Below are 144,179 nucleotides of genomic sequence, written 5' to 3' on the forward strand. Positions count from 1 at the left end.
GCCAACGGCCCCCGACTGGCATGGTGTGATCCCCACCCCCGCTCGAAAACTGGCACCAGAGAATACGGCAGCCGGATTCGGAGCGGCGGGGCGGGATTCTCGCTGCCCCCTGGGGATTCTCCAACCCAGTGGGGGTTCGGAGAATCCCGCCCCAGATATTTGTATCATTTGCAAATTTACCAACTGTGCCTTCAGTTCCTTCCTCCAGGTCATTAATGTATATTGTGAAAAGTTGTGGTCCCAGCACTGACCCCTGAGGTAGACCACTAGTCATCTTGAAAAAGACCCCTTTATCCCCACTTTCTGCCTTCTGCCAGTCAGCCAATCCTCTATTCATGCCAGGATCCTACCCTGAACACCATGGGCTCTTAACTTATTTAACAGTCTCCTATGCAGCACCTTGTCAAAGGTCTTCTGGAAATCTAAATAAATCATGTTCAGTGGTTCTCCTTTGTCTAACTTCCTTGTTACTTCCTCAAAGAACTCGAGCAGGTTTGTCAGACACGACCTCCCTTTGACAAAGCCGTGCTGACTCAGTCCTATTTTACCATGACTTCCAAGTACTCCGCGATCTCATCTTTAATAATGGACTCTAAAAATCTTACTAATGACCGAAGTCAGGCTAACCGGCCTATAATTTTCCGTCTTCTGCCTCCCTCCCTTCTTAAACAGTGGTGTTAAATTAGCCACTTTCCAGTCCTCTGGGGCCCTTCCTACCTCCAGTGATTCCTGAAAGATCATCACCAATGCCTTCAAAATTTTCTCAGCTATCTCTTTTAGAACCCTGGGGTGTAGTCCATTTGGTCCAGGTAATTTATCCACCTTCAGACCTTTCCATTTCACCAGAAACCTCTCCTTAGTAATGGCCGTTGCACTCACCTCTGCCCCTTGGTTCTCCTGGAGCTCTGGCATCCCACTGGTGTCTTCCACCATGAAGACTGATGCAAAGTAAGTCTTCAGTTTGTCTGTCATTTCTTTGTTTCCTATTATTATTTCTCCAGCCACATTTTCCAGTGGTCCAATGCCCATTTTTGCCTCTCTCTTACCTTTTATGTATTGAAAAAAACTCTTCACATCTTCCTTTATATTACTAACTAGCTTGCACTCATACTTCATCTTCTCCCCCCTTATTGCTTTTTTAGTTGTCCTCTGCTCGCTTTTAAAGGCTTCGCAATCCTCTGACTTCCCACTAATCCTTGCCACTTTGTATGCTTTTTCTTTAGCTTTTATGCTGTCCTTGACTTCCCTCGTCAGCCATGGATGACTTGTCCTCCCCTTGGCACGTTTCCTCCTCCTTGGGATGAATTTCTGCCGTGATTTCCGAATAATCTCCAAAACTTCCTGCCATTGCTGTTCCATTGTCTTCCCTTCTAGGTTCCTTTTCCAATCAACTCTTCCCTCATGTCTTTGGAGTTACCCTTATTTAATTGTAATACCGTTACATCTGATTGCAGCTTCTCCCTCTCAAACTGCAGGGTAAATTCTATCATATTGTGGTCACTGCTCCCTAAGGGTTCCTTCACCTTAAGTGCCCTAATCAAGTCTGCCTCATTACACATCACTAAATCCAGAATTAACGACCCAGCCTGTACATACCTCTGCTGTAAAGAATTCCACAGATTCACTGCCCTCTGACAGAAGAAATTCCTCCTCACCTCTGTCGTAAATGGATGGCCCCTTACTCTGCGATTAAAAGTAATGGAAGCTGCCAGTAAAGCAAACACACACAAGGAGAAAGCTCTTCTTTAATTCACAGACCAGTTGCATGTTGAGGGAGTGGAAGGCCCTGTTTTGGATCTCATTGGTGGATTTCTGGGAGCCTTGATGGCCACATGGGTACAATCAATGATGTCCTGCATCTGGGGATATTCAGCAATGGAGACAAAACCCACTGTCCTCTCTCCCTGTGAGACCATGGCCGGCATTCTCCCCTACCCGGCGTGACGGAGAGTCCCGGAGTAGGGGAGTGGCGCCAACCAGTCAGGGGTCGGGCCTCCCCAAAGGTGGGGTATTCTCCCCACCTTTGGGGACCAGCCCCGCGCCGGAGCGGTTGGCACCAGAGGACCGGCGCCCCCGGCAGCGGGGCTGGCCAAAAGGCTTTCGCCGGTCCGCGCATGCGCCAGTAGTGACGTCAGCGGCAGCTGGCCGCCGACATCACTGCCGGCGCATGCACGATGTGGGGTTCTCTTCCGCTTCCGCCATGGCGGAGGCTGTGGCGGGCGTGGTGGAAAATAGTGCAGCCAGGGCACTGGCCCGGAGTCTGAGCGGGGGGCCCCGATTGCGGGCCAGGCCACCGTGGGGGCACCCCCCGGGGTTCGATCACCCCCCGCCCCCCCAGGACCCCAGGGGCCTGCTCGCGCCGCTGATCCCGCCGTTCCAGAGGTGGTTTAAACATCGGCGGCGGGAGAGGCCTCCCAGCGGCGGGACTTCGGGGCATCCGGGCCGGAGAATCACCGCACGGGCCTCTCCGATTGGAGTGGCGAGATTCCACCGCCGCCACTTCCCGGGTGGCTGAGAATCTTTGCCACGGCGGGGGCAGGATTTTAGGCGGCCCAAGGCGATTCTCCAACCCTGCTGGGGGTCGGAGAATTTCGCCCCATGTTTGTTGTTAAATGAACTTAGTGTCCAGGGGCAGCATTCTCCCCTACCCGGCGTGACGGAGGGTGCCGGCGTAGGGGAGTAGCGCCAACCACTCAGGGGTCAGGCCTCCCCAAAGGTGGGGAGAATTCCCCACCTTTGGGGGCCAGCCCCGCGCCGGGCGGTTTGCACCAGAAGATTGGCGCAAAAAACCGGCGCCCCCGGCAGCGGGGTTGGCCGAAAGGCTTTTGCCGGTCGGCGCATGCGCCGGCAGTGACGTCAGCGGCAGCTGGCTGCTGACTTCACTGCTGGCGCATGCGCGATGTCGGGTTCTCTTCCGCTTCCGCCATGGCAGACGCGGAAGGAGAAAGAGTGCCTCCAGGGCACTGGCCCGGAGTCTGAGCGGGGGGCCCCGATCGCGGGACAGGCCACCGTGGGGGCACCCCCTCGGGGTTCGATCGCCCCCCCCCCCCCGCCCCCCCCCCAGGACCCCGGGGGTCCGCTCGCGCCGCTGATCCCGCCGTTCCAGAGGTGGTTTAAACCTCGGCGGCGGGAGAGGCCTCCCAGCGGCGGGACTTCGGCCCATCCAGGCCGGAGAATCACCGCACGGGCCTCTCCGATTGGAGTGGCGAGATTCCGCCGCCGCCACTTCCCGGGTGGCGGAGAATCTTTGCCACGGCGGGGGCAGGATTTTAGGCGGCCCCAGGCGATTCTCCGACCCTGCTGGGGGTCGGAGAATTTTGCCCCAGTTCTGGCACAGAGGGCATCGGAGACCTGCGAGATCCAGCATGTGTGCAGCCACTTTTGTAATGCCACTAGGTCCAGTAGGTCCTTGTAGGGAGCCATAAGTGAAGAGGTTCAAGGCAACAGTGATTTTAACAGTCACTGGCAGTGCATGGTGAGTAATGCTGTCAGGTGTGAGGTTTTCAGTGATAAGGGCACAGATGTCTGTGGCCTAGAGATTGCAGGGGTTTCTTTTGGCACTGGGTCCCAGTCATCTCCAGGTAGCTCTGTCTTCAGTGGTCAATTTTGTTAAGAATTCTGCCTCCATGCCACCCTGAATCTCCTTCCTCTCCTCTGCCCACCTGCTCTATGGGATTCCACCCTTCCTCTGGACAGCGTTGACTCTCAATGCCAAAAGAACCAAAACCTGATTTTCTTGCCCCCCCCCCCCCCCCCCCCCCAACCCCCGGCCCCCCCTTAGTTCCCTCTCTCTTCGCTACGTGTGAGGTACCAAGAGTGCCCCCATACCAGGCACATTGGCCCATTTGATCCACCTATCCTCATATGGGGCCAAGTAATATCCTGGGGCAGCAATGACTGATTCTGAACTCTTTTGAATTCCTGATCAAGTTGCACCTTCCCTCATCCTTGATCCTAAGTGTTTGCAAAGCATTAAGATGAAATCCTTGACAAATGATGATATTCAGAATGGAGTGGTACATCAGTTGTACAATGACCCAGATATTCTCTAGGGTGGAATTTCCAATTAGGTAGGGAAGGATATTTGGTCACCTGAACACCTTTGAGTCTCAAATCTGCAGATTGCGTAGTACTTTCTTAACAGATTCCCCACCCAGAAGCAAAAGCTGATTTGACAGGCTTGGATTCCTTTTGGACGGGGAATGCTACAAAATGGACCTTAGTCCAAAAGCGGGTCGTTCTTTTTCTGCATGGCGTAGAGATGAGTGAGAGGTGGGCACCGTGTGGTTTGGAGAATTAGGATTACATTGGAGAGAGAGCGGAGGCAGAAATGGGGTTGGGGGGGGGGGGGGGGGCGTTGTCAGTGATCACTGGGTGGGCCCGATCGCAGTTAACTTTAGAGACTGGGGAGGGGGGGGGCGGGGTTTGTTCCTGCTCTCTTGGGCTACAAGAACTGCTGTAAATGCACATATCTGTTTTATGCAACAGTCTTTTCTTACAGTGTAACGATGGAAGAGAGATAAAAATACAGTTTCTGAATTTAGAAACATAAGAACATAGGAAATAGGGACAGGAGGAGGCCTTTTGGCCTGCCGAGCCTGCTCTGCTATTCATTATGATCATGGCTGACCATCCAACTCAATAGCCTGAACCTGCTTTCCTCCCCATATCCTTTGATTCCCTTCGCCCTAAGTGCTAATTGCATTTACCTTTATAAAAGCTCTTAATGAGTCTAAATGTTCGCCACCTTGTGTGGGAGGGAAGCCTTCCTAGGCACTGACTGCATCCCTTACAAGCTGTCACCCTGGGAACGGATGGTGCGGTATTATCAGCTTCCCTGGCCCTCCCTGCCTCTGCCTCAAGGTGAGGGCTGGGGGCAGAGTGGGTGAAAATTCAGCTCAAAGTGTCAGGCACACAGCCTCATTAAAACGGCTTGCAAAGTTTTAACAGTTGAGACAACCTCTTATAATAAAGGTGTCCTAAATATTACACCGTATTAATCATATACTCTCTGTGCATAAGCCTGAATCCACATTTTGTAAACTTACAAAAGTTTTGTAGCCTGTGCACGCAGCACCACGTTTTCTCTCCTGCGAGCTCAGAGATTGTGGTGAAGGACAAACCACTGTGGTCTCTGATGGATGAACGTGTCAACTCTGTTTTGCTCCTGTGGAGGAATCAGCCCATGCTGCCATTTCGTCACTGAGTGAATTGATGGACTTTGTGGCTGTTGTCATGCTTACTAATTTCCTCACTTTCCAGATCGTTTAGGAGCTATCGACAGTGCAAAGAATCATTCTTCAGCTCTAATAATTATTTGCAATCCAGTAGGTTCCACATGTCTATGGCCATGAATTTTTACTGCATAAAGTATAATTTTATAAATTGTTTTGCCAAAACTTTCAAAAGACGAGATGGAAAGTTTGTATTTTCTGCTATTGGGAAAGGTAGTGATTTTGAGGTGCCCCTGTTCTAACTCTGGGTGAAAGAAGCTAAGGCATTTGGACCCAGAATTAACCTTGAATTCATAAGTATTCAAATATTCAAAGAAGCAATCAAATTGTTTGAGGATGTTGTGAGACCTAATAAGCAAGCAGCATGTAAGCACAGTGGTTAGCACTGTTGCTTCACAGCGCCAGGATCTCAGGTTCGATTCCCGGCTTGGGTCACTGTCTGTGCGGAGTCTGCACCTTCTCCCTGTGTCTGTGTGGGTTTCCTCTCGGTTTCCTCCCACTAGTCCCGAAAGACGTGCTGTTAGGTAATTTGGACATTCTGAATTCTCCCTCTGTGTAGCCGAACAGGCACTGAAATGTGGCGACTAGGGGCTTTTCACAGTAACTTCATTGCAGAGTTAATGTAATCCTACTTGTGACAATAAAGATAAAGGTTATTATAAAGCTCTGACCCAGTAAGCTAGTTGAGTTTGGGAAACCTTAAAGCAGTTTTCATTGAGCATGGACCCACAGCGCCAAATGTGGTGCGAATCTTGCAGCGTAATTCAGGAAGAAGCACCGATGGCTATCATAGGATATTAATGTCACATCGACACAGTTAGAGCGATCAGACTAGAGAGAGCTTTACCCTACAACTAACTGAGTTTTTCCTGACCTGGAAATGTTTGCTGTTGACACCAGTTGCCTCACATGGAAAGCTTTCCATTCACCAAGACTGACATCCCTCATAGAATCATAGAATTTACAGCGCAGGAGGTCGTCATTTGGCCCATCGAGTCTACACTGGCCCTTGGAAAGAGCACCCTACTTAAGCCCACGCCGCCGCCCCATACCCGTAACGCAGTAACCCTACCGAAACGTTTGGACACTAAGGGGAAATTTAGCACGGCTAATCCACCTAACCTGCATATCATTTTATTGTGGGAGGAAACCGGAGGAAACCCAAGCAAACACGGGGGGAAAGTGCAAACTCCGCACAGTCACCAGAGGCCAGAATTGATCCCGGGTTCCTGGAGCTGTGAGGCAACAGTGCTAATCTCTGTGCCACCATGCCATGAATCTTGAGGAAAAGAAGAATCACAAAAAAGTGAAAGAGAGGGAGAAAAACAAGATTTTGATCAACCTGGTCATAACTGTTCCAATAACATTTGTGATTGTTTTTCCCCCAGGTGAGGTTTTGTTTTGCCACAGTGAAGAGAGAAGAGCCAACTTTCCTTGGATTAGGGCTGGTGAAATGTTTGTTGTCCGGTTGCCAAGAAAAGGGAAATTGGGGTGAAAATCTGTGGCAGCAGAACCTCTTATCACTACATGCTTTCTGGTACTTCCTTCAAGAGGTGGACAGCCTGAACCTTCGCTAGGTACAGGCCAGGCACACTCATTCAGATATAGGAGAGAGCATTCCCAGTTCTGCTACCTATTCACCTGTTTGTTTTCAGTCGGGGATTCAGCTGTGGACCTGTTCAGGTGGTTTCTCCAGTTACTGCATATCTTAGTAAATGCTGGATTAAACTCATTCAGATAAGATTACTCAACACTCCCAATCTCAATCAATTTATCTATGCCAAAACAGGTGTTTGATCAAATAATAAGTGAAGGAACAGCAAATTATTCTCGCTACAGAGGATGTGCAACAGCCGCAGGTAAAGTAGTTTTAAGATTGCGTGCAATAAGGCACAATAGGAGTTCGTCCCAAGAGTATGTGCACAGGTGTCAAATAGTATCAAGTGAAAGATTGGTTGTTAATTTAGTCTGTAGGAGTTGTAAAGAAGTCTTGTAATTTATGAAAAAGAATAGTATTGTTCGGTGTTTTCATTCTTGGCACCCAGTGCTTGAAGGTGGATACATTTGGATGATAATAGCCTCAAGCCTAACATTCATCTGTTACCATCGGGCTGTTAGCCAAAGAAACCTTGAAGGATCAGAATCAGAGGCTCATTTAGGTCTGGTGTCCTTTTAATGGTTGGCTTACCGTGTTTGGGACCCGTAACAACTTAAGTGAGGATTAGATGCGCATTTTTAATTTCTCCATTTTGTGAAAGAACAAAATAGTGAGACGTGAGGTTCCCTGGGATTTGGGACAAGGGCTAAGTAAAACTGTTACATTCTTAATCGCCATATCTGTGGCATTTCTGCAGTGCCCCTCCTCCACTAATTGTATTCAATGGGCATCAGGGGAGGTTGTTTGAGTGGGAGCCACTGCTCTCCTCTTCAGTCGGCAATTAGTAGGATATGTTCGGACCTGTTCACTATTAAATCTTATTCAAACACTAGACCAATTATCAATCTTCTTATTTTTTTCCCTTCTTGGTCATGGTTTCATTATTCTAATTGCCTAACATTTTCCCTTCTGAAAACTGACAGTTCAAATCAAAAATAAATCAAATTGTGGCACACATTTAAGCTGTACCAAAGTGTCAAGGGAGTAATTGAAGAATGAAGAAACGCAACTTTGTTTGAAGGACGCATTTTAAAATATTGACTCCTTCAATCAAGCTGCCTGTCATCAATTACCACCTACTGACATTTTAAGATGCGTTTTTTTGCAGACTATTAAACGCATGTTAACAGACACTGGTTGCTAATGGTACTGTCATATCTGAGCTGGTGTTCCATGAGATGGAAAATCAGCCTGAAAAAAAAAACATTTTACCTGTCCATTAGTGTGGCTCTGATATTAGGAAAGGTATATGTCCAGATCGAATATTAGATAATAAAAACAGAAATTGCTGGATAACCTCAGCAGATCTTTCGTTTTCTGTTATTTGGTTTCCTGGCTTGTCTCAACACAACCCCTCCCTTCCCCCACATGGCCACCTGTCCCTTGTTGTTCTCCTGACCTTTGTTCTCCTATTAACACACTCTGCTATCCTACCTTTGCCGCTATTAACACGTTTCAGTCCCTAATGGCACCATTAGAAGCCCCTTTGTCTCGTGTCCATGGCATCTTTGTCCATCTCTCCTTCGTTCTGACCTATCAATGACTTTCCAGTCTGCCCCAGCCTCCTCTCCAAATACGTAATTCAACATATGTCTATCCTTCTCCAGTTCTGCAGAAGGGATGCATGGCCTTGAAACGTTAACTCTGTTTCTCTCTCCAGCCAGACCTGCTGAGTTTATCAAACATTCTCTATCTCTTTTTGAAGATTTCAGCATCCCTGATACTTTGCAAGAGTAGCTAATGTTGTCAGATTGGAACCAATGGTAATTATTGAAGTATGATTTTAACCTGCTCCAACAGTGGCCAGGTAATATTCTGAGGTCAAAAGCTCCATCCAATCTGAAAGGCATCTTCTGATGGTATTTATAGAGATTTTCTATTCTCTGGTCACTGATGTTTTGGGACAGAATTGTGACCTTTGACCTCAATTTGACCTCAATGTCCGCCTTGCAACCTAAAATCCCAAATCCTGTCTTTGATGTTTGTATTCTTGTTAACTTTAGAGCCATTCTATCTCATAGGCTTAAGTGCTGCTGAGAGGTGGGCTACAACTTTAATTCAATCAAATTTAATGAACTCTTACAGCTAATGCTGAGAGAAAATCTTACCAAGCGAATTCAACTACCCACCCAACTTTGCAGTAAGTCTGAGTAGGAGTAAATAAAGCTTTCGAGTCTGAATGTGTTGGGTCATTTCAGGATAGCTTGGGAAGTGGGAAGGCTGAAAAATGGTGTAGGGTTGTGTCGGGGGGAGGATGCCCTAAATATCTTGCTTCCTCTCTGCCACTTTGTGAGCAGTGGGCAAGTTGGCAGATCGGCAGCTCACCGGAGGGCCATTTGAATGAATTAAGTAGCAAATGAAGGGCTACTTTCTCCCTCTGTGGGCATTTTGCCCAGGTCAGGGGGGGCCTGACACTGTGTGGGGTGACTATCCTGTGTAGCCTGACAGCCTCCCAGCAAACTAGTTTCAAGGGAAGCTGTTCGCTGAGGAAGTAATTCATTATCCATGGAGGGGCAAGTGAGTGGCAATGAACACCCTCGCAGCAGCGACACAACTGGTGCTGATTGACCCCATTCACCCCTCCCCCATCCGATTGCCCAGGACTGTCTGCCTCACTCAGGGGACACCGAACCCCATTACGTACCTTTCTCCGAGGGAACCCAGCCCTTGCAACTGTTGGGGGTGGGTCACTGTACTTAATTGGGAGGTGACCATTTCATTTGTCACCACTGACAGTATGCCTCTCCAAGTTCCACCGCTGATTGAAGTGGGGTCACCTACTTTCAGCTCTGGCATCAGGACTTTTACCACGTTCAGCTCATAGTTCCTATTCTGGTAAGACTTATTTGTTAGAAAATAAATTGAATCCTTTAATCATGGGTCAAGTGTACAGCATTCTTTCATAATTAAATACTGGACACATTGATGTATTTCAGGAGCTGTTTGGCCACAAGTAGAGTAACTAATAAATGTAGTCATTTATAAATTATTTCAGACAATCAATTTAATGAATACATTCATAACAAACACAAGCAACAAAACCTTTAATGAATAACATTAAACATAAATGAACTCACCAGGGGAATAAGCACGGAAAATCTTAATAATGTATTATAAAATTCATTTTCATGAAAGGCAGTTATAAATAATTCTCGGTGGGGATGTTTGGTCTTTAAGTCCCATCACAGCACTCCCTTCCTACCTTGACTCCACTCAAATTCTTAGAACTATGTATATCTAACAAATTATTAATTGAGCTAAGATCAAAGACTCACATTGTACTAATTTGCACTCACCATACAAACCATTGATACAAATTTAATCTAAACGCTCATTTACATTACTCGCCAAGTCAAGAGCAACTCTACAGGTCCAGTTTGTTTCCCCTGTGTTACTCCTGAGTTAATATATAAAACATATTCTGTTTGTCAAAGATTATTTACAGTAAAGGCATTCCAATGTTCACAATCGGGAACTGTGCCATTCCCTCCCATTTTCAATTTTCTTTTGAGAAACCCTTTTAAAAGATGTCAAATAAATGTTGGATTTTCTTGTCAGTCAGAAGAATTTAAACCAGTCCACGCCTTAGGAAAGTGCAATGTAGGGTAGTGAGACATTAATATTTAGAAGTTGAATCTGTTTTCATTTCAACAACTTCTCTCGAGCTTGTTTTGACCGTTATAATTAAACAGAGTTGACATTTAGATATTCTTATAGTCAGTGGAAAACCTGAAGGGAAATTTCCATGAATCTAAGTTGATTAATGAGATTTTATTATAATTGCTTATGATTAATGTTCTTCAGATTGTCAAAACAGATGCAAACAACTACAACGCCATTTCTTCATTTAATTGGTATTCTCGTTTTGCAAACTGATGGTAGTCTGCACTCTTCACATTGGTCCTTCAGTCAGTTGCTCAATGGCACTGAAATAGTTTTGGGTTGTTCTATTTAGAATGTTGTTGCCAGCATAGAATAGAATAATTTATCTCAGCTGCTTGTGGTGTAATTTGTCACCGCTGTTGCAATGTCAACAGAGTTTTCACAGCAGTTTGTTGGATATAGATTGGCCGGAAGCCTCCTGAGCACAAAGGAATCTTTTAAAGCTAGTTATTTTTTCAGCTTTGTAGTTACAAAGCATCACTCAGGAAGGATAGAACTGCAAAAGGTGGCTGTGCGATGCAATGGGTTCTGTCCCTGCCCTTTAAACCAGAGGCTCCAAGTTTGAATCCTTCTCCAGGACTTGACAGATATGGAAGATGCATTCATAATGCAGCCAAACAAATTGATTATCAACCAATAAAATCTTCCAAAATGGCCATGGCAAGAGCAAGTGAGTCAATTGACCAGCCATGTTTTCTGCAGAGTGGTGCACCTCCAGCTACACATTTATCCTCTGGCTTCAAGTAGGTGACCCATTCCAGGAAAAATGAGCAATAGGAAAAGATATAAGCACGCACTTTGTCTGCCTCATGTGTCTGCCTAGACGTGGGAAGCTGAAGAAGAGCTGTGTAATTGCCATAATGTTGAGTTCATAGGGCATGGTGAGTATCCTCTTCATTTGTTTGGAATGGAATGAGAATGAAAATGTTTGGCAGTGAGTTTCTATAAGTGAAAATGAATGCGCGCTTTCACAGCAAAGTTCAGGATTTCACAGTTAAATAGTTAATGGTGAAAGTCATTTCTCATAATCAAATTGAACATTTTATCACGGACGTTTTTGATACTGAAAGTAAATCTTATAATGAAATTATATTTTATAACAAAAATGAGATGTTTTATAATGGGAAAGATGTTTTAATAATCATCCTGGGCAGGATTCTCCAGTCTGCCCGCTGCTTTTTCCTGTGCGGTGCACCCCCACCAGCAGCAGGATTCTCCGTTTCCACAGCCGGCCAATGGGGGGATTTCCCATTGTGATCACACGAACACCGTGGGGAAACCTGCGGGCGTGGGTGCGTTGTTGGCTGCCCGGAGGATGCCGCCGATGGAGAATTATGCAGCCTGCCTTTGATAGCGAATGTGGCTTTATTCTGACTGGTGCGATCGAACAGACATGATGCGTCTGAAAGGCAGTGCGGCGCTTCGCAACGTGGTCGATAGAAGCCAGACGACCCCGCTCCCGGGATCTACCACGATCTCGCGAAACGTTGCAATGTGAATCCCACCCATTGTGGGCAGGATCACATTTTGGCAGATCTGCATATTAGAGCGAGACAGCTAGTCTCACTTTAATATGCAGTTTCCTGAGGCATCCGAGGCATTGGGATCTATCCCCTTTGCCTCAGGGACTTTGGGTGAGTGCTGTTCAGTGTTAGTCTCCACAAACTAGGACAAGATGGAACGGCACCTGTGGGAGTCTCCCAGGGGATTGGAGGCCCCCAGGTGCTTGCCTCTGGGCAAGGTGGTACCCTCGCACTGCTGGTGCCATCTGGGCTCAAGCCTGGCACTGCCAAAATGGCATTTGCTGTGTTGTGTTTGGGCTGGGGGTGCCCTGCACGAGGAGGGGGGGGATGCATGGAAGCTCGGAATCCCCTCAGAGTGAGTTGTGGTTGGGGTCTGCATCAGGGGCTCCAGAGATGGGGACACCATTTAAAAATAGTGTCCCGAACTCTCACTACACCGAGGAGGTCTGGTGAGCGGAGCTCCTCAATGCAGGAATAGGGACTATGCGTGGCCTTGGCTGAGAGCCCCTGTTGTGATCACAGGGAAACATGCGGCTACACATGCTCGCTATGGGACCTTGTTCCCATTTAGTTAAATCACGCCCAACAAGTGTTACTATGTCATAAGGTGCTTATTTGAAATAAGTAAATGGAATAAATTTGGTTTCAGTCACAATAAACTACTCAATGTTAAGTAATCTTATCAATTATTCATGGAGTGGCCCTCTGCTTTATAGAAGGCGCTGTATTCCCTGCTTCCCTAGTTTCAACAAATTGTTTTTGCATTGTCACTCACATTCACTACATCTTGCAGGTGAGCTCGAATGGTTGATTTAACCTAGTTTAATTGGACCTGAAACAAGACCGAGATTAAATGCAACGGTTGCCGTTGCTATTGATATTGAGATACATCCCACTAATCCTTACGGGCTGAAACTATTTACATTGAGATGCTCACTTAAAGGATAGAACATAGAACATACAGTGCAGGAGGCCATTTGGCCCATCGAGTCTGTACCGACCCACTTAAGCTCTCACTTCCACCCTCTCCCCGTAACACAATAACGCCTCCTAATCTTATTGGTCACTAAGGGTAATTTATCAGGGCCAATCCACCTAACCTGCACGTCTTTGGACTGTGGGAGGAAACCAGAGCACCCGGAGAAAACCCACGCAGACACTGGGAGAACGTGCAGACTCTGCACCGACAGTGACACAGCAGGGAATCGAACCTGGGACCCTGGCGCTGTGAAGCCACAATGCTATCCACCTGTGCTACCATGCTGCCCATAATTTTCTTAGAACATAAGTGTTTTTCTCTGCGTTGCAAGAGAATTTCGATATCAATCATCTTCATGAAGAATGGGGTTCTTTGCATCTACTACATTAAATTTTACAGTTACAGTAGAATTACTGTGATGAATTCTCTAATTACCCACGGCCCTGTTAATCGGTCAGAATTCTCACTGGACAAGGCTTTAGGTCCATTACTTTTATTACAAATCTCTTTCTTTGATGAGGGAAGCTCTGCAATTTTGAAAGTACTTCAGAGAAGCTTTATTGGATTATACCTGGAATGGGCCGGTTGTCTTTTGAGGAAAGGCTGGACAGGCTCGGCTTGTATCTGCTGAAGAATAAAACGCGACTTTATAAATATGGTCATGAGGGAACTTGACATGGTCGGTGTGGAAAGGATGCAACCTCTTGTGGAAGAATCTAGAACGAGGGATCACTGTTTGAAATTAAGAGGTTACCCATTTAAGATAGAGATGAGGAAACTTTTTTTTCCACTCTTGAGGGTTGTGAGACTTTGGAACGGTCTTCCTTAAAAGGTGGCTGACGCAGTCTTTGAGTGTCTTTAAGGCAAAAGTAGATACATTTTAATAAGCAAGGGGGTGAAAGGTTATCGGGGGGTATGCAGGAATGTGAAGTTGAGGTTGAATTTAGTTTAGCCGTCTATTAGATATACCTAATCTCAGGTTCCTGCCAATGGTGATCTGAGCTCGTCGCTAGGAGACGAGTCTACAGGTTTCTGCCTGTGGAGAATGACTAGATTGCTGCTGAGATTTGAAGCCGTATAATGTAAAGACCATACAGGACACAGGGTATGAGTTTTTTTGGTTATGATTTCCACTTTTTTTGTTGTACTTAGATGGGGTGTTTTCTTTCGTACCATTCTCATTGTTTTGCACTTATGTCAAGAAGAAAGTAACTTGTATTTCTCTATTCTTTAAAAAAGTGTGTGTGGAATTACAAGAGGTTGTATCCAACCAGAGGATGATTGCCAGTGCTCACTTGGTCAGTACCTCTACTAACGAGCTGTGCCCTTGCGGGGAGCTCATATCTCTTCTGGTCCGTCAGGGAGTGTTGCCAAGTAGCAGCCAAAAACCCTCCACCAGGGATCATAGAGAAACTTGAGGCAGCACCAATACAGATAGCTCTTACAACCCTCCGGGAAAAGCATTCACATATTCGTAAGAGTCTTACAAGCAAAGGACCTGTTTAATGCTTCTATGGTGTACTGAGGAGTATCAATGTTGGATGGCAAACGGGAAAGGATTACCGGGAGAAGCAGAATAAATAACGATTTTGAAACTTTCTACTGCTGTTGGAGATAAATGCCAGTCGTTAGAAATATTAATCGATAAAAAAAATCCATTCATGCAGAAAGTACATTTCATGGGAAACAAAAAAACCACGGAAGGTCTTTGATGCCAAACTGCACACTTTCAAAATTCTTACATTTACACGAAGATCAAAGCGTCATTACATAGGATAGTTTGATGGATCATCAAATGATGTTCAATTCACACAGCAAGATCAGAGTTAGCCCAGTTTGAACTCTGGTTGAAAATAGATAGCCCCACTCACTTAACCTGTATAGGGGTATGCAAACCTCTAGACTGGTCATTTGGTCCATAATGGGTGGTGAAGAATGGAACTCCAAACTGATCAGTAGGTCTAGTCACAGAATGCAGCAGTCCATATAAATGTCACCCACCCAAGTGTCTCAGCAGTCCCCTTTCTTTTCTTTAAAACAAAAATCAATGGACTAATGATCTAATTAACAGCCCCTTAAGGGGGCACCAGAACAAAACTCAAAACACATTAACAGAAACTTAACAAATTGAATTAAGGTATAACTTCCTGGGCTGATAATGCATTCTAGCCTGGCAGCAGACTGGCAGACTGCACAGGCTCCCTTTTCAGGGACATCTGGATGCAAGCAGTTCCCTTTTATTCTTTTTTTTGTGTATTAATTAAACAAACGAATTAGGGAAATTGACAGCCCTTTAAAAGGGGCAGTGTAATTAAAACAAAATATCCAATGAAAACTTAGCAAATTTAATTAAAATGTCATTTCCAGGGCTACTTATTTCTCTAGCCCTGTGGTACCTGGTCATGGAAAGCCTCAATTGTGTGTTCCCACTGCAGGGAAAAGTAGCTGTAAACATCCCTGTTTATACTCTTTTGAATACCAATAAAAATAAACAAATGGCCACATTAACCTATAAACAAAGTAACAGCCCCTTAAAGGGACATTGTAACACAAAGCCAAAACATTAAAGGAGGCTTATCAAATCAAATAAAAATAATGTTCCCAGGACTGCTGATGCACTCCAGTCACAAAAAGACTTGAGGTATACCGCAAACACCTTTTTCTCTCTTTTGAGGGATACCCAGGCCGCAACAGTCCCTTTTTATATGTTTTATATCTTCCTCCTCCTTCATGTACCATGCTCTAAGAGGGTATTGGCAAACATGGGCTTACATTGGATTGGTCCATGACTATGGCAAAGTACTGCAGTGGTTTGCCATTGCCCTCTGCAGTAAGGCAGACAATGAAACTTGCCCCCTCTTACCACCTGCCAACAGGCACATCGGAAGGATTCACAGGCTGTCAATCACCCTATTTGGTCACATTCTGGATGCCTCTTCGGAGGGCACCAGCTACTGGAGTAGAACTTGAAGCCAGAGTTTCTGGCCCAAAGGTAGGGACACCACTGCAGCACAAGACCGCAAATTCCTGTAGTCGACTTGGACCCATGATCTTCTGATTCAAAGAAGAAATAATTACTACTTTGCATTACATATGCCCAATCAGTCCTTTTTTTATACACTTTTAAGTATGTCAAATGAACTAATTAACAAACAAACTAACAACAATTTAACAGTGCAAGTATCTGGGTCTGGTTTAGCACAGGGCTAAATCGCTGGCTTTGAAAGCAGACCAAGGCAGGCCAGCAACACGGTTCAATTCCCGTACCAGCTTCCCTGAACAGGTGTGGAATGTGGCGACTAGCTTTTCACAGTAACTTCATTTGAAGCCCACTTGTGACAAGCAATTTTCATTTCATTTCATCTCTTTGTACTCTTTTCACCAAACAAAAAACAAATCAACAAATTAACTAAAGAACAACCCCTTAAAGGGGTGACTCTCTTTATACCCTTTTGAAACCTCAAAATAAACTAATTAAATTGACAGCCCCTTACAGTGACACTGTAACAAAAGACAAAAGTTTAAAGGAAATTTATCTCATTAAATTCAAATGGTGTCCCCAGGGGTGATGATACACCCAACCCCCTGCCCTGCCCTGCCCTGCCCCGCCCCCGGTCACGGTCACTTTTTTACTCTTTTAAAAAAAAATTACAGTGGGTGACAGGGACTGGCAGAGCCCTGTAACTAAATTAGAACATCAAAAGGAAGCTTAATTAATTAAATCAAAGTGACATTCCCAGGGGTGATGATGCACCTTATCCCCTGTGGTGCCTACCGGACACAGGAGGCCTCACGTGTAGTCTCTTTTTACATGTTACTTAATCAACACCCAGCAGCTGTTTCTCCTTAACCTTAACAATAAGATTAACATCACATTAACATAGACTGCCCGTCTGAAGCTGTGCGTAGGAACTGTTGGTGTCATACCACAGCCACTGGCTCATATTTCTAATGTGGACAACTTTGAATCAATTCCTTTCACCAAACATTCAAACTGGGATACCTGCCATTTTCCATTTCCCTCAATGTAGCTGTACTCAATGTAGCTGTACTCAATGTAGCTGTACTCAATGTTGCTGTACTCAATGTTGTTCTACTCAATGTTGCTACACTCAATGTTGCTTTGATGAAGTCATCCAGAGTCAAAATGTTAGTTCTCTTTTCTCTCCACAGATGCTGTCAGACCTGCTGAGATTGTCAAGTATTTTCAGTTTTTGTTGCTATGCTCACTGTTTGCCCCATAAAATATTCCCTTGTTAGTAACAAGAATCTAGTATGAATTTCTATAATATAAAGTTTTCCCTGTGGGAAGCTAGTCTTTCTTAGATTGAGATAATACTGTGCTAAGTGTGTGTTAGGCTTGTAAAATGGCAGACAGGGTCCGTTCACTAAACCATCTCCCTGCGAGAAGCTGAATCCCAATTTCCGAATCAGGATCCCATTCAGTATTCAACTAGGGAGGCCTAGAGATAATGACGCAAACCCTATGCCTGGGTCACCTCATCATTGAGTGTTATCTTGTGTTAAAAACATTAAAAGTTAATGAAACATCTTGTCATAATGAACTATCAGAAGAAACCTCTCACCCGGATAAGGATTCACCTTGAGCCTGGATAAGAGATCTGAGGCTGCTTTTTAAGAAGTTGTAAATTGGCACTTATTTCATGTAAGCCTCCAATGTAATACAATAGCCTCCAGGTACAGTGAAACTCATGAAAGAATACATCTCCTTGTCTAATATTATGTTGCCAATAGACAGCAGATCTGCCGACATCTAGAACAAAGAACAAAGAAAATTACAGCACAGGAGCAGGCCCTTCGGCCCTCCCAGCCTGCGCCGATCCAGATCCTTTATCTAAACCTGTTGCCTATTTATCTAGACTTACAACACCAGGTTAAAGTCCAACAGGTTTGTTTCAAACACGAGCTTTCGGAGCACGGCTCCTTCTTCAGGTGAATGGCTGATTCAGGCCATTCACCTGAAGAAGGAGCCGTGCTCCGAAAGCTCGTGTTTGAAACAAACCTGTTGGACTTTAACCTGGTGTTGTAAGACTTCTTACTGTGCTCACCCCAGTCCAACGCCGGCATCTCCACATCATGCCTATTTATCTAGAAAGAGTAAAAATAAGTACTTCAGGGGTGAAGGACATGCTGATGGGAGAAGGCTTAGGATGAGAATAGGAGAATAGGAGCTGGCCGAGATCAGTTTAGGGTAACACGGTAGCATAGTGGTTAGCACAATTGCTTCACAGCTCCAGGTTCCCAGGTTCGATTCCCAGCTTGGGTCACTGTCTGTGTGGAGTCTGCACGTTCTCCCCGTGTCTGCGTGGGTTTCTTCTGGGTGCTCTGGTTTCCTCCCACAGTCCAAAGATGTGCAAGTTCGGTGGATTGGCCATGCTAAATTGCCCTTAGTGTCCAAAATTGCCCTTAGAGTTGGATGGGGTTACTGGTTTTTAGGGATAGGGTGGAGGTGTGCATTTGGGTAGGGTGCTCTTTCCAAGAGCCAGTGCAGACTTGATTGGCCGAATGGCCTCCTTCTGCACTGTAAATTCTGTGAAAGTTGGGCCGAGTGAGCTATTTCTGAGCTGTAGGACATAGAATCATAGAATTCCTACGGTGCAGAAGGAGGCCATTTGGCCCATCGAGTCTGTACTAACCCTCTGAAAGAGCACCCGACCTAGACCCACTTCCCCCATCTAACCTGCATGTACTTGGTCACTAAGGGGCAATTTAACATGGCCAATCCACCTAACCTGCACACCTTTGGACTGTGGGAGGAAACTGGAGCATCCAGAGGAATCCCACACAGACACGGGAAGAAAGTGCAAACTCCACAGTCACCCAAGGTCGGAATAGATTCCTGGTCCCGGGCATGGTGAGGCCACAGTGCTAACCACTGTGCTCCTGTGCCGTAAGGTCTGTATAATTCCACATTAACATTTTGCTTTGACATACCCGGAATATTAATTTGCCTTTCACAGTTGATCCTGGATCTGATGCCAATTTCCTGCCCTCTTGGCTTTTAATGTCAGCTTTTCAGGAACCGGCAGTTTTTAAGAACTTAAGAAATAGGACCATTGAGCGAGCTCCTCCATTCAATAGGATTTTGGCTCGTCTTTGGCTTCACTTTCATGCCTGCTGATTCCCTCAAAGACCAGAAACATGTCTATCTCAGTCTTAAATAAGTTCAATGATGCAACATCCGCAACCCTTTGATGGAAGAAATACGAAAGATTCACAACCCTCTGGGTGAAGAAATTTCTCCTCATCTCAGTCCTGAATGAAATGTGTGCCCGCATTCTGGATTCCCCAGCCAGGGGAAACAACATCTTAGTATTTACCCTATCATGCCTCTTCAAAACCTTGCACGTTTCAATGGGATCACCTCTCATTCTTCTAAATTCAACCAATTATGCAATTTACTCAGCCTCTCATTAGATAAGTCTTTTATCCCAGGGACAAACCTAATTATCATTTGCTCTTCTGCCTCCAATATGGAGACCGAAACTCAAAACAGTGGGGTGTTCTTCGACAGTGGAGACAAGAGTGTGAAACGTGGGGGATAGGGCAATTTCATTAGAGGAGAGTTGAAATTTCACTTTGCTCAGGGTGGGTTCAAATTTCGAGCTCAGGGCAGTGGCATGTTTATGGTGGGTGGGGCCTCACGCTGTCCTGTCATGGGTTCCTACTTGTGATACGATTACATGCCATGACTACTGATCAGATTAAATATTTTGTAATTATATCCTACCTTCCTGATAAAGTCACAGAATCATAGAATCTCTTCAGTGCAGAATGTGGCCATCCGGCCCATCATTTCTATACCAACCCTCTGAAAGAGCATCCCAGCCAGGCCTGTTCCCCCGCCCTATTCCCATAACCCCATCGAACCTGCACATCCCTGGACACTAAGGGGAAGTTTAACATGGCCAGTCCACCTAACCTGCACATATCTGGACTGTGGGAGGAAACCCACGCAGACACAGGGAGAAGGTGCAAACTCCACACAGGTAGTCACTCAAAGCCGGAAATGAACCTGAGTCTCTAGCACTGTGAGGCAGCAGTGCTAACCACTGTCCCACCCCGTATGCCGCACCATGCAGCATGCTAGGATCTCACTGCACCTGATTCATGTTTGTTTGAAGGTGGCTTGCAACTGTCAGCTTTGTGCAGTTGTGTCTGAGGTCAGCCATTTTCTATGTTCCTGTGCAGCGCAAGGGAACAAAGCAGGAGAATGGCAGCTTTCAAGGAGACTTGGAACCAGCAAGAGCAAGTCAGCCATGAGGATAGGGGATCGCAGAGTGTGTGGAGTCGGGTCAGGAGCATGGAGGGGTGGGAAGAGGCATTCAAGAAAGGACTGAGGGCGGGGCCGGGGGCATGGAAGAGTGAAGTGGGGAGGACCTGGCACCCTGGGCGTGGTGGCAGACTGGTGCGGACTGTCAGTCAAGGGAGAAAATGAGGTGCCTCAGGGGTGGTGTCCAAACGTGCTCCATCTCAGGGTGCAGAGGCCTCACACTGGAGTTCACCGACATTTTAATTATTCCTCACTAAGAATGCTCTCAGAAAATGTCCTTTTCAAAGTATAGTACGGAGGGCCATCTAAGCCTGCAAGTTCAGAAATGTCCCAGAGAGTCGCGAGTACAACACTAGACATTTATATGAACATTCAATAAAGAATGAATAAAGAAAGAAAGAAACACATGATTTCTTTCACAATAAAGGAAATGTCCTGAACTGTAACCTTCGATGCGTGCCAATCATGAGGCATGCCAGTACACTGACCAAGCTAGTCTGAACAAATAACGATGATGCCAACATGAATAAAGTGAAACCAATGTAATGTGAAATAGTTATAAGTGAAATTTAAAAGCGAAGAACCCCCCCCCCCCCCCCCCCCCCGTGCCACCTCTGTGCTCTCGCGGGTCGGGATGGAAAATTGGGGCAGTGACGAAAACCCTAGCTGGCTCCAGGGGGTTTCTCTACAGCCCACCCATAACGTCGGCATTGTCAGCTGACGGTGGTTTCATCACCGAAAAGATCCCCTCACCCCGCAGAAAAATCACACCTGTCTCCAGTGCCGGCACTTCAAATTTTAATTAGAATTGTGTGAGAATCCCTACGGCGCTGAGGACCCGGGTTCGAATCCCGGCCCTGGGTCACTGTCCGTGTGGAATTTGCACATTCTCCCCGTGTCTGCGTGGGTTTCGCCCCCACAACCCAAAGATGTGCAGGGTAGGTGGATTGGCTGCACTAATTTGTCCCTTAAGAAAAAAAAAAATTGTGTGAGAACCAGCAAAACAGTAAGAGAGTGGAAGTGGTATAAATTTCCTGTCCCACCGTCAGGAACTCCGTTTCATGATTAATATTCCGCCCTGTATTCCAGGTGCGGTCTTACCTCTTTTCTGCTGCCAATTCTGGGAGCAGAAATTTCATGAGATGATTTCTCTAAAAAGGCAACTCAATTATTTTCCTTAATGAAGGGGGAAACACAGGAAACATGGTCAGAAGGTTCCATTCCAATTCTCTTCCCGCACCTAGTGGTACACTAAGGCAGGCTTTTGTCTGCTTCCATGTGGGTAATTCTCGGAACAGGTCCCGATAATCTGTTGTCACAGGCTTATAGTTTGAGAGGCACCACTCCATATCTAGTGTGGCTGACTAGGAGTCCCACACATTCTTACCACCAGCCATTGGCACGATGGAAGGATTTGCAGATTGACACACTCAACCTGTTTGCCGCATTATGAATGCACCTTCCTTGGCCATCAACTTCTGGGGTAGGTCTTGAACCTGGATCTTCTGGATCAGAGGCAGGTGCACTGCCCATTGTGCTACAAGACCAGGATTAGAAGTTTAAACTCTGACAAATTAATAGTTCGGCTGCTAGGTTGGAGCATTGTGAAGCAGACATAATTCCAGTCCAAAAGGGGAATTGTTCTCTTTATTATTGATCTTATAAATCTTTTGGGCACACAGATCGCCTTCTCAAAGAACACCTCTCAACGAATCGATTACTGCAGCAAAGAATTGATTGCAGTTCATAATAAATTAAACAAAGATTTCTCTGTAATTTTAAATCATTAACCCATTTACTACAAACATTTTAAAGCACCAGTAGGTATTCATCCAGCAATATCAATGAGAATAATTTCTATGCTCCAGAAAACCAGCTCTTTGTAAACTTGTTTGAATTTGTTTCTCTATCGGGAAGATTGCTAATTCAGAAAAGAACTTCACCTCGCATCAAAAGATGAACAAATAAGTGAAAAATTAAATATGCATTTAAATAATCGAAGTTGTGAAATCAAGCTGGAGGTGAGCTTGGCTAATTCCATTTTTTTGTTGACCAGTATCTACAGTACTTTAGTCTAACACAATCTAACTGAAAAATATGACTGAAGCATTCGATTCAGTGTGAGAGAAACCCGTTAAGTCAATTCCTCCATTAGCATCACTAAAAGAGATAATCCAGACATTTATCTCCTTGCTGTTTGTGTGACGCTATTGTGTTTGCCTGCATAATTAATACAGCAGATTCTTCTGCCTTCTCCTGTGATGAGTTTGGTGTCAATGGGCATTTAAACAGTGGAACCTGATGGGAAACCAGCCACCACCTCTTCGATTAAGTCTGTGGTGGGAAGGCCTGTGGATGCTCTTCATGACCGTTGAGAATTGAGGCCCTTAAGGGAGCAATTAATCCTCATTTAAGGACCTCATCCTGCCACTGCTGGTATTGAGCCAACAGCATTGGGTGGACAGGATAACTCACAATGTGAGCAGGCCGACAGGTCTTGTCGTGGTTGCTTGTGAGCTCATAGGGGATTCTAGGGCCTGACCGAAGGACCCGGCAATGGGAAGGGAGGGTACCTTCTCAGAGTCACCCCCTGCACCTACTATCGACTACCCACCCACGAACCTACCTCTGGACCCTCACCCACCACCACTTAACTGTGGCCCAGCCACAATATTGGGCCTCGCTTGAGTGTTAAACTGGAAGCAACCGCTGCCTCACCAGCAGTGCTGCCATTCAACAGAGCTGTCAGCCTCTGATTGGTCAGCAGCTCTTGGTTGCCAAGACTTCCGTCCAAGGGCTCCTTGATCCCAGATAAGACCCACTGCTGGCCAATTAAATGCCTGAGTGGCACTTAATACGGCAGGCCTTCCCTAAAAGACGCGACACGGGGATCTCATCAGTCACCGCAATACCACCCCATAGGTCAAAATTGGTTCATTGACCTCTGAGGCATTTTGATATGTGCTGAGAATATGGAAAGTGCTAAATACATTCAAGCTTGTTTTCTGTCTTTTCTGCAACTTGATGAATAACTAATTTGACGTAATAGATAAATTTTCGAGGTTTCCGATGCACACAAAAAGGCATGTGCAATAAGTGAGGGGAGTTGGAAAATCTACACTAGCTCTCTACCGATTTGAATCTGGTCAGCTGCTGCACTTGTGATTCAGAACATCAGTGTCCAGTAACACTGCCAAAATCTCGAAAAGATTTACTTCTGCTTACTTTCATTAAAATTAAAATTCAGGCTTTCATATCATTCCACCCAGCTTAACACTGAATTGCACTGATGTAGGTGAGGGGTTATAGCTGTTCACCTCTTGATTGCATTTTAAACCACTTATTAAAGGCCACAGTTACATCATACTTCAAGTGGCTGAAATTTATTTATTTATTTATTTATTTATTTTAAATTTAGATTACCCAATAATTTTTTCCAATTAAGGGGCAATTTAGCGTGGCCAATCCACCTACTCTGCACATTTTTGGGTTGTGGGGGCAAAACCCATGCATACATGGGGAGAATGTGCAAACTCCACATGGACAGTGACCCAGAGCCGGGATCGAACCTGGGTCCTCAGTGCCCTAAGGCAGCAATGCTAACCACTAGGCCACCGTGCTGCCCTCAAGTGGCTGAAATTTATGAGTTAAGATCATCATGTCATGTCTCTATAGTGACTGCACTTTTTTAATAATATCCAGTAGTGGCCAAATGCAACGCACGAATGTGAAAGATTTATTATTCATACTTCAATCAGGTGTATTGCTTCATTACTTGATTAGTCACACCTAGTTTAATGTTTTCTTGATTGATGTTCTTGTCCTCAATGTAAATACGATAGATTAATGTCATCTAACGCAGCTAACCATGGTTGTCCAGATAAAGTAAATGGTAAGCTAGATTTCTGATGAAAATACAGCATGAGTTAGAAACTCCAATTATTTTCTGTCTCACAGTACTGCATTATTCTCTCTCTTTTATCCATCCTTGTAAACTCAGAATGGTAGAACTCACAAGCTTCTCTCAGCCACCTTCAGTGCTGTTCTATTATTTGCTAAAAGACATGAATCTTATGTTAGAAATGTACCTCCCTGCAGAACTGTGGCCTTCTCCCATGACACAGAAACTCCAAATCATGATCCAAGCCTAGAGGTGGTCCAACTCATCTGACTGAGAACTGGGAGATGCAAATACTTTTCTTTTAAATAAATTTAGAGTCCCCAATTATTTATTTCCAATTAAGGAGCGTGACCAATCCACTACGCTGCATATCTTTGGGTTGTGGGTGTAAGACCCACGCAAAGACGGGGAGAATGTGCAAACTCCACACGGACCGTGACCCGAGGCCGGGGAGATGCAAATTCTAGTCAGCGTCGCGTTACCAGCTTCTCTGCACCTGCACCTGGTTCCATTAAATATCAAACCTATTGGCAGCACGGTGGCGCAGTGGTTAGCATTGCTGCCTCAGGGCACTGAGGTCCCAGGTTCGATCCTGGCTCTGGGAGACTGTCCATGTGGAGTTTGCACATTCTTCCCGCGTTTACGTGGGTTTCACCCCCACAACCCAAAGATGAACAGGGCAGGTGGATTTGCCATGCTAAATTGCCCCTTAATTGGAAAAAATTTATTGGGTACTCTAAATTTATATGAAAAAAAAATCAAACCTAGCCGTTTGCAAACATGCCTGTGTACTGAAGCTACAATTGGACAATTGGCCAGTGCATCGTTCCACCACAACAAAAAGGGCTGCTATTTGGTGTTTATTTAACGCCAAATTAGGTGTTCAAGCGGGCCAATCGATTGACCCTAGGGTGAGCTTACTCATTTTCAGTTCAACTACAGGCGAGGATGGAACCAACCAGAGACAACTGTTCATGTTGCTTTCCTGTCACAATGAAGTGATGCTATCCTGTCACAAAGAAGTTGTAAGTAATAGCAGCTGTTGGGGCATTATTCTCAAGTATATATAAGACATGGTTTCCATCTGTGCTGGGCAAAGGAAATTTGTTGCTTCTGTTGGCTGGGCTTTGTGAATAAACCTATGTTAAGGAAAGACTGGCTCCAGATTCTTCTTTTACTTGTGAATTATAACAATAAACATTGCTCTCATTCATGCTTTACAGTTGCAGAACAGGAACCAATAATGTTGTTGTAGTTGCTGGCACTGTTCATGAGGTAGACACATTGAAGTTTATCATTATTGGATGACGGATGGGTGGCCTAAGCTCATTGAATTAGCCAGCCAGTATCTATCTTTGAACTTGTACTCACTCGTTTTCCTTCAAAGAGTTACAAATATTGTTTGTTCATTAAAAGGTTATCTAATGAAACAATCTTGCATATGATGTGTATTACTAATTCTACCAGCTAACATGAATATATTTTTACAGATTTGGCTGTATGGGCGTTTTTAAGAGACAAAAGTTTGTTGTGACATTTGCTCAAAATGGTTTCTGTCTTCTGACTGACAAGTGAAGTCCATTAAAGATCTGTCTGCTCAGGTTACCCTGTCATTGAGTTACTGAGTGAATAGTGGAAGTGCACATAAACACACAACAGAGATGTACCATTTTGCATACACGGTGTGGAAGAGGGCATTTCTCAGTGCAAAACGATGGCATTATTTATAATAGTTAAAATACTTGTGCTGATATTTTTACTCCCATCCTCACCAGACCTTTCTTCCAAGACCTCCTTGTTATTACATGCACAGCAGGTGACAGTTCCTTAGACGAACATCCCTTTCCCTTGTCTACATGCATTCATTAATTTCTTGAAGAGATACCAAAGTTACATTTACATCTCTCTTTCCCCCAATTTCTACATTCACACGTGAAACTTGGTTAATTATGTAGCAGGAGTATAGAGTAGTCACATTTGGTCAGAGACATCATCTGGCTGGATAGTACTTAGGCGACCTGTGGCAAACATGCTCATGAGCCAAAGCTGTCCATGTAGGGCAAAAACCACAGTGGGAGACGAATGTTACAATTCCACAAAGAGAAAGAAAAACGAACACTAAGGTAATGAGCTCACCCGCTCCTACATCCTTCCTTTACCGTGGGTTTTCAATCTTTTATCCAGATGCCACGATTAATAATGTAATATTAATTCCGCCTGACCTATAAAACTGATGCTATGAAGGCAACAGGCACACCAGGGACTAGGAGAGGCAACGGTTATTAAACAAGACATGTTGAGCTGAAGTGGTTGAGACGTGTGGGCACTTTATATAATATCTACAATTTGTCAGTGTCCTCAGCTAATAGAGGAGGCAGTTATTTAATTATTCATCCATTTTACTATTGATCTAAGGTACGTTTTAAATCTGTAAAATTATTCAAAGGTTTCAACACTAAAAAACATTAAATAAGATTTTCGATGATAATTACAATAACGATTGATCAATCATTTGATATTCTGGTCACCTGGAAATGAATCCATAGACTATTTCCAATGTGAATCTGAACTTGCCTCTTCTAGCCATGAATGTTTATTACTGATGCTACAGAAGCAGACACCATCTGTTGAAGTATTCCACAAAGTTGATACTATTAGCCTTTGTGAGTTTTTGTTTTCTGCGTTGGATATTTTAAACATTTTTTACTTCCAACTGTAGAACAGCAGAATGCTGTAATAACAGGCACAGAACATGTTAATCATTACTGAACTGTTATCACCAAGACCTTCAGTGTGCGGGTCAACCTGCTAATCACTCCAAATCCACATGTTTTTAAAAAGAAAAGAGATAAACTTCCCCTTCCGCCATCTTCATCCGGAGGGAAAGTAGGGAGTGTCACTGTGATAATTATAATCAGGACACACCTTCTGCACCAGTCTATAGTCTGTGCTGTAAAATGAAATATAGATACATATAACCTTAAAGGGTTTGGAACAGATCCAGGACACGTGGCTTTGGGTCTGTTCCTGGTAACAGGTTTTGGACGGATCATAATTACATAGTGCAGTCTTTTTTGCTCTGTCAATTTTTTCATATTCGACACGGCAGTTAAATATTTTTGAATCTTTGGCGTCAATTATTGTTTGTTGAGCCAGGTCAAATTCGACTGCTTTTGTAGGTGGCACAAGGCTAACTGATATATTTCCCTGGCCAGTGGAATTGTGGCGAAAGTACACACTAAACGTACCATTTCCATGGTCCACGATTTTCCCAGTGATGAGGAGGTTTAATTTCACGGTTTTGATATTTGAGTAAAAATCGCCCCATCCAAACATTTTCTTAAATTTCCCAGTTTTGACAATTGGTCGTCTCTTGACTCTGGACTGGGGGTCTTCATGTTGATCCGATACATTTCCCAACCAATCCCAAAGATCCTGTTTGGAGTAAGAGACTGGCGAGGAGAATGGAAATCCCAGTAGAGTCGAATTTCCCGCGTTTGGCAGAGTCTGCATCATCCATTGGCTGAGGGGTGACATTTTGTTGCTTTTTATTAAGACATGTTTTGGTGTGCCTTTAGATGCTCTGGATTTCACATCTTCAGTGTCATTTGATGTATTCCCATTGGCAAAAACCACCTGTAGAAACAAATACCAAATGTCATTTTAACAAGATGCACAGGTACCTGTTCCTATATGTGCATGGTTAACACAAAACAAATTGTTTTACATACCGCAGCATGGTAGCACTGCTGCTTACAGCACCAGGGACTCAAGTTGAATTCTGGCCTTGGGCGATTGTCTATATGGGTTTGCCCATTCTACCTGTATATGCGTGAGTTTCCTCCGGTGCTCCAGTTTCCTCCCACAGTCCAAAGATGCGCAGGTTAGGTGGATTGGCCATGTTAAATTGCCCTTTGGTGTCCAAAAATGCACAGGTTAGGTGGATTGGCCATGTTAATTTGCCCCTTAGTGTCCAAAGGTGCGCAGGTTAGGTGGGGTTACGAGGATAGGATGGGGAAGTGGGACTTGGTAGGGTGCTTTTACAGAGTGTTGGTGCTGACTCGATGAGCTGAATGGCCTGCTTCTGCACTGTAAGAATTTTATGGATTCACTGCAACAATTAATTCAATTAATAACATGTAATTCATGTTAGAATACATCATTATTTGTGTGGCAACTCCTCAAAACCTGTCTAACATCTACAAGACACAAGGAACGTGATGGAATACTCTACATTCCTGGATGAGTACAGTTTCAGCGGCATACAAGAAACTCAACACACCGCCCACCATGTTATAAGTTCACTCCCGCCACAATCAGCACATGGTGGCAGCAGTGTGCACCATCTACCAGATGCACTGCAACAACGTACCAAGGATTCTTTGACGGCATCTTACAAACCTGCAATCTCTACCACCAATAAGGTCAAGGCCAACAGGTGCAAGGGAACACCATCCCCTGCAAGTTCACCTCCAAGTCATTGGGCTAAATTCTTAGAACTCGCTGCCCAACAACGTGCAGACTGCAGCAGTTCAAAAAGGCAGTTCACCACCACCTTCTCAAGGGAAGTTGGGAATGGGCAATAAATGCTAGCCTCGCCAGTAACACTCACTTCCAATGAAAAATAAATAAACAAGCCTTTAAACAAAAATTATGTTTGCCAAGCGCTTGACGTTTAAGTAGCAAATTGGCCTAAACTATAAGTGGATCAGTTAACTAATTATTTTCTATTGTCGTGATGTTGTACCCAAGTGGCCAAAATATTTGAAATACAACAACTTGTGGGTTTTGGGAGACCAGAGTGAAGCTGTGAAAGTTTTCTACGTTTTGGGGGCAATTACCCATTTTCACAACATACAATTGTTGTCTATGGTTTTTCTATTTGGCTTTATTGAAGTTGAAATGTATCAAGGGTTCCAACAATTATTTAATAATATACCGTATACTTAAACAGTTGAGCAACCATAAGTGGAACAACCATTCACCATGAAGAGCAAACAGCAAATGATTTGGATAAAAAGAAGCAATCCCAACAGTTGTTACTGTAATTTGAAGATTAGGAATGTGTGAGATTAGAGGTTTCCTCTGCAATGGTGACAGTTCTACATTCAGGAGCCAAATTGGTGAAAGATATTCCTGAACGCCAGTGACATGCTGTTCTAGGCTTACTGCAAAATAAAACCAGGCCTTCAATGTGCTGCAGTCACATTGTGTTTCCAATCTAAGCCCTGCACCTATGAGTAAGGTAGGTCTGGAGTCAATCACTTCCAGGTTGTTCTTACACATTGCTCAATGCCCATTTCAGAGAGGGTTTGATGAGAGAGTAATAGGTTATCTGTGTGTTTTCCTCACTTGTAGCTTTGCAGCTTTGTGAGGCAAGACTACGAGTGGTGAAAAACAGTGATTTTTCATCTGGGTTTATTGTACAGCGAATCAAGGAATGATACAGTAAAGAAGGAAGCCAGTCAGCCCATCGTGTGTTGTCAGTTCTTAGAAATACTATCAAATTAGTCTTACCCACCTGGGGCTGGATTCTCCCAAAATGGGACTATGTCCCCACACCGGCGTAACAACGCTGGAGTTTTGCTCTAGAGATTCCTGCAAAAAAGTATAGCTAATTCAATACCCTGCAGGGGACTAGCAGGGACCCAGAGTAATTAACGCAGCTTTGGCTGCAAATACGGGCCCCCGCACTTCTGGTTTTGAGTCCGCGCGTGCGCATGGCGTAGGCCTCGTTCAACGGCCCCCGAATGGTGCTGCGTCAACCGGAGAATCGCGTCCCGGCATCGGACCCTTTTAAACTTGCACCATTTACTTTATAGTACCATTCCTTCCTATTAAAAGAAACCGCTTCACACTTCTCTGCCTTAAATTTATCTGCCTGTCTGCTCACTTCATCTGTCTGTCCTTTTGAAGTCTGCTGCTATCCTCCTCTTTTCTACATTTCCAAGTTTCATGTCCTCTGTAAGTTTTGAAATTATAACCAAAGTGAAGGGCATTATTATATATCAAGAAGAGCAGTGTTCTGAGTCCTGACCACTAGCTGGCAATCATTACTGTATGCCTCCTTCCAGTCTGCAAAATAATTCACCACTGCCCTCTGCTTTAAATTTCCTATTTTACATTCTCAAAGTCCCTTTAATCGCATGGGTTTCAACTTTCTAATACTTTTATGGTTTGGCACTTTATCCAATGCCCTTTTAAAGTCTATATACACATCACCAACAATACCTTTATCTTTTTTTGTAATAAATTTAGAGCACCCAATTAATTTTTTCCAATTAAGGGGCAATTTAGCGTGGCCAATCCACCTTGAGTGGCTGCAGCTGCTTTCTGTCTCTGTTGCTGAGTGCTGGCTGTTGCTGCAGGAAGGAGAGAGAGATGGAGGAGAGGGGAAGGAGAAGGAGAAGGAGAGAAGGAAGGAGAGAAGGAAGGAAGGAACAATGGAACAACAACAACAGTAAAGTGGCTGCAAAACAAGGAGGGAGTAAAGCCCTTTTGTACTGTTTGTTTGCTGGGCCCCTCCTAGGCTGAAGATCCCTTACACCAGCAGGGAGGAGATCGGTTCCATTGGGTGGTCATTCCGGGTGGAGTACAAACTGTATTTTGCTGAGCCCTACTTGGGCCGAAGACTTATTTAAACCAGCGTCACTTACCTCAGTGTGGTGACCTAGGGTGGGAGCACGGACTGCGTTTTTGTTTTGTTGGGCCCCCTCCTGGGCTGAAGATCCCCAATCCTCCCACCCTCCAGCTTCACCCGGAGTCTCAGGAATCTCTCACCTCGGGCACCATTCCATCTACGGTGCCCCACCCTCCTATTGCTGAACTCCTCCAACAGTGCTCCTTATTCTCTCTTCTCTTCCCTGCTTTGCTCCCCTGTATACCTTCCAAGGGAGAGAGTGCGTCATTCCACCTCGCTCTTCCCCTGACAAACCCCTCTCCACTATCTATTTCGTCAATTAAATTCCAACGCGCCGAAGCCCACATTAGGGTGGCTTGACACTTGCCTTGATGACCACTCCACCTACGCCAGTGTTGGGGCCGGCCAGAGCCTCCTATGCGGGGTGGTAGCCTCCTCGGCATCCACTTCTCCTGCAGCCCCCCCCCACCTTTCCGGTTGTGACCCGGAAGCTGGGCGTAAAGTGCTACGCTCACCCCACCGTCACCATAGAGGTGTGCGTTCGCGCGATGGCCGGGGTCGTCTGCCCCTCGACCATAGTGGCTGCCTCTCGAATGTACGGGAAAGTCGGGTTCTTTCTGAGGGCTGAGAGGGCGGTTCACCTCGTCCTTGAAAAGGGGCTCGCGGTGGACGGGACCTACGTGGCAGGGGACCCTCTTGAGGCCACTGCTGAGCGGGTCATATTGTCCAATGTCCCGCCTTACCTCCCTACTGAGCTCCTCCTCCCCACCTCCAACTACTGGGGGAGGTTCGTTCTGAGGTTCGCTCCCTCGCGGCCTGAAGGACGCACCCCTCAGGCACATCTACTCCTTCCGGCGCCAGGCTTTCATCCGCCTGGCTCGGGAGGATGTATTAGAGGGGGGATTCGAGGTCTCACATCTAGGGGAGATCTTTCTCATCTTCTGGTCTGCAGATGGCATGCGGTGCCACGTCTGCAAGAAGGTGGGGTGCGTGCAGAAGAACTGCCCCGCTTCCAAAGCCACCACTGATACCAAAGTGGCTGCAAGTGGCACTGCCAACCCCTCCCCCTCCATTGGCATTACCACCCCGACCCTACAGGGAGACACCGTGCTGGCGTAGACTGGCTGGTCGGCTGCTGGAGTGGAGGAAGGAGGGCTTCCACCAGGCCGCAAGGCCCGAAAGAAGGCAAGGCGGGGATCGGCTGCAAATACCCCCAATCCCGTCAGCCGAGAGACCCCTGCGTGGGGTCCACCGCGGACATTCCAGCTCATCCCGGGCCCATTGACGCCTCAGCGTCGGGTACCGGGCCCATCGTCCGGATGGAGTGGAGCGCATCGGGGAGGACCTCCTGCCAGCGGGAGACTGGGAGAGTTCAAGACCATAGGGCCAGAAGGATGGCCTTCCAGACCGTTGAGTTCTCCCTCTCCACCTATCCGTTGCCCCGGGGGTTGTAGCTGGTCGTCCTGCTTGAGGCGATGCCCTTGCTAAGCAGGAACTGACGCAACCCGTCGCTCATAAAGGAGGAACCCCGATTGCAATGAATGTAGGTGGGGAACCCGAACAAGGTGAAGAGACTATGCAGGGCCTTTATGACAGTGGCAGAGGTCATGTCAAGGCATGGGATGGCAAAGTGGAATCTTGAGTACTCGTCAACAACGTTGAGCAAGTACACGTTTTGATCAGTGGAGGGGAGGAGGGGCCCTTTTGAAATCGATGCTGAGGCGCTGAAAGGGTCAGGAGGCTTTTAGCATGTGCGCTCTGTCTGGCCGATAGAAGTGCGGTTTGCACTCCGCGCAGACCTAGCAGTTCCTGGTCATGGTCCTGACATCCTCGATGGAGTAAGGCAGGTTGCGAGCCTTGACAAAATGAAAATAAGGGTGACCCCCGGGTGACAGAGGTCATTGTGGAGGGCCCGAAGTCGGTCTACTTGTGCGTTGGCACATGTACCGCGGGATAGGGCATCTGGGGGTCTCATTGAGCTTCCCAGGTCGGTACAAGGTTTTGTAGTTGTAGGTGGAGAGTTCGATCCTCCATCTCAGAATCTTATTGTTCTTGATTTTGCGCCGCTGTGTATTATTAAACATGAAGGCAACCGACCGTTGGTCAGTGAGGAGAGTGAATCGCCTGCCGGCCAGGTAACGCCTCCAATGTCGCATAGCTTCTATGATGGCTTGGACTTCCTTTTCGATGGAGCAGTATCGAATTTCGTAGGCATGGAGGGTACGGCAGAAAAAAGCCACGGGCCTGCCTGCCTGGTTGAGGGTAGCGGCCAGAGTAAAGTCCGACGCATCGCTCTCCACCTGGAACGGAATGGACTCGTCTACAGCGTGCATCGCGGCTTTGGTGATATCTGCCTTGATGCAGTTGAAGGCCAGGTGGGCCTCAGCCATCAGGGGAAAAATGGTGGATTTAATAAGTGGACGGGCCTTGTCTGCATAATTAGGGACCTACTGGGCCTAGTAAGCGAATAACCCCAGGCATCTCTTCAGGACCTTAGGGCAGTGAGGGAGGGGAGGTTCCATGCAGTTGGGGTCGGACCCTAGGACTCCGTTTTCCACAACGTAGCCAAGGATGGCTAGGCAGGTTGTGCGGAAAATGCATTTCTCCTTTTTGTAGGTGAGGTTAAGGAGCTTCGCGGTGTGGAGGAAATTCCGCAGGTTTTCATCATGGTCCTGCTGGTCATGGCCACAGATAGTGACATTATCTAGGTACGAGAACGTGGCCCGTACTGGTCAACCATTCGGTCCTTTTCACGCTGGAAGACTGAGACCCCATTGGTGACGTCGAAGGGAACCCTGAGGAAGTGGTAGAGGCGGCCATTTGCCTCGAAGGCAGTATATTGGCGGTCCTCCGGGCAAATAGGGAGCTGATGGTATGCAGACTTCAAGTCAACTGTGGAGAAGACTTGATACTGCGCAATCTGATTGACCATGTCAGATATGCGGGGGAGGGGGTACGCATTGAGCTGCGTGTACCGGTTGATGGTCTGACTGTAGTTGATGACCATCCGGTGCTTTCCCCCAGTCTTGATGACCACCACTTGGGCTCTCCAGGGGCTGGTACTAGCCTGAATGATCCCCTCTCATAGGAGTCACTGGACCTCCGACCTGATAAAGGCCCTGTCCCGGGCACTGTATCGTCTGCTCCTAGGGACTTACAGTCCAGGGTGAGGTTAGCGAAGAGCGAGGGTGGGGCGACTTTAAGGGTTGCGAGGCTACAGACGGTGAGGGGGGGGCAGTGGTCTACCGAACTTTAGGGTAAGGTTTTGGAGATGGCACTGGAAGTCGAGCTCCATTAACAGGGCAGCGCAGAGATGGGGGAGGACGTAGAGCTTAAAGTTAGTGCACTCTACGCCTTGTACAGTAAGGGTCGCAACACAGTACCCCCGGATTTCTATGGAATGTGATCCAGAAGCCAGGGAGATTTTCTGGGTCACGGGTAAAATTGGGAGGGAGCAGCACCTTACCATATCTGGGTGGATAAAGCTGTCTGTGCTCCCAGAGGCGAAGAGGCAGGCCATCTCATGCCCGTTGATCCGGACGGTCATCGTGGACTTCGTGAGGTGATGAGGTCGGGACTGGTCGAGTGTGATGGAGGCGAGCTTCGGAAGGTGATGGGTGGGACGGTGGAGGTAGCGGCGGCCAGCACATGACCGGGTGAGCAGGGGCCCCGGGAGTCTGTGGAGTGGTCCCAAGATGGCGACCCCCATGGGTTTGCGCGTGGCATCGAAGATGGCGGCTCCCATGGGTCGCGCATGGCGGGCAACATCGAAGATGGCGGCGAAGGTGGCGGCCCCCACGTGGTGGGAGGCGCGACAGTTGGGGGCGGCCCCGACAGGCAATAGGCACCGCTGCTGGACCTAGGAACTTTAGGGACAGGTCGGGCCTGGCAGGCTTTGGCGAAGTGGCCCTTCCTCCTATACCCGTTGCAAATCACGTTCCGTGCAGGGCAGCGTTGTCTGGGATGCTTAGCCTAGCCGCAAGAGTAGCACTTCGGGCTTCCGACATTGGCGGGCTGCTGCGCGGCACAGGCTTGCTCCGCACTTGAGTCGGGTGATGGCATGCAGGAACTCGGCTTGTGATTCTCCGGGGCGTTGTCGCCTTGTGGCAAGAAGGTGCCTAGCATACTTCTTGTTTACTGACTTCACGTATTGCCCCTTCAGCAGCATTATCGCCTCCGTATACGAGGGGGCGTCTCTGATAAGAAAAACTTGCCGGCTCACCCGTGCGTTGAGGTTTTGCTGCTTTCGGAGGTCGGTGATGTATTCGGTGGAGGATCCAATGTAAGCTTCGAAGCAGCTTAGCCAGTGCTCGAATGTTGCAGTGGCGTCAGCTGCTTGTGGGTCGAGCTCCAGGCGTTCAGGCATCTTAGAAGTTTAGCTCAGTAAATTGATGTGCCATCAATTATTCACGAGAAGAGTAGTGAATGAAACTGAGGCTTTAATAAGCTAAACAGAAAGCCTCCTGGCCTCTGATCCAGAACTGAGGCAGGGCCGGCGGTCAGCCACCTTTATACCGAGCCTGAGGGGAGGCGGAGCTATCAGGCAGTGGTTTACAACAATACATGTAGGACAGTAACAGTTTACCACAATACATATAATATACTAACAGTGGTTTACCACAGAGGCGTTCCTTTTTATAATGCCGGAGTGCTGTGACGGCTCCTGCCATCAGGGTCATTGGGTGGTGGTGGTGAGGAGCACCTCCCCTCTCCATCCCAGCCTCCGACGCCGGCAGTCCCCATCTCCACCCCGGAGTTTATTCCGGAAATGTCCCCAGATCTATCCGGTGACCCGGCATCGAAAGAGGAGGGGGGATCAGAGCCGCCACCTCTCTCTGGACTGATACAATTAGAGGAGTCTGCAAGGAACCCGTCTGTCGACGATCCGCAGGGGGGTGGGATCGAGGCAGACCCAGGGCTGGTTAGTGGGGCCGTGCCGTCCCCCACACAATGTGGTGGAGGACTCGGTCCCAGACAGCGACTGCCCAGAGGAGGACGGTTGCTTGAAAAGGCCTGAGGCTATGGGGGGACATGGGCAAGACTCACGTGCGTATCTTCTGTCAGGAGTATGTGAGGGGGTCGACAAAGAGGCGGAAATCCAAGGTCGAGGAGATGGAAAAGGAGGTGCTAGTCCTGGAGTCATGTCTCGGTCAGCCCGATGAAGACCCGGCCCTGCGGCTGGTGTACAGAGAGAAGAGGGGGCGCTACGGGACCTGCAACTTGTTGGGTCCCCGGGCGCGTATGTGAGGTCGCGGATCCAGATCCTTACGGACATGGACCACGGCTCCCCCTTCTTCTACTCTTCTACTGGAAAAAAGGTGTGGGTCTGTCAGCAGCTCCTTACGCTGCTGGCCGACGACGGGTCCCGCGTCTCGGATCCGGAGAAGGTTCGTGCCCAAATCTGAAGCTTCTACAGTGCTCTCTTCTCTCCGGATCCATCCAGCGAGGATGCTTGCAGAGTTTTTTGGGAGGACCTGCCGCAGGTTGGCCCGGAGGGTGCCGGTAGGCTTGATACCCCGATAAGCCTGGCGGAGCTGATCGGCGCCCTCGACAACCTGTCCAGGGGCAAAACCCCAGGGCTGGACGGACTGACCGTGGAGTTCTTCAGGGCATTCTGGGACGTCCTAGGGAGCGACTATGTGGGGGTCCTGGGGGAAAGTTTCGCAAACGGGGAGATGCCCCTCTCATAGCACAGAGCCACAATTACCTTGCTGCCAAAGAGGGGGGATCTCCACCACCTTAAAAACTGGTGTCCGGTCTCCCTCCCTCAGCACAGGTTACAAGGGTTTCGCCAATGCGTTTGCGCCTTGGCCGCATAATCCATGAAAATATTCATCTGGTCTGGGATCTGGTCCATCATTCCCAGAAGGCTGGTATGACCAGCGCCTTCTTGTCCTTTGATCAGGAGAAGGCGTTTGGCAGGGTGGGTCACGGATATTTATTCGGGACTCTGCAAGCATTCGGGTTCGGGACGCAATTTGTCGCCCGGATCCGAATTCTGTACACTGCCGCGGAGTGTCTCGATAAGGTTAATGGGTCTCTGACGGTGCCCCTTCGCTTTGAGAGAGGAATACATCAGGGCTGCCCTTTGTCTGGCCAACTTTATTCTATTTGCATGGAGCCTTTCCTGCCCCTCCTGCAGAGGAGGCTGTTGGGACTGCTTCTGCGCGGGCCGGGCATTGGGGTGGTCCTTTCGGCTTACGCAGATCACGGGCTCCTCATGTTCGCTGACCCTGCTGACCTGCGGAGGATGCGAGAGTGCCAGGCTGTGTACTCCGAAGAGTCCTCTGCTAGGATCAACTGGGCCAAATGTTCCGGACTCCTGGTCGGTCCGTGGCAGATGGACCCCTCCCAGAGGAGCTCAGGCCTTTCACCTGGAGCAGGAGCAGCCTCCTCTATTTGGGAGTCCATCTTTGCCCGGCTGAGGAATCCTGGCCGGCGAACTGGCAGGAGCTGGAGACCAAGGTCACCGCTCGCTTGAGACGCTGGACAGGACTGCTCCAATGCTGTCTTACAGGGTGTGGTAAACGCCACTAGTGATATATTGTATGTATTACGGCACTGCCCGTATATTACAGGTACGACGGTAAATCCCTGCCTGCTGGCTCCGTCCTACGGTGGAGGTCCCGACTGGAGGTCCCTCTATGGAGGAGTCCTCCCCCTCAATCTTGGAGACCTGGGGTGGAGGGTGTTGCATGCAGCAGTGCTGTACAATCACCGATTGCACCGGTTCACGGACTCCCAAGAAGCCTGCCATTTTTACGGCCTGTGGAGTCGTTGGACCATGTCTATGTTACATGTTTTCTAACCAATCTTTTGCTGGAGTTTTGTTTGCACATCAGCCCCTCGCTCATGATCTACGGGCACCCAGTGCGGAGAGTGGCAGGGAAGGCGGAGGACCTCCTTGTGAACCTGGGCCTGGGCCTGGCGAAGTGCAGCATTTATAGGTCCAGCAGCGGGCAACCGAGGGGGTCATCCGGCCAGACTGTCTGCCCCTATTCCGCAGCTACATTCGCGGACGGGTGTCCCTGGAAAGGGAGCATGTGGTGTCCACGGGCACCATCGAGGCCTACCATGCCCGGTGGACACCGCAGGGGTTGGGGTGCTTTATTGACCACTTTAACTGCACTCTTATTTGATGTTTTTTAAGTTTCCGTTGATCTATGTTATGTTTGGGCCGTGCCCCAAACAGAAGCGGCCCTGTTTGCTTTGTCCCTCAGTTGTTTTCCTTTCTTCTGTTTTGTTGGTTGACCTCAAAAGAGTGGCCAATCCACCTACTCTGCACATCTTTGGGTTGTGGGGGTGAAACCCACGCAAACACGGGGAGAATATACAAACTCCACGCGGACAGTGATCCGGAGCCGGGATCGAACCTGGGACCTCAGCGCTGAACACTTCCTTTATCAAGCCTGTCTGTCATTTCAGCAAAGAAGGCTCAAGTTAGTCAAACATGGTTTTCCTTGAATAAATTCATGCTCAATTTCATTTGTTAACAGGTGCCATTCACTTTTTCTCTCCGATTATCGGGAGCCAAAATTGATAGTTTCTGAAATTGAGCTTGGGGACCACAATGAGGATTACCCGCATCCATTCAAAAAGATGCAGGCAGTGTTCAAATGTCATGCTGCTTGCAACCAACACTGAACACACTGCTGAATGGTTTCGCAACTCAGCAGGAGGCTCAGATAGGTACAGATTGAAACCACTTAAATCGAGGGCGCGATTTAACGGAAATGAAACAGAGTCCCGTGTCAGGCATGTTTAGCCAGGTCATTCCCAGCGCTTGCAGTGTCGAGAATGACCCGCTATTAAATAGGACTCTGCTTAATTTCTGGGCCTCGGCGAAGAACCCTCGCCAAGGCCCCACTTGGTTCCATTTCTTGCACTAACAAGCGCCACACGCCAGTGCGGGAAGAGATCGGGGTGCCATTTTTAAATGGTGCCCCGATCCCTAGACCCCCCCAACGCGGCCTTCAGATCCCACCAATACCCCAACTCGCCAATTAGGGGGTCATCGAGCTCCACGCACCCCAGCTCATAATGGCAGGGCACCCCAGGGCCCAATCCCTGGCATGGGCCAGATGCCATCTGGGCACCTTGGCACTGCCAGCCTGACACCATGGCGGTGCCTCTAACAGCCTGGTAGTACACCTGGGCACCCTGGATGTGCCAACAGGGTGGCAGTGCCAAAGTGCCCAGGTGGCATTGGGGTGCCAAAGTACCACCCTTCCCAGAGCCCAACCACCCAGGGGCCCCTGATCACCTGGGAGATCCCCCTCAAGTGCTACCTCTACTGCCACAGACTCCAGCAAAGGAAGGAGGGCAGTGCGAGGTGATTGGTGTCTTTCATGTTGGGTGTCAAACACACGTTCGGCTGCTCAAGCGAGGGCATTAACTAGAGCAGTGAGTTCGAGGGTGGCAAGATGGGCATCAAATTAGCATTAGCTGCTGATTGACATCACAATCTGACTACTTGGCATATTCTGGTAAATGCACAAAATGTCCACGCTATCACCATCAACAACAAGGTGGTCGGTATGGCCATTCTAAAAGTGGGTATGAGAGACACAGGGTATCAAAGAAACCAGCACCCTCAATGCTGAAGTGACTGGCACTACAGGGCTGAATTTTACAATCACTTTGTAGCTAAACATTTCCCTGCCACTGCCGTGGATCTGACTGACCTGCAGTTGTCAGGTTTATGCCTCTTGGCTGTGAAACAAGAATCCAATAAAGCAGATGTTTCTACCTCTGACTGAATGAATGAAGTGGATTAATGATGGATTGGAAAAGATCATCGTAAGCACAGAATTGAGGATCAAAGAGAAAAGGCATTACATCAAAGCTCAATAACCTGAATGAACCGTACGTATCTCCTATAACAGGCTGAAGCTTTATTTCTGAAAATAAATAAATGGTTCTATATAATTTACACAATACCATTTCCTTCCATTAAAAAAATTATATTAAAAAAATCTTAAAATCTTATTATAAATGTTATTAAAACAATCAGTACTATTTCCAGATCTAACACTTGGCTGCCTGCCTTCTCCGTGAAAATTGAGAGTATCAAATAGTTATTTCAGTGATGACTGAGAATCGCTGTATGAGCAATGGGTTATGATTAGGTTATATTGAAGATTAAGTTGAACAGTTAAGTATGTTATAAAACTCTTGGGGCTCTGGTATGTCATGGCAGCATTGAAGCTGTCTCATTAAAGTTTTAATGCAACTATGTCTGCACCATGCGCCTATTTCAATTATTGGTTAATATAGACACTGCCCTACTTCTGCGCAGTTCCAACTATGGCACTATATGTTGTTAAATTCAGCCCAGAGGATAAAATTGAAAAGAAAAACTTGCAGTTCACCTGTGCTTTGTTATCCAAAGTATCCAATATCATGTGTACATCAGAGACTGAATAGCTAGCGCAGAATTCACAATACCAAAGAAGCAGCAAATGTGACTCACGAAAGGTGAAAGGGTGACCAGGCGACTCCGCAGTGCAGCTGGTAGTATCATGGTACACAGGTTCAACCTTGCCATTCCCCACTTTCAGCCACCAAAGCTCTTCTGAGGATGTGGCACCAAATGCATTTCCGTGGAGGCTGAAAATTGATGTGCTGTATTTGTGTACTAAATCAAAACTGCGCTCATCACAGATATTTAGGGCGAGTGCTTAGAAGCGTAAGTATCCTTTCAATAATATTGTTAACACAGCAATTGTGTGTCAGTTGTGGCTCATTTGGTACCATTCTCATCTCTGAGTTAGAAAGTTAAGGGTACAAATCCCCAACCAGAACCTGAGGCAAATATCAAAGCCAGCATTCCAATGCAGGGCTGAGGCTGGTGCATTGTTGCCGGTGCTCTATCTCGGAAGAGATATGAAACCTCGAACCTGTCTGTCCTCTCAGGTGGACGTAAAAGGTCCCATGTCACAATCTCGAAAAAGAGCAATTGGCATTATCCTGCTGTCCTGTGCAATATTTGTCCCTCAATAAACATTTTAAAAAAGCCATGATCTCATTGCTGTTTATGGGAGCTTGCTGTGCCCAAATTGGCTTTCCTACATGACAACAATACCGACACATACCTGGAGGTGAAGTGGTTTGGGATGTCCTATGGTTGTGAAAAGCACTATGCTCAGGATTCTCCATCTGATCACAGCAGCAGGATTCTCCGGTCCCATTACAGTGAATGGGAGATCTGGCTGAGCGACAAACTCTCCGTCCTCGCTACTAACAGCGGTAGCGGGGCAGAGTTACAATGGAGAATCCCGACCTATATAAATGAAAACCATTCTCTCTTTAACTACTGCCAATCAGCTTTGCTGGCACTGTCACAAATGTGGGGCTGGATTCTCCGATTCTGAGGCTATGTCCCCACACCGGCGTGGAAACGGTGGCATTTTGCGACAGAAAGAATGGCATAAAACGGTCATTGATCCTCCGTTTTGCTTGGGGCTAGATTGAAGGCAGCGTAGAGTACCCGGCTCTAGCTGCCGATACGCCTGGAGAATTGCCGGGTCCGTGGCCACGCATGCGCACGGTGGCGGCCTACAGTGGTCGCACCCTGCTACATGGCAGAGGCCACTCGTGGACCCGGCCCACAAAATAGTGCCCCCCCTTTGACTGGCTCGCGCACCCCTGTCCACCCACCCCCGCAGTGCCTCCAGTCCCTAATAAAGTCCCCCTCTACCCATGGATCAGCCCTCCCCCGACTGTGGCGCCGCTGGTCTGAGTCCGCAGCCACCATGCCGAGTTTCCCGACGGATGAGATCACATGCGACTGACGCCGTCAGGAACTCAGCCAGTGGGGGCGGAGCACCGGGGGGATGGGGGGGGGGGGGGCCTCAGGCAATGTCCTGAGGCTGTCGATACGTGGCAATGCATATTGGCGGGGGCGGAGCATTACGAAAGCGGCGCCACCCCCTATTTGGTAGTGAACTCTGATTCTCCGGCCGATCGGCGAACGTGATTTCAGCGTCGGCGACCGAAGAATCCAGCCCGTGGAATCTCATTTCTTAAGGTTTCGAATTTATATGAGGATTTTAAAAATGTCAAATTTGAATTACTCTTTACTTTTCTTTTCAGTCTCTTTCTCTCTCCCTCTCAATAGAGTCTATATTTCTCTTTATTTATTTCTGATGCTGTGCATGACTTGATGTTAAATTCACCCCTTTGATTCACATTTCTGCTCCATCCTCCAGCTGTTTATTTCCCACACCTTAAATTTCATTGGATAAGGAGACGTCCTCTCGGTTGCCCTGTTCATTCGGGAATGTGATGGCCTGTTGACCCCTCTGAGCCCTTAGTAGCTTGCACTTTCTGCAACATCATGGACACTGTTTTGAACTGAATGGGGAAAGCAGAAGGCAGATGCCACCTGATGCCTTGCTGTATAAAACAGGCTTAATGTTTGCATCAAAGGCAAGAATGTTTTTAAAAATGCCAGGAAAATATAATTACCGGTACTTATTTAATTTAAGATAAATTATTAGAGTATAAGTGTTAGGATCCTGAATGAGGACTTCAATTTATAAAACTGTGATGAAAGTTTACTTCACCCCAGGAGTGATAGCACTGACCAATGGGTAGTTTTCATATTGAAACAAATTTTGATTTGAACACAGAATCAGCCGCATTGGCACCAAAAAAATAGCTTTACAGTTAACAGTTACAACAGTTTCTTAGTGAAAGAAGAAACTTTAATTTACTTCCTAAACCTGCCACTATATTCCAATTAAGTAAACCAATGTAGCTCAAATACCAACCATAAATAAATTTAATAATCAGGATTTTTACTTGCTTTCTCTCTGCATGATCTTTGGAGAGGGAACCTTTCAGGACAAAAACTGAAATACCTCTCTTCAGATTAAAATCCTAGGAAGAACTAACTTTTTCAGACAAACCTGGCTCCTCCTCTTAATTACATAATCTGCACCAAAAACATAAGGCTTATGTCTCCTCCCATAAAATGTCCCATGACCTGTTTAGCCAGCACCAAACATAATGCCCCTCATTAATTAACTCTCCCAGTTGTCCGTTAAATGTGAACAATATTCCATTAGCTAGCTAGCTGTAAAGAAGTAAATTATTCTCAAATCTGTTAGCAGAGCACTTAACCTGAAAAATCAATGACTATTTCACTTTTAGGACTCCTTAATCGCAGCTTTACCGACATACTGTCTGTATGCATCTTAACCCTGGTTTTAATAACGTAACTGCAACATAAAAAAATGACAATTTCTTATATTCATCACAGAAGCAAAACAAAGAAAAACACAAAAATGGAGATAAGAAGACAACTCATTCTGCCTTTTTCCAATGGGGAAATCAATTTAAGGAGAATGCGAACTGTTAAATGGGTTACTGTAACCCTGATCCCCATTCCCTGGAAGCACAGTTCCCTGCTGGAAATGGACAATGGCAGAACTAGCCCCATAATATTTACAGACATTCAAAGTAGGTCAAGATAAAACAAACTGAAGTAAGAAATAGCAAAGGCAGCAATTATCATAGACATGAGCCAGGACAGTTTTATATTAGCTGATTTCATTATGCTTATGAACTTTGTAATAGCTGGCAGTAATCAAATTTTTATAACTCAATATTAAAGTGTTGGACCTCCCGCTCTGATTTAATGATCTGCTTATATTCAATAGTCATATAAATGTATTACTCATCCTAAGCATTTAGAATGTCAGCTAGAAGGTGAGCTAATTACAATCCACAAAGCAAAGTTTGGGTTGGGAAAAGGTTAACTATCTAAACTTGACTCATTATGTTTTTTATTAATGCTGATAAGGCTTCTGCAGAAGGACACCTCTCAGTGACTGGGTACCTTGGCTTGCAAATACATTTTTAAGGGCAATCTGAAGTATTTGAACAGTAATGCGCTGCAATCATCATGAAGCACAGTCCTAATCCTCCTGTTTTAAATGTGATGCTTCCATTTTCCTGCCCTTGGAATACCATTTTCTCCCTACTTAAATGCTTTTGTTCTTTCTGGGGCTGAGGACTTGGGAGATGAAGCTAGTTTGAAATTTGATTTCTGTCTGAGAATTTTTTTTTTTTGTTTTGAATTTCGATGGCACATAATTTAAAGTACGTACCGGGAAAGAAAAATTGTTAGTCCCTCTGGTTGGGAGCCAGGAAAAAATAAATTAAACATGGACCAGGTTGAAACTCCCTTGAGCAGTATGTGGATTTGCAATTATGTATTAAACTCATTAACATATAAATAATAACATGAGCATGAGAATAACCATTTGATTATTTGAATATTCATGCCGCTGCACATTGTATACTAAAATGTATCTGATTTTGCCCATTTACCCTTGATTTTCGTATTATCGGAATTAGATGTACAGGTAGGCGAAGCTTGTAGTGAGTTAATTATTCCAGCAGTGTTACTTGATGGAGGTACAGGACATTTCCCTTTCTTATCAGATGTTGCTTTGTTTCCTGCTTTCCAGCTATCGATTGCAGGAACTGCACGCAGCCATTTTAAGGATTAATGATATCCTGAATTTCCATCCGCCATCCTCCTGAATGAAGATTTAGATTTTCCCATCTATTGCACAAGGCAAAGTAGAGACCTCCTTCAATACACCATTCTTCAGAATCAAGAGAAAATTATGTGATTTGTGAAGTAGGCCCAGCAGTAAAAACAGAAAAAAACAATAAACAAACAGTACAAGTGTGATAATTGCCCATTTCATGACACACAGGCCATGTGACCCTTATTCTGCTGTGTTGCCCTTAAAGGGCTATTCACCACAACAAGGATTACATTTGTACATGAAAATCATCTGTGTTGTTGAAATAAATCACTGGAATGAAAACATTAAGTTTCCCTAATGGACACCCCAACCTCTTGCTGTAACATTCGCAGGAACTTTCGAAAAATGTTCACCCCATTTCTCTGTTCATTCAAATCATGATCTGAAACATTATGATGGGAGAATTGGGAGAACCCTGAGGAAATTCTACCTCAATGTAAATTTTGAAACGTGTGTTTTTTAAAAATTGCATTGGAAGTATCTGTAAAATGATGTGCACCCAGAGACAGCTGCAGTCAACGTAAGATACTCCATAGTGACCCTTGCTGGAAAAATAACTCGGGTATAATTTTACATACTTCTAAACCCCCCCCCCCCTCCAATTGTGGAATATGCAGGCAGGTGAAGGGCTCGGCGCCCTTGCTGCCCAGACCCAATTAAGACATTTAAGCGGCTAATTAATAGATCTTCCATATCCGCTGGAAAGAATTTTCATGCCATCTAACAGCAAAGACCTCTCCCAAGCCAACATACCCAGCATTGATATGCTGATCACTTAGAACTAGACAGCTGACGTCCATCTGACTGGCCATGCATCTCTCCGAGGTGGAACTTCTTCCAAGATGGGGGCAGACGGTTCACCCTGAACCAATTAATGCCCGAAGGCGGTAAAACACTAACATTTCAGCCGGGGGCAAGGGACAACCTATTTTGTGTAAACTTCCAGCCATAATATGGGTTAGTTGGGTAGTACAGTGGGTCCAAGCTGACAGAATTGGAAGTTTCCTTCACTTTGTCGGCTGTAAGGGTTGTCACTGTAATATGTTTGGATAGTTTTAATCAAGATTGTAATGGACAAGATCCCACAGCACAAAACTGCCCTCAGTTGCGATCTCATTCAGATGTTGGCAGCGGTAAATGTCAACCTGGCATATGTCTCTTCTGAGATTGTAGCAAAGGCATTTTACTGAGGAAGAATTGAGGAAGCTTAACGTTACATCTGGCTGGCATACAATGTGATGTACACTGAGTGGATCAAATGGGAAGAACTCTGCTTCCTAAAATGAACCTCGCCTTGAAACAAAAATGGGAGAAAAAAAAAGACTGACAATACAGCATTTTATTTACCTTTTTTCTGTCTCAAAACATTAGCTCCTGCTGTGCTGAAGCCTGATGAACATGACATATTTCTGGTCGGTCTGTCATTTTCTCTCTTCTTACTAACAGCACTTGTAGTCACAAATGTGCATGACAATTCGTGATGCTGCCCGGTATAACACTATGGAAGAATTTATGCTTAATAAGGACTCAAACACATACAGGCAAATTATTGACCAACCTCTTTGGGAAAGGAGAAATGAGCCGAGTCTCTTTGGGGTCCAAACAGAGACACATGATAATGAGAAATTGAATTTGAGTAGGTCTTTTGTATCAGACGTTGTAATGCAATAGTCGAGTTATGTGGGTCACCCAACCAACGTTAACCAGTCACCTTGGCTCATAGATATAACCAAAATGACCTACCTGTCATTATGATCATTGCCATGTGATTCCAGATAATCCTGCAAGCCAAGTCCAGGCTGGTAGGGCATCAAAGTCAGACAAGAAACAGGCAGTTTTACAATAAAAGCAAATTACTGCAGATGCTGGAAATCTGCAAACAAACAGAAAATGCTGGGGGGAAAAAACAGCAGGAATGGCAGCCTCTGTGAAGGGAGAAACAGAGTTAACATTTCGAGTCAAATGTGACTCTCACAAGTGGGCTGTATAGGGCGATATTCTTCCATCTGGGACTATGTGGCGTGGCACTGGTGGGTAGGTGGTGTTTCTAGCTGCGGAGGCCGTTGGGAAAACATGCCGTATCTACCGGCCCCAACCTCATTAATTATGCAACTGGTTGTCTTGTATTGTCTTCCATGGCAGAGCAGGCCTGATGGCATGTAGTCCACCAACCTTTCTGGGAACCATATTGAAAAGGCATCCAACATCACTGGCTCATTAATGAAGAAAGAAGATGGATCTCAGGATCATTCTGAGGCGGGGAGATAGACCTCCTCCAGGACACCGAATCTGGAAGGTCCACCTTTAGATCTTCCCCTTACCCACTGGCTGTAGCGTTCCAGTTCCAGGGTTACCAATGGCACTGTTTAGGTGACTTTTGACATCTTCTCTCCATTTGTTCCAGGTATGTTTTGCACAGGTGTGTTTTCACACTGGTGTCATGGAGAATTGGACTTGGGTAGGAGATTCTGGTTGGGCTTCCTCTGCAAGATATTAGCAGTTTCACACTGGCCTCCAAGGGGTTTCCAAATCTGACATGGTGCGCACCAGCGGAAGATACTGTGGGAAATTCACTCTGGTGTCAAATAGATGACACCATCTTCACTTTACTGATTGCACCTGATTTAAGTGCGTGGTTCCCTCTGTTGTGCTGAGTAAAAACATGCCATACTCATAATTTATCACAAGGACTGAATTCTTGGAAGAATCTGGGATTGTCTATTATTTGTTTAAAGTGGACACTGATGAACAGTGAAGATAGTTGTCAAGGCATCAGGTGACCTTTACTTATTCAACACAGCCTGTCAGGCTTCTGGAAAGTTACAAATTGTATAACCATGGGTTGGGGCCTCCCATCAATATACCAATATGAATGTTATCTGTGGAATTCACACCAGTCATTGTTTGCACATTATTCAAAAAATAGATTCAATGGACTCCTTAGAGTCTATGTCTTCGGGTTTATAATTCAACAAAGGAAAGCTGTTGAGATCAGTTATTCAGCAGTTAAAAATAAAAGATCACTATCTACCCCCTATTTTATATCAATAGCTTTTTAGCTTTAAGCCATTCTGAGTGGACAATGATTGCTAACCATGTGACTGAAACTGGTTTCTGATACTGAGAGCCTTTATTATCCCAAACCCCAGAAGAGACCTGAGCAGACTGCAGAAGATCACTGACAAAACAGAAGCTGCAGAGAAAGATTGTGCCATTTTCACCTTTTAAGAACCATCAGTTGTCGGTCAGTCTGAGGGCCCGACTTTGCAAGTCATCAAGCAACCAAAATACTTAACTTGCTCCAGTTTCAAAATTAATCTGAGACCCAGTCTCCTAGATATTTGACTACTAGAAACCTCACAACCTACTGTGAACTCACTCTTCTCACTTTACAAGATCCCCACTTCGACTTTAAATTATCAAAACCATTCAGAAAACCATAGGCTTGAAATGTGGAAGATTGCAAATCGTAAATCAGAGACTAAATTAACTATAATCTGTAAAGGTGTGCTTTCCTAATCAGTAACCAGTCATCGGGTGTATGGATGTGCACTTGCATGAGACCGAGTGTGTAACTCACGTTAATTCAAGGTAAGTGTGCGAGAATAAATTACCTTCTTCATTTTAAACTCAGGAAAGCTTGGTGCTGAATTGGAATGCACACTCAAAAAGTAAGAACTGACACAACACTTTCCATACGAAACGTACTGATTACAGGCAGTAAGAGAGCAAATACATTCTGTCTGTGACAGCTCCAGCTTGCACACCACATCACGAAAGCAGAAGCTACGTGTGGGTTTCTCAGTCATTTGGTGATTCCTAAATAAGGTGATGTATCTCCATGCGTGCTAGACACTCGGCTCACCTAGAAAAGCCAAGTAGATTGCTTGTGTATTACTAATTAACGATTGTACATTCTTTTATTGTATGAGCAGAACTGTCAGAAATATTAAACTTGTAAATGAAGCTAATGTGCTTCTCTGGCAAGGGATTAATTCCATTAAAGGCCAACTTTGTAATTATTTTTTAATGTGTTGTCAGAATGAGAACTCAGCAGGCATTTGAGGCAGAGTAATTAGTGGATCCTGTCTGTCTGTGGCAGGGTGTGAAAGCACTATTTGAAAATGATTTATGACTGTGTGTTGTATTCAGTAAACCTTTGTATTCTTTAAGAAACAGAGACTAGCTAAAATAGCAGAAATCGCAACTGCAATTCATTTGGAAAGGCAAGTGGAAAAAATTTACATTAAGTATTATTTTGGCATATTTTAATCACGGTCATGCTGGACTTTTCATTTACGTGGCAACCGACACATGTAGCTTGTCAATGTTAATTGAAACATTATATGTAAAATTGTTAATATTTTATAATCTCATCAGATATTATCCCTTAATTCAATAGAGATACAGCAAGCAAATAGGTTGATAGATTGTGGGCAAATGCTGTAATATTCTAGGGAACGATTATTGTTCTGTCTAATCTTGGATCATAACCACTTGACTCTTTTGGCCATTAAAGCATAATTATCTTTGTTATTTTCATTTTAATTATTTTCCCTGTTAACCCCTCGCTTTGGCATCAATGCTTCTAATATAATGCCTGTGGTTCGCACCGCTGCCTCACAGTGCCAGGGATCGGGGTTCTATTCTGGCTTTGGGTGATTGTGTGGAGTTTGCGTGTTCTCCCTGTGTCTGGGTGGGTTTCCTCCAGGTGCTCCAGTTTCCTCCCATAGTCCAAAGATGTGCAGGTTCGGTGGAGTAACGGGGATAGGGTGGAGGAGTGAGCCCAGGTAGGATGCTCTTTCAGAGGATCAGTGCGGACTCAGTGGGCTGAATGGATTTCTTGTGCACTGTAGGGATTCCAGGATAGCGATCATGTCCTTTAGCAAAGTACAAAATGATGAGTTTGACAGCAATGCCATTTGTCAACACAAAGATAATCTCCTAGAAAGATGCCAGGATGTCTGGAATAAACCCGCAGTATCATTCTGAAACATATTTGCACAAACTTGGAATTCTGCTCCTCTCTCTGTGTTGTATTGCATGATTTTCCAGGCAATATACTAAAAACTTGTCTGTCAATGTCTAATGGCTAAATCCATAGACTGTGAGAACTGCAGTAGCAACTCGGCATCCAGACAGTGCATTAAAGGCCCATTGTCCTTGCCATCGCAAAGTAGCGTTGCCAACTCTGGCTGGACACGTTCTGGAGGTATTGCCAACTCTAGCCTCTAACAACCCTGCCCAATCAAACAGCCTATTTCACCAACTCCAGTATTGTTGTAATTGTAAATGAGAGGATTCAAAGAAAATAGAGAAAATAAAACTCTCTAACAACAAGATGATTTTTCTCCCCGGTTACTCGCAATGTGATCCAGGGGTTTGTTATTCCTGGAGAGCCTGGGACTAACCTGAAGCCTTGGCAACCCTATTGCAGAAGGGTAAACCAAGTCCCTTTGTGCTAAGGCAGCACCACAAGAGGCAGGAGCCAGATTAAAAATGGCGGAAGATCCCCAACAACTGATAAAACAGCTCCTTGCCCATTATATTTTTTAGCATGGCTAATCCATCTAACCTGCTCAACTTTGGACTGTGGGAGTAAATCAGAGCAGCTGGAGGAAACACATGCAAATCCGGGGAGAACGCGCAGACTCCATATAGATAGTGGCCCAAGGGAGAAATCGAACCTGGGTCCCTGTTGCTGTGAGGCAGCAGTGCTAACCACTGTGTTACCAAGCCAGACATTGATCGTCTACAACAAAAAATGATCCAACCATAACCCCTGCATTATCATCACTGAACCCCCCTCCCCCACAATCAATATCCCGGTGGTTACCATTGACCAAAAACTGAGCTGGACGAGCCATATAAATTCTATGGTTACCAGAGCAGTCCAAAGGCTAGGAATCCTGTGGAGAGTAACTCACCTCCTGACTCCCCAACGCCTGTCCACCATCTTCAAGGTACAAGGCACCACCATTCCCACTACCAACCTGGATAACATCATGCTTATCCACATTATACTCCATTTGCCATGTTCTTGCACTAATTCTATTAAAATCTCCACAAAACCTCTTTGCATCATCCCCACAACTCACATTCCCATCTAATTTTGTATCATCCACAAACTTGGAAATATGACATTTGGTCCTCTCTTGAAAATCAGTGATATAGATTTTGAACATCTGGAGCCCAAACGCTGACCCTTGCAGTCTGCCACAAGTCACAACTGGCCAACCTGAGAATTACCCATTTATTCCTACTCGCAGTTATCTGTTCATTAAGCAATCCTCAATGCATATCAGTATACTGCCCCCAACTCCATGTGCTCTAATTCTGTTTACTGATCTCCTGTGTAAGACTTTATCGAAAGGCTTCTCAACATTCAAATACATCATATCCATTGTTCTCCCTTTATCTATTCTGCTAGCAACTTTCACAAAAACTTCAACAGGTTTGTCAAACATGATTTCCCTTTCATAAATCCATGTTGCCTTAGCCCAGTCAGATTGTTATTTTCTAAGTGCCCTGCTATCACATCCTTTATAATAGATTCTAGCATTTCCCCTACCATTAATGTCAGGCTAATGGGTTTGTAGTACTCCATTTTCACTCTCCCTCTCTTCTTAAATAGTGCAATTCTATTTGCAACCTTCAATCTGCAGATGCTGTTCCATAACCTACTTAATTCTAAAAGATGACCATCAATGAATCCATTATCTTTATAGCCACCTCTTTCAAAAAAATTAAAATTCGGGCTGTACAAGTGGCCAGAATTGGAGGAGTGCAGATAATCAGAGGATTGTAGAGTTGGAGAAGGTTATAAGGTAGGAAGGAGCAAGATAATGGAGGGATCTGAAAATAGGGCTGAGAATTTTAAAAACAAGGTGTTGCCTGATTAGAAAGCAATGCAGAACATGTGAGCACAATGATGGACGGATGAGATTTGAAATAGTCCGGAGGAAAGAAGACATGGATCAGGGTTTCCTCAGCAGATGAGCAGAGGCAGAGATGCAATCATATATCATAGATAGGTCAGCTGATGATACTGAGTTGCAAGTAGGTGGTCTTTGTGTTGGAGCAGGTATGTGGTTGGAAGCTCATCTTGGGGTTAAATGCAAAATTATGGCTGCAAATGGTCTAGTTCAGTCTCAAATAGTTGCCAGATAGAGTTGGTGGCAGGGATTGAGGCTAATCTCTTTGATTTTCCCAATATTGAATTTTGGAAATTTCTGGAGCTGGATGTCAGCGAACCAGAGACTGTGGAGGGGTCAGGGGAGGTGTTGGTGAAGTAGACTTAGTGTCGACAGTCTAATGATGGACCCTGACACTGGGCTGAATTTTTTGTGGAGACAGTGTCCCGCTTCCCCACCCTCCCCTACCGGCTGAAAACTTTGGGGGTGAGTCTGCGTCTGATGACCAGGGAAACCACAACTGGATTTTACGATTGGCAGGCACGTAGCTGCCTGATGTGGTGGATTCTCATCTTTAAGCGCTGCTGGCCAATCAGAAGGTCAGCAGCTCTCTAGTCCCAGCAGTGCCACTGAGGGACTGCAATCAGTTCCACGCGAGGTGGAGTCTCGCCATACAAAATAGATGCAGAATTAGGCCATTCAGTCCTTTGAACATGCAATGCCATTTAATAAGATTGTGGCTGATCGAACACTCTTAAGTCCACTTTCCCAGGGGTGGCACAGTGGCGCAGTGGCTACCTCATGACGCTGAGGACCCGGGTTTGATCCAGCCCCAGTTCACTGTCTGTGTGGAGTTTGCACATTCTCCCCGTGTTTGCGTGTGTCTCACCCCCACAACCCAAAGATGTGCAGGGTAGGTGGATTGGCCAGGCTAAATTGCCCCTTAATTGGAAAAAAAAATAATTGGGTACTCTAAATTTATTTTTAAAAAGCCAACTTTCCTGCCTTATGTCTGTAACCCATAATTCCACCACTGCTTAAAAGCCTTCTGATCTCAGCCTTGAAAATATTAAAGGACTCGGCCTCCACAGCTTTCTGGGGTAAAGAATTCCAAAGATTTGAAATGTAAGTGGACTGGCTTTAGCCAAGTCTGGTAAGGCCGGCAAATCCACATCGCGATCCCTCCTGCTTCCGTTTGGCTATTGAGGTGATGAGGTACCCTTTCCTTCAAATCAGGGCTCCAGTGTCCGCCAATGTCCTCCTTTGAAACAGCAAAGGTCAGAAAAGTGGAAGATGTTGCTGATGTTGACTGTTCCCACCTGGATCCACTGGTGCAGACATTTTAGATAGATGGTGACTTTGAAGGTTACTGGCAGCGCCATCATCATCCTCTGTTGCTATTGCATGTTGCGAGGCAGAGAAGGTGGCACAGTTCAGCGCCCATGTCCTTGTTGAAATCCAGATGCCTTGGAAACTGCTCCAAGCTGGTGGAGATAGCAGGATAGGTCCCTAAAGACCCATGGGTGGGTAGCACCTTCTATTGAGAGCCCTCCTCTTCCTTCCTCTCTCCTGCTTCCCCTCTCTGCTGCCTGAGTTCTGTTTCCATGACAGTCCAAGAGTGACTGTAACAGAAGTAGGTTTTTCATGACAGGGCAGAAAACCTCTCTGATCTCCTTGTCGAGACTCAGCAGCACTCCCTGAGAAATCCAGAACGTTCGCAGAACTCCTCCGAGAGCACAACACCGTATTCAAGAAAGTAAATCAAAAACCCACCTCACCTAGATATTAGATGGTTATTCTTGCGCAGCTCAGCAGTGAGTGATTAAGGGAGGCTGTTAACCAAATCTGCGTGTGCAATCTGACACAATGATGGACGGATGGGATTTGAAATAGACTGGAGCCAAATCACCTTATCGGCGGATTGACCTCACATTCTGCCCACTCTGCATGCTTCTGAGGCACCTTTGATACACCCACATTGCTTGGGGCAACCGCACAGACCATGCCACAAGTGTTCAAGACACCATTATTTAATTTTGGGGCTTTGATAGGGCCAGCAGCTGCAGCACCATGGAGCCTCATTTTTCAGTTTCTGAATTTGAAATTAGTCGCAGAGTCCCTTTCCCAATCTCAGGATGTTCCAAAATGTTCCAATGAGGTATTTTTGCAGTGTAATCATCACTGTAGGAAATGGGACACCGCATGGTCCCAGAAACAGGAATCAAATAATGATCAGCTAATTTGTTTCAGTCTGGTTGGTCGATGGATAAATGTTGGTCAGGCAATGGGAGAATACTCCCATGCTCTTCTTTGACAGGTGCCATGGATACTTTGCTATCTCCCTGAGGGGGACAGATGGGCCACAGTATAATCTGATGAATAACATCTCCAACAGTTCAGCACCCCCTTTCGGCACTGCACCGAGAGTGCCAGCCTGGATTACATGGTCAAAATTCCTGAGTGGTATTCAAATCCGCATGTGACTCAGAGGTGACAGGGCTACCACTGAGCCTAGGCTGACCGAAATGCAGCCTTCCTGTCTGCCCTTACGCTCATATTTTGTAATATAAATTCCTACAATGGAAAAACGCCAATGTAAACCTGTCACATTTTATTTTCTGTCACACTCCAACTCAGTGCCCAAGTCATGGCACTACAATAAATGTGAGCTTAGAAATTTATCATGAAGGATTTATCATATATTACAGATGGAAATCAAGGGTGCTCATTCCTTTCATCTTCTTTTCCAGAATACTCTTCTGCATCTGATCTTCAACATGAGTCAACAGACATGTTCCACAGTCTATCCAGTCTCAATTGAAGAGTTGCTGCTGGAGTCTCCTATTCCTTTTCTCTTAGTTATATATAATTAATTTGGGGATGATGGGGGCATCAGCAGCATTTATTGTCCATCTCTCATTGCCTTTGAACTGAGAGGTGCAGGGGTCATCTAAGAGTCAAGCACTTGGCTACGGGTCTGGAATAACAGGTAGGCCAGGTAAGGCAAGGGACCAGATTAGACTTGGAATTCAAATTCCACCACCTGCCATGGTGGGATTTGAACTCTGGTCCCCAGAGAATTACCCTGGGTCTGTGGATTACGAGTCCAGTGATAATACCACTATGCCACTGCCTCCCCCTAGTGGTGTAAGACCGCTTGAGCTCAATTCACATTAATTAATATCATCAAAATCAGTTGCAGAAAAGCCCGAAAAATCTATATGTTGCTCCGTTCCTCCATTCGCAGCCAAGTAATTTGATTCATTTTTCAGTGTAGGTTAAGCAGCTATTTACTGACTTTATTGCATCGTGACAAGCAGTAACAATGTTAGAAATTAGCTGCATCAAAGTTGAATCGTTGGTTCTGATTAATTTTTAAAATGTGCACGTTTCGGATCACAATCTTGGTAAATGATAAACTGCAGCACTTTATGTGACCGTGAATTATATGACTGTCTTTTTTTATACTCAGGATCCTGACAGCCTGCGGGTTTTCTGATTGTCATGCTGCATGAATCTGCTGAACATCTGCTGATTGTCTGATTTATGAAAAACCACTTAGAAAGGTCAGTGTCTGAGAGTCCACAAGGCTTAGTCATATTAACAGGACCCAGTTCCAGTGATTGGGGATTGCACTCGGTGACCAGAAGATAACGGGCTAAGCAGAGCAGCAGTTGATGGTCGCCTGGCAAAACTAAGATAGGCAGTTGGGCCAGTGATGTCAACCCTTATATCTGAGTGAATCTGAATGGTAATTCATCAAGTCATAGAGAGAATCATAGAATCATTGCGACACAGGAGGCCAATCAGCCAGCAAGGCCATGTCGGCTCTCTGTAGAGCAATGCCAGTAGGCCCCCTTTCTCTCTCTTTCTTCACAGCCCTGCACATTTATTTCCATTAGCTACTCCTCCAAATCCCTTTTGAATTCGTTTATTTTCTCTATTTCCACCACATGTTCCAAATTACCACTTGCTGTGCAAAAAAATACTTCCTCACATTCCTCTGCATCTTTTGTCCAAAAACTTAAATCTCCAACATCTTGATCTTGCACCATCAGCTGATAGGAACAGCTTTTATTTGTCGACCTTATCTAACCTTGTACCCTTCTGTAAAATCTCCCCTCGATCTCCTTTGCTCCAAGGAGAACAGGCCCAGCTACTCCATCCTAATCTTGTAGCCATAGTGTCGAAGGGCAGAAGGTTTTAGATTAGACAGGCATCATGATCAGTGCAGGCTTGGAGGGCCGAAGGGCCTGTTCCTGGGCTGTACAGTTCTTTGTTCCTTGTTTTATAATTCCGAAAACCCGAGATCCATTTTGCGTAAATCTCCTTTGCAACGTCTCATGGATCCTCACATCCTTCCTGGAGTGTGCTGACCAGAATTGAATGCAATATTCCAATTGTGGTCTTCTCTGAGCTTCACAAAGGCTTTTGCACTCAATGGGCTCGAAATTCCAGCCACGCCCCACTGGAATCGGAGTGGGACTTGGCCGGTCGAACCTGGGAGAAGCCTCCCCCGGGATTAACGACGGCCATTTCTAATTAGATCTCATGAAACGCCATGATCTGGACCCCACCCACAATGGGTGGGAACCAATCTCTCACGGTTAAGTGAGTTTAAAAACTCAGTTAGTCGTGCTGACACCGGATCGAACGGCCACCCGGCATCTATTGGCATCGCCAAAGAGACCCTGGCCTGGTGCCGTTCAGCACTGATCCCCACAAACGGCCGATCAGAGGCCCCCGGATGGTCAGTCTCTAGGAAGGGTGACACCCTGGCAGTGCCACCTGGGTGCCAGCCTGGCATTTCCAGAGTGCCCAAGTGGCACAGCAAGGCTGGCAGGAACACTGCCAGGGTGCCAGGCTGGCATTTTGCCCACACTGGGATCGGGCGCGGGGGTGCCTGCCTGTGTGAGGTGGGATGCAGGGGCAGGTGGTGCCCTGCAGACCCCCTGACAGGTGAGTTGGGGCATAGGGTCGGTCTGGGGGTTGCACCAGGGGTCAGAAGATCGAGGCACAATTTAAATTGATGACCCGATCTCTACCTGCTCTGATTTGTTGGAGCTCCTCAGTGCAGAAAATGATGCTAAAGTGTGGCCTCGGGGGGGGGGGATTCCTCGCTGGGATCTTAAATAGCAACAGAGTACTGTTAGATAGCGGGGTGCATCCTGGATCTACAAGCGCTGGGTACGACCCCGCTAATCCTGCCCAAAACGGACTCATGTTTTTTGATTAGATTGCGCCCAATGTCTCTATTTATGAAGTCCAAGATCCAATATTCTCACTTTTCTCAATCTGTTCTTCTACCTTCAAGGGCCTGTGGACGTGGTCCCCAGGTCACTCTGTTCCTAAATAAACTTTAGAAGCTTCGCCGTACCGGCCTCCCCGAACAGGCACCGGAATGTGGCGACTAGGGGCTTTTCACAGTAACTTCATTGAAGCCTACTCGTGACAATAAGCGATTATTATTATTTCGTCCAAATTGCCTCTCACTATGTGCTAATGTGCATCCCCTCCCTTTTCTCCGTATTGAATTGTGTTTGACTTCAAGGTTGGACTTTGAAGTGATACCAAAAGGGAATGCTGATTTGTTTGGGAAATAACATGTTAGATTTGCAGTAACTGCTCAGAGTAAGCTGCAGAAATCAAATCAGAGATATCTATATTGTTATCTTTCTCTCTTCAGCTACCAAGTCGGAAGAGGGTATTGACAACCGTGGAGATCCATATGTTGGTCCATGCTTGTCAAGGTACTGCAATAGTTTGCTGTTGTCTTCTGCAGGTTTTGGCTGGTCAGAAAAATCTCCAGTGTTAGCACCTGCCGTAGACATATTGAAAGGTTTTTGCAGTTAATACTCAGCCTTTCATGAATGCATCTTTCTTGGTCATCAAGCACAGGGATGGGAATTGAACCCAGGATTTCTGGATCAGAAGTATCCGTTGTGCCACAAGACCTCACGTTAATAACTGGCAGCCCAAAATACATAAGATTTTCTTGGCAGTTATTTTAAACATACAGCAACAATAGCAATAATCAAAGCATCACTAAAAATAAATGTCTCAAAAAACTGTCTAGAATAAGTATGACAAGCATTAATTTTCCTTGGAAGAAGTGATGAATGACAGACCCTTGCGGTAATAATAATAATAATCTTTATTAGTGTCACAAGTAGGCTTACATTAACACTGCAATGAGGTTACTGTGAAAATTCCCTAGTCACCATACTCCGCACCTGTTCGGGTACACTGAGGGAGAATTCAGAATGTCCAATTCACGTCTATCGTCTTTCGGGACTTGTGGGAGGAAACTGGAGCACCCGGGGGAAACCCACGCAGACACGGGGAGAACGTGCAGACTCCTCACAGACAGTGACCCAAGCTGGGAATCGAACCCGGGAACAGGGAGGCCGGCAATCCCCACAATGCCTCCGCCCCTCTACACCCAGCCCCCCACCCCCATCCCGTTGGTTGAAAAATCGTTTGGCACCTCATGGTCTGGAAAACTGGCATTCCCACAGTGAATACACTGGGGGTGTCCTTAATGACTTGAGAGTGGGACTTTCATCCCTTAGGATCAGGAACTGCTGCTCTAATGAGCTACCAGCCAGTCTGATTGGCCGGCAGTTCTGTAGAAATGACAGTGGCAGATCACTGCAGTTGCCACTATCGGGATCACAAGCAACCCCAAAAACTGTCTCTAAGTCTGAGGATTTTGGCTGGGCAGGGATTGGGGGCCCAAATAAAGGAGATGGTGGTATGGTTTTAGAGGCTTGAGGTGGGACACAAAGGGGAGGGTCCCATTTTTGAGGAGGTGCCCCTGATGGGCACATGGTACCCCCTCAAAGAAGTACCCCCTTCTTGCCCGCCTTCAACCTGTGCCATGAAACGTGCTGGGCTGGGAGCCTTGCTACTGTCTTTCCCCACTGCACGTATTACAGTCATGGGAGCATAATAATGTCCTTAAGTTGCCATGAATTAGCTACTTGATGGTCTTAAAAGGCCTAAGGGCATACGAGCAGTCTGGTGCCTTATCCAAACCCTTTTGTAATATAGGGCACAGATTTGGAGTGGACAGGATAATGGTGCATTGGTCACTCGCTTTATCTTATGTGCCTCTGACAACTTTTTATGCCAACAGAATGGGGGGGGGGGGGGGGGGGTAGGAGTGCTGTGAAATCCATTCCTTGGGTTCAAGTGACCACATAAATAAAGAGGTGATCATAGCTATGTGGAGCAGTTGAATAAACTCGGTTTGTTCTCACTGGAACGACGGAGGTTGAGGGGCGACCTGATAGAGGTCTACAAAATTATGAGGGGCATAGACAGAGTGGATAGTAAGAGGTAGAGGGGTCAATTACTAGGGGGCATAGGTTTAAGGTGCGAGGGGAAAAGTTTAGAGTAGATGTACAAGGCAAGTTTTGTACACAGAGGGTAGTGGGTGCCGGAGGAGGTGGTGGAAGCAGGGACATAGAACATAGAATATAGAACAGTACAGCACAGAACAGGCCCTTCGGCCCTCAATGTTGTGCCGAGCCATGATCACCCTACTCAAACCCACGTATCCACCCTATACCCGTAACCCAACAACCCCCCCCTTAACCTTACTTTTATTAGGACACTACGGGTAATTTAGCATGGCCAATCCACCTAACGATAGTGACATTTAAGGGGCATCTTGACAAAGACATGAATAGGATGGGAATAGAGGGATTTGGACCCAGGAAGTGTAGAAGATTGTAGTTTAGTCGGGCAACATGGTTTGCACGGGCTTGGAGGGCCGAAGTGCCTGTTCCTGTGCTGTACTTTTCTTTGTTCTTTGTTCATTGAGAAGTGATTATTGAGTCAGTTTGGAGATGATGAAGAGACCTGACTGTAATGAAGAAGACTGAGAACAGTCTAAGTTCTAATTACTTTTGTGAGTTTTAAGTGGGATATTAAAACCAGTGAATCAGTTGAAAGACCTTTACAGTGCCATAATCAGCTGTTCTTTGTGTTGGGTTGAGTGCTGAAGACTTCTTGGCTGACTGATAATCAATCGGGGATTATGACATTAGATAAATGACTTTAGTTTAAAGGTGATGCAACTGTAGATAGAAATTTCCTGGCTGGTTCTGGGCTGAAGTTTCCTGCTTCGAACTGAATAAGAGCCCGTCCGGAAGAATGCCTGCCCACAGTTTCACTCCCAAATAAAGAAGAAGTGAGAGAGAGAAGAAAAAAGCCTGCCTCACATAAGGTAGGCTAAAATGCTGGCTACACCCTACAGACACAAGCAAATAACACAGGAAGCACTCCACCACACACAAACATTAACCAAATTCACTTGACATCTTTAACACCACTAACATTGCAGCTAGATTCTCTTTCATCACACAAAACAATTGTTTGAGTGCCTCACTATCTCTCCTATGTCCTGTTTTAGTCCAAAGTGTCTCATAACACATCTGTGGCAGCGAATGAGTTGCACTGTGACAGACATTGAGCAGGGGTCAGGGTAGATCTTCTTGATGACAATTACAGAAAATAATCTGCTTCACAGTGAAGTCTATTTACCCAGCAAACAGATTCTGTTTAGATATACACTCCAGCAAACAGTGTACAGAATCTATCTCAACAGAGATCTTCCAGCTTTTCACGCTGACAGGATCTTCCAGTCCCGCCGTCAGCACACACATCCCCCCGCCGCCGTGCAGGGTGACGTCAATGGAGAAATCCCATTGACAATGCCAGGACCAGAAGATCCCTCCGTCGGCCAATGACAGGCCACCACCCGACAAAAAGATGATTTTGAGAGAAGAATGCAATGGACACAGGTTAATACATTGAGTTGGGGAATGCTGTACTGCACTTAATACAAGTAAATCTCTGCATTTTACAAAGCGCTGCACAAATTTATTTATGTGTAATCTTATCCCAAAAAGGGGGAAAGCAGCTGGAAAAGGCACAGAAGCAGAGAAATCACAGCACTGTCTCCAAAAGAAAACTCCCAGTGAGTGCAATGTAAAAAGGAAGATAATTACACAACACATAAGAAGAGAGGAACTTATCACTCCATGTTTGACAACAGAAAATATTAGTCTGGTTCTTATCTGCACGTTCAGAGAGGATTTGTAGTGGAGATACTGCTGGTAAAAGACAGCAGCCATATATGGATTCAATATTAGTTCTGCAGTTGACTCTTTTTAGGAAACTGAGCAATGTCAACTAAGATCTTGAACCTATATATACACACACACTTTAAAAAAATAATTCTCAGCCCTGCATGGCTAATTGGTTTGAGTCCCACCTCTTGATTGGAGCTCGTAATCTAACCTGATTTCCCAATGCAGCACAGGAACTGCTTCCTTGCCAGAGGTGACCTCTTTTAGATTAGGCCTCAAGCCAAAGCCCCATATGCCCTGTTCAGTGAGGTGGATATTAAAGGCCCCCATGGCACTATTTGGAGAGTGGCGAGTCTTGGTCTTCATTACTCCCTCAACCAACATTGCCAAATATAGAAAAAAAATCGATCATGAGTCCCATTGCTGCTTGCCGGACTTGCTGTGCAGAAAATGACAGCATGCACTTACCTCACTTACAATGGGCTTTGATCTACCTGAAATTCGATAAAGCACAATATAAATGAAAATCTTATCACAGATACCCCTACATAGAATCCCAACAGTGCAGAAGGGGGCCATTTAGCCCTCTGAAAGAGCACCTCTACTTAAACCCAATCTCCCAACCTATCCCTGTAATTCCACCTGGTTGGAAATTCTGCATAGCCAATCCACCTGTCCATAACCTGTCCATCTTTGGACTGCGGGAGGAAACCGGAGCACCCGGGGGAAACCCACGCAGACATGGGGAGAATGTGCAAAATACACACAGTCACCCGAGGCCGGAATCGAACCCGAGTCTCTGGCGCTGTGAGGCAGCAGTGCTAACACCTGTGCCACCATGCCAGCCTTCTTCTTTTAAATCTTCATTTCAATATTCCTTGAAATCAGCAAGACCAATATTTACAATTTCATTATTGATGTTGTTCCCCATTGTTTAGTGTGGTCGATTTAAGGCATTTCTCTCCTCTCTTCTATCCTCATGAATTACATGTATTAAAACAATAGCAAAAATCAATAAACTGTCAGATGTACTCTTTCAAAATTCCAATGATGTTGTAAGATGTTGAGCTCTTAACAGGGAATACAACCTGTTTAGTATCCACTCAGACCACAGGTTTGCACTGCTTCACAAAACTGGAAGGGAAGGCAGTAAAAACCACTTGGCTGCAGTCTCACAGTGGAATAGATGCTGCTGGTTACAATGGTACTTTAAGACAGAAATTGATAAATTCTTGATTTCTCGAGGAATTAAGGGCTATGGGGAGAGAGCGGGTAAATGGAGTTGAAATCAACCATGATTGAATGGTGGAGTGGACTCGATGGGCCGAATGGCCTTACTTCCGCTCCTATGTCTTATGGTCTTATGGTCTTATGGTACGTTTTTGAAATAAATTTTGTGTACCCAATTCATTTTTCCAATTAAGGGGCAATTTAGTGTGGTCAATCCACCTACCCTGCACATCTTTTTGGGTTGTGGCGGCATAACCCACGCAAACACGGGGAGAATGTGCAAACTCCACACGGACAGTGACCCAGAGCCGGGATCGAACCTGGGACTGCGGCGCCGTGAGGCTGCAGGGCTAACCCACTGCGCCATCATGCTGCCCTCACAATGGTACGTTTAACAGTGCATCCTGACCTGTGCTACATAACAGACTCCTGTTGTATGTCAGCACTCTGCGCTGCCTGTAATGAGGCTTTGTTGCCGCCAACACTATAATGCAAATCAGGTGAGCCACCTCAGCCAAGCATCTGGCAAAAGCATCTGAGGTAAATCCACTCATAACATTAAGGGCACAGCCTGCATTTTTCCAATGTAGATGAAAGCTCGGAAATGCACATTTAATTTGCAGAAAGAAATAAACTGAAATCAGGACACCCCGGGATAATTGGATTGAATGTGAATGGTATTTTGGAGTTCTTTACCAGAATCAAATTATTTACTTGGCCAGATATCCTGTTCAGTGTTGATTGTGAGTACAAAGGGCAATACATTCTTTCTATTTCTGCAGAAACGTGTGGAAGCGGAACAGAACTCAATCATCTTCTTAAAAGGATCGATATGGGCCAATGATTTCACTGTACAGATTCAGTGTACTGAGTACCCGGGACCCAGGTTCAATACCGGCATTGGGTGACTGTGTGGAGTTTGCACTTTCTCCCCGTGTCTGCGTGGGTTTCCTCCATGCGCTCCGGTTTTCCTCCATAGTCCAAACATGTGCAGGTTAGGTGGATTGGCTACGATAAAAATTGCCCCTTCGTATTCAAAGGTGTACAGGTTAGGTAGGGTTACAGGGATAGGCCAGGGAGGTTGGCCTGGGTCGGGTGCTCTTTCAGAGGGCCGGTGCAGACTCGATGGGCCGAATGGCCTCCTTCTGCACTGTAGGGATTTTATACCTAATTTCCATGTTAGTCTTGTAAAATAGTTTAGCGTGTGCATCAAAGCAAAAGTCACTGTATCGTTCTCGAGACCAAGTACACTGAAAGCAAGAGATATGAAGGTTTTTTAGTATAGCTATACTGCGCTCAATGCAATCTCAAACTGGGGGGTGGGTTTAATATTTCCCCCCCATCCCCTCGAAGAGCAGTAACTGGATGATTCGCTCGCGGAGCTAACTGGCTAACTGGATAGGGGGGGTCCTATCCGTGCTGAGGATGGGGCCTCTTGGGCACTGAACTGGCAGGCTGTGCCAGGAGACTGAGTGCACCAAGACGGCCCGTCGATCCCAACGCACCACAATACCAGACAGTTCCTGGGCTTGTCCTATTCTGAACATGGCAGTGGGTGGGTGGTTGGTGGGGGAGGGCGGCTGGATCCAGGAGAGGTAGCGTCTCAGACAGCAGTTGAGAAGCAGGAATGACAAGGAACTTATCTGTCAGTCCTGACAGCTGATATAGCTGGGACAGCCAGCTGATACAGACCTGGCATGCACTGTGTTATAGGTAAGATTTTCACAACAGGGGGCTGCGTTGGCGGCACTCTGTGGGAGATGTTGCAGATGTGGAAATAAGCAATATTGGTGGTTATTAATGTGTGCGATGTTAAGAACAACTTTGAGTTCACATTGGCTGAACTTACACCTTAGTCAGAAGGTTGCAGTTCAAGCCTTATTCTAGATAAATCAGGCTGACAATTCTGCCAGATCATTTAGCTGTGATGCTAATTCCAGACCCATCTGTCTGCTCAAGAATGGTACAAAAGATTTTAATGAGTCTCTTTGAAGAAAACTTGTGGAGGTCTTACAGTGTCTGGGTCAACATTTATTCCTCCAGGATCCCTCACCAGGTTTTATTCCACTCAGGCACTTGGCAGTTCCCAGATGTGGAAGTCTTGTGCATCAAGAGATGCCAGCCAATCAGTGGCTATTGGTTCTATTGAATGAGAACATCAATGGGAATTGGCAACTACTACAGGTACGACGCCATCCGAGGTTTATGAATGCTGCTGGAACACAGACCCAGGTGAGTAATGGCGGGTTTGGGGAGTGGGGCGTGCAAACTCCCTGCCCACTATTGTGTTAATACCAGTGGAGGCAGGATGGGATCCTTAAGTGGACATTAATTGTGGCTTCAAAGCCATTAAATAACAACAGGGCAGGGAAGGCCATTCTCAGGCCTTGCTCTCACGGGCTTAATTGACTTGGAGGCAGGAAGATGATGGCGTCCAGTCCCGCCACGTAAACTTCCACCTGATTAAATGCCCTCTGCCATCAAACTTGCATTGGCGTTGAGTGGGGGGGGGGTCTCTAGATTCTGTCTATTGGTCATTTGTAATTCAAAAAGTTTAACTTTGTTTAATAAAATATTAACAATATTTTTTCAGATGCTTTTACACTACAGAATTGCAGTCAGCTGAGACACACAAGCATCCACTAATCACAACCGAGTGTAGTCACATTTAGATTCAGTGTTTCTTTGGAGGGTTTTTGATCTTATAGACCAGATCTTAGGAGAGCTACGAAAGAGTGGCCCTGGTCCCCCTTTGAGCAAGCAGGAAAAGGAATGTGCAAAGACACAACAGTCGTGACAAATTGGCCAAGGTACTGTCGCGACCCTATGGGCTAGTGCACGGTCAATTCCAGCCCCACTTGACCCAGAGTCGCAACACAGGTTTTATTTAAATATTCAAGGTCCTTGGTTGAGCCCAATAAACTGCAGTCACCAGTTTTTTTTACAACACAAGTAAGTAACCTTTTATAATGTAATTAAATGGACAGAAAAGGTAACTGACTATCTACTACCCCTTTCCCAGTCCCCTTTCCTAAATCGCCCCATTCTCTACATACACAGGCAAACAACACAGAGGTGAAAGGATGATGAAAAGGGAAAGAAAATACCAATAAAAATAAAAGGATAAGGATTTTTGATGCACTGCGATGACTTCCAGTCAATGTCTTTCTGAAGTTCAGGCTTTGGTTTTGGTACTTCTTCTTTCTAGGCTTACGATGGTTTTCTCTGGCAAGGTTGTTTGCCTTCTCCACAGATTCAAATTCATTTCTGATTCAGCGCAAAAGATTTGCTAGGCACTCACTGCTTTCAGAACAATAGAGCAGTTATTTCACTTCAGCAAGCGAGAGAGAGAGAGAAAGAGACTGTTCCTTTCACTTCCAAGGTCTAATACACTTCTGCTAAGTTATCTCAGAAAGCATCACGCAGGAACCAATCACTGATTATTGTCAGGCAGAACACTGTCCCCGGTCAACCCACCAGTTGCCAGATAACCAACTGAACCGATTCCTTCCGATACCGGTTCCTAAGATCCACTCAGTGCCGAAGAGTCTGGTTTCTCGTCGCCGAAACATGCAGCCTGGGAACGCAGTGTCCTGGCATGCAGGCTGTTTCAACTTGGAGTATTCTGCTTAAAGGCGCATCTCGATTATGGGTCCATGGACCAAATTAATAAAATAACACGTAAGAAATGGGAACAAAGGAAATAACCAGGAAGGACCCTTACATACTTCCCCTCTTAGAAGGATGAAACATCATTGCAAGGACATTTCACCACAAGGTATGTGACACAAAACACACATCCATTCATCCTTCTATTCCCAATACATAAAGCTCCCCCAATCTTATATCTGCCACTTATTAGCACTGAACTCATGACAATGCAACCGCAACAATCCTTTCCAGCAAAATGCACAATTTTTACATTAAATGATTGCAACAATAAACTCCAACAGAACAATTTTGCATTCCAATATCTAAATTTTCCACAAATCCAGGCGGATTATGGTCAGTATAGACTACATTTTTCTTATTATCTTGCCAGACATAAACTTCAAAATACTGAAGGGCTAGCAGCAATGCAAAGGCTTTGTTCTCGGTGGGGAAGTACTTCTTTGGCATAGACTTAGATTCTTCAAACATTAGCCCACCAGCCTCTGTATTCCTGACTCATCATCCTGTAGTAACACGGCCCCCACCCCCAGGTCACTGGCATCCGTGGCCATTTTAAAGGGTTTGGAAAAATCAGGGACAGCAAACATTGGTTTCTTTGTATCTTCTTCCCTACAAGGATATTTTTTCAACATATTTACGTGGCCTAATTGGTCCTTCTTCCTCTGGTCTGGGTTATTTATTTAGTGAATCACCTTACTCACCCTCCTAACTATGTTATAGGGGCCGCTGAATTTCGCTTTCAGTGGTGTGCCCCTGGCAATAATACCCGTATCTCATCTCCAGCTTGGAATGTTCTAGACCTGGCATGCCCACATTTTCATTCTTCCTCCCGAACCCAGGAGATGCTGTTGGGTTACCTGACAGTCTGTGAGTCTTTTCAGAAATGTGACGCATAATCCAACATTGAGGAATCATCTTTTTCCTTTACAAACTTCTCGTTCATCAACTTTAATGGACCCCGGGATGGCATGGTGACGCAGTGGTTAGCACTGCTGCCTCCCAGTGCTGAGGCCCCAGTTTCGATCCCAACCCCAGGTCACTATCCGTGTAGAGTTTGCACATTCGCCCCATGTCTGCGTGGGTTTCACCCCCACAACCCAAAGATGTGCAGGGTAGGTGGATTGGCCAGGCTAATTTGCTCCTCAATTGGAAAAAAGAATTGGGTACTTTAAATTTTAAAAAAAACTTTAATGGACCCCGTACGTCATGTCCATAAACTAATTCAAATGGGCTAAACCAAATGGATTTGTTCGGCAAAACACTGGTGGCAAATAGTGAAACATCCAATCCCTGGCAAAAGGCCCGAATCATAGTTTTGAGTCTGATATCTCTCCAAAACTCCATGAGCTTGTGGGTGATGGGCAGTCAACTTTAGTTGCATTATACCTAAACTACGAATAAGGCCTTGGAACATTTTAAACATAAAGTTAGAATGCTAGTCAGATTGTTATTATAAGCATAGGCCAGATTGTGTGAAGAACTGTGTCAACTTTCTACTACCACCTGAGCTGTAATTGTTCTTAAAGGTATTAGTTCCAGAAATCGGGTAGTCATGTCCATGGCCATAACAATGTCCTTGTTTTAGGTAATGGTCCAACACTACCCCAAAAAACAACTAAATGGGACGGGACGCTCCGCTGCACCACATTTCTGCCTCACCATGCCGGCGGGATGCTCTGTTACGCCGGCCGGTCAATGGGGTTTCCCATTGTGGGGCAGCCCTGCGCCGAAGGGAAACTCCTGGGCTGACAAAATGGAGCATCCCACCCATGGTTCTTGGATTGGATTGGATTTGTTTATTGTACAGTGAAAAGTATAAGTACATGGGAAGGAAAGGGAAGAAACGAAAATACATAATAGGGCAACACAAGATATACAATGTAACTACATAAGCACCAGCATCGAATGAAGCATACAGCGTGTAGTGTTAATGAGGTCAGTCCATAAGAGGGTCATTTAGGAGTCTGGTAACAGCGGGGAAGAAGCTGTTTTTGAGTCTGTTTGTGCGTGTTCTCAGACTTCTGTATCTCCTGCCCGATGGACAAAGTTGGAAGAATGAGTAAGCCGGGTGGGTCTTTGATTATGCTGCCCGCTTTCCACAGGCAACGGGAGGTGTAAATGGAGTCAATGGATGGGAGGCAGGTTTGTGTGATGGACTGGGCGGTGTTTACAACTCTCTCTGAAGTTTCTTGCGGTCTTGAGGTTGAGGTTGAGGTTGGCCGTGTTGAAGTCTCCAGCCACAATGAACAAGGTCTCCGGGTGTTCTGTTTCATAGTTGTTTATAACTGTGTACAGCTCATCCAGCGCCTTCCTCGCTTCTGCCTGGGGTGGGATGTAGACCGCTGTCATAATGGCTCAAGTGAACTCACGTGGAAGATAGTATGGGCGGCACTTTACGGTCAGGTATTCCAGGTCTGGGGAGCAGTAGGTCGCCAGGGTCGCTACATCAAGCACCAGGAGGAGTTGATGAGGAGGCAAACCCTCCAAGCTTCAAACACTGGTACAGGTATTAAAGGTACGGGTTTAATCACATGCTGTGGTTTACCTATTACCTGTCAGGTGTGCAAGGTTCTACAGAATTGCACTGCATCCTTCTGCAGCCCTGGCCAGAACAAATGCCTGTTGATTGAGCCTGGGTTTTCTGAATTCCCACATGTCCTGCCATTGGTATCTCTTGCCACTCGCAATATCTCTCCACGATATTTGGGAGGTACCACTATCTGATGAAAAACTGTCAACAGGTCCATGGGGGTGTCTTCAATTCCTCATTAGTTCTCTGTTCTTAACATCCTGGGCGGAATTCTCCGACCCACCGCCGGGTCGGAGAATCGGCGCGGTGTCGCGCGAATCGTGCCACGCCGCCCCGACGCCGGAAAGCAATTCTCCGCAATGCGGTGAATCGGCACCATCGGTACGGCGCTGGCCGGGGTATGCGCCGACTCTCCAGCCCGGGTCAGCACGCCAATTCTCCGGGCCGGATGGGCCGAGCGGCCGTCAACAAAAGCCGAGTCCCGCCGGCGCCGTTCTAACATCCTCTGAGCCAGTGGGACCTCGGCGTTGAAGGGTCTGGGTGCGGCCTGTGGGAGGGGGGTGTCCGACCCCGGGGGGGGGGGGGGGTGTCTCCGTGGTGGCCTGGCCCACGATCGGGGCCCACCAATTGGAGGGCTGGCCTCTCTGCCCCCCCAGCCTCCTTTCCTCCGCGCTGGCTCCCGTAGCCCTGTGCCATTTAGTGTCGGGGCCACCGCGGGGAAGAAGGCCACTGCACATGCACTAGTTGGCGCCGGCTTAACTGCACATGCGTGGTCCCCATGGTGCCGGGTTCAGGCTGGGATCGGCAGCTGGGGTGGCGGAGGCCACTCCAGCGCCACCCTAGCCCCCTGTGGGTCGCAGAATGGGGTCCCGGAACGGGCGCCGACACCATAGTAAAACATTCCTGTTGTTACTCTGGCATCGGCACTTAGCCGCCCGTTGGGAGAAACCTGCCCAATCAATCCCCTTCTCCTCAATTTCTTTGAGAGCCGATTGTGCTAATCTATATAACTCTGGGTCTGCCCTTTGGGTCTCAATTAATGAAGTTCTACCAGACACTTCCTCATAGAATATACAGTGCAGAAGGAGGCTATTCGGCCCATCAAGTCTGCACTGAACCACTTAAACCCTTACTTCCACCCTATCCCAGTAACCCAATAATCCCTCCTAACCTTTTTGGTCCCAAAGGGCAATTTATCATGACCAATCCACCTAACCTGCACTTCTTTGTTATGAACTTCAACAAGTCCCATGGGCTTTCCTTGTAACTTCCAGTCCTCATGCCCTATGAGAAATGGGCCCTGGAAATTGCAAGGTTGACCGAGGAGAGAGCAGTTACTGACAACGGGATTGGCCTGCATCACAGACGTGAAGATCCACTGCCTCTTCATCCAGATGACCTGTCTCAAGTGAGTTGTTCATGCCAGGCAAAATGATATGTTCCTGCTAGTGACCACATGTCCACTCTCTTACAGGATCAACATCTGATTAGGCTGGGCCGTTCTGAGTCGTGTCCCCACCCCCACCACTCACGAGAATACCATGGAGAAGACCACGGATGAGGCATCGCAGCTATCACTCCAAGGGGGAACAGGGTGACCCATCTTTCATCCACAGCATTGAGAACCCTGGCCAGGTTGGCTTCACCAAAGCGAGGAATCAGTCTGCGCGCTGTCATGCTTGTGTGTTATCCCCTCCTCTTACCCCAACCCCCACACAGTGGTCTGCAGCAAGATTAAAACCATTCAGAGGATTTGTATGAACGCACTGTCAACAGAAAGACAGGAGTCAGACTTCAGCAGAAACAGAGGAGGAACAGTGCTTTCCTCACAGCGACATAATGGTCATCACTCTCCTTCCTTGTATATTGACCGCTAACAGTGCCGACACAGGTTCATCATCCTGGAGTGATATTACACAGGCCCTTGGAGGGGGGAATAGGGTGGTCGGGGAGGGGGCGGTCTGATCGGGGGGGCAACGTGGGGGAGAACAAAATTTTTATTCGAAGTAAAAAATAAGTTGCATGGCGAAAAACAGCTGATGAAGTCCAGTTAGTAGAATATAGTGTCATGTATGTTTATAATGAAAGAAGCTTATAAGTGATTGCCCTAACACATTGTGGGTTCAATTATTAATTCTCAGCCATAGGAACATATAAACATGGACAGAAACCTTGAAGACATCAAAGCAGCAGGGCTGTGGGCTGTGTTCTGCTCCAGGCCAAAGTGAAACTGAGGCTGGATTACATGACACACTTCCCTTCAAGTGATGGCATGTTGTTATTCCTTATAAAGGCATATTACAACATCCATCTTTCTTTTTAAAGATATATTACCCCTTTCAACGAAGTACAACTGTTTAAAATAAATGATCATGTTTGGTTACTATTACATAAGTGTATAGGATAGGTGAATCTATCAGTCTATAAAGTGTAGAAATAACTTGCTGGTATGCCCACATCTTGCAATGATAACCTTGTCCAGAAGTTTCTTTAAGTGCTCACAGTGATCTGTGGATTGCCAATCTTGGATGTTGTTCCTGGTTGCATTTGGGATCTTGTCCTCAATGCAATAAGACTATATGGTTGTTGAGGAGCTGAAATGGATCTGATTTGTCCTGGTTATGACTTTGTATGTAATGACTGCATGGGACCTTGGTTCCAAACAAATTATTGCCACCTCGACTGGTTGCCACGTACCTTCTGTGGGATCATGGATGCGAACTTGTTGTCCCAATATAAACAATAGATAGACTTGGTAGATTGGCACTGGTCTATTAAACATGAGCTCTGCTTGTGATGAAATAATTGCACATAAAGGTGTTGCTCTCAGATGTAGCATTGCTATGTGTGAATCATGCTTGGTCTGTCCATACCTGAGAATTAGGATTCCACTGTGCAAATTATTCATTCGACTAAGCCAATAAATATAGAGTAATGAGTAGACAGTGTAGTGTGATCGATACTCCACTTCTCACACATATCCTAAATGGCTGACCAATAAATTGTGGACCATTATCTGTTATGATCTCTCTAGGCACACTAGATAAACTCAAAATAGCACTTAAGAGTCTGTGTGGCAGTTGTGCTTGATGCAGCATATATACATGGACAGAAATATTGAAAACATCAGAGCTGTGCGTCTGCTGTGTTCTGGCCAGGCTGAAGTGAAACTGAATCTGGATCACATGGCACACTTACCTAAAAGTGATGCTATTCCTTAAAGGCATATTACAACACATAGAATTTTCAGTGCACCTAACCCCAGACTTAGAAAAAGTGAAGAGGGCACGGTAGTCGCCATTATTGTTGTGGGAGGATAAGGCTGCATCAGTACGAAGAATGCCATACCAAAAATGCGGTGTGCTGTTCCTGCAAGAAGAGAGGCAATTTTACTCAGTTTGCAGTAACAAACAGCTTTCAACAAAATAATTAAAGGAGAAACAGCTAAGATCAAAGATGTTGAATGCATTCAAGAAGTTGTAGAAGAAAAAGGACAGAGATACCATTCTTGGGAGAAGTTACAGGAGTATCAGTAACTATTGGGAGGGCAGATATTATGGCCAACAGACATAAAACCAACTTTCAATCAGGACAGTGGTTAAACCCAGACTTCTTCATCTGAAAAAGTGATGAAATGGAAAACCTTAAGGAAACCAGGCAGAAGATTTCCCTGGAACAGGTGAAGGAACGGGACAAACATGAGCAAAGAAAACAATAAGACCAGAACCAAGGAAAGTTAGTATCAGAAATGCAGGAATATAAACAGTTGCACAAGGAGCTGGCTATGCTCAGGAAAAACTGGTCAGTGTGGGAAAGCAACTTCCATTGGGTAGCATGGTAGCACAGTGGTTAGAACAGTTGCTTCACAGCTCCAGGGTCCCAGGTTCGATTCCCGGCTTGGGTCATGTCTGTGCGGAGTCTTCACATTCTCCCCGTGTCTGTGTGGGTTTCCTCCGGTGCTCCAGTTTCCTCCCACAGTCCAAAGATGTGCTGGTTAGGTGGATTGGCCATGGTAAATTGCCCTTAGTGTCCAAAAAGGTTAAGTGGGGGTTACTGGGTTACGGGGTTAGGGTAGATACGTGGCTTGAGTGGGGTGCTCTTTGTAAGGGCTGGTGCAGACTTGATGGGCCAAATGGCCTCCTACCGCATTGTAAATTCTATGATATGTATTAATGAAAAATGAGAATTGGTGAAAGCACTGGAGTGCCAGTCACAGAAAGTACAACACTTGAATGAAAACTGGAAATATCTGAATGATAAACATGTAGCAGCAAATGTAACAAAGACAGATCTGCAATTAAAATTTGATAAACTTCCAGTATCAGAAGTTGCAATTAAATGTTGTGAGAAACACCCTAAACTGGGAAGAGAATTGCTGATGAATTGGAACAGTTGGCTGGATGCTAAATTGCAAACCAAGACAGATGAACTGCTGCAACTTTGTTGTGAAAAGAGCAATGAAATTCTTGAACTCTGATTCAGTCTGGAGGATGAAAAGAATGAGTATTGTGCAAAAAGAACTGCTGATGGTATCCTTATTACTTTCCAGATCATGGGAATATCTTCTCTGAGGCTTCTGTTTTCATCTCCTTCCAAGATGTTGGATAATGTAAACAGTATTTATTAGAGTCAGAGACTTGATTGATTTAATTTATTGTCATGTGTACCGAGGTACATTGAAAAGTATTGTTCAGAGCACAGACCAGACAGTTTGTACCATACATGAAATAACGTAGGATATACAAATACACAATGTATATAGGCACATAGGCACAGGCATCGGGTGAAGCATATGGTATGCAATACTACTCAGTAGAGAAGATGTGTGAAGAGGTCAGTTCAGTCCATAAGAGGGTCATTCAGGAGTCTGTTAACAGCAGAGAATAAGCTACTTTATAAACATATTAATGCGTGTTCTCAGACTTTTATATCTCCTGCCCAATGGATGAAGTTGGAAGAGAGAATAACCCAGATGGGAGGGGTCTTTGATTATGCTGCCCACTTTCCCAAAGTAGCAGTCAATGGATGGGAGGCAGGTTCACGTCATGGACTCGGCTGTGTTCACGACTCTCTGTAGTTTCTTACGGCAGTTGCCATACTAGGCTGTGATGCAGTCAGATAGGATGCTGTCTATGGCGCATCCGTAAACATTGGTAAGAGTCAATGTGGATGCGCCGAATTTCCTTAATTTCCTGAGGGCGTATCGGCGTTTTTGTGCTTTCTTGATCATCACGTCGACGTGGCGGACCAGGACAGATTATTGGTGATGTGCACACCTAGGAATTTGGGGTAGATGTATAAAGAGATCTTGCGAGATGCCGTGATCTGGATCTCGCATTCGTTGAGCACGATCTGGGTGAACTATTTAAATAAGCCATTAGGCTGATTTAAATATGTCAGTGCCCCAAGCTCCCAAAGCCCAGGAACTAATGGCTGACCTCCCCATGATACCATTTAGTATTGGTCTACACCAACGTGGAACAAGTGTAATGGCACCTGGGGGGCGGGGAAATGGGGGTGCTCCCAGGCCAGCGGAAGCACCCGGATGATCGGGCTCTGGGCAGGATGATATCCTGGCACTCTTGCTGGCACCTGGTCACCTTGGCACTGCCAGGCTGGCAGGGCACTGCAAGGGTGCCAGGCTGGCAGTGCCAAGGTGTCTTGGTTCCAGTTTCCCATGCCAGGGATCGGGTCCGCGAGTGCCCTTAAGAGTGGGGGGAAGGAGGGCTCGAAGACCCCCGAAGAAATAACGAGGGGCAGTGGAGGTGTCTGGAGGCTGTAGTGGGATATCCAAGAGCGAGATCTCTTTCTGCAGCCTCAGCGGGGCCTTCCCCACCAAAGCCAAAAGAAACATCAGAGACACTTTTCTTAGCGGGTTTGTTCTCGGCACTGTAGGCACAAAGAAAGATCTTGCTATATGCGCCCAAAACGGGTCTTCATTTGTTGCGTGTTCAATTCACTGTCTACACCATCAGTGACATAAGATCACATGATAACAGAGGAAGGAGTGAGATAGTTCTATGTAGAGCCTCGTGCTGAGTCTATATTTTACACAGTTCATGTAATGTTTAAAAAAAGGCAACGTTCACCAACAGCCTTGTTTCCAGCAATATCAGTAAATCCAGATCCATGACTACCATACCCAAGACCCACAGTGATGATAACAGATATTGGTTGTTGGTATATTGACCAAAAAGTGAAATCAAAATGAGTTTTGATGTGGTCATTTGAATTCAGTTACGTCTAAAAGCAGCCTGAGAAAAGGTGTTGGGCCTTCAACTTCTTATTCAATGAACCAAACATAAATTTCAGACAGATGCCCTGGGAGAACACAGGATTCCCTCACCAGTATAGGTTTAGCATATGCACACGATACGGGGCCCTTCAGGAATTGTTCCATGTCCAAGCAACAAGCACTATTTACTTGTATGCCCAGGCCCTAATTTCTTCTTGTACTATATGGTGGTATATCAATGAGAGAGAAAAAAACACATGGGGAAACAGACATACACAGAAGGAAGGAGTGAAATCCCCATCCGCTTGGAAAATTCATTCATTTGTACCATCTTTATATACGTGAATTTTTAAATGCACAAGTCTGGGGCGGCACGGTGGCACAGTGATTAGCATTGCTGCCTCATGGCGCCAAGGACCCAGGTTCGATCCTGGCCCCAGGTCACATTCACCCCGTGTGAGTCTCACCCCCACAACCCAAAGATGTGCAGGGTAGGTGGATTGGCCATGCTAAATTGCCCCTTAATTAAAAAAAAAACACAAATCTACCGCAGCCAACGGGTTATGACTACATAAGCTATATTTTAATGAAAGCAAAGTATGACGATTGTCCCTTTAAGGGCAACACAGCAGGATAAGGGTCACCTGACCTGTGCAACCAATTGGGACTCGGGGTGTGGAATAACCCCATGGTGAGAGAGTGTCCGAGGTAAATGGATATTTAGGGAGTGAGCTACAGCCATGAGGCTGCAGTACAATTCTTATTAATAAATACCTTTTGTGCTCACTAATGAAGTCTGTGAAAGTGCATTTTTACACTAAGCAATAATTATATTTTAACAAATGTCAAGAACATCATTGCGGAAAATAAACAGTTTCCTTAAAAATTCTGATCTCTGTATCTGTTGCCACCGGTTATACACCGATATTAAGAGTCATTGCTCTATTTGGAATCGATTGCAAGTAAACACCTTCCAGTGTTACCAGCTGGCCTGTCTTCCTTAACGCATAAACCAGCTGCTTTCAAAGTACAATGAAGTCTGTCTTTAATAGTTGCCATCTGGCCTGATATTCACCTGATGCTGTCTCTACGCTGCATCAGATCAACTCAAATACCTTGGGGTTACGGCAGGCAATCTGCAGAAACTGGATTCAGAAACTACCAGATGTCACTCAACAATTAAGTGAAAACAGCTAATGAGTTTCCACCTATTGGCTCCTTGTGAAATTGTTGATGCTGTGAAATATGGTGTAGCTTCAAGGAGCGTTGGAACAAGGGACAGTTCTTTGAAAGCTAAGCCAAAAAATGCCTCCAGGATTTTCAGACTGTGGGTCTGTAGCACAGCTCCTCAAATTCGACAGCATCTTTCAAGCTCTCTTGGACAGGATACAAGAAAATGCATCTGATCTGAAAGGCGATCCTTCTGTTACTGCAAGCTCCCAGCTTCTTGCCTTCTCCCAGACTTTCTTTGCAGAGCTAACTATTGGCATTCTCAAAATTCACAGCTTTTGGGGTTATAGTCCGAGAGTTCATAAAAATGCATTAGAGGATCTGATAATGTGAAAATTTGAGGAGTTCTGAAACTAATTGTGAAATTAGTCTGGGCTATTTTTTGGGACCCAGGTTTGGCTGCTATGCAAACCATCCATATCTGAACTGAGAGGCCTGAGGAATGATGGAGTTGGTTCCTGGGTCTCATTGACATACTGAGCAGTAGCGATATACCTCCAGACAAGTGGCTCGTCCAAGCAAAGAAATCAACTTCAGGCAGCGCACACCAATTAAGAAAGGCTTGCATTTATATCGCACTTTTCATGGTTACCACAACATGGCTCTTAGTGCTTTACAGCCAAGTAAGTACTTTGGAAGTATTGGGCGGGATTTTGTGATCCTGAGGCTAAGTGTTGACACCGTTGGATACGCCGTCGAAATCTCGACGGCGTCAAAAAGGCCTCAGGATCAGCAATACTGCCCCTACAGGGGGCCAGCATGGCACTGGAGTGGTTCATGCTTCTCCAGCTGCTGATCCTGGCGTCAAATGGGCGCGCGGGATCCGCGCATGCGCAGTGGCTTCCTTCAACACGCCGGCCCCGACGCAACATGGCGCAGGACGACAGGGGCTGACGCGGACAAAACAAGGCTACCAGCCAGAGAGGCCGGCCCACGATCGCAGGCTGGGCCAAATTGCAGGACCCCCTGGGGTTGGACCCCCCTCCCCTGCCACAGCCCGCCACCCGCCCCTTCCACGCCGAGTTCCTGCCGGCTGAGAGCAGATTTGGACGGCGCCGGCGGGACTTGGCGTTTTTACGGCGGCCACTTGACCCATCGCGGGCCGAGAATCGGTGGGCTGGCCACGTAGAGCAGCCCCCAACCGGCGCCGCACCAACGACGCCGGCGCTAATGGCTCCGATTCTCCGGGACGGCGTGGCACGATTTGCACTGGTCGTGGGGATTCTCCGGCTTGGCCCTTGGCTGAGAGAATCCCTCTCACTGTCACTCGTTGTAGTGCTGGAAACGCAGCAGCCAATTTGTGCAAAGCAAGCTCCCATAAACAACAATATTTTAACCACCAGATAATCTGTTTTTGTGATGTTGATTTGAGGGATAAATATTGTTGAGGACACCGGGATAACTTGTCTGCTCTCCTTCAAAAGGCCGTGGTATCTTTTGCATCCACCTGCAAGGTGGCAGGGCCTCGGTTTATTGTCTCATCCAAAAGACAACATCTCTAACAGGGAGGCACTGCTGAACTGTAGAGTCCTTCTCGCTCGAGAGAAAGAGTGTTTTTCAATGAACGCTCCTTTTTGGTTACCGCAATAGCTCCTGAAGAACCCTGAATGAGGTAGGCCCAATGCCAGTCTCATTCAACACCAAAGAAGTTTGAAAAGGGGTCCTTGAATAGACATTTGGTCCTAAATTTACATAATAAGGGAGGTCTAATTCCTGGTTGAGATTTCTGCCTTGGACTCCACAAATTTAGTATTGGGGGTGTTGGTTTGTGCTGATTGCATGCAAACTGTCCCATTGCTAAACTGAAAGCTCTGCAACAGTATTATGCCAACAAAATGGTACAAAATATATTAATTTCTACCCCAGTTTATTTTTGACTAAGAAAGAAAGAACCACCCATTAGGGGCCATGAGAGGAGCACTGATTGTTTTGAGATTGAGAATTAGGAGTAACTTAGTTTTGTTGATAAATGTCTCCTTCAAACATTAGAACAAGACAATTTCAGTTAAATGAAGCGATTGCCCTGTGAACTTTCAAAACCAATTAGAACACATGAAAAGAGCCCCGTGGAATTTGAGGAGACATACTGCACACTGACATGGACTTTTCCTGCTTCCAAATGCTGATCCTACTTGTTCCTAAGCTTCTCTGCGTTCTCAAAACTCGTTTCATCTTCTCTTCTCAAACATGTCCTTTCTCAAGATCTCAGAACCTCTAATCGTCCAACGTACTGGGTTTAAACTTTGCATCACCCCAAACACTGCTTGTTGCTTGACATTGTCTTATACCAATACTTGTACTTGGCTTAGTTCCACGATGGGCCTTAGCTCCTTACCCGAGTTATTCTGTTGCAAAAGTTGATTGGGAGAGGCGAGGAAAATATAATTTCTTAACCCAGTTATTTGTGAAGTATTCAGCCAGTGTAACTCTCCATTTTTATAATCTTCAATTGAACATCGTCCAGTTTTAAATTCTGACAGAGTTCGCATCCAGAGTGTTAACTTATCTTTCTATCACACTGACCAGTTCTACATTGCCAATGTGTTTATTTTATATCTATCTTTGAGCAATGCAGAGATGACACCAGTTTCTAAGTGTGCAACAGACTTATAACAAGAGCTTTAATCTATTTCTGCAATCACAAATGTCGCACTCATGCTTATCCCAACTCTAGCCTCTGGCAGCTTCTCTGTTTTCTCAAGCTCTGAGTCATCATCCAAGCTTCACCAATCAATCACAGTGAGCATACATCAGTTACCTGACTCACATAATCACAATATCTTGAAACTGAGGGGGAATAAAACTGTTCATATAACTGTTCAGTGACTTATATCGGAAGGTGCTCATGTTAATGTTTAAGGGAAGGACAGGAATCAGATCCTGTTGTGAAGGCATCCATAGTTGGATAGCCTGTCAATAGTCACAGTTTAGGTTCAGAGATTAAATAAAGCTCAAGGAGCCGCATCCCAGCATCAACCCATTCCTTCAGCAGGTACTCTGGTTGGTGAAAGGTTTCTTCTCGCACAGGAAACCTCAGACAGAGGTCATGATCTACCGGCCTCGTCGCACCCGACTTGGGACGTGAGGAGGCCGTTAAATCTCGCAAGAGGCCTTTCACGAGATTTACCAGCCTCACACGCCACATGCGATCTAACGGGATCTCACGAGGTGTTGTGATCTCGATTCCGCCCACAGTGGGCGGGGCATAAATTTGCATATGCAAGCATGCAATCAGGCTCACTTGAATATGCTGTCGCCGGGGTTACCCAAGATGTAGATCATACCTTTGCGTCTCGGAGACCCCGAGTGAGCGCCATTTACCACTGGTCTCCACCAATGTGGACCAGACGTACTGCACTTGGGGAGGTCTCCCGGGAGATTGGGGGTCCCTGGGTGGTTGGGCTTTGGACCGGGTGGTACCCTGGCACGCCGGTGCAACCTGAACACTGTGGCATTGCCAGGCTGGCACTCTGGCAATGCCACCTGGGCACCCTCGCAGTGCCACCTGTAGGCCACTCTGGCATTGCCAGGGTACCCTGGTGGCACTGCCAGCCTGGAGGGGGCACTATCAGGGTTCCAGGCTTGCAGCCTCAAGGTGCCTGGGTGGCATTTTGCCCATACCAGGGATCGGGCCCAGGAGGTGCCCTGCCCTGGTAATGTGGGGTGCGGAGGGGTGGTGGGGGGGGAGGGGGAGGGATGGGGGGCTGCTTAATTACCACCTTATAGGTGAGTTGGAGCATTGGGGGGGGCATCTGGAGGCCATACTGGGGCCATCGAGAGATCCATTTCAAAATTACACCTGATCTCTTCCTGCGAGCGGCACGCGTTAGTTCAGGAAATGGGGCTAAGTGAGGCCTTGTCGAGGCCCGGAAATGGAGCAGAATCCCATTTAACAGTGGGGTCATTCTAGGAAACACCCAGCTAAATGCACACGGCACGTTAAATCGTGCCCATAATTTCAGGTCTGTGCTGTGTTAGGTTAATTGGAGTGAAAGGCAAAATAATAAAATGGATCACAGCTATTGGAGGACTGGTATCACAGGAGAAGGAGTGAGAAAACTTGGAACAAAACATAATGCGCTTTTGGCTACTCAGTAAACTATTCATCGTTTCAGCAACTCAGCCTCTTCCACCTAGTTCGGCTTTGATCCAAACCAAAGCATTGGGAGTTCAAGTCAAGTTAAACATAACACAGCCTAGAACCTGATGGAGTGACAGACAGATAGGATTGCATCAAAACACTAGCATACTTCTTGTTACAATCAGCTGGATGTAGTCAAGAGTGTGAGGAGCTAAGATTTGAGCGGGAAAGAGAACAATAAATATATATTTTTTTTAAACAGTGCAAATAAAATGTAGAAAAGATAAAATAAAATACTGTGCTTAATTATGCCCAGCCTTGTTGGAACGTACCTGAGGGTTATAATGAGCTGTACATTCAAACAGATAGCATTGTCAAAGATGTGGCTGGCAGACTCGAGCGTCAGGCAGTGCTCGCGTTCAAACACAGCGACATCTGGTTACAAACCTGGGCCTACGTGACTGGCCTGCTTCCGATTTTCTTGGAGCTTTCACTCTCCGAACTCAGAAAGAGCTTCAATTCCCTGACTGGAAATCCAATGCATTTTAAGCTTCAGCTCGAGCTTTGCCAATATCCTGACAATTGGACAATTGGAAAGATAAACGTCCCCGGGAGTGAGCCGTTATCTGTCAGTTTAATGAACAGAATAGGCTGTTTCAAATTGAAAGAGACAGTGCAGTATCTCTCCGTGCAGTGTGCACAGGCCAGATGACAACTATCTGGGCTTCTCAGCGAGTTTACGAATAGATGAAGATGAGATGAGGAGGTGGAAGAGACAAGTTTGATGCCTGTAAGAGCTCACTAACAAAAGTGCAATTTACAATAAGGCCACACACAGTCGTGTTTTTTATATGTAAACTCTTTACTTATCGATATATTAACCTGAAGCACGCAAATTCTAAATGAATTCCTTCAAAAAAATAATGCTTCCGAAATGAACACACCTTCTCCATAATTCTTTTGAACCTTGGTGTCATTTTACTCTAATCCACCCAGGAAGAGACAGGCAGGATGGGTCAGCTGCCATGTTAATCCTTAACCGGTCTTCCTCTCTGTCAATGGAAATCAGTCTTCATCAAAACACATTAAGCCCTGAATGGTACCCAAGAAATATTTCTATGGCAAAACACTTAAAACCAGCTTTCGCAACATTGCAGTCACATACTCCAAGGTGAGATTAAATCCATAGAATAGCATTTAATGAATAGATCTGCCTACAAAACAAAACGCAACTGAAGAAGTGCATCGAGAAGACGCAAGCTGATATTTTACATGCAGGGCGACAGAGAGATGAACTCAGGGAAAGCATTGCATGTTGAATATGCACTCAGCGTCAGCCACATACAGTTCACAGACATAAAGCAATTCAGTTTTTGAGAGTCAGATATAGAGCGCAGTTATATATAGAACAGAGAAGCTTCCAATAGAATAGTATGTTTGGATCTACAAATATAGTAACAGACTTATTTCTTATAATATCTAGCACAGAATGTTAACATGCAACTATAATGGTCAAACAGCTCTAGCTAAAACTATTGTCTCTCATTGTACAGGATTACCTTCAACATAATCCAAACTGATTTGTTGACACATTTGAGGGCTAAAGCTCTAAAATCCACAGAATAAGGGGCATTATTGTAGTAGGATTTGCCACATTTCAAAAGCTCCTGTATTTCTAAGGGGTTGTTAGCTTTAAGCTGAATGGTCCGATTGAATACAGCTTAGACAAACACCCTGCCCTCGTGAAATTCATTGCTGCTGTGGAGGAGTCTATACGGAAATGCAATTTAGGATGCAACTCCATCATGGTTAAATGAATTATTATTGATTACTGATAAATGCACCTCAAAAGCAGTAACTAATCCAATTAGCCTTAATCCCCGTTAGTAGCTGCGTGGCTGCACATGTGTAATGTAACACCAGCTTTTCGAGAGAATTGTAGCAAGTCTTTCGTTAAATCCTTCACTTTTTCCTCCAAGAATCTTATTGCAATTTAATTAATACACAGTACACACATTAAAAATCATGAGAGGTATAGACAGAGCGGTAAATAAGAAACTGTTTCTTGGTGTTCGTTAGTGGAAGGATTGAGAACGAGAGGACTCCGACTTAAGGTGATTAGGAAAAAGAAGCAACGGCGGCACAGTGGCAAGTGGTTAGCACTGCTGCCTCGCAGTGCCAGGGACCCGGGTTCAATTTCAAGCCTTGCGTGACTGTGTACAGTTTGCACGTTCTCCTTGAATCTGCGTGGATTTCCTCCGGGTGTTGCAGTTTCCTCCCACAGTCCAAAGATTTGCAGGGGTTTTAAAAAAAAAATCCAATTAAGGGGGCAATTTAGCGAGGCCAATCCACCTACCCTGCACATCTTTGGGTTGTGGGGATGAGGCCCACACAGACACGGGGAGAATGTGCAAACACCACATGGACAGTGACACGGGGTCAGAATCGAACCCGAGTCCTCAGCGCCATGAGGTAGCAGTGCTAACCACTGCGCCACCGTGCTGCCTGTGAAAGATTTGCAGGTTCGGTGGATTGGAAATGCTAAATTTCCCCTTAGTGTCCAAAGATGTGCAGGTTAAGTGGTGTTACGGGGGTGGGGGGGTAGGCCTAGGTAGGATGCTCTTTCAGAGGGTCGGTGCAGAATCGTTGGGCCAAATGGCCTCCTTCTGTACTGTGGGAATTCTATGATTCTATGGACATGAGGTAAAGTTTATTTTTCAGAGTGAGTGGTTAGGGGCTGGAATGTACTGCTGATAGGAGATTCAATCGTGGAATTCAAAAGGGAATTGAAGAGGAAAATAATTACTCGGCTACAGGGGAAAAAAGGCTGGGGTATGAGACTGGGTGGGTTGCTCTTCCTGAGATCTGCCACAGCAAGATGGGTCAAATGACCTCCTCCTGCACTCTAGCCATTCAATGAGTCTACGATGTTCTATGTAACACACAGCATTTTTTTAAAAGTCACACAATTTGCTTTTCCCTTTTGCTCTCTACAGAATAAATAACTCATCAACTTCCCTCCATGACTCCGGTTCTACTGCCACTAATTGCATGGCACTGTCTTCTCGGCTACTGTGAGACACTACCACCTGCTGACCTATTTAAGTACTGCACATTCTTGTTCAATTTGTAGTTGAGTGCCAGGCACATCCAGGGCTCTGACCTTCCCAGGCTCCTTAAGTAACAGCCTTCAAGCTCTCGTCCCTGATAAACAGCATCAGTACAGCAACCAATGAGAGGTACAAATTCTCTGCAATACCAGACATGTCAGGATACTGACCTGCGTCAGTTTGCCCCAGGAGACGAGTCAACTCCAGTTCTCTCACATCTGCTGGTGACTAATTAAAATGTTCAGACTTGCAAACCTCTTGGGTGTCCACAGGACAGTGAGGGGCAAACTGTAACATGGATTGAAATAGGGACAATATCAATCTACAACGCAGAGGTAGGATTAGGGGAGGGAAGGCTTTTTTTAAAACTGCCTGTTTAGAAACCTTTCTACAATATTCAATGTTAACTCGCAAACATTTTGAGTGTGATCCAAAGCACTATTTTTACAATTTCTGTTCCGTTGCATTGGCCATATTGTCTATTTCTGATTTCCTTCAAATGCAATTTCCTCAATATCTGCATTATTGATCAGGGGTGCGTTTACACTGCTTGCACCAAGTGCTGAAAATGCTTGTCAGGAACTCAGGATCTCCCCCCCCCCAAATTCTTTGGTGACTGAAAAGCTGCAAAGCAGCTGATCCTGAAGTCTGAACACCTTCTTAAAGCTCCCGCTATGTGAAGTCCTGGGCCAGGAGGTAACATTCATAAAAACGTTCCTCATAACGTTAGAATTAGATGGGGTAGGGTGGGGGAGGGAGTTGAAATCTGAATATGAAATCCCCAATAGAGTCCATTTGGCCCATCGAGTCTGTACTGAATCTTTTGAAGACGTTTGCTTTTCATTCTAGCGGAGCTGGCTCGAGGGGCAGACCAGCCCTACTCCCGATCCTGTTCGCTATGTTCTTTACCCCACGTGTGTTCTGCCCGAAGACAGAACCTTGGTTCATTGTCTACCGATACACCTTCCTGCGCTGTTTTCTTGTCCGTTATTTGTCACTGGCGGTTTGCTACCACTCTTAGGGGCAAGGCAAAGAGACAAGTCCCAAGTCGACCTCAGCTGAAACAGGAAATGAAGCGGTGCTGTTGGCCTTAGTCCAAACCACATGCTAGCCACGTGACAAACTCTGCTATGTTTGCTTCACCTCTGACAAGAGTTAATTGAAAATCTTTTGTCATTTCTTCTGATACACCGTAAAACATTTTGAGAAGAATTGTCCAATTTACATTTTGGAAACTTCCATACTGCCTCCTCAAAAGATGAACTTTCTAGTCCAAACTCATGCAGGTGACAGTCTTCCTTTTACCCTCGGCCTTGCTGCCACAATGCAAGAGTTGTGCCTCAGATTTCTCCCAAATACAGTGGTATTGGTCTCTCCAGTAAGTGGTCAGAGTATAATCCATTTCGAAGTCTGCCCATTGTGCAGAACATCTAACGATACAGTAACAGGGGTGTAACAGTATTATTTCCTTGTGATCTGTCAGATACAAATCATTGAGCTGCCCCCATTTCACAGCAATTGCAACAGCTTTGATTGGATTCACAAATTTTAACAGTAGCTCTTGTGTATATAAAGCAGTACAAACAGTAAATATGTTATGTTCTCCACAGCAAAGGGCCATCTTATTTCACTTTAGAAGAAAAACTCTCCTAAATGCTAAACTGTTTGCCTGTCTAATGTTTGTCCTTCTCCCTCTAGCCTTGAAGATCTGATTTACTTCAAGGTCTTTGCTGGGTCAGATTGACTCCCTCTAACTCTGGTTCTATTTTTCAGTTTCCTATGTTCAGAGACAGAAAGGGCCAGAGGCTGCCCAACACACTGGCTGTGGGATGATTAATGAATTGCCAAGGCAGGTTAATGAATTTCTTATTGTTTATTCTTTCACGGGATTTGGGTGTCACTGGCTGGGCCAGTATTTGTTGCCCATCCCTAATTGCGCTTGAGAAAGTGGTAGTGAGCACCCTTCTTGAACCGCTGCAGTCACATGGTGTAGGTACACGTGCAGTGCTGTTAGGGTTGGAGTTCTAAGATTTTGTCCCAGTAACAGTGAAGGATGGAGTGTAGCTTGGAGTGGAACCTGCAGGTGGTGATGTTCCCATGCATCTGCTGCTCTGCTGTCCTTGTGTTCTAGGTGGTAGAGGTCCGCAGGTTTGGAAATTGCTATCAAAGGAGGCTTCTTAAGTTGCTGCAGTGTATCTTCTAGATGGTACATATTGCTGCCACTGTGCATCAGTGGTGGAGGGAATGAATGATTAAGGTGGTGGACAGAGTTCCAATCAAACGGGTTGCTTTGTCTTGGATAATGTTGAGCTTTTTGAGTGTTGTTGGAGCTGCATTCAATCAAGCAGGTTGAGAGTGCGCCATCACATGCCGACTTGTGCCTTGTAAATTGTGGTTAGGCTCTGGCCCCAATATTTATATGGCTGGTTCATTTCAGCTACTGTTCAATGGTAACCTCCAGGATGTTGATAGTGGAGGATTCAGCGGTGGCAATGCCATTGAATGTCAAGAGATGGTTACATTCTCTCTTGTTGGAGATGATCATTGCCTGGCACACATGTGGTACAAATGTTACTTGCCACTTATCAGACCAAGACTGAAAGTTGTCCAGGTCTTGCTGCATAAACGGACTGCCTCAGTATCTGAGGAGTCACCAATGGGGCTGAACATTGTGCAATTGTCAGCAACCATCCCCAATTCAGACCTTATGATAGTGGGAAGGTCATTGATGAAGCAGCTGAAGATGGTTGTGCCTAGGACACTAGTCTGAGGAGCTCCTAGAGTAATGTCTTGAGACTAAAATGGCCACAGTCATTTTCCTTTGTGCCAGGTATGACTCCAGGTAGTGGAGAATTTTCCTTCGGATTCACCGTGGCTTCAGTTTTGCTTGGATCCTTTGGTTGAAGTTTTCCAGCCCCCCCCCCCCCCCCACCCCCACCCCCGGCCACCCACACACGCAGGGGGTTTTCTGGTGGGAGAGGCCGCTCGTCAAATGTTATCGGTGGCATCTTCTAGTCCCAGTGAAGTCAATAGTCATTTGCGCGCATCGCCAGCTTTGCCACTGGGGAACCCACCACAATGGGGGGTCGTCTTTGGTAGGACGGGAAGATTCCGCAGGCCTTAGTGCCGGAAAATCCCAGTCTTTGAAACTGCATTCGGTCAAATGCTGCCTTAATGTCAAGAGCAGTCACTCTCACCTCATTTTATGAGTTCAGCTCTTTTGTCCAGTTCAGACCAAAGTTGTAATGAGGTTAGAAACTCTTATTACTTTTTTCAAATAAGTGTTAATACACTTTGCTTCAAACACCCAAAGTTTTAGATTAACTTTTTTTGAACCAAATCCTTTCTGTGGCAAAAGGATCAAAGGAAAATCTGAAACAGGACACAAGCTCAAAACTATATTTAGGCTTTGAATGAATAACCCCAAAAGCACCATCCTTTATTTTGTTATGTGCACCTTTATAGATTTTGCCTCACCGATCATGCTTCACTCTTGCCCAATATTCTACAAAAATAAGCACGCACATAAGCCCAAAGCAATACAACAGGCACTTCAGCAAAATTATTAAAATAATTCTCAGAGGTTAACAGGAGAAGCAAGCTCACAACAACCACTGCTCTGCCTCAAGAGTGATTAGTTCAGTATTTAATCTTTTATTGAACCAAAATCATTGCCATTAAATCTTTAACTACGTTTCTGAACGCTGGATGATGAATTGATTTTCTTCCAAAAGTTAAGCTCCCACCCGTCACACCAAGCCCCCTCGGCCACAGGGGAACCGAGGAAGCATGATCCTTATTCACAGTGAAAAGAGCAACGACGACACAGGTTTCCTTTTCTGTCAAGTAATGGAATGCAGATTGGCTGTGGGAAATTAAAATAATTTATAATGCATTTTAAAAGCTCACAGCTTAAGTCAATTAGAGCTACACAAAAAAGCACAATCAAGATCTGCATTATTGTTCTGAGTCGTCTTAATTTTTTTTAAAATGCAAGAACACAGGCGAGTCAGATGCCCTGAACTATTCATTTAAAGCCTTATTCTCCAGCTCCTGCAGTTATAGCTACAAAACCAATGCAGTAGAATGATCAATGTTCAGTTAGCTGATCTCAGCCATGGTTGTATTTGAAGTTGATTATAATGTTCCTGTCTTTTGGAATTGGAGACACCAAGGGCAATTGGCTTAAATCAAACCGGGCTCTCGTCCCCGATCACTGTCCGTTGTATCCTTCTGCATGCAGACAGGAGTCAAGGGGGAGATAATTGAGAGTGTTAGGCCTTAAATCTGAGGTTCCTGACTTGGTGGGCTGACTTCTCAATATGGGATTGCGAACCCAATGCTTGATTATATCAACTTTTAAATGCAAAGGCCTGAACTGACGTGTGGGTGCGACTGGCATCTGATTAGTGGCACCGGGAGGATCTCGTTTTGGAGGGCAATTTACAAAGGCAGTACATGACAGCCGGGGTTTAACAATGCCTGGACAAATGGGCCAAACAAACGCCCAAGCACTCACTCATCAACTTAAATTGCTTCGTGCATAAAAGCACCTTGTTTGAATAATCCACATTTTAAAAGTAATATTCTAAATCAGCAGTTATGGTCAATAAAGGATTTACGCTGTATTCCTGGCAACTCAGCTGTTTTTTTAAATTCACTCATGTAGGCATCTCTGGCTGGGCTAGCATTTATTGCCCATCCCTAATTGCCCTTGAACTGACTGAGTGGCTTGTTAGGTCATTTTAGAGGCCATTTCTGTGGATCTGGACTCAGTAAGGATGGCAGATTTCCTTCCCTAAAAGACATTAGTGAATCAGATAGGTTTTTACAACAATGGTTTCATGGTTATCATTACATTTTGAATTTCAGATATTTATTGAATTCAAATTTCGCCAATCTGCCCTGGTGGGATTCGAACCTTGGTCCCTGGAGGATGGCCAGGGGTCCACTGGATTATTAATTCACTGACAATGCCACTACACCATCACTTCGCCCCACTAATGCACTAATGAGGTCCAGAGAATTCTCCGCACTCAATCTTTAAAAATTTGATTTTGTCCTTCCAACCCATTAGTTAATTAGAGGCGTATGGAATGAAGGCTGTCCACCCACCGGCTCTGCGTTTAAAAATTCCAGCACATTCCAGAGGCATCAGAATATTGACACACTATCTGAGAGCATTATTTCCAAAGTGCATTCACAACTGACCTGGTTCCCCACGGGGAACTGAAATTCCAGCCCAGTGAGACTATGATCTTAGCAAGTGGGGAACCGTGGCATGCAAAGGTGCGAAGCTTCCTCACAGGAAAGGAGCAGAAGCCAGGGGAATACCACTCCAGCAAACATAATAAAAATAATCTTTATTATTGTAACAAGTAGGCTTACCACTGCAATGAACTTACTGACATTCTAGTGCCTGCAAATGAAGTGTTGTACCGGAAGAGTTGTACCGGAACTCTGATAGTAGATTATCTCCTTGTTTTCTAGACCAAATGATGCTTTGCACTGTGGGATTGGAAGAGGTGAGACTATCTGTCCTTTTAATTCCTCCTCTCCATTGGCAGTCCCTTGGGATTCAGGACAGCTTGTTTCAAATCCAGTTCAAATCCAGTTGAATCGATTCTGAGATGGTTGCAAAATCTAATGTATGAAGATCTGCAAACTCTGCCACATGTGGGGCAGATGGTACTTGAAGGATTGGGTAGATGGTTGTTTGAAAGTTTGTATGCTCCCTATGAAGCCTCAACATCACCTCTTCATGTTCCTGACGAAGTCCCTGGACATTTTTGGTGCCTTCCAACACAAAACGTCTCCATTTTGGCTGGTCACAAGCCAGGGTCTCCCGTGAGTTGGTGGGTAAGTTTGGCCTCTTCAGGGATGTTTTGAGGACATCACTAAAGTGTTTCCACTGTCCAGGGAGTTTCCTGCTGACCAAGTCTCAAGTGGAGCACATAATATAATCTATTCAGTAACTTGCTTTCGTTGCTATTTCTGAAATGTGTGTACTTCCAATAAACAGACGATGAGTTGAATTAACTATTATGTTTTTTTAAATATAAATTTGACCAGTTGTACTGATCACTGGGAATCCTTGTTTATTTGCCATTAAAGTAACACCAACAATTTAGTGTCTTGTTGGTCAGTTGCATCCGAACCTAGAAACAAGCAAATGCTTCAAAAAAATCTGATCATTCAAAGATTATTATTTTTTAAAATAGATTTTACAGTGCAGAAGGAGGCCATTCGGCCCATCGAGTCTGCACCGGCTCTTGGAAAGAGCACCCTATCCAAGGTCAACACCTCCACCCTATCCCCATAATCCAGTAACCCCACCCAACACTAAGGGCAATTTTGGACACTATGGGCAATTTATCATGGCCAATCCTCCTAACCTGCACATCTTTGGACTGTGGGAGGAAACCAGAGCACCCAGAGGAAACCCACGCACACACGGAGAGGATGTGCAGACTCCGCACAGACAGTGACCCAAGCCGGAATCGAACCTGGATTATGGATCTAAGTCCCATCCTATGACCTGAGAACATAATCTATGCTACCACTCAAGTGTAGCACCGAGAGAGTGCTGTATTGTCTTGCCTGTTCTATTGCTCCAGTGGATGTTAATATGAACTAGTAGCACTGCCTGAAGAAGCTGGCATTCCCTAATAGCTAACTGGTTTCTCCGTCAACCAACATTGAACTTGTTATTCAGAACATTGGTGTTTTATTGGACCTTGCTCGGTGCAAAATAGCTGCTGTTTGCTAACAAACCAATGGTGACCAGATCTCATTGTATCTGAGGGATACAATACGATATTTAAATACCTTTTGTTCTCCTCGTCCCATCTAATTCATATTGCCACTATTTTTGGTCTCCCCCTTCAAGTTAGGCTGATGTATATTTTTGTCCTCCCTTGGCTTGTGCTCACCCTTTTACTCACCTCTCCAATTTCATCAGCATTTCTCAACGCACTTCTGCTGTCTCCAGCAGATTGAGTATGCCTGTGATCTAGGTACTCCTGTTCTTGCAAAAACCCCTGTCAATATTGTGCAATAATGTTCAATTCCTTGAGGCTGCAACAAGAAGCCTTTTTTTGGTCAGCATTTAGTGCCCATTTCTAATTGCCCTTGAACTGAATGGCTTGCTGGGCCATTTCAAAGGGCAGTTAAATGTCAACACATTACTGTTGGTCTGGAGTCATGTGTAGGCCAGACCAGGTAAGGATGGCAGATTTTCTTCTCTAAAGGGCATCAGTGAACCAGATGGCTTTCCAATGATAATTTTCAATTCCAGATATAATAATGGAATTTAAATTCAACCAGCTGCCATGATGGGATTTGAACCCTTGCCCTCAGAGCATTACAGATTACTAACCCAGTGATATTACCACTACACCAACGTCCCCTGCATTGGCCCAGGGAGTGGTGAAGGAAGGATAAACAGGCACAGCTTTGAAAATGCTGACTGTATCGAGTACAGAATGGCTTTTCGCGAATGGCAGTGTTGAATGCCATCTTGCAACACAGTGGAGTTTTAATGATTAATATTTTACACCCATTTCCCCACCTGCCTTTCCCCCCTCAGTAATGTTTCCCCCTACATTCCTGGAATATAGTTCCACCCTCTGATCGTGCTCTGATTACTGCAGCAAAGTAGCTAGCCATCGCCTGTGAGTGTTGGCAAGCTATTCTGTTGGGTGGATGCATCAGAGCTGAGATAAATCCCATCTTCATGCCCCCGCCACACAAGTGACCTAAGAGGTGGAACTTCATGGCCAATTGTAACAATCCTGCCCTGCCTTGAGATTATTGAATTGCACATCTTGCGGTTTAAAGTGGGACATTCTTTATCTGCCATCTCTGAGGTCCATCACTTTAATCTCACGTGCCCATGTTCTGGAGGACAGCTGGCTGATAGTTGTGCTGTGCCAACCACTTTTTGACCCACTTATTTTCCTTATTCTGAAACAATTCACCCCAGACTGGAAAATCGTGTTGTCTGCCCGTAGGAAGCAGAATGTTAGTGCTACATAAAATTAGGACTTAAACTGTGATTTCCAATTTGTTTTTTTCTAGTGATGTTCTAATGACAACATGACCTTGGGGGTAAGTGAGGATGGCTGCGGAGGAGGGGGGAACCTTCCGACAACTGATAAGATTTCTGTGCAACACAGAGGATGGTTACACATTCCAGGCTAACAGTAATACATCTCACTCACCACCCGATTGGAATACTGCCTGATAAACTACTCAATACGACTTACGTCACATTTATAAGAACGATCTCGATAACTTAATTATCTGCTTGTAAGTTCGTTTCTAGTCGTGTGATACAAATCATAGCTGGAAAACCATTGTCTCATTTGATGAATGACAAGTGTGAGTACAGGGAAAGAGTGAGGCTTTGGAAACAGGAAAGGGTCAGCCAGCTTTTTCCCAGGTACAACAAAATAGGGTAGCAACTATGAGGAAAAGTAAGAATCAAGAGGAAATTGACCTGACTAATAAGTAAAACAACTCACCTTTAAGAAGATGAATGCTCTACTCATGTTCCTGTGTTCATTCCAGAAATGTGCCACCTAAATAACTCTCTAATTCTGCTGATCCATCCATATAACATTCCCACCAATTCTAATTCAGAAAATTAATGATCCTTTTTTATCCTACATTGCAATATCAGCTTTGTCTTCAAACACCACGTGGAAAATTCTTTGTGGAACGACTGCACTGCACCAGTAACAAAATGATTGGAAAGCATATGCATCTCTTGTGTATATAAAAGACAAAATAAAAATGAGTCAATTTAAGGCAAGCAAATAGTCCTGAGATTCTAATAAGTTAATCCAGTTCTAGTTTATGTTAAATGAACCCCTCGTTGAAATCCTGCCGTGTAATTTATTCACAGGGATCCTTCATCATTGATATGACTGATAGAAACATATTTGTGTTCTGCAAGGTGCAAAGGGGAATTCATCACTCAAGGATTTAAATGTCACTTGACTTGTGTGGCATTCAGATTTGACACTTGGAAATGATTTTCCTCATTACCATTTTGGTTGGCAAATATGTGTTTTTCACAGATTGGGAATTTTAGGCACACAATTAACCTCCCATGGCCAGTCGAAATGGACAATGTAGTTTACTCTGAAAAGGGGCACTCTCATCGTTTGCTATGAATCAAGATACGTGAATCATTTTTATTGCTAGATCTGTGGATTTTCTTCTCAAACAATACCTGCTAATAACCTTACCAAGGCAAATGGCTGGGAGAAACGACCGAGACTGACCGTATGCAGTAACTGTATTAAAACACACACACAGAAGCACGCACACAGAAACACACACACACATACACACAGAAACAAACACACAGGCACACAAACATAGACACACACATAGAAAGAAAAACACAGAAACACACCCACACACATAGAAACAAAAACACAGACACACAAAGACAGACACACACATAGAAACAAAAACACAGAAACAAACACCCACCCACAAACATAGACACACAGATATACACACACACACACACAAACAGACGTACACAGATGCACACAAACAACTGAAAGCACAAAATCACTGGGTTAATGGCAATTCGGCACCTCCTCAAGTTCAGGATACAGTATAATGCCATTTCAATATCACCATAGGAATTAATTGTGGGCTTGAGCCATGATAAAAGTAGCACTAAGTGGGAACAAGAGTTTTGAGGTTCATTAAAGCTGGGAGATGTGAGTTCTGTTCCAGGGTATCCTCTGGCACAGGACAACTCCAGCCTTAATCTTGCACCTCAGCTAGTTTATCAGATTATATCACAATTAGTGCTTAAAATGGTTCATTGAAGCATTGAAATGGATAAAATTAAGCATATTAAATTTAATCCTAATTATTTACAATGCTTTATAGGGCGGTGCTGATAGACAGGCTTAATGGTCTCCCACTATTTAGTTTATATATAATATATTTATATTTAATATACTAATATAAGGGGCTGGTTTAGCTCACTGGGCTAAATCGCTGGCTTTGAAAGCAGACCAAGGCAAACCAGCAGCACGGTTCAATTCCCGTACCAGCCTCCCCGAACAGGCGCCGGAATGTGGCGACTAGGGGCTTTTCACAGTAACTTCATTGAAGCCTACTCGTGACAATAAGCTATTTTCATTTTTCACTTAGCAATGTACATTTTATACTGGTGGGGCCAATATTTTTATATTCCATACAGTTTCAGTAAATAAAGGAATACCGTTTAATAACTGAACCTGTGGAATTGACATCACAGGTACCCCTAATTCTCAGTCCACATTTTCTGCCACACTAAGGTGTCCAATGATGCTGCAGTACACCATTTACCTCAGGCTGGATCTCGCTGGGCGAAAGTTCACCTCGTGGCAAACTGCCACGACGTGGGTCCCACGGGGTCAATTCATTTCGGGTGGACTAAATCTGATGCGCGTGGGGGTCAGTGGGGAGGGGGTCTTGTGGAGGGCAGTGTTGGCAGAGATTTGTCCTGAGGAAATACCACCTCCCTCCCTATCCGGTTAAAGTGTTTCTCTTGCTCACTGCTCATCCTATCCGTGGGTAACCTCCTCTGAAAGACAAGTCAACTGTTGAACCAGCCCAGAGACCTAAATGTATCGGCCCCTTGGGACCTGCCCGTTGGCCAGGAGATGAACCTTCATTCCCTCCGAGAGCGGCAGATTGAGGTAAATGATGTGTTTCAGCATCAAGGGGGACACCTTAGAAAATACTGGGGATGGGTGAAACTTCAGAATTCCCGCAATGCCAGTCCTTACAAACCCACAGCGCACTAGGAAACACAAAGTTATTAAAAACTCCCAGTCCATTTGAGTAATAATCATGTCAAAGCACCATTCCAGAGAAAGACCAGTCTGGTGGAAGGGACAGACCCATCCCCGGCGATGGGCGATTTGGTTGGTCCTGTGGGGATTCTGAAGGTGATGTTGGGGAGTTTTTGCGGTGCTGTCTTGCAGCGCAGTGTGTGCGCGGGTGTTAATCGCGACAACCTACAAGCGGGCAGCCCAGCGCTGTGCATTTGACCAGCCCAGCTTCTATTGGTGACTGGTGTCTGGACTGAAGTCTCCCCGAACCTGCCCTTCTGAATTATATATATATAAAAAAATCACTCCATCCTTGTGCTGAGGTTCTGCACAGACCGGGGTGGAGAAATCCCTGCCTTTGCTCCCTGAGAGGGGTTAGAGTGGGATTCGCACTGCTGGATCAGTCCACAGTGAAACCTGTCCACAGCCCAAATAAAGGAATAAAGATGCGCGAAATCCACAAAACCTCCCTCCGCAGTGATTTGTCCAACATCCCCAATTGGCTTTCATACCTCAAAGGACCATCCCGGGCTTTTCCAGCCGGACTCTCACTTTGGCGCGAACGCAAAACAAAAGTCAAACTGGGACTTGTTAGTCGATGAGAATGGGAATCCCGATTCAGCGCCGCTCTCAGTGGCGGCTGACCACCGCTCAGTCCCCGTTACCTTTGAACTTCTCACTTCTTTTTTCATCGACTCACAAGTCGCCCCCAGGACAGGTCTGGGTGAAAACCCCAGCACACCCTTCCCAAATTCCCAAAGGCGCCAGGTTTGAGAATTCAGGCAACTCGATCAGTCAGCATTTAAAAAATGCCGATTGATTTCAAGTTAGTTTCTTCAGCTGGAGATGAAATGGGCGCAACGGGGAGAGTTGAATGTGGTGAAGTATTTTTTCTCTCTCTCTCTGCAGCCAGAACAATGCAAACCGCAGCAACAATACAATTACATCAGTTTCGTTCCTATCAGTCTTTTGTTAAACTCTCTTACCAGGTATAAGATGCGCTGGGCGAGGAGGACGGCGCGCCAGTAATAACCTCGCATCTTCCTTCAAACCGCCTGGGCTTTTTTTTTCCTGTCTGTTTTTAGTGATCTTTCACATCTGCCACCTGCTAATCCAGACTGCAGTCACTGAACACACAGAGTCACCCAGTCCATCATCTCGCCGCTTCAAGCACACACACACTCCTTTCCTCACTCGCGGCTTCAATCCTTCCTGGCAAGGAGGGAGGTGAGTGTGAAGGGAGAGTTTCCGCGCCCACCTCAGCCCCGTCCAGCCCCCGTCACCTGCCCCAGCAGTTGGGAGCGCAAGTTGAAGGCGAGCGAGCGGCGGCTGGTGCCAGCGAGCGCCGCTCTGCCCCTGCCACTCCGCACAAGTGCCATCTGCAAATGGTGTGCCCCTCCCGTCACAGCTCAAACCCGCACACAACGTGCTGGATCCTTACTGGATTCTGCCCGTGACCTGTTCAGGGATCTGAGCACCTGATAGGTGGTTTAGCCGACAACAGGGGTGTCTGGAAACCAATCGGTTGATCCCCCCCCCCCCCCCCCCCCGCTCTTTGTCAGCCAGTAAAACCGACAGAGACGGAGCATTGATGTGATTACAGGAGTTGTTCCCAAATTCATACAAATATATAAATCCCCACGTGATAATGTAATGATGTCAAATCTACTCCCACAGAAAGTCCAGATGAGAATCAGTGTCCTAGCCAAATATAACCACCTATTAATAAACCATTGCAGATCACAGTTTCCAGCAGGAATTACTGTATTGGAAATTTCACAAACCTGCTGGTTCTTGATTAGTTTTGTTTTAAGCACTCAGAACATTTGAAATCCCGTTTTATACTCCCAGACCCTGTTTCAGAGGAGTTCGGACCAGTCTTCTTATTGCCCCGTTTTACTGTGCCCCCCTCTCCCCCCCCCCCTCCCCCCCTCTCCCCACCCCCTCTTCTGGGCGACTGAACACCATCTACACACAGGGTTGGAGTGTGGATGGTCATTGGGGACGCCCAGCCGGTCCCGGGAGGTTTCCAGACGGGGAATAAGTGCTTAAACGCTTTGCAAAGTTTTTTTTTAAAGAAAAAAAAGTTTGCTTTAAAACTCGGGATCTGATTGCTCTGCCGGTTTCAAAAGTTTCAAACCTCTGCACTTTTTTTGGGGGGGTGCTGTGGTCCCTAATCTCGGCGACCTCTCTGGGAACGGACCTTGTGATCACATTACGGTGCAAAGCAAAGCGGCCTCACCAAGTGCTGGGATGGAGCTGATATTCCATTGAGAGAGAGAGAGAGAGACCGATTTCCCGAATGGGAATCAAATGGAGAGATAAATCTAACCACGGTATCAATGTGGGACGCTGCTGATTCTCTCCAGCCCAGTTCCGCGCGATTAAAACGGGTGGTTTGATTCAGAGGGGACAGGGGCTTGAAAGGAGTTGATGGTCACGTTTAATGAAAGCGGCGATTTGAACTACTGATTCAGTCTGACCTACAAAATAACCCTCCCCATTAACTGCACCATGGCACTTGTCTGCAGAAGTTGTGCAGCACATTGGAACGAGTGAGGTTTGTTTAGTTGCTGTTTTGCTCTCTCTGTCAGTGTCTGTTAATCTCCGAGATACAAGGTGAGGTGAAGGGCGGCTCACCAATGAACAACTTGCATCTTCCTTCAAACCGGCTTAATTTCTCATATCCGACACCTTGGTGTCCAGCTTTGACAAAGAGTCATCCAGACTCGAAACGTTCGCTCCCTTCTCTCTCCACAGATGCTGTCAGACGTGCTGAGATTGTGCAGCATTTTCTGTTTTATGTTTCAGATTCCAGCATCCGCAGTAAGTAGCTTTTACCCACTGCTGGTATCCAGATTGTGGTCAGGCACTGAGGGGAAGTAGCTATAAACAAGAAATTTGCCATCCCCTCACTGCTGGGCCCCTCTCGGTCTCTCTCTCACACACACACCTTTCTCATCCCCTTTGATAAAACTCTGAATGAGATTTCCTGAGCTGCCCTCGGTTTTCTACACCAATTACTTCCACGAGTGCCCACTGCAAGTTGCTCTTGCTGCCCGAGTATGAGTCAACACGTTTCCCACCCTGACACTCCATAAGACCATAGGAAATAGGAACAGGAGTCGGCCATTCGGCCCCTCGAGCCTGCTGTCCCATTCAATAGGATCGCAGCTGATCCAACTTTGCTCACATCCACTTTCCCACCCTTTCCCTGTAATCCTTGATTCCATTACTGGTCAAGAATCCATCTATCTCAGCCTTAAATATGCACAAGGACTCTTCCCACCAGCTCTCTGTGACAAAGAGTTCCAAAGACTCACAAAATTCCTCCTCATCTTAGTCCTGTATTCTGAGACTATGCCCTCTGGTCCTAGACTCGCCCCTATCAATACCCTCTTCACCGTAATGCTCTCACCCACCACTCCTCGACCACACACCTGTCCCCCACCCCCCCCTACCCCTCCCACACACACACCCTGCCCATCACAGGCAACTTCATGTACAATAAAAACAGAAGATGCTGGAACAAAAACTCTGCAGCTCTTCAGGAACTGTGTTGGATTCCAAATGTTTCTCTCTCCACAGATGCTGCCTGACTGGGTGGATTTTCCCAGCATTTTCTGCTTTCATCTGCCAAGGGAGCACATACAACTCCAGATGAAAATTAAGCTTGCATTGTTGAGCGGCTTTTAATTCCAACACCCTCACTCCCCCTCCCCCCGCAAAATTCAATTATTTGTTTGTCACATAAAAGTTGATTTAAAAATTCTGCAGGAAGAGTAGAACATGATGGAAATATTCAGCAAGTCTGGACATCTGTGGAGGGAGAGAGAGAGAGAGAGAGTGGACCAAGTTATTATTTCAGGCTGACGACCAGAATTGGCGAAAACTGAAACTCTACCTCGACCACCTTCTAACTCCGAGGCAATTGATATTTTAAAATATTATTCCTCCATGGGATGTGGCAAAGCCGGCATTTATGCCCCTCCCTAATTTTCCCTTCAATCACCTTGCTGAACATAACTGAGTGGCTTGCTGGGCCATTTCACAGGGCAGATAAGAGTCAACCCACATTGCTGGAAAGGGATCATTCCAATCAGAAATGTTGGCCGGAACGTTCTGGCCGTTCACACCGGCGGAATATTCCGGTTCCGCCGACGGCCTATCATCACCGTGGGTTTCACAGGGGAAACACCGTTAACAAAGGCCAGACCAGAACATCACGTGCTGGCCAATGGCGGACCACCTCCCGCCGCTGCAAAACACGCGGCAGGTTGCGTGGCAAAAACCACTCGTCATCCCGGTTTCTCTCTCCACAGATGCTGGCAGGCCTGCTGAGTTCATCCAGCATTTTCTGTTTTTGTTTCAAATTGCCGTGGACCTGGAGGCCAGGCCAGGTAAGCATGGCAGATTTCCCTCCTGAAAGGACATTAGTGAACCAGATGGGTTTTATTTTTACAGCAACCTGATCACCATTACTGACACTGGCATTTTATTCCAAATGATTGACTACATTGAAAATTCCCCAGCATCCCAGATGGGTTTTGAATTCATGCTTTTGGCTCATTGTGAAGACCTCTGGATTACTACTATTGCTATTGCACCCCTGGCTGATATGTTGAAACTGAGACCCATGATTTTGGTTTGGTAAGGGTAGCAAGAGCAATGGAGAAGAATGTAGTTTGGGATCAGATCAGTTGTGACCTAATTGAACGGCAGAGCAGATTCAGGGCTAAATCCCGCATCAAGGTTGTCTTGCAATTATTCAGATCATAGATGGTGTAGGATGTTAAACTGTGGAAATGAATAATAATTTATCTTGGAAAACTTTCAAAACCAAGGCCATAGCAGAGCAGGAGACAATAAAGAGTGGCCATTACAGAATTCCATCACAGCTATTGTGGACAGAGAACAATTGTATGGCAGAGGCTACTCACACACAAAAGAAGGTCCAGGATTTCTCCCTCCCCCCTTTATTCTTTTATGGGATGCACACATCACCATCACTTTTACCTAATACCCCAGGATATTCTCCAAAAATTGACAACATTTTTAATGCGTACAAATACTTTTCACTGTCCTTTGTGCCAGGCAATGTGCTTGTTTGTGCTCTTAATTCTCTGCTTGACTGAAATGCTCCCTAAATATCCAGTAGAATCCCTACAGTGCAGAAGGAGGCCATTCAGCCCATTAAATCTGCACAGACTTTCCGAAAAAGCACCCAACCACTCCCCTGTCCTATCCCCGTTACCTAATGTACACATCTTTGGACACTAAGGGGTAATTTAGCATGGCCAATCTACTTAACCTGCACATCCTTGGAACATGGGGGGGAAACCGGAGCATCCGAAGGACATCCATGTGGACACAGGAAGAAAGTGTAAACTTCATACAGTCACCCAAGGGTGGAAATGAACCCAGGTCCCTGGTGCTGTGAGGCAGCAGTGCTAACCACTGTGCCACTGTAGCTGAGTGCTTGGTGACTCAGGAAATGCCTTAGAGGTAACGCTTGTCTCCAGGTAGCTAATGTCTCGAGAGTCCAGCTTCCATTAACTATTCTCTTGCAGTGGGAAGGGGTGTCTGGCCAAGATGTGAACTCTGGAGGGTCACTAAGGCAACAGGCCCAATGCCACTCTCTGAGAGAAATGCCCACTCCTTGCAGCCCACTGGTGCTACTGGTCTCAGCAAATGCTGACACCAACATGCATTTATATAGGCCTTTCAAAATATCAAAATGCCCCAAGGTGCTTCACGCCAACCTGATCAAACACAATTTCACACTGAGCCCCATGAGAAAGTACAGTATGAGGAGAAATGATAAAAAGCATTGTCAAAGAGAATGATTTGAAGGAGAAGGGGAGAAGAGCTGAGGCAAAGAGGTTTCGGGAGGGAACCTCAGAGCTTAGGGCTTGGGCAGCTGAAGACATGCCCACCTATTGTGGAATGATTACATCGAGGGTGTACAAGAGGGCCAGAATTATAGGAATACTGTAATTTTGGAGTATTGCTGAGCTGGAGGGGATAAATGGGCTTATCGCTGTTCCTATGGTCTATTCTATGCTTTTTAATGATCCAGCATCACAGAAAGTCTGGGCTGACAAAATGACATCAATGTGGCTGATGGACAGGCAAAGGGCAATATCACCTCACGCACAGACCATACATACAAATAAGGAGCAGGAGTAGTCTATTCAGCCCCTCGAGTCTTCTCTTCCATTTAATAAGATCATGTCTGGTCTGATAGTAACCTCAAATCTGCATGCTGCCTGCCCCTGATAAATGATCATAAGAATCTATCCACCTCTGCATTAAAATATTCAAAGACTCTGCTTCCACTTTTTCAGGAAGATTTCAAGACCCACAACCCTCTGAGAGAAATAAATTTCACTTCATCTCCATTTTAAATGGGTGACGACTTATTTTTAAACAGTGAACCCTAGTTCTATATTCTCCCACAAGAGAATATCCACATCCACCTTCTTAAGACCCTGCTATATCTTCTATGTTTCACCATAGACTAGTTCAGTGTTTTTCAAACTTTTTTTCTGGGGACGCATTTTTACCAAGTGGCCAAACTTCGGGACCCACACTGGCTGACCTTCGCGACCCAGGCCGGTCGACCTTTGCAACCCACACAGACCGACTTCGCGAACTACGCCGGCCGACTTTCGCGACCCACGCCGGCCGACCTTCGCAGCCCACGCCGGACGGCCTTTGCGACCCACGCCGGCTGACCTTGGTGACCCACCATTTTCTCTCACCTTGTTTGCTGCTGACAAAATGGAAGAATGCAATCGCTCCCAAAACACGTGATGTCGACTTTCTCGCTGCTCTCTGCCTCCCTCAGGCAGGAAGATTACATAGAATTTTTAAAAAATCTTCTGCGTCTCTGATTGCGCAAATTTGCGGGCAATAGCCAACTTTCAACTTCCTTTTGTTGTATTCCCAATTCTGGCCTCTTGTGCATTATTTCCTTTGCTCCAGAATTGGCGGCTGTACTGTTGGCTGCTATTGCCCTAAACTCTGGAACATCTTCCTTAAACCACTCTGCCTCTTTAACTCTCTCACTTCCTTTAAGTCTCTCTGTCTGTCGCGGCACTTCCGATTGCGCAAATTCACACGCAACAGCCAGCTTTTCATAATGCCAGCTGCGAGCGACCTTCAAAAAAGCTGCGACTATATGAAAAAAATGTGGCCACATTGTGCATCCATGCCCGCTCATTGATGCACATGCGCAGCTTTGCCGGCTGCTGCACGTGAATTTGCGCAATCGGGAGCATCGCAACGGACGGCTCCGCGACCCTCCCGACACCAGCCCGCGGGTCGCGATCCCAACTTTGAAAATGCCTGGACTAGATCAATGCATGAAAGAGCATTGAAGTATCAGGCCATTCCTGACTCTGAGTATATCCATTGAAAAGAATCAGGCAACATTCTTGTTCCAACTGCCGATGCTCTCTCCTGCACATCTCTTGAATTATTACTCCACTGTAATACTGAACAACTATAGGCATTTGTAACTGGATCTGTAGTTTCTCACACCCCAAAAGAAATATGCACTTACCGATCTGACTGCAGAATAAAAACTCAGCGCATTTGCAGTAAGTAGAACAAATGAAGGAAAAATTCATCTCACTGACACCAAGCTGCCCAGTATTAACAGCCACAAGACTATTTTCATCCTGCACATTGAGATAAGAGGGTGGCAGTTGGAATTGTCCAAATAGGGAGTGAAATAATGAGGCAGTTGGATGCCTGAGTAACTGAAGCCTGCTGAATACTATTTCTAAGTGCAAGTGTTCTTTGCACCTTCGACAGTTCATTCCCAACGCCATATGCTACAAATGTAGAACTGGATAAAAAGAGTATCTAAATTCATAGCAAATTTCTTAACTCGCTGCATTAATTATTTTTCAATCTCCAGCCTTTTTCCAATTTGAACTCTGCATTGAAAGCCACAGTATTCCTTGAAGAGGCATGATTTTTGAAGAAAAAACATGCATTCGATGGGCCTTTCATCTATTTTTGCCCAAATCACTATGTGATGAAACAACATGTATTGCATTGAGGTAGCATCAGTGCATTGTTTTCGTTATTTCTTCATGAGGACGGCTATTTCAACTGTTCTTGCTCCCCAGTAATAAAAGGATTGCTACTTTTCTCCCTGGATCTGTCTTAGTGAATACATGATGTCACATCTGCGGTACAGTTAAAGAAGACAATGAAAGGGCTGCACTTTTATAGCACAAGATGTCCCAAAGGGTTTTACAGCTAGTAAAGTACCTTTGAAGTGGAGTCACTGTTGTAAAGTGCTACAATTGGCTCCCAGTTGAAGTTTCCCAAATTTGTTAATCTGGGCGAGATTCCTCAATTTGCTACCATCTGGCTGGGATACCCCCCAAATTGTGATACCACAGATGAGGAGGAATGAACTAGCTTCCTTTCTTTGTTCAACCCCCCTCCGCTGGTCACAATGTGATTAATCTAAAACAAATCCCTCCCTTTGCAAATCTTTTTTCCCAGCCCCGGTATCTATGCTTCAAAAGGAGCCAATTGAACCAGACTTACTTGTGTTAAAGATACAAAGAGTTTATGAACAACTAAAGGCAGGAAAATTATAAAAACACATTTATACAAATCATACAAAGTAAGTAAGTAAACAAAAGTTACACAAAACAATCCTTGACTCGTGATAAGTAGGTGCTTGAGCGCTGCATCTGTTGTGATTCAAGATTCGAGTAGCATTGGCTTCAGCAGGTGAAGTGTTGGTTTCAAGATTCCAGTGTTCTGCAGTTTAATGGAGAATCTTCCAGTTTTCTTTTCAACTGTGCTGCTTGTTAATTTGGCTTACTTAAACAATTGGAGGGACAGATAGGATTCTCATGATGATGGAGAAAAAACATGGAAATATTGGACTTTAAAAAGACGTGAGTTTTATATTTTAAAATGGACACAAATCCCGAAGATGCTGAGAATGTACAGCTGGCCACTGACAGGCATGGCTGCAAGGTGTTTCTCTGAGGAACAATGAACCCTTCCTTGTGAAATCATCCAAAGACTGATTACCATCGCCAGTAAAGACAAAGGAACATAATGGATATCTGTTCTCAAAGGACCTGGGTATTATTGTCTGGATAAGACTATTGTATTCTGGGTCTCCAGCTGGAATATATATAGGAGACTAAAAGTCTGCTTGCTACCGGTTTGTGTGTCTGTCTCTTAAGTCTGTGTGTATGTGGGCTTTGAGAACCAGCAGCTGGATGTTTGTAACAATGAAGGGTTACAATGGCCAAGGCAAGGCCCCTGAAAAAAGCCAAATTTTGCAAAAAATCTAAAACTCACTCTCTGACTGTGAAAGTTGATCAGCCAGTAGAAGGTTCGGAGCTGGAAAAAGAACTGACATCTCTTTAGCAAACCACAGAACAGCTGAAGCAAATAATCAACTATTTGCCAGCATAAGTCAACTAAGTATCGGCCGCAGTGCTCATTGCCTACTCCTCACAGCTCAAGGAATGTTCTGCATAACTCTTTGTTACTATTTGATTCAATTCTGACTTTTAATCTGTATGAATGTAGATGCTTGTGTTTTACCTTTTCTCCTTACATTTTTAGTAGTTAATAAACTTATTTAACTCAAGAGAGCCTGGTTGAATTGGTACCTTTTTAAACATAACTGTTGGGTCTGGAAAAGGTATCAGAGAGAAAGAGAACCTTGTTAGTATAAACCCTTTGTTAACACCAGCAGACGGTGGGTTGAATAAAGACATGGAGACAGTCAACCCTCCTCACCTGGGTTTGTACAATTTGGGAGGTACAGTTTGGGAAGTGACAAATCGAGGGGTTCCACCAGATCAACAACTTTTGGGGAACCTCACCTGGGGCTGGCTGTAACAAGGTGAACCTGCTAAAGCTTATGGAGGGGTGCTGCTGGCTGGCTTTTTGTATCTTCTCATACCTCTAGAATTAGTTCACACACATCCATACTTGGGGCAACTTTCAGCTAGCTTTTATCCCAGTCTCTGTATATTCCTGGCGAAATCCACAAATCCTGGCAAGTAGTTTCTGGATGTTTTTGGAGGATCTTTCCCTGGAAACAGGTTGGGGTTCCTTTGTCTAGCAGAGTATCACTCATGCAAATGCGTGACTGACTTTACATCCTCAGCCATATTTGGTTTGTAATCCCATTTTTAAAAACTCACAGGTCTTATTTGAAGTTCAGTATTTCCAGACGAATTTTGGTGATTTTCCTTCATTATTAATGACAAAAGAATGTAGTGTGGCAGGTAGCTCCCAATCAGTCCCACAGACACATGATGAACAAAGGATCAAGAATAGAGTAGACCACTCATTCCCTTGAGTCTTACTGCCATTCAATTAGATCATGACTAATCTGTGCTTGGCCCCAATTGCCTGCCTCTGATCCATATTCCTCGATGACTTATCTCACAAAAAATATTGCTCTCTGTTTTGATAGATTTAATTGACTCAGCAACCATTATGGCACCAATTCCAGACCTCTACTGTCCTTGGAAGAAGTGTTTTCTGATTTCATTTTTGAAGTACTGGGTCCAAATTTTAACATCACGCCCCCTTGTACTAGCTGCATTTTAGTTAATTATTTGTTTTATGGGCAAATAGAATGGCATATAGTTGGCATATCAGTATTATAATATCTATTTCATTGAAATACTAATTCAGTCAACGTTTTCAGACACCACAACATAAGAAACAATGTAAATTACCTCAGGGAATATCAACTGAGCCTCCTTGGTTTGATTCCAGCCTATCACTCATTTATCACTTTGTATCCTGGTATCTCTCAAAGGAGTCCGAGACATGGAGAAGAACTGCAATGTTTAACTGCCCAATCCATTAAGGCCATCGCTTAGCTAGTCTCTTGAGAAACTGGTTAATTATAACTGTAAATTTCTAAGTCAAACACGAGGACTATACGTTGATTGTAAGGTTTCATGTCAATGATAGGATTTTGTTTCTTTTGTTAATTGGGGGGGTCCGTCACATTTCTGGCAATTAGTCAGCAGATCTTGGGATTGAAATTCACCCAACCTTCAATACTCTTATGAGATGCTGAGGAGCAATAATGATGGTGTGTAAGGCGATTATTGCCCCTGTGTCCGTGTGTTCTCTGTCCCATGTGTTAGATTAAAATTACTCCCATAAAATCTACAATAGTGATTCGTGAACAATTGCTCTTATAGAGCTTGTCCAGTGCTGCAGATGGTGCATTCAATCTAGCGAGCAAAGTAAATGGGCTGAATTCGCACATTGCACAACTAATTCCAAGAAATGCTTCAACAGTATAATTGTACCATTAGTTATGACATTCTGCAACATTAGTGATGATGTTCTCTTAACACCCTATCAGTGGTGTTATCGTCCTCCATTCGTTTTAAGGGTTCACCTCCAAATGCATCCTGGAGACTGTCTTCTGCTGCAGGCTGTTATGTGATAATTGACTTCAGTTAGTTATCATTTGAATTTTTACTGCTGCTAATTATCACCTTCCTGGGCTGTAGAATCATCACTGATTGCTGCCAAATGATTGCCAATAGCAGTTCTACATAGAAAAGATGGTATGTTTAATCTCATAAATAATGATTAAGAGCCAGAATTCAGAAGTAGCTTCTTATCAGTCTTGATCCTTGCAACAGCACTGATTTGCACCAAAGTTACACTTTAATGTTAAAGCAAAATATTGTGTGTGCTGGAAATCTGAAATATCAACCAAAAAAAGTGCTGGAAGTACTCAGGTGGTCAGGCAACATCTGGGGGGAGAGAAACTGAGTTACTGGGTGTGATCTACCGGCAGCATCCCGCCGGAATCGGTGCGGGATTTTGCCGGTAGATCCCTGGAGAGGCCTCCCCCAGAGTCCAGATCGCCATTACGCCTCATGCGATCTAATCAGAGATCGCAAGACGTTGCAATCTGGATCCTGCCCACAATGGGCAGGACCTAGTCTCGCACAGCTCAGTGAGTTTAAGAACCCACTTAGACGTGCTGACACCGGATCGATTGGCCACCTAACATCTATTGGCCCCGCCGAGGAGACCCCAGCCAGGCACTGTGCCGTACTGGTCCCCACAAACGGGGACCTGATGGAATGGTATCTGGGGGGGAGGGTCTCCCAGGCGATTGGAGGCCCTCAGGTGGTGGCCTCAAGGCAGCATTCGTGTGAAATGCAATGAAATAAATTCATAGCCATCGCTTCTGGGACTGACTTAACTGCCCCAAGCCTTATTACTCAGTATTCTATGTGTCGGGGCAGCAATTAGATGTTCATGTTAACTTGATGGACATTGATTCAATTTCTCAGCACCATACTACTTAAACGTTACAAAGCCCCAGAAGGTTATATATGTATCTATTGAATAATAAAATAATACAGTTAGATCCTAAAATTGAATGTACAAATCTTTTAGTTTCGATCATATTTGTTCATCAGATGTAACAACATTATGTCAAAACAAGCAATGGTGTCATTAATAAAAGCACTTTAATTCCACAATGATGCACGCGGTAACTCTGTCATTGTCTGGATCTAAGTAGCAGAAACATACGGTGAGATTCAGTGGATCTGGTAGCCGTAGACACAAATCCCATCATGGCCACAAAATCTTGCGAGCGGCCAAAACCAGGATTTGCGCCAGCGAGGTTACAGAACACGAGCCCTCCCCGATGACACCCAGGAAGGCCATGACCTGATTTGCATCAATTTGAATGCATCATAATATCCTTAGCACAGATAACACCATCCATACCCTATTGCTTGAGATGCTGTTGACATTGTCCTCTGGAGGGCTGGGTCCTAAAGGGTTGCGGCCTACCTTTGGGTGGCACTAGCATTGTTGCCCAGTTCTGCCCACTGTGCCTGAGTTGTGTTGGTCTACAGGCAGGGGGAATTTGGTTTGGATGGGCCCTTCCCGGGTCTCCGGGAGGTGCTCCAGCAGATTCTCCTCCCTCCAGGTGCTCGTGGGTTACTCCATGGGATGGAAGCGTAGATGGAGTAAGCTCCAGAAGCCTCAGTGTCATTTGGCGCTGCCAGTCCTGGGGCCCCGCCATGGTTTGCACCATACAGTGGAACACCTCAGCCATGATCCCCAGGGACTGAGCCATGCTTCGGAGTTCTCCCATCATGGATCTGACTTCCTTGTCCCAGGCTTTCCACTGCAGGAACTACCCTGTGTTGACCTGGGTGCCATGCATTGCCAGCAACATCTCCTGCCACAGATGTCTTTGGGACTCCTCCATTGGGCCTTACAGTCTGTAGCCAACTGGGATGGCCACTTTCAGCATATAAAATGGACACTCACAGAGCATACATTGAAAAATGGACAATGCAAAGTAACTCAGGAAACTAAGGAAATTCGGCATGTCCACATTAACCCTTACCGACTTTTACAGATGCACCATAGAAAGCATCCTATCGGGCTGCATCACAGCCTGGTATGGCAACTGCTCAGCCCAGGACCGCATGAAACTTCAGAGAGTCGTGAATACCACCCAGTCCATCACACGAACCTGCCTCCCATCCATTGACTCCATCTACACCTCACGCTGCTTGGGGAAAGTGGGCAGCATAATCAAAGATCCCTCCCACCCGTCTTACTCACTCTTCCAACTTCTTCCATCGGGCAGGAGATACAGATGTCTGAGAACACGTACAAACAGACTCAAAAACAGCTCCTTCCCCACTGTCACCAGACTCCTAAATGACCCTCTCATTAACATAAAACCCTGTATGCTTCATCTGATGCCAGTGCTTATGAAGTTACATTGTATATCTTGTCTTGCCCTATTATGTATTTTCTTTTATTCCCTTTCTTCCCATGTACTTAATGATCTGTTGAGCTGCTCGCAGAAAAATACTTTTCACTGTACCTCGGTACACGTGACAATAAACAAATCCAATCCAATCCAATCCAACAAGCAGGCACAGAGCCTGAATGTGTATTTAGAAGACAGACTGCAGACAGAACCGAAACTCTTGGCTGCTTTGCACATTGAAGGCCCATCTCCAATAAACAAAAGACTAGTGCTCAGGTAGCCGATACCGTCCCAGACATTCCGGTGCCACTACCTCAGCAAGAAGATACAAACAAAGTAAGGCCAACGGCCACTTAGACACGCCCAGCCATCAAGGCACCAGCCCTTTTATTGGCTCAGATCGATGCCGGTGAGTGAGAAGCTGCCCAATTGATTGGGACCAAGTTTAAGGCCCACCTAAAAGCACGCGAAGCCCCCGCGAATATAAGAAGGAACCCCCGCCATGTGTTCGTTCTCTTGGAATCGGCTCTAAACTGGAGAGACCCCTCCACCTGCTCCACCAGAAGCAAGTAAGTTCAAGTTCAACACTCGCTACCAGACGGACGACCATAGTTATAATCCTGTTACTTCTTCAAACCCAACAGCCTCAGATCCGAACAATGACCACTGTTCCTCTGACCTAATGGGCACCCGAAGTTAAGTATAGGTGTTAGTGATAGACGTAGTTTAGCCTGTAGTGTTATTGTGCATGAGTAAATCATACTGTGTGTATGATAAAGTACCACTGACTTTAAACTAATTAACTGGTGCATTGGCTCTTTGATCGATATTCGGTTGAACATTGTGGCGGTATCAAGAGATACCTGGCGACTCTGAAAGCATATTCATAATTAAGATTAAGAAAGGTGACCTTATTAACCTCTATATTTATAGCCACGAAAGAGAGCAACAAGTTGCAGGAATGTCACCCTCTCCTGGCATTTCTGGCTCTGCTTTACATCTTCAGCAGCTTAGAGATGAATGTGTTCAGAGGCATGGCATCTGGTTGGGGCACAGCTGAGTCCTAGGATCCAGCAGATCTCCGACTGTCTGATCCCTGGGATGTTCCTGCCTCCACCTGACATGCACTGGGGTGCTCACCAGAGTGACCCGGAAGCCTGTCTGCTAAGTTCAACCACCGAGGTGTGTGTCTCTGTAATGGCGCATGGTGTGAGTGATAACTGTGACGCCTCTGTCATTTGAGGTGGTATCAAGGATCGGTAGTGGGGCACTGCTGATGGTCCAGGTTCTTTGATTGATGTTCCTGCAAGTCAAGGGACATGGTTTTAGTCCATGGGCTAGTCAGAGCTTTGGACTACACAGTTGAGACTGGTCATCTGGGATATGGTTTAGTGGCTCCTCACTTTTCTCTTGCAGCCTCATCTTGCTCAAACTGCAGGCCACCTCCTGCTCCTCCCCTGTGAGCTCTATGACTCTCTCCTTGTACAGAGTTAGGATCCTCAGCTTGGGTGTCCTACCATCTATCTGCTCTCGCTCATGGTGGTTGTGGGCATGCTTCTCCTGCAGGAACATAAATGGGGATAATGTGAGCTGGCTGCCAGGTGGGTCAGATGTCGATGATACCTGGCATACGTGGGCACTACGCTTAAGCAGGGAGGGGTCGTGATGGCGAGTGCTAGAGGGGATTTGAGGATGCTGGTGGGATGTCGGGTACTGGTGCCCTGCGAGGTGGCGGTATGTAGGATCGAGGTGACATTCCCAGGAGTGACGAAGGTGGAGTGCAGTGAGGAGAAAGAGAGCACTTACCCTTGTTTAATCAAGTAGGTCATTCATTTTTCTTCTATATTGAACATCTATCTTCTTGGCCAGGCTGCTGGTACTAACCAGTGCAGCGGCTGTCTCTCAGGTGGGATTGGTCATCTTGCTGGAGGGGCCTCCTGCCAGAACAAGGGAATATTTTTGCCCACCTCTTCTTCACGGCATCCAGCAAATGGCTGAGGGCCCCCCTCTGAGAATTGAAATGCAGGTTTCCTCTTGGCCTGAATAATACTAAGTGCTGTGGAGCTGTTTAAGTGCAGAGCCACCTTAATTGAAGTGCTCAGATGACCTCCGAGGTGAGTGAATCAAACTCTTCATCCCTCAGGATCGCCATTTTTCATTTGGGGAGAAAGAAAAATTCAAAGTGCCTGAAAATTGCGGTGGGAATCGTGCCGCTGGGGCAGACGGGATTTGCACCGATTTCTCACCGAAAATGGCACTTTGTCATTTTTTTGGAAAATTCCACCCATTATGTTAATGACTTACTTCCACATGACAACACAGCTGTCAGTCATTTGTTCGGTTGCAAGTTCGACGTGGCTGGTACAACCCATCCGGTTGGTTGATAACTCAAGGTAATTTGAATTTAATTCCCATTTTGAAGTAAGTTTTACATCTGACTACTTCAATGTCGAACTGTTTTGAAAAATGAGTTGAAGAGCTATCAGACTTAATCAAAACATATCGGAGCAACATTGAATTCAGGGCAGGGATTATGGTGCAGAGGAACAATGTGAAGACTTCTTGGAGTAAGGTGAAGAATATGCTGTTGTATCTGTGATCCTCATTTTATGTTTAAGTGCATTCAGCTCTATAATCAGAAAATTAGATCCCTTCCGACTACAATTTGAAAACAATAACTAAAAATCTAACGACAATAATGAACCCATATAAATCCACCAAAACACACAAACACTTATGTATTTTACATCTGCATATAATGCCCATGTCAATTTTCCCTACTTTAAATTCATTCACATTTAAGTGGAAATGGCCTGTCAATTTGCAATGCTGCAATTATACCGACTTTACCAATGGCAGTGTTTCAATTTTTAATTTTGTGCATTTTTCAACGTTACACCTGTTCTGCAATTAGCTTTGTGTGGACATATATATGTATATATTATTTATATGCTTTCCAAATTGCCATACATTTTGTCAAAATAATAAATAAACTAAAGACAGAATGCATCACTTTACAATGGGTGTTTCATTCACGCCAGATGCAATTATTGACCACCCTCTAACCCCCTTTGAACTTGGTCAGCAATTGCCATGTGCAATGGGAAATATAACCTAGTGTTTGTTTTGAATCATTGTTGAAATTCTACTGCACAATAGACCTTGACTGCAGTGCTTACACTAATTATGACATAAACATCAGGAATATTTATACTGTGATTGTTCTGCTGAGAATTTGGCAAACAGTAACTTCTCTCTCTCTCAAATTTAAGATGGAAAATGAAAACACTTTCCTCCTGAGATCGAACCTTGTACAATGTACATTCTAACATGTTTCCTCAAGTTTAAGCACCGAATATAAGCACAGAACTGTTTGGCACATCGTCTGGATCAGGAACAGCCGTTGGGCGGGTGCTGCACACGCTATTTGGGACCCAGAAAGTCACAGTCTTGGCACTTCCAACCCGAGCAGCAACTGTGTGTGTACCTACACCACATGGAGCAGTTCAAGAAGGCAGCTCACCGACATCTTAACAAGGGCGATTGAGCAGGGGAAACCCACGTCCCTTTAATTGAATGAAAATAAATGTTACCATGATGAAATGAAAATGAAATAAAAATCGATTATCGTCACAAGTAGGCTTCAACTGAAGTTACTGTGAAAAGCCCCTAGTCGCCACATTCTGGCGCCTGCTCGGGGAGGCTGGTACGGGAATTGAACCGTTCCAATGCTGCTGGCCTGCCTTGGTCTGCTTTCAAAGCTAGCGATTTAGCCCTGTGCTAAACAGCCCTACTAGCGGGCATGCTAGATGCCATTTGGTGAGGGTGTTAGCATGGGTTCAATGAACAGCTTCAGAATGTATGTAGATGTCAATCAAGGGACAACTCTGATTTGAAGCCAACTCTACCATTTCGGAGCTGAGTGTTCCGGTTAATGTCTAACGGAACTGAGCACGAGAAAGACCTCTCCCCCTTTTTGAATAGGAGACTTGCAGATCAGGACAAGGTGCTTGACGAGGGAGGAGCAGAAGAGGAGAAGGGTTCTTAGAGGGAGGCCGTAGTCTCCCAAGGTGTTAATTGAATACATTTCTTAACTCAAACTCAGTGAGGAACAACGGGCGGAATTCTTCAGCCCCCCCCCCCCCCCCCCCCCCCCCCCCACCCCCCGCCCACACTCCATGAAGGGTTTTGCAAAGTGGAGGCGGTTTGCTGTTGGCTGTTGGCAGGCAGGATCTTCCAGCCCATTCCCGCTGATGTCGATGGTAATTTACATTCCCCGCCCGTGCCTCCATTGGGGACTGACTTTGGCAGGACCGGAAGATCCCGTTAGCAGGAAGGGCTGGAGAATTCCGACCAAAGTGTGGGATGTCTGCGCATCGGAAAGGATTGTCCTCACAATAGTCTGCCATCTGCTATAGCCACAGCTGCAACCTCAGAACAGCCACATAAATGCCTTGTGAGTGGCTGTGAGAGTGACCATAGCATGAGCTTTTCTGGGTTAGATTATAATTGTCGTCAAAGAACATTTTTAATGTGCAATAAAAATAATTTTCAAAGAGCAATATTTTCAAGGTAAAATATTTAAAAAATAAAAATGCACTTCCAATTTACATTATACCAAGTACTTTAATGTGTTCCATTTTTATTCATCAAAAAGTGAAATCATCTTAATAATGATTCTATCCATTACTTAGAATTTCCCCGATAGCTCGTTGAGACATAATAGAGCTGTAAGAATAAACGGTACAGACCAGAAGGTTTTGCGTTTGATTCGTGGCTCATGTGGAGCTGGGGAAGAAATAGAGGCGCTCCAAGTGACCTCAGTGATCCTGCCTTAGGAAAGAAAAATAATTCAGCCTTCCTGCTCTCGACTGCTAAAAATGTGCACGTCTGGCTGTCAGGTGAGAATAGGTTTTGTAACAGTGTGATTTTACTCTTATTAAACAGTCTGACAAAATTGTCCAGATTGTCACATGGAGCATCTGTAATGCACTCTTGCCCGTGGAGCTAAAAAGGTTCTGTGTTCCCAACTGAGAGCCTCTCTCAAACAGAATGTGGACCAGAGAGCAGTCTGTAATAGTGTATCATGGTACTTCGGCCCACCTTTTAGGGAGTATAGTTCCCTGCTGGGAATAGAGGATTATGGAATTACTCCATCTCTCTAAGAAAGTGGCATCATTTTAAGAAAAGAGGACATCAGTAAAAATTGGGACATGGATTTTTTTTCCTTTATCTGTCACAGTGGAGGTGTTCTGCTTTGTAGACGGGATCATTTTGCAATTTGTTTGACTGCTAATTCATTTATAACATCATAATCAGAGTTTGGAGTGGTAAGTATATAATAATACTGTGCAGCAAATAATCCGATAGTCTGCTAAAATGCAATTTCATCTGGATTAGAGTCAGCGTTTAAAAAGACTTTGCTCTGTTCACTTATTTTTCTTTCATGCTGCCCAAAATTAATGCTTTCTCATTCACTTGTCTCACTCAGGCGCACATCTCGGTTGGCACATAAAAAATAGGTCCAATAGGTCCTGAATTTCTATGGGAGGTCTTCCCATCTCCCATCGTAATCTCGGTGAGAAATGAGCAGAATCACAGACAAATGGCTGAGCCTCCACAACAGGGTTCAGTAGATTCAACAACCTAAATGGTAAGAACATGGAATACCAGGCCTGCTTGCTGAATTAAAAGGAAAATACTGCAGATGGTGGAATCTGAAACTAAAACAGAAAGTGCTGGGGAAAAAAACAGCGGGCGGGACTCTCCCCCCCCCCCCCCCACCCCGCCGGGGCACCTCGCGAATTGCGCCACGCCGCCCTGACTCCCGCACGCGATTCTTCCACCCCCCCTGAAACCAGCGCCGCGCGATTCGCGCTGGGCGCTCGGAGAATCGGCGCAAATGGCGAGCGGCGATTCTCCAGCCCCAATGGGCCGAGCAGCCGATGATAAAAATGACAGTCCTGTCGGCGCCGTTCTAACCTGCTCTTGGGCTGGCGGGACCTGGGGCTTCAAGGGTTAGGCGCGGCCTCTGGGGGGGGGGGTTCCCAACCCCGGAGTGGCCTGGTGCGCGATTGGGACCCCCCGATCGACGGGTCGGCCTGGGGGAGGACGGCCACCGCGCATGCGCTAGTTGGCGCCGGCCCAACTGCGCATGCGCGGGACCCAAGGCGCCGCATCTTTTACGCGGCGCCCGGTCTCTGATGCCGCGTTGAGGCCCCGCCCCCGTAAATTGCGCGATGCCCCTGCTAGCCCCACGGATGGGGGAGAATAGGTGTCTGAGAACGGGCGCCGACGCTGGTGTAAAACACTCCAGGTTTTACTCCGGTGTCGGCACTTAGACTCCCGTTGGGAGAATCCGGCCCAGCATCTGTGAAGAGAGAAAATACGGTTAAAAATGATGGCGACTTACGTTCCTCGCCTGTGCTGGGGCTGAACAGTTTTATGTGTGGAGAGTGTCCCAGTTTGAGTTCTGGTGTCAGGGGTATCTGTATGGCAATGCTGCCCCCTCTCACTCTTCATGGTACTGCAATTTCTTTTCATTGTTGCTCCCAATTTGAATGAGTAATGTTCACTTGCGTCGTGCTCACAACCACCACCTGTGCTTAATAGGATGGTGGATACAGATCCAATAGTATTATTCGTAGTGAAAGTGGCATGGTAGCAGTGCCCAAGGATGGGCCATTTGGGGAGCCCCATTGGTGGGGGTTCCCCTTATGTGTGTGTGGGGGGGGGGGGGGGGTGATGCTTCTGGAGGGTGGTCGTGACTGTATTGGGGTGGAGGTTGTGCCTGCATTGGGGGTGAGGGGGGCCCTCTGTCTCTGAAGGGGAGGGCAGCACCTTGATTCTAGGAGACTGGGGGCTCGCCCCGATGCTTGTGGAGGGTGGGTTGGACCAGATGCTGTGAAGGGGAGTGGGGGCGGTTTCAGTGATGAGGAGGAGTGGTGTCTTTGGTGAGGAGGGAAAGCCACCTCGGTGACTATGAGGGGGCAGGGGAAGTAGTGCTCGATGCCGGATGGGGAGATTCGGGTCACCCCATGGCAGGGACTGGGGGGGCGGAATGCCCTGATCTTTGCATTGTGGGGTAGGGGGAACGTCAATGTCCCCCCGTGTCTTTTACTATGGGGAAAAGAGGGTGCTTCAATTTAACTTTAAAAATGGCACCCAATCTCAGAATATCGGCACTGCCCCTTCAGCTGGCTGTGTGATCCTCTCCAGCACTTTAAAGTTGCAGAGTTCTGTTCAATCAGGAAAGGGAAATGGTAAAATTGTCATTGGCTCTGCAGTCTCCTTCAGTGCATTTTTAGAAAGCCAGTCAGGGGATGTGGCCATCACCAGCTGGGCCACCATTTATTGCCCCTCCCTAATTGGTCTTTTAAGAGACAACCACATTGCTGTGGATATGGAGATAAGCACTGTAGATTTGTGAACCAGATGGGTTTTTATGACAATGGTTTCATGGTCATCATCTGACTTTTAATTCCAGATTTTTACTGAATTCAAATTTCACAATCTGCCGAGGTGGGACTTGAACCTGCATTCTCAGAGCATTACCCTTGGTCACAAGTCAGTGACAATACCACTGTGCCACTGCCTTCCCTACTTTAAAAATGCACATTTATTCATGAACCCAAGCTAATCTTATTTTTTTTTAAACAGATTCTAGATTAAGGACCACTGAATTTCTCCAATTAGTTGGTCCATAAACAACAATTTACCAGGCATGTCCCTTTAAATATGAGCTGTGAGTCACATTTTCTCCATCCTCCATTAGGCTAGCTGTCAGTACAAGGTTAAAGCTTCTGTGGGAGCTTTGCCTTGTTGCTAATCATTTAAGTTACCTGGCCCTGAACAATTATGAGTGGTCACCTGTGGGCTACGTTCAGCCAACAGTCCCAGCGCGCAATTTACAATTTGCCAGGAGCACAGAATTAAAGCGTGGATGTAAAAAAATTCAATAATGTTTGGCAAACCTGCTTTCTATTTTGATTGCAAAATGCGATTATTTTTTATCTCGTCATTATTGTTTTTGATGAGAGTGTGGGGAAGGGGAATGGTAACAGGGCACGCAAGTGATTCATTTTTGTCAGAGGTCTTGACAGTTTAATGGCGATTACACTCGTGCAGCATTTTTTCTGTCATGTTGTCACTGAAGAATTGGCGCCAATAGGCTTGCAATTATACCGAAGCGTTGACTTCTGAAAATTAATCGCACACTTCAGAGCTCACATGCGTTTCCATTACATTTTCTTTAAACTTATGTCTTCTTAATTCAAAAATTCTCATGTACTATTTTGTCTTCAGCATGTAGGGTTTTATTACCTGTCATGGAATAAAGTGAAAACATTTTTTGTGTCACAATGAATCTGAACACCATATCGAGCACTTCCATTAACTGTCACGGAATTAAATTACATTTTTCTGTGTGTCACTTTGGGTCTTTCTTACAGTGAACACTGTTGACTGTGCAATGGGAGGCTGATCTGATCAGTGACCTTTAGTCAAGAATATTGCGTGGATATCGTTGCGAGGATCATACGTGTATAATGTATGGCTCGGCACTAATGGATGAGAAGCTGCTGAATTTTCATCTGCATCCTTACCGCATGGGCTGTTTAAATTCTTAGCTTCATTCTGTACCAGAAAAAAAAAACCAGGGAACATTTTCAATTGTTTCAGAGAATCACACCATTCCAGTGAGAACATTGATGAGGGAACTAACTGTGATGAATGGTATCGGTAACTGTTGTAACTGTACCTTGCCTTTAATACATTGGCCCTTTAAGACTGGGCTTGGAACCCTAGGGGGACTCCGCCTCTGGCTCCGCCCCCAGGAAACGGTATATAAGGTGATGCTCACTGAGCAGCATGCTGTGACCACACTTCTCGGCAGCTGTCCGGTTCTCTGGTAATTAAAGCCTTTGAATGACTAATCTTCTCTCCTGTGTCGTTATTGAGGGTATCTCAATTTAATTACCAGACACATCAAGATGGACAGCGCTCTAAAGCCGGAGAAACTCAACCTAGACGCTCGGTCGCCGGAGGCCCCAGAAATGTTTAAATATTGGCTCCGGTGTTTTGAGGCCTATCTAGACTCCACAGAGACTGAAGTCGACGGCGCTCGCAAGCTGAGCTTACTACATGCCCGGGTGGGCCACCAACTCTACTCCGTGATCGAGAACGCTACGACATACGAAACTGCGGTCGATATACTAAAGAAACGCTTCGTAAAGCCGATTAACGAGGTACACGCCAGACATTTGCTCTCGACCTGCAGCCAGCGCTCCGGGGAAACTCTAGACGAATACGTGGAGAGACTCACTGCGCTCGCGAAGAACTGCAATCATAAAGAAGTGACGGCAGAAGTCCACATGAACTTACATATTCGTGATGCCTTCGTGTCCGGTATCAGGTCCTCGTACATCCGGTAGCGGCTCCCAGAAGATGGGGCAAAGGATCTCCAAGACACGGTAACGCTCTCCTCTTCTCTAGAAACGGCCCACCGTAACCTCCGTACATACTCCGCGGACCTTGCGAACCCCTCTCGATCCCCTCCAGACTCAGCCACGCCACAGGCCTGCGCCGCGCTGCGATCCGCTCACTCCGGGGGTTCCCCATGCTGTTTCTGTAGGCAAGGCCAGGACCCACGTCAGTGTTGCCCGGCCCGCTCCGCGATCTGCAATGACTGCGGGAAGAAGGGGCACTTCGCTAAAGTCTGCCTGGCCCAAAGGCCGCAAACAAAAGCCTCACCAGGCCCAGAAATCAAGCTCCCGGCCTCACAGACCTCGCAACGTGTCCGTGCACGGCCGGACACAACTACTTCCGACGCATCATCGACCTCGTGCGAGTCATGGGGGCGGCCATCTTGGCGGTGGCCATCTTAGAATCCCGACATGTGCGACCGACGGCGGCGGCCATTTTGTGACTCCAGGCCGCCATTTTGTGAGTCCGACTTAACCGAGGACTCTGACTACCCGCAACTAGGAGCGATCACGCTCGATCAATCGCGGCCGAAGCACCTGCGGAACTCAATGATGCGGGTACAATTCAATGGCCACGACACTCCCTGCCTATTTGACTCCAGGAGCACGGAGAGCTTTATTCATCCAGACACGGTAAGGCGCTGCTCCCTGCGCACCCACCCCGCCTCCCAAACTATCGCCCTCGCTTCAGGGTCCCATTCGGTACAAATCACGGGGTATTGTGTCGCGGACCTCGCGATTCAAGGTGCTGAATACACCTGTTTTAAACTATACATCCTCCCTCACCTCTGCGCCCCCCTGCTGCTCGGTCTGGACTTTCAGTGCAGCCACCGGAGCCTGAGACTGAAGTTCGGCGGACCCCTGCCCCCACTCACGGTATGCAGCCTGGTGACACTCAAAGTTGCGCCACCCCCCCCCTCTTCGCGAACCTCACTCCCGACTGTAAGCCCGTCGCCACCAGGAGTCGCCGGTACAGTGCCCAAGACATGACTTTTATCAAGTCAGAGGTTCAGCGGCTACTAAAAGAGGGGGTCATAGAGGCCAGCAACAGTCCTTGGAGGGCTCAAGTATTGGTAGTCCGCTCCGGGGAAAAGCAACGAATGGTAGTGGATTACAGCCAGACCATAAACCGCTTTACGCAACTCGACGCGTACCCACTTCCCCGCATAGCTGAAATGGTGACTCAAATTGCCCAGTATCGGGTATTCTCCGCGGTTGACCTAAAAGCGGCCTATCATCAACTCCCTAACCGCCCAGAAGACTGCCCCTACATGGCTTCCGAAGCAGCCGGTCAGTTGTTTCACTTTCTCAGGGTCCCTTTTGGTGTCACAAACGGAGTCTCCGTTTTCCAGCGTGCGATGGATCAAATGGTGGACCAGTACGGCTTACGGGCTACCTTCCTGTACTTGGACAACGTCACCATCTGCGGTCATGACCAGCAGGACCATGACGCAAACCTGAGTAAGTTCCTCCAGTCTGCCCAGGCCCTCAACCTCACATATAACAAAGAGAAATGCGTGTGCCACACAATCCGGCTAGCCATCCTCGGCTACGTCGTGGAAAACGGGGTCCTAGGCCCAGATCCCGACCGCATGCGTCCCCTTAAGGAACTCCCCCTCCCCCATAGCCTCAAGGTACTCAAACGGTGCTTGGGGCTTTTCTCCTATTACGCACAGTGGGTCCCCAGATATGCGGACAAAGCCCGACCACTCATTAAGACCACGGTTTTTCCCCTGACGGCTGAGGCCCAGTCGGCTTTCAGCCGTATCAAGGCCAACATCATCAAGGCCGCCATGCACGCGGTGGACGAAGCAATTCCCTTCCAGGTAGAAAGCGACGCATCAGACGTCGCCCTGGCTGCTACCCTCAACCAGGCGGGCAGACCAGTAGCGTTCTTCTCCCGAACCCTCACCGCCTCGGAAATTCGGCACTCTGCAGTCGAGAAGGAGGCAGAAGCCATACTGGAGGCCGTGCGGCACTACCTAGCCGGTAGGAGGTTCACCCTCGTCACCGACCAACGGTCGGTTGCCTTTATGTTCGATAACGCACAACAGGGTAAAATAAAGAATGACAAAATTCTGAGGTGGAGGACAGAGCTCTCCACCTATACGTACGATATTAAATATCGCCCGGGGAAGCTCAACAAGCCCCCGGATGCCCTGTCCCGCGGCACGTGCGCCAATGCGCAAAAAGACCACCTGAGAGCCATTCACGATGACCTCTGCCACCCGGGGGTCACCCGGCTTGCCCACTTCATCAAGACCCGCAACCTATCTTACTCCACAGAGGAGGTCAAGGCCATGACTAAGGCATGCCAGATCTGTGCAGAGTGCAAACCGCACTTCTATCGACCAGACAGAGCTCGCCAGATAAAGGCCTTTGGGCCCTTTGAGTGACTAAATGTGGACTTCAAAGGGCCCCTCCCGTCCACCAACCACAACATCTGTTTCCTCACCTTTATCGATGAGTTCTCCCGCTTCCCTTTTGCGGTCCCCTGCCCCGATATGACCACGGCCTCCATGATCAAGGAACTGCACAGCATCTTCACACTGTTTGGTTTCCCCGCTTATATCCACAGCGACCGGGGTACATCGTTCATGAGCGATGAGCTGCGTCGATATCTGCTCAGCAAGGGCATCGCCTCGAGCAGACAACTAGCTATAACCCGCGGGGAAACGGGCAGGTGGAGAGGGAGAATGTGACAGTTTGGAAGGCTGTCCTTCTAGCCCTACGGTCAAGGAGTCTCCCAATCGCCCGCCGGCAGGAGGTCATACCCAATGCCCTACATTCCATTAGGTCGCTCCTCTGTACGGCCACGAACGAGACCCCTCACAATCGTTTGTTTGTCTTCCCCAGGAAGTCCACCTCTGGGGTCTTGCTTCCACGCTGGCTGATGACTCCGGGACCAGTCCTACTCCGGAGACACGTGAGGAGCCATAAAGCAGATCCGATAGTCGAGAGGTTCCAATTGCTATACGCAAACCCTCAATACGCCTATGTCGAGCACCTCGATGGCAGGAAGGACACTGTCTCCCTGTGAGACCTGGCACCCGCCGGCTTCCCCACCGACCCCCCCCCCCCTCCTACCGACGCTCCCCTCCCCGTACCAACTGCCAACCCTGACAGCGCCCCCCCCCCCCCCCATAGCGCCCCCTGCCCCCCAGCCGGCACCGGCACCAATCACCCTAGTCACCCTGGATACCCCCCCGCTCCAAAGCGGGCCAAGGCTCAGTTAACCGTGCTCCTGGATATACCATCACCGAAACCAACCGTATACACGGCACCACCACCGGAGCGGAGAAGGTCAGCACGGACGGTCAGACCACCCAAAAGACTGAACTTATAACTCAACTTTCTACCCCGACGGACTATGTGTTTTTTTTTAAACATGGGGTGAATGTGATGAATGGTATCGATAACTGCTGTAACTGTACCTTGCCTTTAATACATTGGCCCTTTAAGACCGGGCTTGGAACCCTGGGGGACTCCGCCTCTGGCTCCGCCCCCAGGAAACGGTATATAATGTGATGCTCACTGAGCAGCATGCTGTGACCACACTTCTCGGCAGCTGTCCGGTTCTCTGGTAATTAAAGCCTTTGAATGACCAATCTTCTCTCCTGTGTCATAATTGAGGATATCCCACTAACTGAACAAACGATAAAAAAAACAAAAACAGAAACTACTGGACAAGGTAGCACATGGTAGCACTGTCGCTTCACAGCTCCAGCTCCCAGGTTCGATTCCCGACTTGGGTCACTGTCTGTGCGGATTCTGCATGTTCTCCCACTGCATGGGTTACCGGTGCTCTGGGAAGATGTGCAGGTAAAGAGGCTTGGCCGTGCTAAATTGCCCTTAGCGTGGAAAAAGGTCACATGGGGTTACTGGGTTACGTGGATAGGGCGGAGGTGTGGGTGCTTTTTCCAAATGCCGGTGCAGACTTGATGGGCAGAATGGCCTCCTTCTGCACTGTAAATTCTATGATTAACTATGACTATGAAAATCACAGCAGGTCTGACAGCATCTGTGGAGAGAGAAGAGAGCTAACGTTTCGAGTCTGAATGACTGTTTGTCAATACGACATCCTAACTTTGGCAAAGAGTCATCCAGACTCGAAAAGCCCTTCTCTCTCCACAGATGCTGCCAGACCTGCTGAGATTGTCCAGCATTTCTGGTTTTCTTTCAGATTCCAGCAGTAATTTATTTTTAAACTATAAAAAATGTGAAATAAACTAATGAAAATAATCTGTTTTTCCAATGTGCTTTATTGGCTGTAAAAGCACTTGGAAATTCTGAGATTATGCAAGGAACTGTTTCAATAAAGTTTTTTTCAGTAACTTTTTTACTACCTCAGAAATGTAGAAACTCCTTTACCATTGATTCCCATAACTATTATTTACAATGGACAATGATTATTACAATCAAGTTTTCCTATTGAGCAATTGTCCCATACAATAGTTTACCTATTTCTCTCATTATTTTGTCTCATCAGTGTTACGGTCCAAATTTTCTTCAACAATCTTTTTTTCATGTAATTAGCCCGATGATGGTTTCTATCAACAAACTACACTTCTTATAAATGGAAATCTGAATCTTCTAGCTGTAATAAGTTAGCATAGTCCAGATCAATAAACTGCTCTGAGGGTGCATATAGTTACAATTCCCGCTGAGAACTGACAACTTTAAAGAGGTATGGAATCCCACAACGAGGTTTCACAGTTTAAGACTTTTACTGCCACAAGAAAACTAAAATCAACATCAACTAAACATTAATTAGTAGGCAGATACACAAAACTACAGAAAAGCTTCCTTCTCCATTAACTAATTAACACCACGTCCCACCACCACTTTTATATGCTATGCTATGCTACGCTGTCAGCAGATGTGCAGCCTGGTAGATAAAGTCCCCAAATCCTCCCGGCTGTTCAACATGTTCTCTTCTTGCCACACAGGATTAGATTTCCTGTGTCCCACTGAAAGTCCCTTCACTCAATCTCCTGATTATCATCCAATTTACTTTCAGCAGCAAGACACCCTCTGGCGACACCTTGGTCTTTCAAATCTCTACCTTTCCCGTCTCTTTAATCAGGGAATCCATTCCCATCAGGATTCTGCTTGGTGGTTAACCCCCCCCCCCCCCGAACCAGTTTTTTCTTTCCCTGCTATTTGGCATGTCGGCAGCTGTTCTCAGCCTTTCTCTCCAGGTCTCTCTGAGTCTGAGAGCTTGTGCCCAGAAAGCTGCCCCACATTTGTGCCAAGGTGTAAAAACTGGCACTTGCGCTCCTGTGGTTTTGGGCCTTCCCAGGTATCCCTGTGACAACCAAATAACATGGGACTGTTCCCTGGCAGAGTTCAGTTTCTGCTCCCACCATCCCCCATTGCAGGACGTGCATTTTTACCTTAAATTAAAGGAGAGAGTATAAATCATAGCCACTTATAAAATCTTGCATTGATAACAACATACAGTTTACCCATATTTCTCCTGTCAGTTCACTGTTATCAAACTACTGGACAGATATTTTTTTTTGCGAAGGAAATGATTCACAGAAGCAAAAACATAAGCAAGTAACTCCACAGTGCAGTTTTTTTTTACCTCACACGCAACTGTGTTGGCTGTTTTTAATAATGTTCATTATTAACCCAGTCCCCTCTGACAAGCTCATAGGGGAACACTTTGTGTAAATCACCTCAGGAATTTGCTACTGGAGCTTTGGGAGCAGCAGCGGGGAAATTTAATTCCTCAGTGTCTGGACAGGTAAGCATTATTCAAAAAGTTCCATCCACCTCCTACCTTCCATAACAACAACGATAAACAGAAATGGATGAATATTAGAATATTTCAGGAAAAGAATTTTAACTTTTTAATTTTGAGTAATTTATTTGAAGATGAACCACAAAGCAAAATGCCACAATAATGTCAATTCTAAACCCATATGTTAGAGCGGCTGTTCAGGACGTTTGAGAATGAATGGTCAAATGCTTCCATTGATAATTCACAGATACAAATTCGCGGATTCTACGTGTGCCACTGACACGCAATCCAAAAGTATGAAAACCACGCACCATAGAATGACAAAGTAATCGTTTGATTAATTAATTCATTTGGTGTATTATGCAGAACAATGAAACATCAGAGTGCACATTTGGAAGATGAGTTCCACATTGCACATCAGATTTAAACAACATGCCTGTCTGGGACACCATTCAAATGTGGGTTTTAATTTTATTATTTCTCACTCATAGATTGCTGAGCCCAGACAAAGAAAAATAACCCTTAATCAGCCACTTTAATTATTAATATTGTGCTTGGAAACCATTTCAGAACTGGGTTCCCGTTATTTTTTAAAGATGTATGTCTCTGGGCATTCTACAGGAGGAACACTCTATTTTCATCGCAATCAGTACATATAATGTGGTATTGTTCTATTGCCAGCGGAAATAGTTCTGCCAGTGTCATTTATGTCAGTGCATTACTGGGACCTGGGAAATCAAGATTTCCCAATCTTGTAAGATCGTCAATCGAATGTGCTCTGTGATTTCTTTGTATTGTTACGGCTCTCTTTCCCCTCAGCACACAAGCACCTTTTGTTGAGGGTGCATACTCTATTTTTATCAAGACATTGTCAGGCAGCCTATGATTTTCCATATTCGCCAAATTAAATGTTCACCAAATTAAAAGTGGGATTTAAAGGCTACGAAGTGTGAGGAAGCAATGCACTTGTTTTTAAACAGTTTTTTTTCTGCCGCGATAGGGGTTTACTTTCAAAGAGTCCAATCTCAGAATATAGTCAAGATCATTGAAAACATGCCAAGGAGATTTAAATTGCTCTTATCCACCATAATGCTGGTCTTGGTACACTGATCAGTAGTGATTGATCAGAACTGCCTACAAGGGCTCTCTTTCAGCTCAGAGTCAGATGCCTCCTGTTGTTAGGTCAGTTGCAGTTATCTTTTACTCCAGGCTTAACAGTAACAATTGGTGGCCCCTTCCTCATTCAACTATTCGACTTTAACCTCCTTCCACCCAAATTTAGGCATCATCTAGACTGTGAACTATTTCTTGCCAAGTAAGTGTGAGGGCGGCACGGTGGCACAGTGGTTAGCACTGCTACCTTGCAGTGCTAGGGACCCGAGTTCAATTTCAGTCTTGGGTGACTGTGTGGAGCTTGCACGTTCTCCCCGTGTTTGCAAAGCTTTCACCTTGGTGCTCCGGTTTCCTCCCACAGTCCAAAGGTGTGCAGGGTAGGTGAATTGACCATACTAAATTGCCCCTTAGCATCCTAGGGTTAGTGGGTTTACAGGGATAGGGCGGGGGAGTGGGCCTGGGTGGGATGCTCCTTCTGAGGGTCTGTGTAAATGCAATGGGCTGCATGGTCTTCTGCTGCACTGTTGGTATTCTATGGTATCTATGATTCACGTGCCACCATTGTTCTGCTAAGGAACATGGCTTGAATATAAACTTTGCAAGCACAGGTTCACCTGTGGCTCGTGGCAATATCTTAGCAATTGTATCCTTTGACGATTACTTTGCTAAGGACAGCATTGGATCAGGCGTATGAACAGAAACAGCTGCAACAGTTCAATATGGGGCACCATAAGGAGTTTGTAACTCTACTGAGCTGTTTGAAGAATAAACTTGGTAAAGGTAAAAGGCAGGCTTCTGTATCATTCCTTCACCATATACTATTGCGCACTTAACAGCTAGCTAAGTGTTAAAGGCAGTATTTAGGATATAACTTCAAGCCCTTCCATGAATTATAAATCATTTCCGAATAAGAAACAACCAGATGCTTGTGAATCTCGCATATTTAAATATCATTTGTTAAGTGGCAGAATATCAAAATGCCTTGCGGTTTCGACATGTATCCAATTGTCTCACAGAGGGGAAAAGCAAAATTGGGTCACTGTGTGATTGCTTGGAGCAACATTGACTGAGGATTGTGATCACGGTGCATATCCTCGTGGCCGATTGGAGACACAAAGAGAGGAAGCAGGGAAAATATAATGGGTGGAATTTCGAGCCCACGTTTCCATCAGCATGAACGACGACCCGGGCCCAAAATATCGCGAGTGTTGGGAAACAGTGATTCTCGCTGATGCCCCTCACCAGTCACGTAACAAGGTTCCCGCCCAGGAAAGTTGGGAACCTCATTTTAATAAATTATTATACAAGTATCGAGCTGTCCTGCTGTCACCCACCCTCTTTGAATATTCAAATCAGGCTAGCATGATGTCACGCTGGTGTATAAAAACGCAACCCTGGGGACCCCACCTCCGTGGGGGATTTCAGGGGTGAGTGTGCAGGACATGACTGCCAACCAGAGAGTCCAATGGAGAGGGGGCACCAGAGAGGTTGTGGGGGAAGTAGCTAAATTGTTCTCAGGGATGGGGGGGGGGGGGTTGAATCTCGGCTGTTTGGTGGGGGAAGGGGGGAGGGGTGGAGGGGGTGTGGGAGTGGAGGGGTGCAGGGTTGAGGGAGGTGCAGGGCTCAGCAGAGTGCTATTCACCGGCATTTGCAGGCCATTGTAATTGTGGAGTTGTTAGTTTCCAATAGGTGTGGCACTGGCGGTGGTGGTGAAGGGTAAGGGGCAAGTGTGGACGTTTGTGTCTTGAGGATGACCTTTCTGGGGTTTAAGTGATGGTTCCTAGGAAGGATTGCCTTACGAGGGCGGCAGTTAAAAGGGTCTTGGAGTGGGAAGATCCACTGGGTCAGCAAAGAGGGCGACGGTGAGGTGTCAAGTTGGGGTTTGGCGACACACCAGGTCAGATGGGCAATGGACATGTCTTGGTCTTGGACATGGGGTGCTGATTTTCTCCATGAGTGCAGAAGGACTATGACACAGAGGGGATGACGAGGCCAGTCAGATTTATCCCCCACCCTCAGGCTGCAAAGGACAGCTGTAGGGTATGAGTAGAGTGGATGGGCCTTGCCTATAGTCCGGGACGGCAGGCAAACAGGGATGTTAGCATGAGTGGCTGGGTGCGCAGGATGGACGGCTCATACAATCTGCTTCCCAAGAGAGCTGGGGGATTTCAGGCTAAAGTTAAGGATCAAGTTAAGTGTAATCTGGAGGTTTGAAATAAATCAGGTGAGTTTCGCCTGCCACAGGAGGAAGCCACTTCCCTAATAACATCCCTGACCCTTCCTTGATTAGTTAATTATGCCAATTAAGTTGGTGCTGTAATAGATGAATCTGCCACTGATTAGCGCCCACTGGTGTTAATCACATTTTGGTTTAATGTTTTTAGTCTCATTTGTGATTTACTTTTTGTTTAAGGCAGTTTTCCTTTAAGGGACTGTCCTTTTAATTTGTCCCTCAGTTTATTTGATTTTCTTTACTTGCTTATTAATGTTGATCAAAATAGTTGGGAACAAAGCCTCCAAGCATTGAACTCCATGGTTTGCATTCAGTCCTTGCTAAGGGAGGGAGATGACACAGTTTTAGCTTCAATACAAGGGGCAAAGGTAACAGTGCTGAGCAGGCAGCCCAGATCTAGCAAGTGTTGGAGCAGCATCACATCCCCCCCCCCCCCCCCTCCCCCCGACACCAACCTCCTTGGGATGTCAGCACACAAGTCAAGTCACGGTATGCAAGTGCCCTCAGTCTTCACCCTTGGCAGGCCACAAAGGCAATCCAAACAAGATGCCCGTCTGTCACGCGGAGTTGGAAGGCTCATGTGGGGACATGGCCATTGTGGGTGAGAGTAAGGGAGTGAAACTCATTGTAAAGGATGTCTTGATGAGGCAATGGGTCAGGACATTGACAGGACTCCTCATTGCTCACAAATCTGTTTCCTCCTTTTCAGTTCTTGGAACGTGAGGATGATGGAGCCAGTGAAATTAGCTGTTCTTTGACTGACGTGAACCAGGAAAGATGACGTCAAAATCTGGCTGCACATCAACCGGACCTGCACCCTGCAGAGGAGGGGGTGGCATGGTCTGCCAGGGGCAGCACCACAAATTGAGGTGGCTCAGAGGCGAAACTATCGGGCAGGGGTGTGCCGGGGGAATATGGACCACCTGTGCCAGGTGGTGTAGGCGGTAGCAGCACATGGTCTGGGAGGTCAGTCATTGGCTGTAGCCCTGAAGGTTACGGCCGCACTAAATTTCTATGTTTGCAGTTCATTTCAGGGCTGCATGGGTGACATATACGGCATCTTCAAGTCCGCTGCAGGGAGGTGACTGATGCACTCTTCTCTAGGATGCAGAACCACATAAACTTTGACCCTGACCAGCCTAGCCGAAACGCTAGAGCCATGGAGTTTGCCTGCACAGCTGGCCTGGTCAAGTACTGGGCCTCATTGACCGCACGCATGTGATTCTGCATTCTCCATGATGGTATGGGACGCTCTTCATGAACCACAAAGAATTCCGATTGCTCAATGTGCGACAGAGCCAAGTCAATTATGCAGGTGAACAGACTCTCACAGGTTTTTCGACAATGGTTCCACAGATGTAAGGCTAGTGCATTGGCTTGGGTTGGGGGAGCGGTGAGGGAATGTGTGACAAGGATTGCCTCATTTGAGTGGCGGGTGGGGGGGGGGGTGAAGGGGGTGGAACAACCACCCTCCAAGAGGCGCTGGCATTGTGTTTCCAGCCGAAATGTGTGGGTTGGCTGTGCATGCTGCAATGCAATGAGAGCGGGGAGGCACTTTAAGGATGCATAATGTAAGTTTTAAGAGACACAATGGTGCTAACATGGGTGGTTAATATCTAATTTTTATGTGGTTGAAGATCCAGCGATTTCTCTCACTGACGACGCCAACGGGATTCTCTCTGGTTTTCTCGCGGAAACCAACACTTTGAAACAATATCGGAAGATTCCACTCAAAAGATTAATTTAGTTGCTGTGCTGCAGCTACTACCAAAACATTCTCCGGGCCATTCATGTGAAGACTTCTCAGTAGGAAATCATTGATTCCTGGTATCTTTAATCAGTAGTAAGATATATGCGGATAATGAGATGAGCAGGCGCCATTTTGCTACAGAGGCAAATCTTTAACATGCAAGGAAATGCCACACGCTAAAATTAGTGTGTAGAAGGGATATAGCACATGTAACAGCAATGACTGGATTTTATTATCAGCATTCTTTACAAACTCTCGAGTACTCCCAGATCTACTCCCCCTAGTGGTCAGGTAGCGCACATGCACTTACAATATCGGTACATATATATACAGGGAACAGAGAGGCATTGGTAACTTATAATACCGTGTGAATCTCATTCACCACAATACTGTTGATTATTGACTTCAACACCACTTTTCCGTGCTATCTCCATATCCCTTGATGCCATTCTCTAGCAACTTCTGTTGGAACATACTCAATGACAGAGTTTCGACAGCCCTCTGAGGTAGAGAATTCCGAAGGTTAACCTCTGAGCGAAGAAATTCCTCCTCATCTCAATCTTAAGTGGCGACACCTTATTCTGAGACCACGTCCTTTGGTTCTAGACTCACCATCCAGGGGAACCATTTTGATCTGCAACCTTCCTAGATGCCCTGTAAGAATTTTGCAAGTTTCCAATGAGATCACCTCTCATTCTTCAAAAACCTAGAGAATTCAGGCCCTATTTCCTCAATCTCTCCTCGTAAAACAATCCTACCATCCTGCTGGTGAACATCTGTTACACTCCTTCCGTGGAAAGTACACCCTTCCTTAATAATAATAATAATAATAATAATCTTTATTAGTGTCACAAGTAGGCTTACACTAACACTGCAACAAAGTTACTGTGAAAATCCCCTAGTCGCCACACTCCGGCGCTTGTTCGGGTACACAGAGGGAGAATTCAGAATGTCCAATTCACCTAACAGTGCGTCTTTCGGGACTTGTGGGAGGAAACCAGAGTACCCGGAGGAAACCCACGCAGACATGGGAAGAACATGCAGTGGGCTGGTTTAGCACAGTGGGCTAAACAGCTGGCTTGTAATGCAGAACAAGGCAGCAGCGCGGCTTCAATTCCCATACCAGCTCCGCCATATTGCCCGTAGGCCGGCACGGAGAAGGGAACCCCCACGCATGCGCGGAAATACACCGGCCGGTCTGCGCATGCGCGGAAATACGCCGGCCGGTCCACACATGCGCGAGATCACGCCGGCCATTCCGCGCATGTGTGAACTCGCGCTGGCCCTTCGGCACCAGCTGGAGTGGCGCCATCTACTCCGGCATCAAACTAGCCCCCAAAAACTTGGAGAATTCCTCACTTTCAGGGGCTGTTGACATCGGTTTTCCCGCTGGCGTGGGGACATAGCCCCATTTCCAGAGATCCCGCCCATAGAATTTAGAAAGATCACTATCAATGCACCCACTATCTCTATAGCCACCTTTCAGTACTCTGGGATGTAGCTTATCACCGTTCAATCCTGTTAGCTATTCAAATACTTCCTGTATGTTAATATTGTTTGCTTTTCAGTACCTCAGTTTCGCAAGCCCCTTTGTTGCCGAGTATTTCTGGAATATTTTCTGTTTCTTATTCTGTGAAGACTGACACAAAAAAGTGTTTTAATTTCTCCATCATTTCCTTGTTCTCCATTATAAATTCTCCTGTTTCCACGTATAATGGGCCCACATTTGTCCGACCTAATCTTTTCCATTTCACATGCCTAAAGAAACTTTTACACTCTGCCTTTTGTTTCTCACCAGCTTGCATTCATATTCTCTTTCCTCTTTCTTTGTCAATTTCTTGGTCCTCCTTTGTTGGATTTTAAATTGCTCCCAAACCTTAGGCTTATCACCTATTCTGGAAACCTTATAAATTGCTTCCTTTGGTCTCATAAAATCTTTGACTTCTTTCGTTAGCCACGGTTTACTCACCTTTCCCATTTGGTGTTTGTGTCTGTGAGGAATGTATATCTCTTGTGGGCCATGTGGTACCTCCTTACATAGCTGCCATTGCCTGTCTACTGTCAAATCTTTCAGTGTATTTCCCAATCCACCATAAAAACTTGCTCCTTATATTTTCATAGTTTCATGACCCTAGTTTCAGAATGAAGCATATCACATTCAAACATAAAGTAAAATCCTATATCAGGGTCACGATTACCCAAAGCCTCCTTTACAGCAAGGTTATTAATTAGCCCTGTCATTTCATAATACTATATCTAAAATACCCGATCTGTAGTTGGTTCTTCCAAGTACTGCTCCAGAAACGCATCTCGCACATACTCCAGGAATTCATCCTCTACAGCAGTGCTTCTCAAAGTGTGGTACACGTACCGGTGCCGGTACGCGAGCCATCGTCTGCCGGTACTTGGAGTGTTTCCAGAAAAGAAAGAGTCAGTAATCCTGGATTGGCTTGTTTCGCTTACCGGTCCCTGGCACATTGAAAAAAAAAACTGCTGGTACACCACATCAGATAGTTTGAGATGCACTGCTCTACAGGATTAGCACTAATCAGGTTTACCGAGTCAATATGTAAATTGTAGTCGCTCATTATTACTGTATTACCCACAGTACATGCACCTCTAGTTTCCTGATTTATACTGTGCTCAAGATTACCACTACAATTTGTTTCCCTGTAAAAAACTTTCACAAATGTTTGTTGGCCCTTGCAGTTTCTTATTTCCACCCAAGCTAATTCTACATCTTGACTCTCTGATCTCCACGATCCTCTGTTGCTAATGCACTGATCTTGTCCCTTATTAAAAGTGTTACTGAACCTCCTTTTTCTTTTTGCGTATCCTTCCTAAATGATGAATATCCTTGAATATTCAGTTCCCAGTCTCGATAGCCGCATCCCTGTAATGGCAATTACAATATACCCATTTACCCTCAAGCGGTGCCTTCAAATCAATAGTCTTGTTGTGAATGCTACATGCATTCAGATAGAGTGCCTTTAATTCTTCCTTTTTAACATTCGTCTGCATTCTGATCCTATTTGGTGTTTGCCTCTGCTTCATTTATCTTCTAATTTTGCTTATGACCTTTCAACTTCCTGTTACCAGTTTTGCTTCCCTCCAACAAAAACAGAAATACTGGACAATCTTAGCAGGCCTGACGGCATTTGTGGAGAGAAAAGGGAGCTAATGTTTCAAGTCTGGATTAAGAGTCATCCAGACTCGAAACGTAGCTCCCCTTCCTCTCCACGGATGTTGTCAGGCCTGCTAAGATTGTACAGCATTTTCTGTTTTTCGGTTTCCAGCAACTGCAGTAATTTGCTTTGATTTTTGCTTCCCCCCAGTCTGAGTTCCCTCTCAAATTTCCATCCCCTGCTAATCTAATTTAAACCCTCTTTGGTTCCCAATGTTTTCCAATCCTAATGAAATTAATCTTTGTAGCTTGCATGAAGCTTGCAACATGCGGTGCAGTGTCAGCCACATGGTCTGAAAATCTCTGGTGCACCCTTGTAGTAGAAGGACCTGGTACCTATAGAGTTAACACGGGACTGAGTACTGTGCCGCCTGCACAGTGCTGTAAGAAGGCACATGAGCCAGAGCCGAGAGATAGGCAGCAACATGTAGGGACCTAGTATGGGGTTCTCTCCATACCTTTATCTTTTACCCTTCACTGTAAATATGTACATAGACCAATAATGTGAACAGAGATGTCATCGTAACTTCAGCAAGACTGTTTCCCGGTGTCCAAACAGTGCACATTATGGATAGTGACGATAAAACAGACCAAACCGCTCACACTTTACACTCTCGCCACCATGGGCGGGATTCTCCGACCCCCCACCGGGTCGGAGAATCGCCGGGGGCCGGCGTCAATCCCGCTCCCGCCGTGTCCCGAAGTCTCTGGCACTGAAGATTTGGCGGGGACGGGAATCACGGCGCGCCGGTCAGCGGGCCCCCCCTCGGTGATTCTCCGGCCCGCGATGGGCAGACGTCCACCGCTGTCTTGCTGGTCCCGCCGGCGTGGATCAAACCAACTACCTTAGCGGCGGGACCTGGCGGCGTGAGCAGGCTCTGGGGTCCTGGGGGGTGCTCGGGGCGATCTGGCCCCGGGGGTGCACCCAAGGTGGCCTGGCCCGCGATCGGGGCCCACCGATCGGCGGGCGGGCCTATGCCGTGGGGGCACTCTTTTCCTCCCGCCTTCGCCATGGTCTTCACGATGGCGGAGGTGGAAGTGACCCCCTCACCTGCGCATGCGCGGGGATGACGTCACCAGCTGCTGACGCTCTGGCGCATGCGCGGACTTCCGCCGGCTGGCGAAGTCCCTTCGACCCCGTTTTCAGCGTTGACGTCATTTTCCAATGTTTTCCAGCAAAGTTCATTCCTTCACCCTGATGGAACCATCAATTCACCAGACACGTGTTTCCGGTATGAATCTAGGCTTTAATCGACTTACTTCAGAGCCAGCCTGTTACCCGTTGATGAACTCTTAGTGAACCCAGGCTGACTCTGGACAAGGGTATTTATACAGCGGCACTAGGGGGAGGAGTCATGGGCGGAGCCAAGGGTGGAGCCCAGTACAAGTTCCTGAGTACTCCCAGCGCTACTACCCCTAGTGGTTGGACAATGCTACTGCGCTTACAAAGACAGTGTGAATTCATATCATATATTACATTCACCACATTCACCCCTTGCAAAAAATTAAGTCCGGCGGGGGTGGTGGTCTACAACGTCAGTCTGTCCGGTGGTCGAATTGTCCGCTGTGATCTGCGGAGCACCGGGGTTGCAGCCTCTTGCGGTGGCTGGATGGGTGTTGTATGCTGGGGTATGATGGCGGACTCCAGGGAGGGTTGTATCTGAGCTTCATACTCTCCTGGTTCGACCGGGGACTGGGGGCGCTGGGGGCTGGCCGGCGCGGGGGCGCTGAACTGGTGGAGCGAGCTTGTGGGCTTGGGCGTGCAGGGGGCGGCAGCATAGGGTGTAGGGTGAGAGGTCCTTCTATGGGGGTAGAGGGTGCGCTGGATCCGGCGGGTGCCAGATCCCAGAGGGATACCGTGTCCTGACGGCCGTCAGGGAACTCGACGAATGCATACTGGGGGTGGGAGTGGAGCAGGCGCACCTTTTCATCAAGGGGGTCGGTTTTGTGCGCCCTGATGTGTTTCCTCAGAAGTACGGGGCCCGGTGTCCTCAGCCATGCCGGAAGTGAGACCCCCGTGGTAGTGCCCCTGGAAAAAATGAAGAGCCTCTCGTGAGGGGTCTGATTGGTCGCTGTGCACAAAAGGGACCTAATAGCGTGGAGTGCTTCTGGGAGGACTTTCTGCCACTGGGAGACGGAGCTTTCTAGACCGGAGGGTCAGCAGGACGGTCTTCCAGACCGTCGCGTTCTCCCTCTCCACCTGGGGTTGTAGCTGGTAGTCCTGCTCGAGGCAATGCCCTTGTCGAGCAGGTACTGACGCAGCTCGTCGCTCATGAAGGACGAACCCCGGTCGCTGTGTACGTAGCTGGGGAAGCCAAACAGGGTGAAGATGCTATGCAGGACTGTGTGGGAGGTCATGTCGGGGCACGGGATAGCGAATGGGAAACGGGAGAACTCGTCTACGACGTTTAAAAAGTAAATGTTCTTGTTAGTTGAGGGGAGTGGCCCTTTGAAATCAATCGCGAGGCGTTCAAAGGGCCTAGAAGCCTTGACCAAGTGGGCCCTGTCTGGTCTATAGAAGTGCGGTTTGCACTCCGCACAGATCGGGCAGTCCCTGGTGACCGCTTTTACCTCCTCGTTGGAGAAAGGCAGGTTTCGGGCCCTGATGTAGAGGGCGAGCCGGGTGACCCCCGGGTGGCAGAGGTAATTGTGGATGAAATTTAATCGGTCGATCTGCGCGCTGGCGCATGTCCCGCGGGATAGGGCATCCGGAGGCTCGTTGAGCTTCCCGGGTCGATATTTGATATCGTAATTGTAGGTGGAGAGTTCGATCCTCCACCTCAGAATTTTGTCGTTTTTAATTTTGCCCCTTTGCGAGTTGTCGAAAATGAAGGAAACCAATCTTTGGTCGGTGATGAGGGTGAACCTCCTACCTGCGTGGTAGTGCCTCCAGTAATGGATAGCCTCCACAATGGTTTGTGCTTCTTTCTCGACTGAGGAGTGTCGGAGTTCTGAAGTGGAGAGGGTACGGGAGAAAAATGCGACTGGTCTCCCTGCCTGATTTAACGTGGCTGCAAGAGCTACCTCTGAGGCGTCGCTCTCTACCTGAAATGGAGTGGAATCATCCACCGCCTGCATGACCGCTTTGGCGATGTCCTCCTTGATGCCGTCGAAGGCCTGGCGTGCCTCGGCTGAAATCGTGTGGCCCTAAAGAGTGGGCGGGCTTTGTCCGCATATTGAGGGACCCACTGGGCGTAGTAGGAGAAGAAGCCCAAGCACCGTTTGAGGGCCTTGGGGCAATGGGGGAGGGGGAGTTCTAAGAGTCCGGTCCGGGTTGGGGCCCAGGACTCTGTTTTCCACGACATAGCCGAGGATGGCTAGTCTGGTTGTGCGGAAAACGCATTTCTCCTTGTTATAAGTGAGGTTTAATTTCTGTGCCATCTGGAGAAAACGGTGGAGGTTGGCGTTGTGGTCCTGCTGGTCATAGCCGCAGATGGTGACATTGTCCAAGTACGGAAACGTGGCCCGCAGCCCGTACTGGTCCACCATTCGGTCCATTGCTCGTTGGAACACCGAGATCCCATTAGCGACGCCGAAAGGGACCCGGAGGAAATGGAAGAGGCGGCCATCGGCCTCGAATGCCGTGTAGTGGCGGTCCTCCGGGTGGATGGGAAGCTGGTGGTATGCAGACTTCAGATCCACAGTGGAAAAGAGCCGGTACTGGGCGATCTGGTTTACCATGTCTGCAATCCTGGGGAGGGGATACGCATCGAGGAGCGTAAATCTATTTATAGTCTGACTGTAGTCGACCACCATACGGAATTTTTCCCCAGTCTTGACGACCACCAGCTGAGCTCTCCAGGGTCTATTGCTGGCCTCTATAACCCTCTCTCTGAGTAGCCTTCGGACCTCTGCTCTGATAAATACCCTAGCCTGCAGGCTATACCGCCTGCTACGAGTGGCTACAGGTTTACAGTCCTTTGTGAGATTGGCGAAGAGAGGAGGGGAAGACTCGCAGCGTAGCGAGGCTGCAGATAGTGAGTGGGGGCAGGGGCCCGCCGAAGCTGAGGGTGAGGCTCTTGAGGTTACATTGGAAGTCTAGACCTAATAAGAGTGGCGCGCAGAGTTCGGGCAAAACGTAGAATTTGAATTTCGAGTAGTTAGCGCCTCGGATTGTGAGTGTTGCAGCGGTGCGCCCCTGGATCTGGACCAAATGGGAGCCTGAAGCGAGCGAGATAGTTTGCTGTGCGGGGAAAACGGGGAGCGAACAACGTCTTACCAGGTCTGGATGTATGAAGCTCTCAGTGCTCCCGGAGTCGAAGAGGCATGGCGTTTTGTACCCATTGATATGGACCTCTGCCATCGAGTTTCGTAGATTCTTTGGTCGTGATTGGTCCAGGGTGACCGCGCTGAGTTGCGGGTAGTCGGCGGCTCGATCAGCTGTGCTGGAGCGACCCCGTGATGACTGCCCTCTGAGTTCATGTTCGTATTCTTCCGCTGAGTTGTCCGAGCGCAGAAATGCCGATCGGGCCCGTGGATCGCACGTGGCGGGCAGCGAGGAAGATGGCGTCCAAGATGGTGGACCCAAGAGTCGCATGTGGCCGGCCGCATAGTGGAGGTTTTCCAAGATGGCGGCCCTCATGGATTGCACGTGACTGAAGGGGGCGGAGTCGGGGCATAGGCTGCAGCGTTTCGGACCCCGTGGGCCTGCGAGTGAGGGGAGCGATTACTTCAAGTCGCTGGGGAGTTGGAAGCTAGGGCCCTCTTTGCGAGGCACACTCTTGCGTAATGGCCTTTTCGCCCGTAGCTGCTGCAGGTCGCGTTGCGGGCCGGGCAGTGCTGCCACGAGTGCTGGTTCTGGCCGCAGAAATGGCAGGCTGGAGCAGCATAGTGGCTGGCTGGGGCAGCATGGTGGCTGGGCGGCCGCGTAGCACAGGCCTGGGGGATTCGCTGGTCGGGGGCCCATGATTGGGTCGCGGGGTCTGCGGGGAACGAGTTAAGGCTGCGGAAGGGGACCTCCATCGTGGTAGCTGCTTCCACAGTCGTTTCTAAGTCCTGGGCCCCCTTTTCCAGCAGTCGCTGGCGCACATAGTTAGACCTGAGGCTCGCTACAAAAAATTGCGTACAGCAAGGTCCCTGTGTTCAGCCGCGGTAACCGCTTGATAATTACAGTCATTGGACAAGTTATTGAGTTCCCTTAGGAATTCAGCGAGTGATTCTGTAGGCTGCTGGCGGCGAGACGTGAACACATGGCGAGCGTAAACTTCGTTAATAGGCCTTACATAAATTTTATCGAGAACTGCTAGCGCTGCAGTATATGAACTGACCGAGTTTAGTTGCGTAGAGATTCTGTGGCTCACCCTCACGTGCAGTAGACTTAGCTTCTGTTCCTCCGTCGTTTCGGCTGTGCTTGCTTCTGCCAGGTAGGCCTTGAAACACCGCAGCCAGTGGGAGAAGATTTCTTTAGCCTCTGCATCCTGCGGGTCGAGTTCCAGGCGTCCAGGCTTGAGGGCTGATTCCATGATCGATCTTTACTGTTCTTAAGTCGATTAAATTGATGGAACCATCAATTCACCAGACACCTGTTTCCGATATGAATCTAGGCTTTAATCGACTTACTTCAGAGCCAGCCTGTTACCCGTTGATGAACTCTTAGTGAACTCAGGCTGACTCTGGACAAGGGTATTTATACAGCGGCACTAGGGGGAGGAGTCGTGGGCAGAGCCAAGGGTGGAGCCCAGTACAAGTTCCTGAGTACTCCCAGCGCTACTCCCCCTAGTGGTTGGACAACGCCACAGCGCTTACAAAGACAGTGTGAATTCATATCATGTATAACATTCACCACACACCCAAAATGGAAATGTAGACGAGGGGGTGGGGTTCCCCTCTCCTCACGCTGTGCATTTACTTGTGAAGGAAATTGGCTACTGATCTGTAACATTCATATGGGATCCCTTGTCACTGGAAGCTTTTCCCATCATTACACTGATAAATGGAAGCACATCGGTGTGGGGTGCTAGTGATTAGGTGCAGAATTATTCTGCCACAGCCTGCCCTACCCGACCTCTCACCTTCCTTCCTCCTTTTAAAAGCTTGAAGGTGATGTTGAAGATTAAAACAAAAGACTGCGCTATCAAAAGTGCCACTGTCAGAAAATAAATTCACAACAGCAAACAAAACTAATGAGGGTGCACAACTGACTTCAAAATTGTTAAAGAAGCCTTATTTTGGGTTGCTTAATCCAACTTTAAAAAAACACCTTGCAACCTGGAGCCTCTTTTCAGGCGTAGCCTGATTAAAATTGCTTGCATTTCAAGTGATGTTGTCAAAACATAGAAAGAAATTACGATCTGTGGTGGGGGAGGTCACAAGGTGCGATAATCATAAAATTAAAGCTGAGCCATTAAAGGGTGATGTCAGAAAACACTTCTTCACAAAAAGGGTGTCAGAAATCTGGAACTCTCTTCCCAAAACGCGACTGAGACGAGGTCAATTGAAAATATTTGAACTGAGATTCATAGATTTTTGTACGGCGGGAGTATTAGGGGTTGCAGAACTAATTTGGGAAGTTTGAGTTAAGCTGCATATCAGCAAAGATCTAACTGACCACGTAAATGGCTCGAATGTTTAAATGACATACATACGAACATATGAAATAAGAGCAGAAGTAGGCCTATCGGCCCTCCCAAGCCTACTCCCGCCTGTTATGGTACCCGGAACAGACTCAAATTTATATTAGGAAACCAGGGGTGGGATTCTCCCAGTCCTGGGCTGGGCCGGAGGATCCCTGCGACCAGGCCACACTACCCCGGGCGGCGGTTGCAGGCTGATCTATGCGGCCCCCGCGGTCTACGCGCCTCCCCCCCCTGCCCCCCCCCCCCCCCCCCCCCACCCCCGGAGTGGGCCGAGCGGCCTTGAAAAAAAACGAGTCCCACCGCCGCTGTACTAACCTGCTCTGAGCCAGCGGGACCTCGGTGTTGAAGGGTTGGGTGGCGGCCTGTTGGGGGGGGGGGGGGGGGGGGGAGGGGGGGCTCTGACCCCGGGGGGAGGGGGGTTGGGGACTCCGATGCGGCCTGGCCCGCCATCGGGGCCAACCGATCGGCTGGCCGGCCTCTCTAACTAGGGGCCTTCTTTCCTACGCGCAGGCCCCTGTAGCCCTGCGCCATGTTGCGACGGGGCCGGCGCATTGAAGGAGGCCACTGCGCATGCACAGACCCCGCGGCGCATAGTTCCTGGCAGCGGCCCGTTCACGCCCCAGATGAGAACCCAGCAATTTTCCAATTTGTAAACTATGAGGAAAGGATACTTCGCTTCAGGAATGATTCCACTGACAACGAGGGATCCCCAATTGCCCGGGGAACCACCCCAAGTGTCGGGACGCCTGGTCCACGTTTGTGGAAACCAGTGCTAATTGGCGCCTGCTCGGGGTCTCTGAGGCGAGGCCGTTCGAACCCGGGTAGATACAATGTAGACGTATTCAAGTGTGGCTAACTATTCACTTGAATATGCAACTCTGGACCCTGACCTCAATGGGCGGGATCCAGATTGTGATGCCTCGCGATATTTTGTTAGAGACACAGTGAGACTGGTAGATTGCACCCATAATTTGGATACCTTGATAAGTTCTTTTAATAATATTCCTGCAACAGACACATAATACAATATATATATAAATTTCCTATATTCATCGCACACCACTCAAGAAGATCATGGCTGATCTGTTTGTGTATCGAGTTCTACATTCCCATTTACCCTCGGTAACCTTTGATTCCATTGCCTCACAAGAATCTATCTATGCCCACCTTAAGAATATTCAATGACTCCACCTCCACCATCTTCTGAGGCAGAGACTAGGTCCAAAGTCAAATCCCAAGAAAATAAATATCCTCATCTCTGTCCTAAAAAGGTGACCGCTAATTTTAAAAGTGTCACCTGGTTCTGAACTCACCCACAGGAGGAAACATCCTTTCCATGTCCACCTTGCCAAGACCTTTCAGAACCTTATATTCTTCAATCAAGTCACTCCTCACTCTTCTAAACTTCAGTGAAAGCAAGCCCTGTTTGTCTCACCTGAAATTTAAGGGTTGCTCATGAGGAAGTCCATCCTGAGCAAATTGACAAAATGAAATAATTCTCAAGAAAGTTGTCAGCCTTGCGTGCACTGTGTTCATAGAATACTAAACAGATGGAGAGTTTTATGGATGGAACCTGCATAAGAGGATTAGAGTTCAAAGAGAAACTGTTTTCATCTGGAAGGCATTTTAATCAAACTTATCTTAAACTGCACTTGCCTTTTACATGTTCCTCGTCCGCATGGGAGATGAGGTGAATGGAAGGGGATCTCACTGCAGAGGAAAAGAAGCCCAATTTCCGCATAACTGAGAGCAAGAAACTGTGGGAAGAGGTGGCAGACCAGAAGGGGGAGAGGATTGCTGAATAGTTTCTGTGCGATGGAAAGTTATAACTATCTCCCTGTTTGAAGAAAAATATTTCATTAACCTGATGTGTCTGAAGTAGTGTGACTTCTGGAGTATGTCCGGTCTTCGACCATCTGAAGACTGGAAGATCCGGTTCATTAAGTTGCCCACTCAGGTGAATGTGAAAGAGACAATGGTGCTTTTCAAAAGTAAATTGGGATTTGGGGCATTCACCCTGGTGTTCTGGAATGACTCTCCTTCGGCACACACCTAAAAAAGGATTATATGGTCAATGCCAGATTGCTGATTTGTGAGAACCTGCTGTGCAAAACCTACCTGCTGCATCTCAAAAGTAATTTGTTAGCTGTAAAAGCGCAATCCAAAACAAGTTCTCAATGGCAGATCAGCTGGAAGATATTTGTATGATATCATGTGGAGGGGATGTTGCTCAGTTGTTCAGCCCACGGATTGGAGAGCTTTGCACAAATCCTGCAGCACGCTTTCCCCTGACACAACTCTGGCAGCATCGTTTCCCCACGACACAACTCTGGCAGGACCCCTTCTGACCACCCAACTCCAGAAGAACATGCACAGGTTTTTGCTATACATGCAGGAAGCCCAAACCTCCCAATGACGGGCCAAAAGGTGTCCGAGAAGCAGACAATCTGGGACATGGGACAACCAATTCAAATTCAGGACAATTCGATAAAGCTTGGGATGACTGGTCACCCTGTCTTCATCTGTGGCCATCAAGGTCATCATGTCCGGTTCAGTCCAGGGCTCTGCTGACATGCACATCATTTTATAATCTACAGCCCGCAACTGTATCACCCTGGTTCCAGGTGCCCTGCTACTGAAGGCTTCCAATTCAAATCATTGTTGCGGGTGTCCAGGTTGAGAGGGCTGTTGATTTTGCCTCCATTGCAGGTTTATCACAAATCCAGGAATGCTGGCTGCACCCACGTAATGATCAATGTGTCATCGGAACAACCTGGCTCATTTGTCGATCAGGGATTGTTAAAGGGGATCCTGCAAGTGTGCGCTAATTATTCAGGGAATGACCATGACGCATTCATCCTTTGGCACCTTGAAGTTTCGCAGATATTCAACTCGGTAGCACAGTGGTTAGTACTGCTGCCTCACAGCACCAGGGACCCGAATGCAATTCCGGCTTTGGGCGACCATCTGTGTGCAATTTGCACATTCTCCCTGTGCCTGCGTGGGTTTCCTCTGGATACTCCAGCTTCCTCCCACGCTCCAAAGATGTGCGGGTTAGGTGGGGTTATAGGGATAGGGTGGGTGAATGGCCTAAGTAGGTTGCTCTTTTGGAGTGTCGGTGCAGACCCGATGGGCCAAATGGCCTCCTTCTGCACTGTAGGGATTCTATGGACACCAATATTCGATCTATGGACACCAGATATAGATTCAACAGATTACTCCAGGGCTTGGCTTCCGACTCCAGTAATGAACCGTACCACAGAGGCACAGGAGAGGTTTTATCAGTCGGGCCACAATAGAATAAGACATTGCCTTGCTCCAAATGAGATTCCATTTTCATGACCTATCTGGAAGGCCCCTTTAATACCTACTGGTAAGGATATTCTGGATAGTAGTTGTAATGGAGAGTAGGGGCAGCTCAATGGGCCGCATAACCTACTCCTCCTTCTATTTATTATGGTCTGATATACCTTCTATTCACTGAGAGGCAGAGAGCACGAGTAAACAGTTGGCTTTATTAGTTATGAACTTGCCTAGCCAGTCAGTTGTACAGATGAATGGCGCTCACAGGCGGCCGGTCTATATATGGGCCCGGTAGGGACGGAGCCAGAGGCGGAGCCATACCGGGGTTACAGTGCAGTACCTGGAAGCAGTTCATATCACCACTTCCAGGTCATAGGTCACAGGTTACAGTATCATGCATGCATTAGGGTGAATAATTTCACCACATTCATCCCCTGTTCAAAAATCAATTCCAGCGGGGGTGACGTGGGGTCATTACATATTCAGTCTATCTGGAGGCCGATCATTCTCTTCGACCTCTTCAGCAGCTCTGGCGGTGCGGCGGGCACAGTTGTCGCAGGTGGTGGCTCCAGGGGCATTGTGTCTGGAGCTTGAGCCTCAGTCCGGTGTGCAGGAGACGGTTGGGGTGCGGGGGTAGGCAGGGGGGTGATGAGTGGCGGGTGTGTCGGCGCGGGACAATACAGGAGGCCCAAGGGAGCGTACGGGCCGCTGTGGGTGGTGGCGGGCAGCGGAAAGGTGGGGGGGAATATAGGCAGGGGGGCGCGTTGGCAGGGGAACCAGCTGGCGCCAGGTCTCGTCCGTCCTGGTGTGCGATGTAAGCGTACTGGGGGTTAGCGTGGAGCAGCTGGACTCTATCGACCAGGGGGTCGGTCTTATGGCTCTCATGTGCCTCTGGAGAAGGACTGGTCCCGGAGTTTTCAGCCAAGATGGAGGCGAGACCCCGGAGATGGACTTCCTGGGGAAGATAATCAAATGATCGTGAGGGGTCTCGTTCATGGCCATGTAGAGGAGCGATCTGATGGAGTGGAGGGTGTCGGGGAGGACCTTCTGCCAGCGGGGGATTGGGAGACTTCTAGACCTGAAGGCCAAAAGAATGGCCTTCCATACATTCGCGTTCTCCCTCTCCACCTGACCATTTCCCTGCGGGTTACAGCTCGTAGTCCTGCTCGAGGTGATGCCTTTGCTGAGCAGGTACTGACGTAGCTCATCGCTCTTAAACGATGTGCCCCGGTTGCTGTGGACGTAAGCAGGGAAACCAAACAGAATGAAGATGCTGTGCAGTGCCTTTATTACAGTGGCTGAGGTCATGCCGGGGCAGGGGACAGCGAAGGGGAAGCGGGAGTACTCATCGATGACGGTGAAGAAGTATATATTCCGGTTGGTGAGCGGGGTGGGCCTCCCTTTGACCCCCCCCCCCTTTGAAGTCAATACTTAGGCGCTCAAAAGGCCGGGAGGCTTTTGCCAGGTGGGCCTTGTCTGGCCGGTAGAAGTACGGTTTGCACTCCGCGCAGACTTGGCAGTCCCTGGTCATTACCTTGATCTCGGTGGAGAAGGGCAGATTGCGGGCCTTAATGAAGAGGGTCAGCTGGGTGACTCCCGGGTGGCAGAGGTTATTGTGGATAGCCCAGTCGGTCATCTTGCGCGCTAGCGCATGTGCCGCAGGACAGGGCTACTGGGGGCCTGTTGAGCTTCCCAGGACGTTACTTGATATTGTAATTGTAGGTGGAGAGTTCGATCCTCCACCTCAAGATTTTATCATTTTTTAATTTTTCCCCATTGTGCATTGTCAAACATGAAGGCGACCGATCGTTGGTCGGTGATGAGGGTGAACCTCCTACTGTGATGTTGTACGAAGTAAATAATGGCATAGAACATAGAACATAGAACATAGAACAGTACAGCACAGAACAGGCCCTTCGGCCCTCGATGTTGTGCCGAGCAATGATCACCCTACTTAAACCCACGTAACCCGTATACCCGTAACCCAACAATCCCCCCATTAACCTTACACTACGGGCAATTTAGCATGGCCAATCCACCTAACCCGCACATCTTTGGACTGTGGGAGGAAACCGGAGCACCCGGAGGAAACCCACGCACACACGGGGAGGACGTGCAGACTCCGCACAGACAGTGACCCAGCCGGGAATCGAACCTGTGACCCTGGAGCTGTGAAGCATTGATGCTAACCACCATGCTACCGTGAGGCATGATGGGAAAACTGGTCAACTACTGGGTACAATGTAAGAAAAGCTGACTTTGCATGACCTAAAGCCTGAATAAGATCAGAGAAGGCCAAGCTGATCCGAAATGCCTGGACTCCGTAAATGCTGATAAGTCTAAACTCCTCATAACCCAAAGCAGTCTAAATATGACAAGATAAGGTCAGGAAGAAACAAATCTCCTCCGACTCTTAAACATTCCATCAAAGGACAAAATAATGATCTGAGTGACGGGACAGATTCCTGAAAGGTCAGCAAGGTGACACCTGTTTTATGATATTGCTTATGTTTGTACTTCTGATCAAATTCCTGATCAAGCTGTAGTCACGTAATCCTGATTCTGATAATGTATAAATACTGAGCTAATTTTCTGTGAAAGCGAGAACTTGGGAAGGAATCCGCAGTGACATTAACTGTACTCTGACCTCACGTTTCAGCCATAAACTGCAGTCTGTTCGTAAATAAAGTCTTGTTATGTTTTCTTAACGAGCATTGTTGAATCTTTCTACCACAGTCCAGAAGCGGGAAAAATTTTGACTTTTACACTACCAACTAGGGAGTGCCTCCAGTGCCACATGGCTTCCACTATGGCTTCCTTCTCGACCGAGGGGTGTTGAATTTCGGAAGCATGGAGGGTCCTAGAGATGAATGCTACTGGCCTGCCCGCCTGGTTGAGTGTGGTGGCCAAGGCGATGCCTGACGCATCGCTCTCTACCTGAAAAGGGATGGACTCATCCACCGCGTGCATGGCGGCCTTGGTGATGTCGGCCTTGATGCGGCTGAAGGCTGAGCGGGCCTCATCCATCAGGGGAAAGCTGGTTGTCTGAATAAGTGGGCGGGCTTTGTCCGCATAGTTGGGGATCCACTGGGCGTAGTATGAGAACAGCCCCAGGCATTGTTTTAGGGCCTTGAGGATGTGGGGAAGGGGGAGTTCTGTGAGGGGGCGCATACAGTTGGGGTCGGGCCCTAGGACTCCGTTCTCTATGACATAGCTGAGGATGCCTAGTTGGGTAGTACGGAAGATGGATTTTTCTTTGTTGTATGTGAGATTGAGGGATTGGGCGGCCTAGAGGAACCTCTAGAGGTTGGCGTCATGGTCCTGCTGGTCATGGCCGCAGATGGTCACATTGTCCAAGTACGGGTATGTAGCCCGCAAACCCCGTACTGGTCCACCATTTGGTCCATCGTTCTCTGAAAGACCGAGACTCCGTTAGTGACGCTGAAGAGGACTCTGAGGAAGTGGAAGAGCTGGCCGGCTGCCTCGAAAGCAGTGTAGTGGCGCTCTTCCGGGCGGATTGGGAGCTGGTGGTAGGCCGCCTTCAGATCGACCGTGGAGAATACACGGTACTGCGCGATCTGGTTGACCATCTCCG

At 46.6% G+C, this 144,179-nt stretch overlaps 1 protein-coding gene across 5 annotated transcripts; it reads right to left on the reverse strand.

The window, feature by feature from the left end:
• Window positions 1-26,558: 26,558 nt before the first annotated feature.
• Window positions 26,559-94,778, reverse strand: LOC119954484 (neurexophilin-1-like). 5 transcript variants are annotated; one of them, XM_038779761.1, is made up of 3 exons: window positions 80,391-80,456; window positions 71,099-71,269; window positions 26,559-27,887 (listed from the first exon to the last, which is right to left on the reverse strand). In XM_038779761.1, the coding sequence occupies exon 3, from the start codon at window positions 27,786-27,788 to the stop codon at window positions 27,123-27,125; it is 666 nt and encodes a 221-aa protein (XP_038635689.1). In that variant the 5' UTR covers window positions 27,789-27,887; window positions 71,099-71,269; window positions 80,391-80,456; the 3' UTR covers window positions 26,559-27,122. The 5 variants fall into 5 exon arrangements, with proteins under 5 accessions (XP_038635689.1, XP_038635687.1, XP_038635688.1 ...); XM_038779759.1 differs by lacking the exons at window positions 71,099-71,269; window positions 80,391-80,456 and adding an exon at window positions 94,393-94,778; XM_038779760.1 differs by lacking the exon at window positions 71,099-71,269 and having other exon boundaries at window positions 80,391-80,477.
• Window positions 94,779-144,179: the final 49,401 nt, after the last annotated feature.

This window comes from Scyliorhinus canicula, chromosome 19 (assembly GCF_902713615.1).
Source record: "Scyliorhinus canicula chromosome 19, sScyCan1.1, whole genome shotgun sequence".
In the NCBI taxonomy this organism is placed as follows: Eukaryota; Metazoa; Chordata; class Chondrichthyes; order Carcharhiniformes; family Scyliorhinidae; genus Scyliorhinus; species Scyliorhinus canicula.

Excerpts from the sequence above, each read along its gene's own strand:
- LOC119954484 (XM_038779759.1), bottom strand. The coding sequence starts at position 94,446 with ATGCGAGGTTATTACTGGCGCGCCGTCCTCCTCGCCCAGCGCATCTTA. Across the intron at positions 27,888-94,392 it reads CCCAGCGCATCTTATACCTG|GTGGTTTTTGCCAATGGGAA; the intron begins GTAAGAGAGTTT and ends TTGTTTCTACAG.